Source organism: Haliotis asinina, chromosome 7 (assembly GCF_037392515.1).
Source record: "Haliotis asinina isolate JCU_RB_2024 chromosome 7, JCU_Hal_asi_v2, whole genome shotgun sequence".
Taxonomy (NCBI): Eukaryota; Metazoa; Mollusca; class Gastropoda; order Lepetellida; family Haliotidae; genus Haliotis; species Haliotis asinina.
Window position 1 is genome coordinate 5854133 of NC_090286.1, and position 143988 is coordinate 5998120.

Sequence of the window (143988 nt, forward strand, 5' to 3'; positions counted from 1 at the left end):
GCATCACAAAACAAGGATCTCCTTGAGTCTCTAGCATCACAATACAAGGATCTCCTTGAGTCTCTAGCATCACAATACAAGGATCTCCTTGAGTATCTGGCATCACAAAACAAGGATCTCCTTGAGTCTCTGGCATCACAAAACAAGGATCTCCTTGAGTCTCTAGCATCACAATACAAGGATCTCCTTGAGTATCTGGCATCACAAAACAAGGATCTCCTTGAGTTTCTGGCATCACAAAACAAGGCTCTCCTTGAGTCTCTAGCATCACAACATGAGGGTCTCCTTGAGTCTGGCATCAGAGCACAAGGGTCTCCTTGAGTCTGTCATCACAAAACAAAGATCTTGAGTCTCTGTCATCACAACACAAGGATCTCTTTGAGTTTCTGTCATCACAAAACAAGGATCTCCCTTCCTTTATGTGAGGACTCACTGAGTCCATGCTGCCATGGAACAAACAACACAACACACATGTGTATGAAATAAACTTGTATATATTTTGATCAAACCAGACTCCATCCCATCTTGTGTATGAGGGTTAGTCTTAGTGTTTTCTCCATCTTCCCAAACTCATCCACAACACACACTACACTACAACACCATTCAACAAAATATTTCACACTTCACCCTAATGAGGTTTCTCTGTGACTACAGCAATACATGGAATGTCAAACTCTTATCATGTCACAATGACCCTGGGTAAATCTTAAAGTGTCTATAAATGTCTTTAATAGGAAACAGGATCTGGTTACTAATAATAGATATTAGAGAACAACTTATGATGTATATATATATGTACATCTGCACATAATTAGCTGCCATAAAAGTGAATCAGTTGTGGTGAAAAAATAGAGAAATGTGGTCTATCAACAATTGGGCACCTAAACTGATGGTTCCACTACTATGGTTCTCACCCATCGAACAATGTAATATTTGAAAAAGTAGTGTTAAGATTTAAAAGAATACAAATATTTTTACAGAAATAGCCTAAAACACATTTATCACAAACTGTTGATGTACAACAAAGTTTCCTACAACTGAGTTACAAATTGTTTGAATGAACCCGAATGGACACCAAACCACCTTAGTTTTATTACAGGATTAAATAACCAAGTACTGTGTAATCTGACTTAAGTTATTTTCTTTACGGAGTAAACCTTGCTCTAAGGGCATGATCTAATTCATGTAGTACTAACAATTTCTCATTAAAAGTGTACACAGATATCTCAGAAATTTAATAATAAAATTGAATTTCATATGTTATGTAGAAGATAAATAACACTGGACTTCCTTTTCTTTGACAATAACAAATGTTAAAGGCCGCGGTCCAAACCTGTTCACAGATGGGGTGTAGCCTCACTGCTTTGTCTCATCTGTCTTTTGATACAGAGCAATGCAGTATACATGTGCATTCCATGAAATATCACAGAAATGACTTTCCAGGTCAGGCTGATATTGAGTCATAGTATAAAAAATTATGTTATTAAGACTCACAGCAAAACGTATGGATGCAGAGAATCTACAAACTGTATATTTTAAAAATATATTCCTCATTTTCAAATCCAGATTGAACTTCCTACTGTGTTAGTCTGGTGGCCAGAGGAGGTATGTTTCCATAGAAACAAGGCTATGAATGGAAAAATGGTTCATTTTGGGTTTCATATCAACCTCAGGCCAAGGGTGGGGAAAAGGCCCCATGTCCCCTGCTCTCCTCCTCCTCCTGTTTATTCTACTAGTAAATTCCAAGGTTAACCTTTGACATCACCAGGCTCTTGCCAGGCAGCCATAGCCTGTATGAAGATACCATCTACACTGCTGAGGAGTAGCCAATGGGAGGCGAATTGGAAACCGATGGGTCTTTTTGGAGGTGTGAACCCCGGCCTTAAAGGTTCGTTGATCAGAATGTGTTTTCAATCCCCCATTCCTTTTTTCAAAGACTAAATCAAATCACACTGTTACTTTCAGTCTAACTTGATAAAAGAATTCTGTCTGAATCTGAGTTGTGCTTTCAGATCTGGGATTCTGAACTTTGTATTCCTATTTCAGGTTCACACCAACATTCTATAAACAGTTGAAGAGCAAAAGACATGAATTCAGCTCTTGATTAATACATGTCCCATGTTTAGGTTTTAGTTCTGCTCAAGAAACGACACCTGTCTAGCCTCCAGCTAAATCTAACTTGTTTCCATGGAAACGGGAAAACAAAAAATTGCAAAACATCCACAAATAGATAAAGGCACATGTTCAGGATATGTTTGATGTATACTGACAGGCACAAACAGCAGAACACATGAAAAATCAAGCGTTCCTCTGATATTCACTCTACCTTTCTTCCAAACTAATTCAACATATCCATGGAAACATAAACATTGAATTTTGGAAATTTCAAAATAGCAAATAGCAAATGATCAATGCACATACCAAGTTTCACTGAAAAACATGTAAAAACATTAGTTAAGCAAGCCAAACACAATATGTCTCTGTACCTTCAGAGACAAAAAGAGACAAAATTAACAATTTGTTTTCCACAGACAGTCTTGATCAACTGGGACAGTAATCTACTGAGACAGGATATCACCTTTTGCATCCTCATTAATAAGTCATGATGAAGCAAGGATAACAGTACTGGTTAAAAAAATAAAATCTCCCGAGCAGTAATAATAACTGTATAACACACAGCTCTTTCATGTACACTATCACAGTTTCCATATTGACAAGGTCACAGCCTCTGTCAGAATTTGGGCAATAGCTATCACAACCCTGGTATCCATGCCAACAGAGACAGGTTGGGAAATAATTATGGTGATAACAGGCAGTGTGTGAAATAGCGTCTGCCTGGTGGTCCGCTGCTTGCTAGTTACACGGCGGGCTTACAACTTTATTTTATAGCCGGCCCTGTGCGCCAATACATTTCCAAGGGTATATGTTTGACTATGTCATTGACTACAAAAATATTTCAAAAATAATTTACAATTGTGGTAACTAGATGATGTCTGTATAGTTCATGATCAATCAAACAGTAATTTCCACAGGTCAACCTACCCATTTATCTAACACTAAATGTGACTGGTCTAGAGAATTCTTTCAGTCAATGAATAATGTCATTCTTTTCTGATGGCAGTGATTCTAAATGAATTAACAGTGACCCCCAAGTCATGGTTTTATTAAACTTGCTTTGCACTTGTTTAAGTTTACCTCACTACAAGTAATTCATTAATCATTCATTTAATCCAGGGCTGGTGACATGTAAACAGGGCCGGCAACATCTTTTAGTTATCAGCCCTGTGGGCTTCCTGCCTTTTTGTAAGAGTTTCATACACTGTAACAGGTATCTAAATCTATGAAATACAAAACCTAGAACTCACTATTTGCAAAACTGTTGGCACAATTTTCAAAGGCAAAAATATATTAAGTATTTATTTAATCACCAAATTCGTCACAGCCTGCCAGATTTCCCATGTTGAGCTGGAACAAGTTGTTTTTGGTAGTAATGTTACAATGCTTGTTATGATGACTATAAGTGTTCTTAAAACTGTTCGTTGTAATAGTTTGCTGAATTTCACAAAACATTATCGGCTGAATCTGGCAATGAATGATTCAACACCAATGGTATTGCTTAGCAACTCGGCCCTATTTCAGCAGCTTTGTGAGCATTGTTGATAGACAAAGAGCCAGTTTTCAGCTTTAGAAAAACAGTCTTGTAAAATATACGTCTTCCAGTATAGGGTACATGACTAGATGGACACCTGCGTCACAATGTAGAAGAACTCGGTCCCTTCTTTGTCACTAGTCTCAGGTCCTGCCCAGCCTTCATAGCTATCTTTCTGTCATCTGCATACTGTTGCAGCATCTTGTGCTGATGTCGGGGGTCGTCTGTGGGTAACGGCTTACAGTTGCAGCTTGCACGGAGCTTTATTGCCTTCAGAAAACATACAATTTATGTGATAAAATGCAAATTTTATACTTATCCTTTACTCAGTATGTATTTACATTTTGCCAAACGTACCTGTGTATTATGGGTCTTTGGACTAAATTACCCAATAAATCTGTCAGTCTGTCTGTCTGTCTGTCTGTCCCCAAGAACAGTCAAATTCACAACTCAGGGCTTCATTGTCTAACAGGACTGTAAGAGAGGCCAGTTTGTATTGGCGGACTGATCTTTGTTCTGATTAATGATGGGTCAGTGGCCACTCCCAACCATAACAAATAATAAACTCTCAGAAGAATACATTTGAAGGAGAGAGTCAATACTAACCTCCAATATATCCCAGCATGAAAAACCAGGCATCTAACGAAACCCATGCTTGTGTATTGTAACAGAGTGTATGATCCCACATGAATTACAGGATGGCATGTTGTGGAGAGTCACTGTCCATCAAAATGGACCTGGAGTTTATCACTGTAACGTCAGATCTACTTCCATTATGTACAGGTGCTCCGTTTGCCTTACACTGGATCTAACATTACCATGTTCAGTAGTAGAAATAAAAGATAAAGACTGGCCTTACCTCTGGCACAAGGAAATCCAGATGCTCCGCTCGCTTCAGATTGGCTGGATGGGTAGACAACCATTCTGGGGTTTTCTCCTCATTCCCAAAGTCTTCACGGATCTGGAACCTCTTCCACACCACACTCCCTTCACGGACGTCATAACATGCCTGCCAGGAGACAGGACCCAGTCTCAGATCACATACACATAACATGCCTGCCAGGAGACAGGACCCAGTCTCAGATCACATACACATAACATGCCTGCCAGGAGACAGGACCCAGTCTCTGATCACAAAAAGATTTCATAAACCACATGTATGGTGCTTCTTTAAAAATTATCTTTCACTTTGATATGATGCCTCTGCTCAAAGTTCCGACAAGAGCTGTCTTTCAGTTCAAGGGTCTTCAAAATAGCCAAACAGTTGTGAATCTTTGTTTTTAAATTCTTGATACTGAGGAGGACTGCTTTATTATTAGGATATTTCATTTCCAAATTTAGAAAATGAATATAACACGGAAGTACTGAATGCAAAAACATTGCTATATCATGTTATTGCAGATCAACATCCAGTCATTTCTGGGCACCATGTATTTTACACACAGAGTGGATTCTATTGAGGAAACAGTTTTGTTGTATTAGTTTTTGTTCCAATGATTAAATGCTTTATGTCATAGAGATTTAGCCCGACAGTTTCATAAATCTCATATCTGAGAGATGCAAGAGCTGTAGCATTCCCATTCGGGTGGTCAAAGTTGTTGAAAATACTTCCATGTTGTCTGTTTTCTTTCAGGTTGTAAAACCACAATGTTTTATATCTTTACTGCTTCCATGACACACATTTGCAGAATTTGCCTAAAATGTCACATTCATTTAATCTGAAAAAATGAGTCCAGGATTTACTGTTAACCACTTCCAACTTTCATAATGAACCACAATAGTTGCCTCCATGGTGGAGGTGGAAGGCCATGGTTTTCCAAAATAAAATGATTATTTATAACCTGTTGAAGACCTTCTCTAATTCACCACAAGTCTAAACCAAACCAATCAATCATTTACACTTTTTGCCAACACAAAATGGAAATACACTCAAACCTGCTAAAGTTTCAGAAATGAAACCTTGGGCTAATACCTACCATGTAGGTGGAAACAATGTTACAGTAGAAGTAGGGATCTACAGTGATAATATGATGACTTATTATTTTAGGAAGCAAACATAGAAACCGCCTGCAGGAATGCTGTGGAGGAAATCTGATTGACAGTTTGCATGTGTGGAACAAGATGGTGAGAAGCGTATCATCACTGAGGTGAGGTGAGGTGAGGTGAGGTGAGGTGAGGTGAGGTGAGGTGAGGTGAGGTGAGGTGAGGTGAGGTGAGGTGAGGTGAGGTGAGGTGAGGTGAGGTGAGGTGAGGTGAGGTGAGGTGAGGTGTACAGTTGTGCAAGTGCCACAGATGACTTACAAAGATTTTTTTTATCTGATTTCTAGTGGTGGTAGAAAGAGAAGTAACCTGTGGTTACAATAATAACATTACCTACCCTGGCGGCAAGCTGCAGCCCTACTTTGTCAGCCTCCTTCTCCAGTTTACGACTGTACGGCAAGCACAACAAAATCTGCAGCAACAAAATCTGTGTCAAGGCTGTTTGATGTGGGAGGAAAGCCTGGGCCTAGATTTTCGCACTCTGGGTGCTCTCTTAGCGCTAAGATAGTCATATGGTAATGTTAATGTATGGCACTTACCACTATCATGGCTCTAACAGAGCTTAAAAAATCTAAACCCTGTTTCGGTTTCTGAAGATATCTACAACTGTTGTTAAACCAATCAGCATGGGTACGATCTGAGCTAACCAACAATCACAAGTTTCAGCCACATGTAAGGGACATAACTCTGGATGGTGATTGAGTGAGTGAGCTGGGATTTATGCCCCTTATTTCAATATTCCAGCAATACCATGGCAGAGAACACTAGAAACGGGCTTCACACCTTGTAAACATGTGGGGAATTGAAGACAGATGTCATTCAGCATGGAAAACGAACATGTTAACTGCTTGGCCTACCCAGCTGCCCTCTCTAAACATTCAACTGCAGGATCTGAGAGGACTGGGTCACCTCTTCCTGAGAGTATATTAGTAACTTAATGGGTTTCTGTTTATTTTCATATGAAACAGTATCAGAAAGAGGTTCGTCTAAATACCTGTACTAGTCAGAATTCATACTATCAGTTTATGCTGTCACAAAATTCCACAGTAAGCACAAGGAAACTGTATTATCATTTTGTGAGTGAGTGAGTGAGTGAGTGAGTATAGATTACAACACACTCACCAACATTCCAGCCATACGGCATCAGTCTGTAAATATTCATGTCTGGACCAGACAATCCAGTTATTAACAGCATGAGCGTCAATCTACACAACTGGAATACAATGACATATGTCAACCAAGTCAGCATTCCTGACCACCAAATCCCATTAGTCGTCTCTTATGACAAGCATGGGTTAGTGAAGATCTTCATATGTCCTGTAGGAACACTGATCAAATGTACAGCAAGGTAGAAAGTTAACATACCCCTTGAAATACAAATTGGTACTACAAATGAGTAGTGAACGCATGGGAGATACCAGGCCACCACAGAGACAACAGACTATTCAGATACAAGCTACTCACATCTAACACCTTGTGGTAGAACCACTGGGTCACCAAGGCGATGCCATCATTTGGCATAATGGTCCAGATGGCGCCCATCACGGTGATGATCGCTACATCAAACAGCTGGGCCACACTCATATTCTCTGCCTGAAAGAACAACAGAACTATTATCAAACCTCACCAGCATAGTCTGTTGATGACAGAAATATCATAGCCTGTTGATGACAGAAATATCATAGTCTGTTTATAACAGAAACATCTAAATGAAATTTGTATCTCATGAAAGAGTTAGATGTAGTGAGTAAGTGAGTTTAGTTTTACCCCACACCTCAGCAATATTCCAGCGATATGGCGGCGGACTGTAAATAATCGAGTCTGGACCAGACAATCCAGTGATCAAAAGCATAAGCATCGATCTGTGCAAATTATATGGTAGCTTCCTCGAGTGCTGATAGTATTATTGAGAGAAATGCACAATATATTTTAGGAGAAGTGTGGTGTGGTATAGTGCCTTTAAACTTGTCACACACCAACATTCCAGCTATGTGATGTTGGTCAATAAATATTAACCCTAAACAGTCTAATGACCATCAAGCTGCATGCTTAGGATACAACATTTGTCCACAAAGTCAGTGAACTTGACTTTCAAATCCTATTAGTTGCCTCTGAAACATTGCTGATGATCAATTCCAGCCAAGATTTAAGTGTGTCTGTGTACAGGACTGTCACTGTTCAAAATGTTGAGGACAAAATAATGGAACTGTTTTGTACACCTAACACCATAGGTATGCAAGTTTCACCATGAGAGTCAAACTCACCGCGTGAGAGAGAAGGGTGTGTGCCATCTCATGACCAAGAATTATTGCCATTTGATCTTCATTCCTCGCTACCTTCGTCATTCCCATAAACACAAAAATATGTCCATGCTGAAAAGAGATATAAAATATATTCTCACATTTGAGACACTTTTTTTGTAAATTCAGTAAGTTGTTTATAGCAAAATGGGGTATTTAATTATCTGTGAAGAGCTATCATTCACGCATCCATAAATAGTTAAAGCACCATTTGTAGTTGCTGATATTCCCCCAAAATCCCACATTAGTACTCCCAAACATGTTCACAAAGTACACTAGTACTTCCCATCTGGGTACTCACAAACATGTCCACAAGGTACTTCAGAACCTCCCCTCAGGGTACTCACAAACATGTCCACAAGGTACTTCAGGACCTCCCCTCAGGATACTCCCAAACATGTTCACAAGGTACTTCAGAACCTCCCATCTGGTACTCCCAAACATGGCCACAAGGTACTTCAGAACCTCCACTAAGGGTACTCACAAACATGTCCACAACGTACTTCAGAACCTCCCATCTGGTACTCTCAAACATATCCACACGGTACTTCAAAACCTCCCATCTGGTACTCCCAAACATGTCCACAAGGTACTTCAAAACCTCCCCTCAAGGTACTCACAAACACAAGCCCTTTGTTTCGTTCCACAAACTTAACAAAACATCTGCCCGAGTTTCGGGTTTGGTACTGTTTGAGAGGTTAATTGGGAGTAAAGACAGATTTTAAATGAGTGACTCAAAATGTCTTTCTGCAATCAGCTCAAGCCACAGGTAACTCACCGGTACAACAAAGGCATTGACCTCTGGAGAATCAATGACACTTATCCGCCACTTATCAACATCCATTTGCATCAGATCATCATTACTCTCCACCAGTCTTGTAGCAATCTTGAGGATCTTCTGGAAAGCTGGGTGTTCCACTGGAATCAGTAGCCCTTCGTACCGATCCAGCTCCTGGCAAAGATGATTGCATTAAAAACTGTCTGAACCAGGTTAAGTATTCTTGAAATATTCACAGCCCTATGAACTTCTTAAGCCCATCCTTAACACACTGGCTACGATCAAACTTAAGAATTCTTTGGTGTACAAATGTTTCGAGAATATGGGCACAGAAATGTTAATTGACACTGCTCTGCTTCCTTAAAAGTCACATGCAACTGCATAACACAATTTGCAGATTCTCACAGCTTTCGGTATGGACTTACAGAAACAAATTATCAAAAATGCAAACTCAACTTATAAAACTCAAAAATAATGCGATGAAAAACAGTCCACGAAATTGCAGATCAAACAATTCATTAATTTTCCCCCAGTGCTGGTGAAAAAAGTGGTTTCACCAGCTGTGCTGTGCCCATAGCGCATGCACAGTGATTAGTTTCAGTCAGGTTGACCCAGGAAGGCAGCTCATATAAACACAACAGGTGATGCGTGCAAGGATTACTGCTGCAGTCAAAGTTGGACAACAAGACAAATTTCATGTGATTACAAGCATCATGGGTCTGCAGTCATAAATATACACTGGTCCCATACATGCAGATTTGCAAACCAAGTTTTCAAGAAAGTGTAGCATTAGAATTTGTTTTTTCACAATCAACAGTGTATATCACATATCATGAATAAGTGATAATTGTGTTTTAATTATGTTTGAATTTTTGGTTGCTTGTGAGGTTTAAAGTTTAGTGTGAGGTCATCCTACAGATGACATCAGAACCTAATCGGTTGAATGGCTGTGGTCATACGGACAAGAAGTCTCGGATGCGAAGGTCTGCAGTTCGAATCACAGTACTCAGTAATTTCAATTCACAATCACCCGACAGAACTGAAGATGCTCAGAGTGAGTGAGTGAGTGAGTGAGTGAGTGAGTGAGTGAGTGAGTGAGTGAGTTTTCACGTCACATCAAGCAACATCACAGCAGAGGACACCATAAATAGGCTTCAAGCATTGCACACATTTTTTCATAATTACAGCCCTCATTATTCACAACAATCACTAACACATCGCTTCTTTCTAGCTCACATCTAAAAATGAAGTGTAGGTGACAGAAAATGAACATGCATACAAACTTTGTTTCACATAAAGTCATATTAATTCTCTTTGGTGCTGCCACATATTTAACCACTGTATTTTTTACAAAATAAACTGTTTGTGTGAATATATTTTTATTTCTTTTCATTACGTTGAGTTTTCATTTCCTGACTTCACTGTCACATTCCGTGAGAACCAATTGCTTAACAAACTTTTTATTTCAGTTTGATAATCACCTTGAAACAAAATCTTAACAATTTCCACTTACCAGCTGAGCTCTTGCCTTGGAGATCTTCATCATCTGATCATGTGTGAACATCATGAATCTCTTCCTGTTGGTGATGGGTGTGGCCACCATGTGTGACTTGTAGTAGTACCATGCCCAGCTAACCCCCGCCCCACCCATGACAGCGAACACAGGCCAACTTTGTTTCACACGTGTCCAAATACTGCGTTTCTCCTCACTTGGTAATCTCTGCCACCATTTACGGACACCCCTGGGAAAAGTTTTGCACACAATAAAATCTGCATTAAGCAAATTAACAGTTTCTAGTGAACAGGTAATTTAATTTTACTTTAATTACTTATTCTAAATCTTTATTTCTTTTCATAACCTTGAGTTTTCATTGGGGACAGTCCATACACATAAAGTCATTTAGGGACTTCACTTTATCAGAATGAGTAGTGATTAACTAGTATTTTATATGCAGACCTATCATATATTATTATATCTGACCAGAGACCATATACCTATTATATGGTCTCTGATCTGACTTGCACAGTAAGAAAGACCTTGACAGCAAAACAGTAGGGCTGATGTTCACGAATTCTTAATTCCATTTTGCAAAGACTCAAAATCAATCCAAACATATCTATTTCTAGGAAAAAGGTTCATGATCTGTCAGAGTAGCAGGAAGTGGAGTCATCCTTAAGATGACAACCAGACCATGTCATTTTGCTAGGGTGTTAGCCTCTTTTGTCATGTGAACTGAAGATCTGGGTTAGAATTCATCTTCAGTAACCCATGCTTGTCGTAAGAGGTGACTAACAGGATCAGGTTGACACGCTCGCTGACTTGAATGACACAAGTCATCCTAGGTCATATACATAATAAACTATTATGAGTTCTGTCCGTATCCCCGACTGAAATGTAATCTGTTTATTATGATTATTTCTGGGGATTAGGGTTTAGGTTTGAGGTTGAAGTTAATGTTATGTGATGTTTAGGGCTAGAATTAGGGCTAGATTCAGGACTGGCTTTCTATTAAATCATCTAATCCTAGGCAAAGAGTGATTTTTTAAAACACAGGTTACGGGCAGAAATCTTTCAAATAAACTTGTATCGTAGTCAAGACCTACACCTCGGTATTGTGCAAAGTCGTCTGATTATATGCTGAACTGATGTCATCGTTACCCCATTTGTGTAGAATGATGCTCATGATGTTGATCACTGAATTGTCTGACCCAGACTTGACTATTTACAAACTGCCGCCATATAGCTGTAACACTGCTGAGAGCAGCAACTACAGAGCAACACTAACTTACCTTCCTGTGAGTGCTGCCCCAATCTTCACAATCGGCTTCACAATTATCAGGAATATTGGGGGAATTTGTCGTCTTGGAGAAGTATGGAACTGACGGACGTCGGAGAAGACAACCCGTGACCTCGTGCAGACGTTCAGTCGCAGGTGCCGTGCCCCTCGCAGCAAAACCGTTATCCCCGTCTTGAACATGGCAACTGGAGGAAGATCTCTCAAAGTGAAGACCGGACCTTTATCGGACGTTCACCCGTTCGGCGTAGCCGTAGCTACATGTACTGATGCAGTTCCGGGTATTGCGGACTCACGTGCAATAGTTCATCGGATTTCGTCAGAAAGCTATGAAAACAGTTGACACAACAAATGAAAAAAACGTGTACACCATAAATCAAACTCCATGCCAACAATGAAAATTAACACAAATCGCTTGCGGCAGTGGCAACCGCTCAGTGCGAAACATCCACTTGGCGTGTCAGGACACACATGGTAAACTGACACAAACTATTATGGTCTAAGGGAGACCACTCCAAATTGGTATTGAACGTAGTTCGCCCACAGTATAATCAGCCTGAAATGAAACAACGTAAAAACGGCTCCAAAATGGATTGGCAAAGATGACAATGGAAGTATATTAATATTTGCATATTTACAATGCGCACATATCCACGCTCGTAGGCATGTGCATAGTCCCTGAAAATATATAATTTCGTTAGTAACAAATTAACCCATTTAAATAGAATACTAGCTGGCTCCAGGGAGACCATGCAGAACCTGAGGAAATCTAGACTTGCCTTCAGATAGGGCTTCAGCATTGAACAGAGGGTTTAGTAGTAGGGAAAATAATATGGTTCAGGGACTGCAAGACAAACTAGCAATCGCTTGGCGCCAACCCAAGCTGCCTGTTTGGCGCTACTGGCGGTTATTGTCATGTGATTTATCCCCCGAGTACCCATTTTTTGCTGGATGAACAGAGGCAATTTTTACAAACTTACTTACCTAAGATGAGACCACATGTATCACATGTGCATTGCTGTGGGGAAGGACTGAAGTCCTAAACGCTGTCATTAGTCAAGCTGACAAACATTGAAACACGGTACGTCTCCCATCCAAACATTCGCCAATCCGAACGTTGCTTAACTTCAACCAGGGATAATCTACAACATGTATATACAGTCTTCCTGCTTCAACTGATTTGTGACTTATGCACAGGTCCACACATCACAATTTATCGATATGTATACGAAAAACAAATATTACTTAACCATTAATTTTAAGTAAACTTCTATTTGGCGACCCGTGAAGATCCGGGGTAGAATACGTCTTCAGCAACCCATTGCCATAAAAGGCGACTATGCTTGTCGTAAGAGACGATTAACGGGATCGGGTGATCAGACTGGCTGACTTGGTTGACACATGTCATCGATTCCCAGTTGCGCAAATCGATGCTCATGTTATTGATCACAGGATTGTCTGGTCCAGACTCGGTTATTTACAGACCGCCGCCATAAAGATGGAATTTTGCTGAGTGCGGCGTAAAACTAAACTCACTCACTCTATGTGGCTTTATGTTAATTCCTATTTTTCACAGGCAGTTATTGATGCTTCGTAAATTTATTTTTTTGCAATTTATAGACTTGAAGTAGACTTAATATTAAAAAACACGTTTTATGCTTGAACGATTTTTTTTTACCGTGTCAAAGATACATTTTATAGAGCGCGTGGGGTAACGTCTCAGCGCTGTGGAAATATTCGAGTATGGAGCAGACAATCCGGTGGTCCATGTTGAGGCCGCCCTAAGTAATGGAAGGAATTACGGCAAACTTGAAGGAATTGCATCTCAAATGTAAACAAACGAAGCCCACTCACGAAACAACTGCAGCGATATGGGTAGTCTAGCGTACCATAAACATTGTTTCCGATAGGGGCGTTGTATTTATGTTAGTACCGCTAAACTACCAATATCGCTGCAATTGTTCCGTGAGTGGGCTAGCTGCGTTTGTTTACATTTGAGATGCAATTCCTTCAAATTTGCCGTAATTCCTTCAGTGATGTTATGAGTTACGATCAACGCCGTCAGAATACAAGTACATGCAATAATCACGTAAGTCACAAAATGTGACAAGATCCGTTTGTTTGGCCCAAATATCAGTTTGTGTTCCAGAAGATTTGGAGCGGTGTGGTAAACTAATGGTTAAAACTTGCGTTCGCCCGTGACAATAATGTGTGAAACCCGTTTGTGTTGCCCGTCGCTGTTTTATCGCTTGAATATTGCTGGTAGTGGCGTAAAACTAAACTCATCCACTCCTGGGGATTTAATCTAACCCGTAATCATCACGACGTAATTAGTCTTTAGCTTAGAGTGAGTGTGGTTGCCGCTTTTAATAATATTCATGCAATATCACACCAGAAATGGGCTTCACATTTTGCACTCATTTGGAGAATCGAACACCGGTGTTCAGAGCGACGAGCGAAGGCTTTAGCACTGGGCTACCCACCCGCCCCTTCAAATTAGACGTTGACTTAATAACTGGATGAACACATCCTCTATTTTGTTCATTCCGACATTTTCTTTCTTTCACATATTTTTTTCTCTTAAAAAATATCAACGGAATTTAATTTACAAGGCGTAGTTTGTTCATAAATTATATATAATGAGAATATTGTATGCATTAGATATTGAGTCACCAACCAAGAGGTACTTTTGTGTAACAAACACTGCTTACCTATCTAGCTTCAAAACAGCAAACCGTTCAAATTCTTGTCAGACAACCTTTCCCCCTAATAAATGCTTCATTGCAGTCAGGCATGCTATCTATCTAGGAAATATAATCAAATCATTTGGCTCTGCATCAGAGCAGGGATAACCTACAACATAGTATCTCTGATCACAGATGACGCCTGGTAGATGACGTCTGATAGATGGCGGCATGTTTTGGTTATGCAGATTATAAAATTACTATCCTGCATTATAATGTCTAGAACGTACGTTTCTTGTTATTTATAAATGACATTATATCAAACGGAACCGCCATAGTTAATACTACTATCGCATATATTGCAGCAATAAACATGTGCATTTTGCTCAAAGGATGCAATTTTTATACCAAGCATATGACCTTTATGGCTAGAAAACACATTTGGCTGACTATGGTGCATTCGGATATGGGCCGTTTTCAAGAAAGCTTTTTGGATACCATTTGGCACGAGGCTGTTTTATACTAACCCGCCTAAGCGCGACAACCCAAACTCTACCACATTGCCCTCTCCATGAATACGAACTTTTAAGGAGCAAAACGTCGCTGCAAGGGGAAGATCTTATCGAAGGGGAGTAACTTTGCAGTACTTGTTGGTGTTTACAATAAAATCGGCAGTGTGGTATGTACCCATTTATTCTTATGAATGTTGACATACCAATCAAGAGATGACAACGTAAATTTGAATCACAAAATGCTTACGCGAAGCGTATATTGGGCATAGTTTTGTGAATTCCTTGGGTGCATGCGTGTCTTGTGATTGTCAGATTGATTGATGGCCAAGACCGGTAATGACATGGCTTATAAAATTATTAATCGACAAGTCTTCGGTTTAGTCCATCATTTAATTAGACGGCTTTGCACTGTACTAAGGTGTAGAATACGAATTTATTTATGTGAACAAGTGTTCGGTGGAATGGCACGAATTTGAAATGAAATTGCGTGAGTACCTCTCACTTAATCTAAAATATCATGTCTACTTTACGCCGAAGGTAAGTAACGAATCCACAAAAGATGATATTTCTCACGATGCTATTCGAATCGTGGACTTTCAGATGCGAGATCTTTACAAAGCACCTGGATCGCTACGACTCCCTCAGTCACTGTTGTAAACCCACTGAATATGGTGAAAGTTATATGGGACTTGCGATCACCTTAACGCTAATATGGGTTTGCCCTGGTGCCCGTTTCTCTGAGTACTATCATAGTGTTACGACTGTCATAGGTTCATGTTAAAGTATGGGACTGACAATTACCATAGCTGGTGTAATTGCTTTGTGCAAGGTTGCCCTGGGACCCGTTTCTGAGTGCAATCATAGTGTTATGACTGTCAGAAGTTGATGTTAAAGTATGGAAGTTACGAATACCTTAGTGGTACAATCTCTTTGTGACACAATGCCCTGGGGCCCATTCCACAAAGTAATCACAGTTTTACGTCAGTTGTAAGTCGATTTTGAAGTATGGGAGTATGATTACCTTAACACTATGATTGGTTTGTGCAAGGGCGCCATTGCCCATATAACCCAAAAGTTAACCTCATGGTGGTAAAGATATCGACTGTGAAATGACCCCATACCCTGCCACATCCTCAGGTAGATCTTGAAACTGTTGTGGAATATACTCTATAGACAAAATATATCCTTAGAAATTATTGTTGTTTTGTCCCTGATTACATTAATAAATGTAAAATATCTCTCTTAAACAAGAGAATTTTATCTTTAGCAAACAAGCCATCATGTGAACAAGTTATCATGTGCCAACTCTCATTATAGGGCTAATAATTGCAATAAATATGGCTGTTTGATAAGAAATGTAGGGCATTAAAAGAAAAAACAATCCGATGATATGGTTTCTGTTCCTGTATATCATGGAGTAAAGCATTGTGAGGCTGCAGCTTTAGTTTGGTGAATCGTTTATCATGTTAATGTGTTTCACCGGCACTCACCTGGGCCTATATTTTCGAAACTCTCTTGGTACTAAGATAGTTGTAAGGTAATGTTAATGTATGGCACTTATGACTATCGTAGCACTAAGAGAGTTTCGAAAATCTGGGCCCAGATTAGTAGAATCTGTGCAAACATGAAAATGATGAGAATAGTCTGGGAATGTTATTCTTATTTTTTGCAGTTACTATATCAGATATTTAGTGCAGTTCTCTTCAGCTGTGATGCTCATGATGCAATCACTGGATTGTCTAGTCTCACTTGATTGTATATAGACTGCCATCACAAAGCTGAATTATTGCAGAGTGAAGCGTTAACCAGCAAACCAACCAAAACTAGGAGTGAGTGGGTTGGGTTTTACATGTTTCTTAGCAACATTCCTGCAAATCTCGTGATAGAGGGAGACCAGAAATGGGCTTTATACATTGTACACATGTGGGAATCAAACCAAGGTTTCGGCATGACGAGCAAACGCTTTAACCACTAGGCTACCCCACTACCCCAGTACTATGACTGCGGGACACACTCAAAGGAAATGAGTACAAACCGATGCATCTGTGATAATCTGAGTGGAACTCAGCATTTCATTCCTGTTTTGAGTCAGGGTTGCCTCCCTTATGTGTACCAGAAATCTGTTAAACTGGGCTCATTTTCAAATTGCTGAAATTATGTTTCTGAGTTTGTCAGCTTCATACAAATATTTAATCCTAACCAGTTTTCAGATATGGAGTTAGCCTAGTGGTTAAAGTGTCCACTTGCCAAACCAAGGGTCCAGGTTTTATTCCCCACAAGGATACATTTCATTAAGTGTGATGTCCATTTCTGAGGTCCCTATTTGCTGGAATATTGCTAAATGCAGAGTAAAAACCCAACTAACTCACACTAAAATAAAATATATCCTGCGTTACCTCAGACTTGGAGCCAACACACCATGATATCCAAATACTGTTCAGTGCAAGGATGGCCTAGTGGTTCAAGTGTTTACTCGTCATGCTGAAGACCCTGTTTTGATTCCAAACATAGGAACAATGTGTAAAGTCCGTTTGGGGTGTCCCCCTGCTGTACTAATTCTGGAATATTGATAAAAGCGATGTAAACCCATACTCTCTGAGCGTCACTTAAATACAGTTCACAGTGGCATTGAATACAAATTACATATCCAAACTTACTGACTGAAAACCCACACTATCTGAGGATCCCGATCTGTTGAGACTAAGCTTTTTTTAAGTGTAAACGGATGTTGTTCTCCTCAGGTGTTTTATGTAAACATTAATGTTATGTTTTTCACTTTCAGTAGAAATGGATTGGTTGTTTTTACCAATTTAATTTTGTTAAGCTAATATTTTTGTTTTGTTTTGGACAGAAGGACTGTAGTGGTTATGATGAGAAGAGTGTTGCGACAAGGTGTGTGTGGGGTGGTAAGATACTTCACCAAAATCAGCTGGCTCTACCAGACACGAACATGGATCTACAGCCTCATCCTCATCCTAATACTCAACATCATCATCTACTTCAACAGCTGCACCTTCTTCAACGACCCCACAGATGCAAAAAACTGGAAGCATGGTTTCATCAATGTACTCCCAGATCACCATTTCAACTCATTTAGGTCAAGGTCGGGTGAGGAGGTCAAGGACACTCTCAGTAGTTCTGTTCCAACAACTGTCCACTACTTTTGGTGTCAGAAGGGAAACTTCCAGTTCCAGCATTATCTGAGTGTCCTCAGCGCGTACAAACTGCTCCAACCTAGTGAGATCATATTCCACTATCGCAGTCTACCACAGAGGGATGATCTTGCTTATTACCAATATTTTGAAGATCTCTTGAGAGATCTGCCCAATTTGTTTCCTGAACCATTGTCAGATGGTAGAGCCTGTCATGAAGATTCTCACAAATCACTGGAATCTATCGCTGACATGTTAAACAAGGAAGGTGGTATTGTCCTTGGTGTGAATGTTCTACTTTCTCCAAATATCCTACAGTTTTTGAACAAACCGATATCTTTAAACCATGTGGAAATGAATTTTGCGTCAAGTGGCATCTTGATGTTGTCACCTAATGCCCTAGACAAAGACACCAAAAGATCTATTTTAACTTCTCCTACAAACATCCAGTGTTCCACCAACTCCACCTTATTGCACCAACAACATCCCTGTGTTATTGTTCCAAAGGAAATTTACCCCCACCAGATCTTTCACCAGCAGAATGATTTCGGTGAGTTGGCACGATTTGTTGGATATGGTCAGAAGGAGTCGCTGGTTGCCCAGCCTCAGAATGACCTCATACCAAACATTGTACACTATGTATGGTTCGGAGATAAGCACCTGACATTCTTTAATCAGCTATGTCTCCTCAGTGCTTTGTATGTCCAGAAAGCAGAAAAGATATACATCCATGGAGATAAGGAACCGAAAGGAATATATTGGGATGAAGTCAAGGATTTGCCTCAAGTGAAGTTTATTTCTAGAGAATTCCCTCATTTTGTGTTTGGAAATGAGGTGAAAGTTCCATCTCATGCCAGTGATATTGTGAGAGTTGATGTTCTTTTAAGATACGGAGGTGTTTACTTGGATTGGGATGTGGTGTTGGTGAAACCGTTGTCGGAAGATCAGAGGAAATATGAAGCACTGTTATGTGTTGATTGGCCACTGACAGGCCATTACCCTGACACGTTTAACATGGGCATGATGGCAGCTAAGAAAGGAGCAACATTTCTTCAGTTCATTATGGAGTCTTTCCGCCACTACGTGGATAGTGACTGGTCTTACAATGCTATCCACATGCCCTTCAAGGTGTACGAACAGCACCCGGAGAGTGTCCATATTGACAAACACCTACAGGTCATATGCTTCAAAGGTTACTGTCATCCAACATGGAGGGCAGGATACAGAGAGGAGTTAGGTGGTTTTGGAGAATCTTCACCATTCGATTGGAAGACAGAGACAAATGGGGTGCACTGGACAGCCCCAGATCCAGAGGTGTTTTCAGACAAGGAAACACTGCTTGCTTCCACTGGTATGTTCGCAGACATTGGGAGGTACGTCCTGCAACAAGCTCAGAGCTAAAACTCAACTAAACTTGTCACTGGCTCTCTTGACCTAAATCTGGAACCTTGAAGGATATTTGTCGAGTTTTACAGGAGGTGATCTTGTGCTTTTTGACTATTTTGGTATTGCATGTTTAATGCAACATGAATTTGTTATCTTTCACTATGTGTGATACAGATGAAACAGATCACCTCACAACTTAACTCACTCCCAAAGCTATATGCCCCTTATCATTCCAATGCTCTATGACCCATTTCATCCATGGAGATAGAAAGTTATGGTGCTGAGATTACTTTGTGAGATAATATGGCAAATGGATGTACATTCCAAGTGAGGGCCACTCATGAAAATGGAGATGATCTTCAGCAGGAACTATAATTGAAACTGGAGATGATCTTCAACAAGAACTGTAACAGAAACTGGAGATGACCTTCAGCATGGACTGTAACAGAAACTGGAGATGATCTTCAGCATGGACTGTAAAGGAAACTGGAGATGACCTTCAGTAAGGACTATAACTGAAACTGCCAATGACTTTCAGAAAGGACTCTGAAATATAACTGAATCTGGAGATGATCTTCAGCAAAATTGTACTTAATTAGAAAACTGGTGCAAGAGCTCAGAACTTGGCTAGGTTGATTATAGTTAGTATCATTGAGTGTGTACCTGAGTACATTCATTCATCCACTGACATCCCTTTTGTTTAAGCAGGAAGAAGTGCAGTAAAGTCACTGCTACCAGATATATTTAGTTTATAATGTCACTATAGTGTTCTAGTCTTCCAGCAGACTTTGTTTTGATATACATCTTCATAATGTCTTTGAAATTCATGCTAGGCTGCAGGCTGCATATATTAAATTGTGTTGAGGACATGTAAAAATCTAAAGATGCTATTCCCCCCATGACTAATAGCATTTAGTGCCATAATTTTGAACTAATTCTCTGGAACTAACTGGTACCAAGAAAACTGACAAAAATCTAAACATACTACACATTTTTGTTTTGTTCAAGGAAGATGAATGAATTCAATTTTACTCCAATTACCATAACTGTTTTGAAAAGATAAATTTCTAAGGCTGGTTAACGTACCGCTTCCTTTGCTTCTGTGTATATCCATTAAATGTTGATTCAGTGCTCCAGATAAAGGCGGTATCGGCGTATGTACAGATAAAAATTATGCACGATACGGTAGGGAAAAAATCAGAAACGTAGCAGATACGCACCACAGCAATGGTTTACAGTCTTAGAATCATTTACGGACATTTTTATTTGAAAAAGTATTACTTTATTGTGTATGTACCTGTTTACACAAGAGTAGGAATGTTGTGCAGATATGAAACAAAACAGGAGATTACTTACACAGCATTAAGTTCCATTCAGTACTCTAACTTTTCCCAGTACTCTTATATTGTAAAATTAAGGCATACATACTCCTCACATTGAAAAATTATCTGGAGCCCTGTTGATTACATGACTGTCAACCACCATACAGTCACATGATCACCATCCATTGTGCAGATGTCAGTCACATGGTCTCTAGTGATTGTAAAAATGACAATCACATAATCACAACTATCTGACGGATATCATTCACCATGGTCACATGGTAATTAATGATTGTGCAAATGACAGTCAAATGGTCACCAATGATTGTACAAATGTCTGTCACATGATCAAACCATCTCACAAATGTCCGTCACATGATCATGAACCATCTGACCAGTAATTTCCTGTAATCCTAACAACTGATTTTATTATTCACATTCCGATGATGTGAGGTTTGTTATGGATTTCTTAGCATTGGTCTGCCAATTGTTTTTGTGTTATATATATTTTGCTGTGTATCTTTAACCTGGTTTTTCAAATGTTTGTCATTTTGCAGACTGTGGCTGTTACAAATCGTGTTGTAAATGACCCATCTGTTACCCTGGTTACTTGTAATGATTGTACATTCCAATTCTCAGTTACAGAAGGATCAAAGCAATAGCTTCTTTTGAGGGACAGGTAGATTATTTATGTTACTCGTAGCAGGGATAATCTACAACAGGGATAGGTCACTCGCTTGCTTTCTTTACCATTTGTACTAATTAACGTGTGTCTCGTCAAATCAAGAACAGAAGCTAGTGAGCTATAAAACCGACTTGAAACTTTACTACAAATCTACTGCCCTAACACGGACACTAATACAAATTATTTGACTAAAGCTGAAGTGACAAAATAGTTAACTTATCTTCTACAAGTTGGATTTCAGTTGTTACAACACTCTGCGAACTTAATCAGCTGTTGAAAAAAGACCGGCCTCAATCTTAAATACTAAGCTGCCACCATGGCTACACTGGTTACGTAATGACCCGAGACATACGTTCAGGGGGTTTTCGGGGAGTTTCTGCTTCCTCTATATATAATATGGGCTCCCTGCTCATAGGAACTGTTTTGAATATATTCACAGATGTTGCACATTATAAGTGACATCATTTGTCTTGAAATGATACACCAACTATATTTCCCTGCCTTGATTTATTCATGCAAGTGTTGTGTGGTGTTTTTCCATGCCCAAGGGAGGCAATCCGCAGATGGTGTTCATGGTAGGGATTGTTTTATCGGGGAATGTATTGTTAATTTTGCTCATTCTTGTTGACTGGTACTGTTTTTTACCAGATGTTATTTTCTTCCTCTGAAATTCATGGTTGTGAATTTTGTAATTATTTTTGTGTATTTTATTCTTCACATTGATACTTATGCATTACATGTAATTTTGCATCGTGTTAATAATGATCTCATGTTAATTCTAATGTGTTCAATGCTCGTCCGTCCTGAGATTTCCCACTTCCAAAATATAATGTCAATTTTGATAATTCCTGGTAAAATCGTAACATATTTGGTTTTGAGGTTAATGTAGTATGTCTGTTATAGGGCGTTCTTTAGTTTGTCCTGTTCGCTGAAGGAATCATTAGTGTAATCACAATTCTTTAGATTTAGTGCAAGTAATATAAAACTTGCGCTCATTAGGTCATGTCTATCTACCACTGAGTTTCTACCCTTTGACACTCATTTTATCTTTCACCCAATAAATAAAATCTGTTTTCACATTATCCCATTTTGTGTTGTTTATTTAGAGTTATTTTGCATATCTTAGAAGCTCAGTTGTACAGAGACAGTTGGGTAGCCTAGTGGCTAAAGTGTTTGCTCATCACACTGAAGGCCTGGGTTCGATTCCCCACATGGGTACAATGTGTGAAGCCCATTTCTGGCGTCCCCCCCTGTGATGTTGGTGCATGTTTCTAAGAGTAGCATTAAATCTAAACTCACTGACACTGTAAACATGTCCTGTGCAAGGTAGAATGATTGTCAGACACAATACTGGTCTTCTGGTAATTTTATATGTCATGTGAGATGGGAATCAGTAGTTAACTCCCTTTGTACACACACAGAAGAAAATGCATTACCTTATAGCTAGAGATGTGACAATACAGAAAATTCATCATACAATATGTATCACGATATCTTGGAATAATATGATACAATTCGATTCACATATATGCTATCTTTAGTTATTTTCTTTAAAAACGTGTACAGTGGAAACTGTCAAAACTGGCACTCATTGGGACTGACGAAATATGATCCCATTTAGACAATGTGCCGGATTGTAGAGCAGATGATAAATGTACAAGCCACTGATGGGACTGAGATTTTATGCTAGTGTTGACAACTTGCTGGACTGGACAGATGCTGGTTTGGGCAGCTTCCACTGTATTTTGATATCAAGTAACAGTGTAAATTTTGACGTAACCGTCAATTTATAGTGAAAAATAACAATTTTAAGGTTTACTGCGATGTATCATCACAGCTCTACTTATGGCATATGATTCTGGGATATGCGTTTTGTTTCCCAATAAATGTCATTGGAACATAACAGTATGTCCAGTTTGACTGAATCTGTGAGTGAGTGCTCTTTGTTTATTGTCACACCCAGCAATACTTCATGATTGCAGTATGTAAATATACTGCTCTGGGCCCACTTACACAAAGCGATATTAGTGCTACGACTGTCCCATTCTATATTTGAGAATGGGAATTACAATCATTGTAGTGCTAAGATTGCTTTGTGCAGGTGGGCCCTGGATCACTTGAATGGAGTAGCTGAATGTGATCACTAGCCAGATGTGATCACTGGAACTGACAGATTGAATGTGATCGCTAGTCAGATGTGATCACCTGACCTGACAGGCTGAATGTGAGCACTGACTAGATGTGATCGCCTGAACTGACTGGCTGAATGAGATCACTGACTAGATGTGATCACCTGACCTGACAGGCTGAATGTGATCACTGACTAGATGTGATCACCTGAACTGACTGGCTGAATGAGATCACTGACCAGATGTGATCACCTGACCTGACTGGCTGAATGAGATCACTGACCAGATGTGATCACCTGACCTGACACACTGAATGTGATCACTAGCCAGATGTGATCACCTGACCTGACAGATTGAATGTGATCGCTAGTCAGATGTGTGATCACCTGACCTGACTGGCTGAATGTGATCACTGACTTAGATGTGATCGCCTGACCTGACTGGCTGAATGAGATCACTGACCAGATGTGATCACCTGACCTGACTGGCTGAATGAGATCACTGATCAGATGTGTTATCTGACCTGACAGGCTGAATGAGATCACTAGCCAGATGTGATCATACAACCTGAAGGGCTAAATGAGGCCGCTGGTGTGATGTGATCACTTAACCTGGACTGAAAAACATTGCATGCTCAGTGTAATCTCATGATCTGAATGCCTGAATAAGACTGGTTGATAGATGATATCACACGACCTGAACACCTGAATGATATCAATGGTCAATCTTTAACATTTCTACCTTGTTGGTATCTGAACTATACTCTGCTTATCACAGACAGTGAAATAGGAAATGTTTTGGCTCAGTTATGAAGTCTCGTGCATCAAGTAAACATGATACACGACATACATATACTTGTATAGCAGAATATCCTGCTCAATAGCCCGATCCAGTCTGTCAATCAAAGCTGGTGCATGTGTCGATTTCGGCCAATCATCAATGACGTTCTCAATCACGTACGTTTCACCGGCGGTGACGCCTTTGTTATTAGTCAGAGGTTGTCCCCCGTAACGTCAAAAGCGAAGTGGGCGGGGCTTATTGGCCCGGACTGGATCGGTCCATTGCTCAAAGGCGTTTTGTTTTGGCCTCAGTCATTGGATGTCAGTCTCAAGGTCACGTTTTGTTTTGCCCTCAATTACTGGACGTCAGTCTCAAGGTCTTGTTTTCTATCTCAAGCATACAACTGTTGCAGCTATTTAGGTACACCTAGTTATTGTGGCTTCCTCATTATTAAGAGTTACCTGCTCATAGCTGGGTGGACAGGGACACGTAGTCACAGTACTTTGTCCAAGTTTACTGCCGTACCTCCAACTAGGTGTTTCCACGTAATATATTCATGTGGCCACCATCTGCTCATCTACCAACAGATTCGTGAGTTCTTATAAGTGCACAAGGCTGTGTTTTGTACGCTAGTGGTTGTGACAACACGGAAACTTGCGACAAAAGAGTCTGCACGCAAGGTTTTTACACCCGGTCACAGGAGGCCTCGATCCCGGCACTTTAAGGTCGCTAGCCCGTCGCCTTGAGACAGCTCCCCCAACCATTGCACCCATTGCGGACGCTTTAACCACGTGACTTCTTCAACCTCCTTTAAGAAAACGACGATTAGGGGATGACACTTACAAGAGTAATGTCTCACAGAGATGCACTTTCTTTGAAACTGAATCAAGATTGCTTCTTTATGAACGCGCGTGGCATTACTTCAAGAGCAGGTGTAAATTATCGAATGCGTGTTTGTGTTAAAACTTAATGAGATACACGTTCTGGCATAGCATATTTGTCGTTAACGCGTATTTTGGTACTGATACTTGGTTGGAATTTTTGAATATCTTTATCCCCTACTTTTTTTAAGAATATGTGATCGAAATATTGTTCAGGACGAATTTACTCGCTCTCACTCAGAGCGAGGAAAGAGCGAAGGAAGAACGAAGGATATATGCAATGACTATTTTGAGAAATGATAATAATTCCGATCTTTGAAAACGTCCCTGCCCCACATATGGTGTTCTGTGTCAGAGTAGTGTGCTGTGCCGGACAGAAGAAAATAGACCTCCTTGTTAATAGTGACTAATTAATTCATTCGACCCGGGTTAGAACTGGTCTTCAGCAACCCATGCTTATTGTGAAAGGCGACCAACATCATTGGGCGTCAGGCTCGTTGACTTGGTTGAAACATGTCATCGTCGATCGATGTTCATGCTGTTGATCACTGGACTGTCTGGTTCAGACTCGGTTATTTACAGACCGCCTTCATATAGCCGGAATATTGCTGAGTGCGGCGTTAAGCTACCATTCATTCATTCATTCATTCATTCAGTAATTCAGTCAGTCAGTCAGTCAGTCTTTATCTCTTGCAAAAGGAGTCAAACAAGGTTTTGTTTCAGGACATACATCACTCGAGAATATATATTAAATTCCAACTAGTCCTGCATTTCCAGACCCCACCAATGCCACCAAAATATGTATGTATAACCCAAATATATAAATAAATAAATAAATCCCTGAACAGTAGTCGTTCCTCGATGAAACTCATATCACCAGTTACATAAACATGAACGACTGCGGGAGTGGGGAAAATGTCCGTCAATAATACATGGTTATCAGATATTTTTAACAGCTAATTATTGACAGGGTATGATTTCAACCCGTACACAGTTACAGATTCACTGTCCGTAAAGCAACTAAATTGAACGATATGTGTATTCATTGAAAATGAGTTGTAGATGATGGTTGTGAGTGACAAAGGTCTGGAAGCATGCCACCAAGAACCACGAGGTACTTTGACGGGTTAATCCACGTCATTCACGTTGATGGTTCCAAAGCACCTATTTTTTTTATCCCAATATCACAAACTACAGAGGAGAAACCGGAAACAATTTCTGTCTTAAAAACAGTTTACCGTTAAGCGTGCGTGACTGACAGTTATCAATAAACAACGTTAAACGAACTTTTACCGCTCTGCACCAATGTTGATTGCCCGACGCTGGTTCAATATGGTGGCACTTCCGGTTCTTGCTATGGCGTGTATGGAATATACCGTTAGCACGAAATGGACAGAGGTTCAGGTAAAAACGAACTCGCTCCCTTTCAATGTCTAGTGGAGAAAACCACACCCTGGATACAGGAGAATGGGTGGAATTCCGTTTTAGGACATAACGTCGTTGGAACCAAATCCATTTGTCCATTATGCGCTGTCGTGATGTACGACATTAAACATCGTTGATGCTTACGACAACGATGTGGAAAGATTGTTATGTTTATGACGGCAATTAATGGTATTAGTGGTTTAGACGTGGGCAGTCTGGTCTCAGTCTTTGCGAGACGTATCACAGAGAGGAGGCACTGGCTAATTCTGAAAACTCCCTGAACTGAGCTGATCTATTCTACGTCAATGGCAAACGGTCAGTGTTGTTGTTTTTTTCACATATTAAGTCGTTTTACCACCCTATAGTCTCTCCTTTTGTTAAATGCTTTTGATGAGTCAATACAAACCTTTCATTTTGAAACAATAAGTCGATTTGTAAAAGAATACATAATTGTTATGCGACCAAATGATTTCTAAAGCAAGTAATGTAGAGATTCTCAATTATTCAGTACTGAAATGACATACCGTTATTACAAACGTGAAGATATGTACACTGTCTTGCAAAAGGAAGTGTACATTTAATCGCCACACCCATGTTCCTGCAGACCACATCTGAAGAGGTTCGGTAGCCTAGTGGTTAAAGCGGTTGCTCGTCACTCCCAAGACCCGGGTTCGATTCTCCGATGGGTAGAATGTGTGAGGCCAGTTTCTGGTCTCTACCGCCGTGATATAGCTGGAATATTGAGAAAAGCGGCGTAAAACTAAACTCACTCACTCAGACCATGTAGACGTCATTTGTAGTGAGATATCCATTTATATGATGTCGCTTGTACCCGTACATCCATTTACTTTTTGTTTTATGTTACAAACCATTAAACAATAAAATATACTACCTGTGAGGTTTCTGTATGCTTGTTGACAGGTACGAAATGCACGCACACTTTCCCACACAGATTGACTTTATATTGACATTGTCCAGTGATGAACTTGAAAACAAAGAAATAATTGAGGAAGATACATTTAAACTCTGAGTGATTTCTCTACAAATCTAATTATCTTACATCTGCTCTATGGTGCAGATACGGCCAGACGGAGAGATGGATGTCTTAACGTTTGGACCGCCGTTGTGTTCCTGACTGCGATGTTGTTCGGTGTCGTCCCTGATGAAGCCGTTACTGGTGAGTATAGGTGACGTCATACGAATGCCCACTTTACTTTGGTGGTCGAGCTGCTCCAGGCACACCTAGCGTGTGTGACTGCGTGAGGAAACGCCAGAGCATGATGAATTACGCCTTGAAGCTTTTGAGAATTTGAGTGAGGAAGTTTAGTTTTAATCAACAATATTCCAGCTATATGGTGACGGTCTGTAAATAATCGAGTTTGGACCAGACAATCCAGTGATCAACAGCATGAGCATGGATATGGGCAACTGGGAACCGATGACATGTGTCAACCAAGTCAGCGAGCCTGACCACCCGACCCCGTTATTCGCCTCTTACGACAAGCATAGTGACAAGCATGGGTTGCCGAAGGTCTATTCTATCCCGGACCTTCACAGGTCTGTGTTTCAAAAAAAGAAGGAAACAATAATTACATTACCTTAACTTTGTGTAGCATTATCACAATATGCTGATATACATATTGCAATACGCCAACACATATCACAATCTATCGCAATAGGAAAATTCTGGAATTATCCCAACCTTAATTAGCGAAGCTTACGTTTAAAGGATATAATATGCATTGTAAGTAGGTTCCAAATGCACAAGCACTTCAAGCTTATGCCATGATATAACCCCTGTTCTGTTCAGAGGGGCATTAAATGTGGCTGTTATGTTAACAGATACAAATACCGGCAACTGGACGACAGACCTTGCTACAGCCAACGATACGGATGCCAACGTGATGGTGATGGCGACTGGTGATGACGTCACAGACAACGTCACCCCAGATGGTCAGACAACAGACAGCATGATCAGTGACGAGGATACTAACAAAACGTTGTGGGTGACTAATGTTACCGGTATCGACATCAAAGGGGCTGACTACGCTGTCACATCAACTGCAGCTTCGTCAGCGAAGACGTCAGCCACGTGAGTATACCTATATGAACTGTATTAGGGCACCTGTGAAGATCCTTTAATTATCAACCCATGGGTATCGTAAAAGATGGCTTATACAACTTGGCGATCAGTCTTAACTGGTTGATGTATGTCCCCATATACAAACCTCGCTGTTCAACCACAGGCGCAAAGTGAACGAGTGAGCATTTACGCCGCAACACCATGTGGACAGCTGATTGACTGAGTAACGTTTTGCACCGCTTTTAGCAATATTCCAGCAATATTCCAGTAATTTCACGCCGAGGAATACCAGAAACTGGCCTCACACATTTTACCACTGAGGGGAATCGAACCCGAGTTGACATGACGAGCGAACGCTTTAACCACTAGGCTACCCCACCGCCCAGCATGATTACAGAGTCGATTATTTACAGAATACTGCCATACAATGTTTGAATGTTGCTGAGCAAGGCGTAACATAACAAACACATTATGAACATGGAAGCATGAGGTCATATTTTGACTCCGTAATCCTATGGATATTATCCTCATAAACTTGTGATACATATGACATAGCAGTGAAAATAGCACATGGCTGAATGAAGTCGAAGTTTGTGCCTGGTGAGGGATACAAGTGATGACGTGATGGGACACAAGTGATGAGGCACCCTAAGTGTTTTGTGTGACGAGTTGCTCCCCCTTGCAAAAAAGGAGCCTGTAACTGCAATAGAGTTTAAAACAACGTTATAAACTCATTCAGTCACTCATTCTAAATCCATCTTGGATCACAGGCCTGCTCAAAAGTTTAAAACAGTAAACATAAAACTTCGTAGAGTTGCGTACCTTGGTTACGTCCGGACCCTATGACTGGAACCGTGGCGTTAAAGCAAATCATGCACCCATCCACTCACTCAGAATTCGTCTTGAGCTATAGAACACGTCATGTTCAAATTTCCATTTCGTATTTGAAGAATTTATCATTTTCAATCTATTATTAGCCTCGACAGGACTCCTTTGCTTCAGTCTAAGTAATCTTAGTCTCAGTGCATTTCGTTACACTCCACCACTGAGTCTAACAAAACCTTATGGGAGGTCGCGTCAGGTAACCTTTGAGATTGACACAGAATCAGAACACAGCTTACCAAATCGCGAAAGGGCACATTCGCAAATACCTTTTGAACTTTTTATCTCGAAAAGGTTCGTACCAAAACGATACCGAATGCTATATAGCGTACTCTCGCTTCCGGGTGATCCACTCGGCGAACGTACAACCATGACAACGGTGAGTAAACAGTCGTTGAAAATAGTGTTTTGGCCAATATTCATCTTGCGGAATTATTAGCTAATGGTAACCATGTCAACAGAAACCCCAAAGCTTATATACTGCAGGTCATATAACTGTGTTATATGTGGATTTTTGCTTATGGAGAGACCTGTGTTGGTGACCTGAATATTTTGAAAGTTCCTCCGATCCCTCAATAGTAGCCGTTGTCTGACTGGTTAAATCTATTTAACCGTCTCGCGTCTGATTGGACGGTCATCGGTCGTTCAAAGGTTACTTGACGCGACCTTCTATTAGGTTTTGTTAGACTCAGTGGTGGAGTGTAACGAAATACATTGAAACTAAATTTACTTAGACTACCTTTGCTTCTTCAGCTCTATATTGATGCATGAAAATAAATTACTTCTCTGAGCGAGAGAAGTTCTGAGCTACGTCATTCTGGAAAGAAGATAGAATACACTCTGATAATCGAGGATGGTTCTGTAGAAAATAACATTGTACATTGATTTCACAGTTACAAGTATACAAAGATGGCCCTGTTGCCACAAATGTGTCCCTAATGGTCGTTCAAAGTAGTCTGAAGTAGTGTCACAAGAGTTGGCAGAGTGACAATTGGGTCAAAGTTCAAGTCAGTAGTAATGACGTTACAAAGCCTTTCTCGCGTTAACATTGTTACATCGTATCAGGGATAATCTACAACATCTCTGTATAGTCTCCCTGATTGTGACTTTGGTGTATTATGACGATTATTAATACCATTGTCGTCATCTGTATTTCACAATGACTTTGTACGTCTCCGAACAGCAACGACACCGAAAACGACACCGACAATGACGTCTCGGATGCGCTGTGTGGTATCTTGGACGAGTTCCCGTCGCCTAACTTCTGGTACAAGTACACCCGAGAACAAGCCACGGAAGCCCTGTGTAAGTGTGCCGGCATCTGTGTGGCGGCTTCCACCCAGAGTCCGGAAGAGGTGAGGGCCAAGATGTGGGAGAAGTCAAACGTCCTGTCGGACAGAAACTGGCCAAGGTTTCTCGCCGTCACTATCGTCTTCTCCACCATCTTCATCATCGGCTTTGTAGGTATGACGCAATTCTCTTAATTACACACCCGTTGGTGTAATAACTGGTATTAAAAGTATGGTCTGTGATTGGCTGTTCCTTGGTAAGAAGTCAGCAGATTAAGACTGACTACATTGACAAGTCAAATTCGCAGCCACCAATCAGGTTTAAGAGTGTGTTATTATTGCTCTTAGACATTTATAATTGTCTAGTTTTCGTTATTTCGCCTTGATAACATTACTGTTGAAGATCACAATAACTGTAGGCAGTCAGCAGGTGTCGATATGACGTCACAAATAACCATTGGCCTGCGAGTTGATTAGTAATGAGTGGTTTTGAGAATGGATAATATACGCGACTATTTAGAGCTTACAGCTTTTTGCATCACTGCTGGTGTTACATCCACGAATTCACGCAGGTAACGCGTTGACGATATCGTGCCTGACGTGCTGGCTGAAGGTGAAGTCGTCCACGTTCCTGTTCATCCTGAGTTTGGCATGCTCGGACATTCTCCTCCTCACAGTATGTCTGCCCATGAAGGTATGGCCACTGTCTTGTGTATTCACACCATATACGTTCACTATCTTGTGTATTCACATCTCATAGGTTCAGTGTCTAGCGTATCTCACACCCCATAGGTTCACTGTCTTGTGTACTTCACATCCCATAGGTTCACTGTCGTTTGTACTTCACACCTTATAGGTTCACTGTCGTTTGTACTTCACACCTTATAGGTTCACTGTCGTTTGTACTTCACACCCTATAAGTTCACTGTCTTGTTTACTTCAGACCCCATAGGTTCGCTGTCTTGTGTACCTCACCCAACATCGGTTTACTGTCTTGTATATTCACATCCCATAGTTCACTGTCTTGTGTACCTCACATAGGTTTATTGTCTTGTGTATTCACATCCCACAGGTTCACTGTCTTGTGTACTTCACACGTTATAGGTTCACTGTCTTGTGTTCTTCACACCCCATAGGTTCACAGTCTTGTGTATTCACATCGCATGCCATACGACTTGGTGGAGTCACATTTCATGCTTTCTCTTTGTGTGTATTCATGAAATTATCCATCGAGAATTTTGCAAATTCTTACTTCAGATTAGTTACAGATCATCTAATGCTGTTGCATATGGGGAATGTGGGAGGGCACCCTTAAGCAATGTTTATTATGTCAAATATATTAAATAATGGCTGAGATTATAATAGAATGCACCCAAGTAGATATCCATATCAATGTTATCAATTCCTATTATCTGTTGAATTCAGGAAACGTGCAACATGGGCTCGTCACGTCAGTGATTTGTTATTTCATTATGGTTTTGGTACTGCTTGGATTTCCCAAGATGTTGGCGATACAAAAATGTTTCTATATATGTTTACCGAAAGAATTAACAACTGCTCCATGCAAGAGTGGCATCTTTCCCTAGATGCTCCTTCGCTGTCGTTTTACAAATCACATAAATCGCTGCTGACCTGTGAAAAATATCTATCATTGAACATAAGTAATAAACTTAAACATCTTTTCACGTTATTCAGATCAGGATCTAGTGCACTTGGTATCAAATATACTAGACGAAGTATTGCCTCTTGCAATGACGACATTGTGTTATGCAAACACTGTAAAAGTATCGAGGATGAAATTCATATTGTTTATATTTGTAAACGCTATGAGGATATGCGTCGGCGTTACATACCAAAAACGGTCCATGGATACTATTATTCCCTCCATAGCATATGTACATCATCAGACATTAATATCATAAATAACTTTGTCAAGTACTTAGAACATGTTTATTCTGCTCCTGTTAGCGTTGTTTCATGAAACTGGTAACCAAGATCACTATTGTACCATCTTGCTCTATGGGTCGTATGGCCTTTATACAAATAAACCCTTCTTCTTATTAGTTGGTGGATTCACATTTCAAGTTTTCAAGTGTGTATTCATAACACAAAATGTCATTCAAACGTGTATTCATATTCACGTCCAGCGTTTTCATCGGCCATAGGTATGAATTATACATCATACGTATTTATATTCATATCTCAAACTCGCGCAACATAAACTAACTCCAACACCCCACCTGTGTCCGCCAGGCCCTGGAGCTGTTCTACCTGAATGACCTGCTGAGAGGGCCCGCATGCGTACTGACATATTTCATCCGCGACTTCAGTCTGGCCTGCTCCGTACTTACCCTCACCATCATCAGCTTCGAGAGGTGAGCGTTCTGTGACCGACTTGAGTCGGTGATTGGGGGTGGCTCTATCTGCAAGTCAACAAATTACCACCTGTATCATGACTGAAGACTCTTCGAAAAAACCTAGTAGGCGTTATCAACAACACGTCTGGTCACGCCGTTTGACCAAACGCACGTGTTGTAGGGCAGTCATTCCGTAAAACTTTCAAAACTGGGCCAGGAAAACCACTGGTTGATATTATGATCAATGTTCCACGCCGACGGACACAGCGTCAACATTGCGAAACACCAGTTTAAATTCAGTCACTCTGTACCAGTTTCCCTACGACTTGTTCTATCATGCGTTACCAGATGTTAAGTTGGTCCTCTGGTCAGAATTCATTATTTATATCAGAATTCATTATTATCAGGCCGAAGTGACGGCCAAGTGAAGTGACCGAAGTGGCCGAAGTGACCAAACAATTTACCCACAAATCCGTACCCGTGAAGATCCAGGTTAGGATTGATCTTCAGTAACGCATGCTTGCCGTGTGAGACGACTAACGGGATTGGGTGATCAGGCCCGTTGACGTGGTTGACATGTCATTGGTGCCCAGTTGCGTAGATCGATTGTCTTTTCCAAATTCCGTTATTTACAGACTACCGCCATTAAGATGGAATATTGCTGAGTGCGGCGTAAAACAAAACTCACTCAATCCTGTATCAGATATCGAAACATTAACAATATCAAACGTCTCAAAATCGCATTTGTCCATTTGACGCCATACAGTTGTCAGATACACATTGAGCTAGTACAGAGGACACCAAGGTTCAACGCTTTCTTTTTTCAGATTCTACGCTATCTGTTACCCCCTCAAGGCTCAGTTCCGGTGCAGCACGACCCGCGCACGCATACTCATTGTGATCACGTGGGTGTTGTCCGGAGTGCTGTGCACCCCGACAGTGTTGATCATGGTGTGTAAGTCCATATACAGTGTCTTATACAGTGGTCTGCCAATTCTTAAATAAAGCCGAAACGTTATAACAGATGACAACTCATTGACTCAAAAACTCAGTCATCCTTCATTCATTTGGTCAGGAGCTGAAAGTTTGTTTCAGGTTTCATGTGACCCTACCTTCTGTCGATAGCATCCATCAGTCTTATTTCTGATTTTAATAATTTTCTCTGCATTTAAACGTTACATTAAACAAAACTCGAATGGTTATGTTATGTAATGTGACAGTAGCCTGCACGAAACACATGGATTCTGGCCAGGGTGAAGGACGAAGTCAGTCCAGTGGGTCGGACAAGCGCCAAAAACGCTGTCCTCGGGTGGTATTCATAAAGAAACTATGTTTTTACCTACGTTAAAATTTTTTTTTCTGACTTAAGTTCTTTTATGAATACCGCCCCTGATTCTCAGCATCCTCGACAATATCGCCTAGAGAAGCAATGTTTTAAACCTGCACTGACCATTTGACCCATTCCCCTGATTCCAACAATCTCAGACAACATGCATGCCCTTCTCGGTTACCATGTCAACAATATGGCGGCGGTAATTCCGATGATCGACTTTGCGAGAAATTTATGCATTACAAATGACTAACACGGTCGAAAGCCTCTTTATTGTCAACATTAATTACAATGCTTTAGTTTTTCATGCTAGTTTTATGTTTATGTCTGTAATATTCTAGTGTTTTTACTGTCCCTCGTCGACAGGTTTTACTCTTCAACATCGACTGAGATATTGTTGATGTGACGTCAAATATTAACTCACTCACTCACTTACTCTTTTCATTAAACCTGTCGATGCCTGTGTTTTCTTGATCATAGGAGTTACCTCCCTTGCCTTTCTCCTTTGTCGACGTTTGATTTCTTGGTAACACAATAGTATAAATCAAGGGCAGGGAAAAATCACTTCCAAGTATAGGTTTAGGGAAAAGCCTTGGAGATAAAGAAGACAAACGCTCAGTCGATGATTTTCCCATTACAGAAGAGCTATTACAACTCTCTGACTTACACCAACATCTGCATCGCTGTGACGGTGAATTACTTGTGGGTGCAGCTGTATTACATCTATATGCTGATACTCCTCTACCTGGCTCCCCTCGGCGTCATGTGCTACACCTACACTGGCAGCTGCCTTGCACTCTACCGCAGTGCCGTGTCAGCGAGGAATATGCAAGGGGATGGAAGGTATTTGACTGGACTCTTGTCTACCTAAACTTGCATTCGTGACCAACTCGTGTTATTCCGGAACAAGCCGACTTGTGACTCTCACGAGGAATTTCACACTGGCGTAGGAATATCTGAACTTCTTCAAACAGGAACGATAACTCTATTCGCGACCTTCTACTAGTGTTTGTTAGACCCAGTATAAACAGTGTAAAATGTAATACCGAGGCTAAGCCTACTTAGGCTGTGGATATGTTTGAATTCCTTTCACATTTGTGCATATGCATAGCCGTAAGAAACCAGTTCTATTTCAGTGTGTTCCGCTACAATAATCCTCTGTTAGTGGAATAACACATTTACATAAATTTACGAAGAAACATCTGCAGCATTTTATTGTGTCTAGGCTAGAGTTTCTGTGTGTCAACGTCTCTGTCTGGAGCACGACGTTTCAGGTATATAATCTTACTCCTTGATCAGGTGAATGAATAAAAAACTCGAAAGCAGACAACAGTATAAATGCATGGGAATGAAAAAAGTAACAACGTAGAGAAATCATTGCTTGGTAATGGCCGAATAGAAGCCCTGGATTAATGCAGGTATCAGCGATGAATGGGGTATAACCAAATTCCCACTACTGTATAGGACCAAGTCCGAGGTGACGACCACTGACAGCGTCAGCAGCAGCAAAGGGACATCACCAGAGCCCAGTTCAGGGGGAACCGACAAGGCGAAGGGGTCGGACAAATCTGCGGAGGAAAAGTCGGAAGGGTCTATTCAGGCTAGGATAAAGGTCAGTACAGGTAGACAGTAACACCTCGTTAATCTTGAACACGTTAATCCGAAACCCGTTAATCTGGAACACGTTAATCCGGAACACGTTGATCTGGAACATGTTAATCCGGAACACGTTAATCTGGAACTGTATTTTCCCATTTCATCTTTTGGAAATTACCAGGCTACCTATTCTGGAAACGTTCGTAGCCCTAAGACCTTCTTAAGCCCATTTTTAACACATTAGATACGATCTAAATTCAGAATTCTTAGGGCTACGAGCGTGTCGAGAATACGGGCCCAGGTATGTGGTTATACCATATCCCTCCAAATATGGCAAGGTAGCTTTTTCCGGCGATCAGGAGCAACACTTACTATAAAAGTAAAATTTGGAATTCCATGTAACATTTAGCATCTATTTTATAGGAAAAAGTAAAATATTTATATATTTTATGCGCAAAAAATATGAAGACTGTGTGTCCAAAGGTTAGTTGGTTATGTATGCCTTTCTCTTATTCTGTCATTACAGTTTGCAATCTGTTGTTCTTCAACCGTCTTGTCCATTCCATATCAGGCAATGAATAATTCCACTAGAACGTGTTTTTTTTTAACACTCTGGACAAAGTTGGGTGGCTAACAAAGAACTTTTAGTAAATGCCCTCGTTTGTTCATCGTACGTTAATGTCATTTTAAAGATCATACTCTGTTAATATTTCAATGGCCAAATCGTATGCCACCGTATTTTTCAGCTGAAGCTTTTACTTACACCATTGTTGTGCTACAGGTGATGCAAATGTTGGTGGCGATGCTGGTCGTGTTCGTGGTGTGCTGGGGACCAATGTTGTTCTACCAGGTTCTGAAGGAGTTCGACATCAAGCCTAAAAAAGACGAGGACATCTACCGCTTGACAGTTCAGACTCTGGCTTTCTTCAACAGCAGCCTCAACCCCTACTTCTACATGGCCATGTCATCGTTAGTACCCCGTTACATTATCCCTTCTTCAAATATACCTGCCCAATGGACAGGACGAGTTCCCTGCCTAACCCTACGGTCTGTCAAGTTAGCTGATTGCCTGAGAGATACCTGTAACGGTGGTTCGCTTTTGTAGGAAAGTCTTCCTTAGACTCACCCAACGTTTTGTATTGAAGCACAGGCAAACTGTAGCGCAAATGTGGTTGCGCAGCGTAGAGAAAATGACCAGTCTTCACATATGCGAGCGTATATGAATACTGGTCATATTCTCTACGCTGCGCTACAGGTTGCCTGTGATTGAAGCGACGTTCAATCATTTTGTCATTGTATCAGCTGAAGCCGTGTTACAAGAAGCCACGTCCCCACATCGCGAAATCATTATGTAACAGGCGTCATATTTGGGGTTACATTCTCATTAAATATTTTCTGACTGTTACTAGCCCACAACATAATTCACTAGCCCGGAATTTGGGAATCGACACACTAAGCAAAATACCATCATTTATCAAGTCATAATCTTGCATTATTTAAATATGTATTTTCACTTAACAGAGAGTGATATATCTAACAAAATGACCTCATGAAAATTCACTAGCCAGTGGGGCAAGTGACCGTGGTGATTTACCGGCGTGACTGGATATTTGCTATAGCGACAAGCCAGGGGTCTAGTACCTATTTCGCCTATATTATATAGTACCTATATTTTAGAGAGATAACAAGCATCAAATGTCATAATTCCTGGTCCAGTAAGATAGCATAATTTGTATTTATTTAGTTATAAAGACAATGCATATTCAACATATTCAAGTACAGACAGTGAAGTTCATTTTTGATTGTGTATAACAGTCATGAATGAGATGTAACACGTCATATTTGGGATTACACTTTCTCTGTGAAGTACAGATTCCAGTAAATTTGTTGGATTGAGTCCAATCCGGGCATTGTGTATTTATGAAAGAAATAATTCACATGTCATTTTACATATGTTGATAGACAGTTTCGCCACCAGTTCAGGAAGCGATTCGGAAGATGTCTTGGACTAAAGGCGCCTCCTGGTGGCGATACAACGGTTGCAACATCGTCTACGATGTCCTCTAGATACCAGAGCAGTGTCTACTCTACAACTGCTTCCGGAAAGTCACGTATATAGCAGTGCCGAGTGCTCTGCATGTTAAGGTGCGATACTGAAGCAAAAGGCTGGCGTTTAAAAGGATATTGTGTTATTTGGGTACAATGTGGAAGTCAAACTTAACTCGATCAGTTATTACCTCCTAGCATGGCCCAATCATTTAAGGCGCAGCAGTTCACTGTATGGATTTGCGAACCATTAGGGTACTTAAAACTCATACATTTAGCCATGTACTGTCATTCTACACGGACACAAACCCATATCACTCACTCACCCATAGAAGATGAAGCCAATCACATTTTGTTGCTGTTAGAAACCAATAATGAATTGCTGCTTATCATCATAGCTAAAGTGATGCTGATCATGTCATGAGCCTTCAGTGATAATGTTATTAACAATCTGAGATCATGTTATTAACCATCAGTGACGACGTCATTGGCCATAGGTGGTTATGTTATTAGCCACAGGCCATATCTGATCATGTTGTTGGGCATCTGTGATCATGTTATTAGTCATCAGTGATGATGTTATTGATCATCTGTGATTATGTTATTAACCATCAGTGACGACGTCATTGGCCATAGGTGGTTATGTTATTAGCCACAGGCCATAATTGATCATGTTATTGGGCATCTGTGATCATGTTATTAGTCATCTGTGACCATGTTGTTAACATCTGTGATCCACTTTGTTAACATCTGCGATCATGTTGTTAACATCTGCGATCATGTTGTTAATATCTGTGATCATGTGGTCATGTCATTGAGCATTGGTGGTCATCTTAATAACTATCTGGCTAATTGGCCCAGAATATATATGCAGCGATAAAACAACGTGAAACAACCACGACTTACTCCATGAGATTGTGTCGCCATGTGACTAAACATCAACCTGTAATATGTAAACCCGTTTGAATATTTTGCAGACACTGTGACGGGTGTGATGATGTCCTCGGTGACGTCCCATGGACGACACACGACGACGGATACACAGTAACACCAAGTACAGACGCCACCTTCTGTATGGCTGGCAGCAACAACAGTAGAGCATCGGTTACATTCCTCGTAGTACAATTCGTTGTGCACAGTTGCGTCCCCTAGATGTGCAAGGACCCTGTGACTGATGGTTCGAAACATAGATTAGTAGTGGTTAGGCCTCTATCGTCACTTTATTCGTGCTCATTGGTTTTAGTAATACTTATGACAGTCTGTATTGTAAGAGTGACGAGAGACTATACAGAAAGAGCGTATATATTTACAGACTGAACTGGCGGAAACTGTAATAGAAACACTACGAATTCGATTCACAAGACTGACATACTTAGACTGTTTTACTTTACGAAGAAGCTGTGTCGTAAGACAGTCTAGTACAACCCTGTTTGAAAAAGTAAAACGTCATTGTATGTACAATTACTTCTTGGCAGTTTCATTCTCGGCTAGATCCTTTGTCATCGTTCTTTAACGCTTCAATACAATTCTCAAATCTGAGAAAAGGAACCAAAGAACAAGAAAAGGGACATAACTCTGCAGGCGATGTTGGCACGTTAGGTAACTCGAACACCACGCGCATCCTTCCGTACACTTCACTGACACTCCCGATCTGACGTGAGTAGAATATGTACTGTTATTCCTTTCAATTGAAGTTTGTCTAAAGCAGTAGGTATTGTGTTACATGCAACATTTCAGAGTCGGTTTCCTCCGTTGCTACTAAGACATACTGAAAGAAAACATTTCCGTAATGCTTATCGCTTTATGCACTACGCCATGAAAGCACGCAACTGACGTTAATGATAGTGACAGAAGCCTTTGCATGATATTTCTGTATCATTTTGTGCAGTCGCGATCGGAAGCATCCTTTGAAACTAAAACTAACATATGCCTGGGGCATGTATTGATGCTTATTGATCAGCTTGAATTATCTCGGCTTATTCCGTAAACTACGTAGTCCTTCACTCAGACGATCTCGGTTCATCCCGTAAACTATTTAGTCCTTCACTCAGACGATCTCGGTTTATTCCGCAATCCATGTAATAGGTTACTCGAACTGTTTTGGATCATTCCGCAGTCAATAATATAGCTTTCTCGGCTCATTCCGCAATTCATGTAATACTTCACTCGGACCACCCGAAATGATTCTGCTAATAGTATACAATGGCGGAGCAATCTCAGTTCACAAACTGAAATGCCTTTGACTGGAAACATTCAAAATGTTCATTCGAACACAAATGGTGTCAGCAGTCGATTTTCAGAAACTGTCAGTGACCAAGATATTCACAATCTGGTTTCCGAAGTGGAAAGTAAAAATACTCGCAAGAACACACTGTAAGTTTCATATATTAGGTTTGTGCAAAAGTATTGCAGGTATTGTGTTTTTGAGTTGGAATTTCGTTTTTGTTTTGTAGTGTTTTCAAGTAAATACATTGTTTCATTCTTTAATCTTGTTCTATTTTTCAACGATGTTACAAGTGATGGCGTTGGAGAGTTGAAGGCGTGGCTTAGTTCAGCCAATCAGCATCGACTCTACTTTTTGTAAGTATGTGAAAGCGAAATCGTGATCTCTGTGACAGAAAAACCACGGGGAAGATCAGAGGGCCGACGCTCTATCCACATCTAGGCATGGTACAAACATCCTCGTCATCACATCTATGTCTTTATAAAGACGGAAAGGTACAAAAGCATTATACTGATCATGGCACATTTGGGTGACGTATTTTCAACATCGATTACTAGTTTCTTATTACCATTGTCTTAATTTCTTCTACTGTTACCAATACCCATCCAGTATGCTGCATGCTAAATGCTACTATCCTCTTTTTCAAAACTATTGTCGGATCATCGATTTCAGGGATATTAGCCTCTTTTACACGGATGTTTGTTTGGGTCCAGATTATTTGTACTGTTATATGTATATGTTATTAATTGTTACCCGGTGAAGACTTTATGGAATTAATAAACTATTCTTCAATTTAATAGTTGTGTTTCAATTTATCCCGAATACAACAGTGCAGGTAAATACTTATTTCGGCATCGTACGATTATTCAAATGAAATGCTGACTTTCGCCAGGGAGTCTGACTCCGAGTGACAGAATTTTTAGTTTCAAGATGAAAGAGACGCCATACATGCAGTCTAGGAAACCCCTCACTTAGTGGCCCTTTCCCGCCAACTTGCGCATATGTGAGTCACGTTTGTCCTACTCCTACCCACAGCTCGATGTGACTGGCATTGTACGTCCCCAACAAGCTAGAGAGATATATGTCATATTTGGGATTTCACTTTCTTAGTAAAGTACAAATTCTAGCTGAGCGGGCTAGGCGGCTGACTTTGTGTGCTGGCGATTAGGTGCCTGACTCTGAGGGTGCGGGTTCGAATCCCGGATGGGACTCAACCGAAAAAAGTACTAGAATTTGTACTTTACTAAGAAAGTGAAATCCCAAATATGACATATGTTGCATTTGACCACTTTCTAAATGGCATCGTGTAATCAAAGCTAGAGAGATTTGGGGATTCGTCACATGTTGCACGGTTCATTCGATATCTTATGTGTATTTCTTGACGCTTCTACACGCTTCGATCACTACATATCTAATTAAACATGTTGGATAGAATGGGTTACTTTCACTGAGGAAATTTTCTAAAACGTGTAATACTATTTCGATATGCGTTGCAATTCTTTGTTTACATAGGTTTTGTAGTTCCGCTGCGAGGGAGTTGTTACACACATATGACGTCACAAGCTAATGACGTCATAATGTACACATTCAAACGGGATTTCATTTTTGTAAGCGGTTATATTCTACAAGATGTATCCAAATGCTATGCAGAAGTCGCTAGAGATCATTAGAGATTCTAAAGCAAGTATGGTTGTAAAACGGGCACGAAGTTTATATTGTTTCACGAGTGGTCGCTAAGCAACGAATGCCATCTTTGCTGATTGTCTTCATAGCGATCAGACGTGTCTTCAGGATTCTCCACATTTCTTGATCTTTCTGCAACAGTTTTGTTCTTTTACTCCGTCTAATATGCCCCGAGGACGTTATCCAGGTATTTTGTTTCGTTTCTTTACTTTCTTTTCCGTCTTTTGTTTCATTTTGTTTATTTTTTTCACCATAGTCTGTCTGAATGCATATCATGGAAGACCCCATTGAAGACTGAGAATCCCGTTTTGTGACTTGACTCAACGAAGTCTTCGTTGGATCTGTAGTTGCAGCATACAATGTTTAGATTATTCGAAAAGAAAAATACACTCGCCCATAAATGTTAGCGGTTCCGTTCCAAGTGTTTCAACCATGTCTTATTTATCGGGAATTTTTAGCAATTAATCTAAGCCAGCCTCTTTCGTTTTGGATTGGTACTGTTTATATGTTTTTGTTTGACAAACGTTATCATAAATAAATTCTTTAATAAAACATTATATAGCAAATAAGAAACCCTTTGCTGGCCAGCTGCTCCAAGCCTACTGAAATGTGATGGGGACATATATAAAGTCTGTCTTCATCCACCAGTGGCGGTTGAGGGTTACAATTCCTGGTGCCGTTGCAAGTGCGGATCGGGGTTTGTGGTGACGCGACGCCCTTTCTCTCCCGAGGTGCATTTCCGCCTGATCTTTGGATTTCATGATAAATATATGTGCATTCCACCTCTCACCAAACCCCACCCGCTCGCACAAACCCCACCCCTCTTCCCCCAAATCCTGGATCCTCCCTTGCGTTGTACAAGACGATCTTAATGCCAAAGTGACCGTAACTCCCATATCTTAACATAGACTTAAGGTAGTCTAAGAAGTGAGGCTGTGTTGTACAACAACACCCTCAGCCATTTTGTAATGCTTACATTGTGATAGAGATTGAATAAAATAAAACAGACCGAAAATGTATATGTGAACATATAATCATAAATTAAATCTTTGAGCTTCTCCACTCGCCTCGAACATATAACTACCGTTCTACAAATATTTTCTACAAAAATAAGTACCATTCTACTAATGTACAGACATGTTCTTCATCTTAGTCCTACACATAGGCCTTCTTTATAGATCTCGGAACATTTACTAACAAAAGAGTGTATCTTGAGATGATCAGTACCATGAAGTTACTTTACCATCGATTATTTTATCTTCTGTGTTATCCTTTCCTTACATAGGAAATGAAGATTCGCTTACACGATGAGTCATGTAATAAAGAAATGTTGTATTTTGATATTTCTGTATGAAAAAAGTGTCGTGCATTTTTATAAGATGTTTCGCGTTCTCATCCATGAGAACGAGCTCAAGGTGACAGAACATGGGAGGATGTGAGCAACAAGAACACGTCCCTTACTGTACTCCATAGGTATGTCTTTCCAGGGCAATTACCATTCAAGTAAAACGATATATATACATATCTGGACAAAGGAGTACATTGTATTGAAGTACAAGGAGTACAAGTGATGAAACGTGTTGCGGCCATAAATTTAGTCTAAAATGACCCAAAAATAAAATTAAGAAAGAAAGAACATAGTAGGACCCTGTTCAGATGTCTTGATAAAGGAATAATTCATAACCAAACATACTGACAACGACGTGTCATGAAACATTAATCACACCGAATAAGGGTGTCATTTTGCATAGACTGCTTCGAGAGCTCAAACGCGAGAACCAGTCTCCACCGAAGTAGGTATTCTGACTATTTTAAGGGTAGAAGTGATATATATTGTCAACAAGCCCCTACCTTTAGCAGGAACTCACGCAGGGGTCGTTTCGATAGAATCAAGAGATAACCTTTAGCAAGAGAGATATCACATCTGCTCTTCTCTTCTCGACATTTTAGTGTGGGTACATACACGAGTCGATTACTTGCTTCGAGCCCTAAGAACGAATTCACGATAATGGTGACAAATTAGAGAACACCTACAAATGCATATGTAATAACAAGCCTTTATTTAAGAAACAAAGAAACCATTTAGAATGGAGACAGTAACAGGATTTGGGCAGAGATAACTCCTACTGGACGTACGCCATTGCACGTGGCCGATGGTCGTTTTACCGGACAGCGTTATTTGACGAGAGTCTGGCTCCTGTAGCAGTGCCGTTACTTCAAACTATTCATGGCTTTTATGGTCGACCATCTTTACAGCAAGGCGACAACGCTTGGCCTCATAGGGCCAGGATTGTCACGGCAGCAGTATATAGAGCGTATGGAGTGGCCAGCAGGCTCAACAGACCTTAACCCATTTGAGCGTGGGATCAGTGGATCTCCCAGGACTCCGCAGAGTTCTAGTAGAGGAATGGAATGCAATTTCTTTGTGAGCTTGATAAGAAGCCAGAGAGGACATTTCTTGACATGTGCTATATTTCACTTGACCTTTCATTACTAGTGATTTAAGTGACATTACGGTAATGTGATATAATATATTTGATTAAGCCCTCCTTAATCAGTTCTGGTTTCTCACAGAGAAAAAAGCCAAATCTGATGACAGAGTTACAAAAATGGTCCTTTGTGACATATCCATCCCCATAATCACCAAATCCATGCTAACAAACAAAGAGGTTAGTCTACACAGGTTGGTAAAAGCAATAGACCATGCTAACTGCCAGTATTGTGCCTGAAGCTACATGAAAGTAGGATATTAGATTGGGTAGTATGGAACGGATTCAAATTATCTTACTCTCAGATTGAGAGAGTTCGAGAAGTGCCACTCTTCGCCTACTAGAGGCTTAAAATCATCGGCTTCAATTATCGGTATAATATCGAAAATTACAAAGAACAAAATAGATCACCCCTTCTCGTGTCAAGATGTCTTTAAATGTGTCCAAAAAATGCAAAGCTTTAAACAGGTGCTCCGGGTGAGACTTTTAGGAATGACCCAGGTTAGACAACACGCATCCCAGACAAGATTGTGGCTTGAAGTGAATTAAAACTCATTTTGTTGTGGTCTGTTCAATCTGAGATGCAGTCGTGACTCTAAGGTACTTAATTTCACTTAATCTTTATAAATAGAAAGTGTAAACCCCGAGGCCCAATGGAATCCCGGGAACTACTATTACAGGAACAATAAGGACTCTCTAAAGTGGTAAAGCATAATGTTGATGAGATGACAGATGTAATAGAGCTATATGTTTTTTGTCGAGAATCTGCTACAATGAATGATATAGTGAGTCCCTAGGACGCAGTATATATTTCATCTACGTTGATGTTATGCATTTTGTGTACGTAAGAGACTGGTGAATCCCTAACTTTACAATGCAGGCAACGACTGGAGACGTGGTGTGTCTCCTATGAGGAGATTCCAGGACCCTGTGTGTCAAGTGTCTCTAGACAAATACAGTCTTAGAGGGGTGTCTCCCTTGAATCGGCCCGAGGGTAGAACACAAGGCACACGTGGCGTTTCTCCCTTGAATCGCCAGAATGGAAACAACGACTTTGGACAGGATTCCTCCCCAAATGGCGTCATGGCGTGGACATCAACCCCCATTGACAGGAGCCTCATGTCTGAGACAACATACAAAGTCTCTGTCTCGCACTTGATCAGACCACGCCAGCCTCTCTTCAAGCCTCCCAAACTCAATCTGGGTATCAAGTCATCTACAAATAACCAGGTAGTCGTTTTCTCAGTATTTATTTCGTGGAATCAGCTTTACTTGGTTTATACATTAAACGCAGAGCTTAATTAGACAAAACCCTGAGGCAAACATTAGATTCACTTCACTTTCCCTTCACGCCAATAGTCGTTGCTAACCATGTTCCAGAACACGCTGACATCAAAGAAGGAGACTGTCAAAGTTCCTAGCGCATCAAATGATGCTGGGCGAAAGCCTCTTCAGTCATCCTCAGACGTCTCTATCTCCAAGAAACAGACTTCCTGTGTGAAAACAGTCACCCCTCCTCACATAAAGAAGGTGATTATTTCTGTACACAGATGTGTACGCTAAGTTACCTGTCTCAGAAAATGAATTCTTAGATGATAAATACTAACCAGATAGCAGAGTAGGTTTGATTTCTGAACTTATCCATAACTGATTTAATTGACGTCTCCTGCTGAACAGCCTTCACCTTCAAGACGAGGAAGAGGTTATGTGTTGTAGGCATTTTTGCCGTTCTTCTTTCTGGAGGCCATTCTTCTGTTCATTGTGGATGTATCTACTTGGGATGTCACGATTCACCGATACACAAATGCTTCATCGGCACGTTTTGTACTATACGATATACGATTCATTTGATATGATATCAATTCGACCTTTGACATGCACATATCGATTACTATTTTTTAGCCTTCTCCTGTATTTGCCTACACTAGAAAGCAAACATGACTCTTTGAGAGTGAGTACTTGTTATGTAATGGGTTTTTTTGTAATGGCTGCATGTTAGGCTCCAAATTTAGAAAATGACATATCACGACATGTATCGAATCATGGTCTCAATATCGAGCTATGTGTCGCATGGTGATGCACCTATATCGTATGACCTACTGTTTTTTTGTTCCAGGTTGTGGATGTGTCCACTATGAATCTGCCAGAGTGGATCAGTGATACGAGTATATCCCCTTTGGCCTCCTCCTCAACCACTTCCTGCTCATCCTCAACAAGCCTGGACTTGAATGTAGAAAACGTGATGACCAAACAATCCGCTGTATCTAATGATAAGGTGAATAACCTTATAACCTTCATGTAATCTGATGGAGTGAGTGAGTGAGTATGTGAATGAGTGAGTGTGTGCGTGAGTTAGTGTGTGAGTGAGTTAAGGTTTGTGTTACACTCAGAAATATAACTATTATGTGGCGGCGATATGTAAACAATCGAGTCCTGACAGACGATCACGTGATAGTAGCCATGTTTCAGTGGTTCACATTCCGTTTCCTGTACCAATTTGTGTTTCTTCGGTTCTGACAAGTTATAACCAACTCCGACTGCACCCACAACCACACCTCCAAACCCACCTCTCTGTATGACCTACTGTGTTCTTGTTCCAGGTTGTGGAAGTGTCCACTATGAATCTGCCAGAGTGGATCAACGATATATCCCGCTGGGCGTCCACCCCAACCACTTCCAGCTCATCCTCAACAAGCCTGGACTTGAATGAAGAAAACGTGATGCCCAAACAAACCACTGCATTTGATGATAAGGTAAATACCCTTCATATAACCCGAGTGAGTGAGTGAGTTAAGGTTCATGAGAAGGTAAACAACCTTTATACTACCTGAAGGAGTGAGTGAGTTAGAATTATGGAACACTCGGCAATATTCCAGCTGTAGGGCGGTTGTTTGTAAATAATCGATTCTGGACCAGACACTCCGCTGATCAGGTAAATACCTTTAATAAACTGAAGGAACAACACATCATCTTTGGTGTATGCGCAAAAGTATGATTCTGTTTGTACCTAAAATTGCATTCAGCAAAATGGCGTCTGTATGGCGGTGGTCTGTAAATGGTTTGGACCAGATAATCCACTGATTGACTTCATGATCACTGATTTACAAAATTGTCTCTGGGCCTTTGTATGTAAGTGGACCATGTGTGTCTGGTACAAGCCAAACTGTGAAGATTAGCATTGTTACTGTGACAGCTGCGAGTTTATTATTGCGCCTCGTTTACTGGGCTACTAACAGTCCCACAATATCAAGACTGGGGAACAAGTAATGGGCTTCACGCATGGTATTCATGTGGGGAATCGAACCCGGATCTTCGGCGTGACGGGCTAATTCACTACTTACGTACCCCACCAAACCTGTGGACGCTAATCATGTATAATAAAACATTTTTTTCAGACTCCTCCTGCCAAAGTGCCAAAGAAAAGAGTCAGATTCAGCCAAGTGGCGTGGCCTTCAGACGTTGACGAGTCAGTCATTAAACTGAGATTCTCACAGCCTCAGGTCAGTGACACAGCCAATGGCAATGAGAACGAAGCTGGTCATAGATTTAGGTCTCTGGCTCTCACTTAGTTTGTAGGTGCAAGTCACTTTTGCCCCTCTGGGGTCGGCTGCGTGACTTTTAAGCAACTTCTGCACACACACACACGATATCTCCGTCAAAAGTGTGACAGGAGACTTTACTAATCTTTACTGTGGTATATCTGTCAAAAGTGTGACAGGAGACTTTACTAATCTTTACTGTGGTATATCTGTCAAAAGTATGACAGGAGACTTTACTAATCTTTACTGTGGTATATCTGTAGCTTGTCCGGGCTTTACTAATCTTTACTGTGGTATATCTGTCAAAAGTATGACAGGAGACTTTACTAATCTTTACTGTGGTATATCTGTCAAAAGTATGACAGGAGACTTTACTAATCTCTACTGTGGTATATCTCTTGCTTGTCCTGTATTACACGGGAACATCTGTGTCTTTCAAACATTTGATTATTGAGGAGATGGTCGGTGGCATAAAACAGTCTCCTCTTTTTCCAGGCACGAGCATTTACCATCGTCTATGATGAGGATCAGGTAAGCACGTGGAGTATGATAGAATGTGGTTCCAGTGATCGAGACTCATGTTGAACATTACCGTCTTTGTATAAACATAGATTGTTCGTTATCTAACCACCTACTTTTAACACAAGTGGGTTTGTGCACGTTCTTCACTCAGACATCCTATTTTGCAGTCTGAACTTGACAGAGACTCCCAACCTCAGCTTCGTCCCCCACCGCCCCCTCTCGTCCCCTACACCGGGGACGTCAACCGCCGTTTGGTTCCCTCCATGTCCAGACTGAGCCTGGAGGACGTCCTGCTGGTATGTGAACCATGAACGTGTCAGGTCACGTCCTGTTGTGGTCTTCCTTCAACATCTTGATAACTGACAAAGACAACGTTGAATCGGAATATGTGTACTTCAGCATGTAGAATACACAATCATAACACTCTTATAGAACAGAGCTGAGTGTGATGTTCAGCGGCGAGCAATGATTAATGCTTCACTGTCTACTGTTTCGACAGGTCAACGAATCGAGAAAGAGGAGAAGGGATATGGCCTCCGTCTCCACAAGCGACGTCAAGAAGAGGAAGATTGCACCCTCGGACGGAAGAAATGAGACCAGCTACGTCACAAGACCCAAACAATGGTGGTTGAGGAAGCGAAGACAAGCGAGGAGGAAACAGGACCAACCATCTTCCTCCTCAACTTCTACCTCTGCTGTCAGCGCAACTACTTCGACTATCACCACCATTTCACCCGGATCTGCCTCTTACTCTTGTCCAACGTCCATCTCTGGTGCCTCTTCTTCCCATAGGAGATCTCTTAAGAGGAGGGCACCAGACGATGATTCCTGTTCTGGTGATGGCTTCAAGAGGTCTCGTCTCAACTAGTTCATGCAACGGCCTCGCAGAATAGCAACGCTTCAGATAATTCACTTGAACTGTCATGACATAGTATGTTTGAAAATATTTTAATCTCAATTCAAAATAGGTTGTTCTGATACAATCTTTTGGAGATAACGTTCAGCCAAGCCTAGTTAGGTCCCAATACTACAGAAAATGGTGGTCGCGCACCACGAAACTAACATGTACGGTGCTGGAATTCCAACTTGGAGGTCATCTTCTCCGATGTGTCATCTCTGTTGGCTCATGCTATCATCCACTGGTTTGTGTGCTCCAAACTCGACTACCTTGCAGACTGCCTCTGCGTAGCTGCAATACTGCTGACTTCACAGGAAAATAACCCTTCTTTCATCATTTAAACATAAATTACCATCATTCAAAATTACTTACGTCGACAAGGTTTATGATAAACTTCAAGCTTTGCACTATCCGCCAGTAAAACAATTTTCATCATTTCATCACAATTTAAGAATAGTAGGGGAATATTTGTAACAAGTTGCTGTTAATTTTTAAAATATTTGTAAAAATATATGTTGCGAACATTGAACAGTTTACACTGTGTTAACATTTTTGGTGTAGAAACTTGATAAAAATGTTTTTGTTATTGAATGTTTAAAAAGCTTCTAATCAACGCTAAACATATGGGCGTCAACCTTCCTGTACATGTCATTGGACAGATATATTTTATAAGTAATATATCATATTTATCTTGCACTATACACAAGCCATTTGTTTGTTACTCTAAAATACTTCAAACTTTTATTTGTTCTTTAATAAATTTTACAAAGAAAGTCCTTGTTTTGTCAGTTTTACATGTTCAAGGATCTCCCTCGAAACGTCCCATGAGATAACATGTGAAAGTCAAAATCCTGTGCAGGGCAATGATGAGTCCTGGTTGCATCTGTACTTGAGGTCGATGCTCATGATGTTGGCCACTGTGTAGTGGCCTTACAATTTCCAAGTCTCGTGCTGGGATTCGAAGCAAGGACCTTCTGATCCGAAGTCGTACGCCTTGTCCACATGACCAAAGAGGTTAAGCCCGTCAGCTAGCTGACAAGATAAGGATGTCATATGTGGAATGACTCCACGTCCTGCTACAACAGGATTATAAAATTACAGATTATAGATTATAGATTATAGAATATACAAATCACTACTCCAGCCGGAGAAATATCTGTCGTTTTTAACATGAAAGAAATTAGGAAATTCATTTATACGTTTTAGGTTAGGTTTGATCAACATAATGGTAAACGAAGGAAGACGCTTTTGTTTTGTACGATGCAAAAGATTGTGCCCATTGTGTAATTTGGACGAGGAAAATGAAATCCATTTTCTACTCGTATGTCCTTTGCGTACTAAATGTATAGCGGAATGTTATCTGTGTAAGCCACCTACATTAGCATTGAAACTACTTCTTTCATCAACTGACAAGCATGTAATAATATATCTGTGCGTGTGCGTGTGCGTGTGCGTGTGCGTGTGCGTGTGTGTGTATTGTATGTGTGTGTATTGTATATAGAGGCCTTTTGTACAATAAACATCTTTGTCTTTGACTTTGACTTGATTATTTGCTGCAGAGATGTTTTGCTGTCGCCATGTAGATTAGATATTGCTGAGTGCGGTGATAAAAACCAACCAAGCAACATTTGTCCTTTTCAAACAACGTCTATTTTACAATCCGAGATACTACTCTAAACTATATATCAGCTGATCAAGTAAGACCGGTTTTAACTAATGCTAGTTTTTGAATTTAGTTACTGTAACAACTGGTCTTGGTCGATGAGTTGTCGATTTGACACCTGTATCAATCGCTCGTAAAATATCTGAGTTTGGCCAGGTACGATTTTGACAGTACCTACTTGTTCAGAATATCTAAATGGCTTAGTAACAGAAAATGTACTTTGTGGCTAGCTCTCAAACAACCTAAATATTTCTAAAACTGTTGTGATTATATCTTATATATGACAAACGTCACTTACATGTTTCCAAAATACCACCGACATCGTATACCTTGCAGTGAGTTGAGTATCATGAAAAACACTTTTCAAAACGTTTGCTTTCCCTTTCGGAAAATAACACAAAACTTCAAATGTGTACTTTTTTGTACTTCAGTTTAAAACGGAGTCTTGGCACGTGGTGTGAAAGTCACCCTGTCCTTCTCTCATAGATCAAACTGTAACGTTGTTTCGATGAGAATGTGCTTCGAGTTTAATATCTTAGTGGTCAACCGGCCCCCGGTGGGCGCCTGTACGTCTTTGTAAGTGTAAACCAGTTTATGAAAGTGTTCTATTCTGTACAAATCCTCTTCCAGGATAAGCACCTTCATACACCTCTACCTCACGCGTGAAATCGTGATTTACTCAGGTTAAGGTCTGTTCGCAGGAGTTTCTCGTTTTCTCCTAAAGAGCGGGTTTAAGTGACGTGACTTGAATTGACCTGGGTTCGTCTCAACATAATTTGATGATATTACAATCAAGCATATGCATCCTGAGTCGATCCTTGATGTGTCGAATTTTCTGTCATCTCGAAATATGAGCTTCGATTACTTTCTCGAAATTTGAACTTTTTAAAATACTTGTTAACAAACGAATAGTATTATGAAAGTGGCGATAAAAATGATTGAAATAAGTCGGAAAAACTGGAAATACTTCGAAATTCCAATTCCATGATTTGACATATAGACAGTAAGTAACAGGAACCTGAAAGTTAGAAAAAGATATACGTTTCTCGTATCATGCAGTATTTCAGGCACAGGCGCCCACCGGGGGTCCGAAAATCGATAAACTAAGTCCTGGTTTACTCTCCAACCCCCTTACTGTATAACCTGTAAAGGTGCATCACCAAATCACGGCGACGTGATCGAAAACAGGACAATTCCGCACTCGTCATTACATATATCGTATTTTAAAAGATCAAATGCTTCTGTCCACGTTTCCGATGAGTGTGGAAGGCCTATACGTGGGCCTTCCGAGGGGATACACTTTGTGTCCTTTATTAAATCGGAAAAGACCGAGTTGCCGTGCCGGAAGTATACGAAAACTAGGCCGTCAGCGACTTAAAGTGCAGTGTGTTTTGTCCACAAAAATGTTAGCCAATTCACAGTGTTAGCATTTCACAAAAATGCCTTTGAGTGAAAAAATTCAAAAAGTTCATTCGTTCACAAATGGTGTCAGCAGCCGATTTTCAGAAAGTGTCAGTGACCAAGATATTCACAATCTGGTATCCGAAATGGAAAGTAAAAATACTCGCAAGAACACACTGTAAGTTTCATATATTAGGTTTGTGCAAGAGTATTGCAGGTATTGTGTTTTTCAGTTATAACTTCATTTTTGTTTTATTGTGTTTTCAAGTAAATACATTGTTACATTCTTTAACCTTGTTCCTATTTTGCAACAATGTTGCAAGTGATGGCGTTGGAGAGGCGAAGACGTGTCTTAGTTCAGCCAATCAGCATCGACTCTACTTTTTGTAAGTATGTGAAAGCGAAATCGTGGTCTTTGTGATAGAAAGACCACGGGGAAGATCAAAGGGCCGACGCTCTATCCACATCTAGGCATGGTACAAACAAGTTGTACCTTTCACGTTTGCAGTGTGTCCTCGTCATCACATCTATGCCTTTATAAAGACGGAAAGGTACGAAAGCATTATACTGATCATGGCACATTTGGGTGACGTATTTTCAACATCGATTACTAGTTTCTTATTACCATTGTCTTAATTTCTTCTACTGTTACCAATATCCATCCAGTATGCTGCATGCTAAATGCTACTCTCTTTTTTTCAAAACTATTGTCGGATCATCGATTTCAGGGATATTAGCCTCTTTTACACGGATGTTTGTTTGGGTCCAGATTATTTGTACTGTTATATGTATATGTTATTGTTCCCCGGTGAAGACTTTATGGATTTAATAAACTATTCTTCAATTTAATAATCGTGTTTCAATTTATCCCGAATACAACAGTGTAGGTAAACACTTATTTCGGCATCGTACGATTATTCAAATGAAATGTTGACTTTCGCCAGGGATCTGACTTCGAGGGACAGAATTTATATTCTTTAGTTTCAAGACGAAAGAGACGCCATACATGCAGTTTAGGAAAACCCCTCACTTTTTGGCCCTTTCCCGCCAACTTGCGCATATGTGAGTCACGTTTGTCCTACTCTTACCCACAACTCGATGTGACCGGCATTGTAGGTCCCCAACAAGCTAGAGAGATGTGGGGATTCGTCACATGTTGCGCGGTTCATTCGATATCTTATGAGTATTTCTTAACGCTTTTATTTTCGATCACTACATATCTAATTTAACATGTTGGATAGAATGGTTTACTTTCACTGAGGAAATTTTCTAAAACGTGTAATACTATTTCCATTTGCATTGCAGTTCTTTGTTTACATAGGTTTTGTAGTTCCGCTGCGAGGGAGTTGTTACACGCATATGACGTCACAAGCTAATGACGTCATAATGTACACATTCAAACGGGATTTCATTTTTGTAAGCGGTTATATTCTACAAGATGTATCCAAATGCTATGCAGAAGTCGTTAGAGATCATTAGAGGTTCTAAAGCAAGTATGGTTGTAAAACGGGCACGAAGTTTATATTGTTTCACGAGTGGTCGCTAAGCAACGAATGCCATCTTTGCTGATTGTCTTCAGAGCGATCAGACGTGTCTTCAGGATTCTCCACATTTCTTGATCTTTCTGCAACAGTTTTGTTCTTTTACTCCGTCTAATATGCCCCGAGGACGTTATCCAGGTATTTTGTTTCGTTTCTTTACTTTCTTTTCCGTCTTTTGTTTCATTTTGTTTTGTTTTTTTACCATAGTCTGTGTGAAGGCATATCATGGAAGACCCCATTGAAGATTGAGAATCCCGTTTTGTGACTTGACTCAACGAAGTCTTCTTTGGATCTGTAGTTGCAGAATACAACAATGTTTAAATTATTCGAAAAGAAAAATACTCTCGCCCATAAACGTTAGCGGTTCCTTTCCAAGTGTTTCAACCATGTCTTATTTATCGGGAATTTTTAGCAATTAATCTAAGCCAGCCTCTTTCGTTTTGGATTGGTCCTGTTTATATGTTTTTGTTTGACAAACGTTATCATAAATAAATTCTTTAGTAAAACATTATATAGCAAATAAGAAACCCTTTGTAAACGAGTTTACCTTCCAATATTACATGAATATCAAAAGATGGAAATAAGGAGATTGATTTAACCCCCTGGATGGGACAGGGACATAAATGTCCTTCCTCTTCACCCCTCACTTTCAAGTCCAATAAAATTCTAGATATACCACGCATATATGTATACTTCACAGTTTTGAATTCTGTGGATACCATCTTGATACCATCCACTACCATCCACTCCGACCAAGCTAAAGTACTTAAAATTGCTTTTCAAAATAGGCTTCATCGTAAATGTCGCCATTTTTCACCTTATCTAAAATCGCGATTTACAGCGTTATTTGATGTATTTTTTTAAATGTGAAACTCGTATAAATACTGTGAGTATTGAATCTCAAAAATAGCATATTATTGATCACTGATATCACGTTTTCATGCAACCAGTAACGATAATTCTGAAACGTCGCCGATGAACCCAGAATCGGTTGGGATGTTTTCGAAAAGGCACTTACACGAACGCGGAAGTGCACTTTCCGCCATATTGGATGGTGTTTACAAAATCACGTTTCGAGAAGGCCGGTATTGAGATGCCGATTACGTCAGACACTTATATTTCATAGTCAGCTGCGAGAAATGCATCATTGAATTCCCCACACATCTTAGAATCAAATTACTAATGGTCTTTGTCACCAATACCAATTGTCTAGACAAAACGAAACGAATGATACTAGGTATGAAAACGAACGCTGTGCTCGAAAGACAGCACTTGTTTGAAATGTAAACCAAAACAAATCCGATTTTACAGTGCGTAGCATTTTCGGAAATTTTCCAACATCCAGCCGTGTAATTATCGCTTACAATGGCTCATTACGCTTAGAATATTGAGCGGAAGAGTGTCGTAGCAAAAAATAGCAAATTAAAAATAGATAGAATGCAATCATTTGATAATTCATATGAAACTGTCAAACTTTTAGTGCAGCGTGACGCCATGACTGACGTAAAATCAAGCAGAACGACAACGGTACTTATCGGCGTTTCTGGCCTCTTCCGTCATTTACAATGTAATTTATAAAAACATATAACAATACACAGATAGTCAGAATAATTCTGATTACTTACATCTCTCATTTATGTACAAAAGATCCCTGAATCAAGGAAAAAGTCCTCATAAATTCCTGTCTACCCTTCTCAGCGAAGCCGCCATTTTGAAAGAAATCGGTCATAGGTAGTGATGTCACACGTCAACATTGTTGCACATATTAGGCAATTTCTTTGAGGTGAAGGTCGGTTGAACGAGAGAAAACACAATGGCCATATCAGTCCGATTGCACTTTCAGTATTGTGATGTATATTTTGCGTATCGTTCAGACATTTTTTCATGAAACTGATTTCAGTATCTGCATATATCCATGTTCAACATCATATCATATGTGGATATAGGGTATGCGTTTTTATTTTTTTAAAGCTTTTGATTGTTTGAATAATATTTACATGGGAAATTGACTCAGTAAGTGTACTATACCACATTTTAAGCCTTTACTCAAGTGTTAGAAGATCACACGTAGCCATTACTGCAACATGTGCTTTAGTTCCTGTGATGTACAATATTCAATACGTTGGGACAAACATTGCAGTTTCATATGAACAGGTTAATAAACAGCGATTTAATTCAACGTTATAAGTAAAACTGTTAATATTAATGAAAATGAGCTGTACATTGTATGAAATGTATAGGCACACATATTCAAAAGACTTGTCTTCTTCATTGCATTGGTTTGTGTCCTTTTTATAGACAAAATAGTTATGAAAATTGACTGACCAGGAGTTTGTCAAAATCGTTTTATGATTCCTTATCATTGTTTTAGATAACAAAGTCAATTCAAATTAAAACTTACTTTAATGGCAGAATATCTAACTCAAACAATATTTATACGAAAATTGTTTAAAAATATATAAACCAGGTCATGTCTTAATTTGGACAAACCTTACGTCCATATTCTAATAGTTCCATACTGAAAAAGCGATCTCATTTTACCTTTCATTGCATACTTATGAAGTGAAATAATTACATAATCATAAGAAGAAAAGTGTATATCCTAAATGAATATTCAATGAATTTTCATGTGTTATGAAATTTTAATTTACGCTAAATTGATGCCAGACAGGTGCGCGTGTTGCTCACAATAAGATACGTAGTAAAACCGTCTAATTGTTGATATCTTAAGGACACTATTTCCGTGGTAAAGCCATGCATTTTATGTTTTGTCTAGAAAGTGTTGAATTCTTACACAGAAGCCGAGATCTTGTACACATTGAGTGGAAATTACGTTAGATATATACTAATCAGCAAACCAGTGTCGTCTTTTTCCGACGTCACAAAATACACAGAACATTTCATGACGTCAACAAAAAGGTCGCATTATTTTCAGTTATTTCATTACATTTGAAGATGTGTCTGTTACTCCGTTAATAATGATGCAAAATAAACAAAAATACATCCACCACAAACAGGAGAGTATGGGAATCTAAGACCTAAATTATGTATCGGATTGGGCCATCCGAATTGCTACTACCTGCTTTCTGATGTAGTACATTGGAATCTTTTCTTATAAATTGAAAAACTCACAGATGGTATCCGCTCACACTGGGGAACTTTGTATTGGAATAGTCTGGTTCAGTGTGAACAAAACGTAAGGAAAATATACTATCCGTATCCACAGCAAATTCTCTCCATGTGATCTGAGTTACATTGACCTAATGGGAAGCATAGCGGAGTTATGCCCCCTTATCTATATACGTGCATGACCTCTCTTTCGACTCTTGACGTCATAGAAGAAAATCGATTTTTTTACATTTATTGAGAGTCATTTTGTGCGTATAAAGTTATGCATTAGCACATAAATCCATTTCATATACACTTATGTCGTTCAGATATCAAGCTATATTTTCTTCGCTCACACTTTACGTAAAGATGACAAATTAAAAAAATCGTAGCAGAGTGCTTTTATCGGTGCACGATAAAAAACGGAGAAATGTACTGTTTTTTAACGCACACAAAAGTTTTGGACAACATTTAGCAGTGTCTATTTCTCAAAGCCCTGAGGTACTTGCAGTTATATTTATACCAACGGATAGGAAATTAAATATTCTACATTTGTGTGTAATTTTATAGCCGTAGGCAGATCCAGGACCACGCGAGCGCAATTCTCGCACAACGCTCACTTTTCAAACCTTACGAAAATGTGCGCCTGAAAAAAAAACTCGGCATCCAGCGGGTTAATAAAACTGCAACGTGCAAGGACATGCCCACAACACCCTGAATTCATGCTGGCCAGCTGGTCCAAGCCTACTGAAATGTGATGGGGACATATATAAATCCAAAGTCTGTCTTCATTCACTAATGGCAGTTGAGGGTTACAATTCCTGGTGCCGTTGCAAGTGCGGATAGAGGTTTGTGTTGACGCGACGCCCTTTCTCTCCCGAGGGGCATTTCCGCCTGATCTTTGGATTTCATGATAAATATATGTGCATTCCACCTCGCACCAAACCCCACCCGCTCGCACACACCCCACCCCTCTTCCCCCAAATCCTGGATCCTCCCTTACGTTGTACAAGATGATCTTAATGCCAAAGTGACCGTAACTCCCATATCTTAATATAGAGTTAAGGTAGTCTAAGAAGTGAGACTGTGTTGTACAACAACACCCTCAGCCATTTTGTAATGCTTACATTGTGATAGAGATTGAATAAAATAAAACAGACCGAAAATGTATATGTGAACATATAATCATAAATTAAATCTTTGAGCTTCTCCATTCTCCTCGAACATATAACTACCGTTCTACAAATATTTTCTACAAAAATAACTACCATTCTACTAATGTACAGACATGTCCTTCATCTTAGTCCTACACATAGGCCTTCTATATAGATCTCGGAACATTTACTAACAAAAGAGTGTATCTTGAGATGATCAGGACCATGAAGTTACTTTACCATCGATTATTTTATCTTCTGTGTTATTCTTTCCTTACATAGGAAATGAAGATTCGCTTACACGATGAGTCATGTAATAAAGAAATATTGGATTTTAATATTTCTGTATGAAAAAAAGTGTCGGGCATTTTTATAAGATGTGTCACGTTCTCATCCATGGGAACGAGGTCAAAGTGACAGAACATGGGAGGATGTGATCAATACGAACACGTCCCTTACTGTACTCCGTAGGTATGTCTTTCCAGGGCAATTACCATTCAAGTAAAACGATATATATACATATCTGGACAAAGGAGTACATTGTATTCGAAGTGATGAAACGTGTTGCGGCCATAAATTTAGTCTAAAATGACTAAGAAATAAAATGGGATCGGTCGTAAGAGAGAAACAACATAGTAGAACCCTGTTCAGATGTCTTGATAAAGGAATAATTCATAACCAAACATAATGTCAACGGCGTGTCATGAAACATTAATGACACAGAATAAGGGTGTCATTTTACATAGACTGCTTCGAGAGCTCAAACGCGAGAACCAGTCTTCGCCGAAGTAAGTATTCTGACTATTTTAAGGGTAGAAGTGATATATATTGTCAACAAGCCCCTACCTTTAGCAGGAACTCACGCAGGGGTCGTTTCGATAGAATCAAGAGATAATCTTTAGCAAGAGAGATATCACATCTGCTCTTCTCTTCTCGGCACATTTTAGTGTTGGTACATACATGAGTTGATGACTTGTTTCGAGCCCTAGAACGAATTCACGATAATGGTGACAAATTAGAGAACACCCACAAATGCATAAGTAATAACAAGCCTTTATTTAAGAAACAAAGAAACCATTTAGAATGGAGACAGTAACAGGATTTGGGCAGAGATAACACCTACTGGACGTACGCCACTGCACGTGGCCGATGGTCATTTTACCGGACAGCGTTATTTGACGAGAGTCTGGCTCCTGTAGCAGTGCCGTTACTTCAAACTATTCATGGCTTTTATGGTCGACCATCTTTACAGCAAGGCGGCAACGCTTGGCCTCATAGGGCCAGGATTGTCACGGCAGCAGTATATAGAGCGTATAGAGTGGCCAGCAGGCTCAACAGACCGTAACCCAGTTGAGCGTGGGATCAGTGGATCTCCCAGGACTCCGCAGAGTTCTATTAGAGGAATGGAATGCAATTTCTTTGTGAGCTTGATAAGAAGCCAGAGAGGACATTTCTTGACATGTGCTATATTTCACTTGACCTTTCATTACTAGTGATTTAAGTGACATTACGGTAATGTGATGTAATATATTTGATTAAGCCCTCCTTAATCAGTTCTGGTTTCTCACAGAGAAAAAAGCCAAATCTGATGACAGAGTTACAAAAATGGTCCTTTGTGACATATCCATCCCCATAATCACTAAATCCATGCAAACAAACAAAGAGGTTAGTCTACACAGGTTGGTAAAAGCAATAGACCATGCTAACTGCCAGTAGTTTGCCTGAAGCTACATGAAAGTAGGATATTAGATTGGGTAGTATGGAACGGATTCAGATTGTCTTACTCTCAGATTGAGAGAGTTCGAGAAGTGCCACTCTTCGCCTACTAGAGGCTTAAAATCATCGGCTTCAATTATCAGTATAACATCGAAAACTACAAAGAACAAAATAAATCATCCCTTCTCGTGTCAAGATGTCTTTAAATGTGTCCAAAAAATTGCCAGGCTTTAAACAGGTGCTCCGGGTGAGACGTTTAGGAATGACCCAGGTTAGACAACACACATCCCAGACAAGATTGTGGCTTGAACTGAATTAAAACTCATTTTGTTGTGGTCTGTTCAATCTGAGATGCAGTCGTGACTCTAAGGTACTTAATTTCACTTAATCTTTATAAATAGAAAGTGTAAAGCCCGAGGCCCAAAGGAATCCCGGGAACAACTATTACAGGAACAATAAGGACTCTCTAAAGTGGTAAAGCATAATGTTGATGAGATGACAGATGTAATAGAGCTATATGTTTTTTGTCGAGAATCTGCTACAATGAATGATATAGTGAGTCCCTAGGACGCAGTATATATTTCATCTACGTTGATGTTATGCATTTTGTGTACGTAAGAGACTGGTGAATCCCTAACTTTACAATGCAGGCAACGACTGGAGACGTGGTGTGTCTCCTATGAGGAGATTCCAGGACCCCGTGTGTCAAGTGTCTCTAGACAGATACATTCTTAGAGGGGTGTCTCCCTTGAATCGGCCCGAGGGTAGAACACAAGGCACACGTGGCGTTTCTCCCTTGAATCGCCAAAATGGAAACAACGACTTTGGACAGGATTCCTCCCCAAATGGCGTCATGGCGTGGACATCAACCCCCATTGACAGGAGCCTCATGTCTGAGACAACATACAAAGTCTCTGTCTTGGACTTGATCAGACCACGCCAGCCTCTCTTCAAGCCTCCCAAACTCAATTTGGGTATCAAGTCATCTACAAATAACCAGGTAGTCGTTTTCTCAGTATTTATTTCGTGGAATCAGCTTTACTTGGTTTATACATTAAACTCAGAGCTTAATTAGACAAAACCCTGAGGCCCACATTAGATTCACTTCACTTTCAACACGCCAATAATCGTTGCTAACCATGTTCCAGAACACGCTGACATCAAAGAAGGAGACTGTCAAAGTTCCTAGCGCATCAAATGATGTCGGGCGAAAGCCTCTTCCGTCATCGTCAGACGTCTCCATCTCCAAGAAACAGACTTCCTGTGTGAAAACAGTCACCCCTCCTCACATAAAGAAGGTGATTATTTCTGAACACAGATGTGTACGCTAAGTTACCTGTCTCAGAAAATGAATTCATAGATGATAAATACTAACCAGATAGCAGAGTAGGTTTGATTTCTGAACTTATCCATCCCTGATTTAATTGACGTCTCCTGCTGAACAGCCTTCACCTTCAAGACGAGGATGAGGTTATGTGATTTTGTTCGTTAAGGCTTCCTATGTGTTGTAGACATTTTCTTCTGTTCATTGTGGATGTATCTGCTTGGGATGTCACGATTCACCGTTACACAAATGCTTCATCGGCACGTTTTGTACGATACGATATACGATTCATTTGCTATGATATCAATTCGACCTTTGACATACACACATCGATTACTATTTTTTAGGATTAACACGTTTTTGTCCTGTATTTGTTTACGTCAAACAACAAACATGACTTTTTGAGAGTGATTACTTTTTATTCAATAGCTTGGTTTGTAGTGGCTGCTTGTTAGGCTCCAAATTCAGAAAATGACATATCGCGATATTTATCGAATCGTGGCATCAGTCTCGAGATACGTGTCGCATGGTGAGGCGCCTGTATCGTATGACCTACTGTTTTCTTGTTCCAGGTTGTGGATGTGTCCACTAGGAATCTGCCAGAGTGGATCACTGATATATCCCCTTTGGCCTCCTCCTCAACCACTTCCTGCTCATCCTCAACAAGCCTGAACTTGAATGAAGAAAACATGATGAGTAAACAATCCGCTGTATCTGATGATAAGGTGAATAACCTTATAAGCTTCATGTAATCTGATGGAGTGAGTGAGTGAGTTTGTGAATGAGAGTGTGTGTGCGTGAGTTAGTGTGTGAATGAGTTAAGGTTTGTGCTACACTCAGCAATATAACTGTTATGTGGCGGTGACATGTAAACGATCGAGTCCTGACAGACGATCACGTGATACTAGCCATGTTTCAGTGGTTCTCATTCCGTTTCCTGTACCAAGTTTTGTTTCTTCGGTTCTGACAAGTTATAACCAACCTCGACTGCACCCACAACCACACCCCCAGTCCACCCACCTTTCTGTATGACCTACTGTGTTCTTGTTCCAGGTTGTGAAAGTGTCCACTATGAATCTGCCAGAGTGGATCTACGATATATCCCGGTGGGCCTCCACCTCAACCACTTCCTGCTCATCCTCAACAAGTCTGGACTTGAATGAAGAAAACGTGATGCCCAAACAAACCGCTGCATTTGATGATAAGGTAAATACCCTTAATATAACCCGAGTGAGTGAGTGAGTGAGTTAAGGTTCATGAGAAGGTAAACAACCTTTATACTACCTGAAGGAGTGAGTGAGTTGAGAATTATGCCACACTCAGCAATATTCCAGCTGTAGGGCGGTTGTTTGTAAATACTCGATTCTGGACCAGACAATCCGCTGATCAGGTAAACATCTTTAATAAACTGAAGGAACAACACATCATCTTTGGTGTATGCGCAAAAGTATGATTCTGTTTGTACGTAAAATTGCATTCAGCAAAATGGCATATGTATGGCGGTGGTCTGTAAATGGTAGAGTTTGGACCAGATAATCCACTGATTGACTTCATGATCATTGATCTACAAAATTGTCTCTGGGCCTTTGTATGTAAGTGGACCATGTGTGTCTGGTTCAAGCCAAACTGTGAAGATTAGCATTGTTACTGTGACAGTTGCGAGTTTATTATTGAGCCGCGTTTACTGGGCTACTAACAGTCCCACAATATCATGACTGGGGAACACCAGAAATGGGCTTCACGCATGGTATTCATGTGGGGAATCGAACCCGGATCTTTGACGTGACGAGCTAACGCATTCGCTACTTACGTACCCCACCAAACCTGTGGACGCTAATCATATATAATAAAACATTATTTCAGATTCCTCCTGCCAAAGTGCCAAAGAAAAGAGTCAGATTCAGCCAAGTGGCGTGGCCTTCAGACGTTGACGAGTCAGTCATTAAACTGAGATTCTCACAGCCTCAGGTCAGTGACACAGCCAATGGCAATGAGAACGAAGCTGGTCATAGATTTAGGTCTCTGGCTCTCATTTAGTTTGTAGGTGCAAATCACTTTTGCCCCTCTGGGGTCGGCTGCGTGACTTTTAAGCAACTTCTGCACACACACACGATATCTCCGTCAAAAGTATGACAGGAGACGTGTATAATCGTTACTGTGGTATATCTGTCAAAAGTGTGACAGGAGACTTTTCTAATCTTTACTGTGGTTTATCTGTCAAAAGTATGACAGGAGACTTTACTAATCTTTACTGTGGTATATCTGTCAAAAGTATGACAGGAGACTTTACTAATCTCTACTGTGGTATATCTCTTGCTTGCCCTGTATTACACGGGAACATCTGTATCTTTCAAACATTTGATTACTGAGGAGATGGTCGGTGGCATAAAACGGTTTCCTTTTTTTCCAGGCACGAGCATTTACCATCGTCTATGATGAGGATCAGGTAAGCACGTGGAGTATGATAGAATGTGGTTCCAGTGACTGAGACTAATGCTGGACATTACCGTCTTTGTATTAATGTAGATTGTTCTTTATCTAGCCACCTACTTTTTACACAAGTGGGTTTGTGCACGTTGTTCACTCAGACATCCTATTTTGCAGTCTGAACTTGACAGAGACTCCCAGCCTCAGCTTCGTTCCCCACCGCCCCCTCTCGTCCCCTACACCGGGGACGCCAACCGCCGTTTGGTTCCCTCCATGTCCAGACTGAGCCTGGAGGACGTCCTGCTGGTAAGTGAACCATGAACGTGTCAGGCCACGTCTTGTTGTGGTCTTCCTTCAACATCTTGATAACTGCCAAAGACAATGTAGATTCGGAATATGTGTACTTCAGCATGTAGAATACACAATCATAACACTCTTATAGAACAGTGCTGAGTGTGATGTTCAGCGGCGAGCAATGATTAATGTTTCACTGTCTACTGTTTCGACAGGTCAACGAATCGAGAAAGAGGAGAAGGGATATGGCCTCCGTCTCCACAAGCGACGTCAAGAAGAGGAAGATTGCACCCTCGGACGGAAGAAATGAGACCAGCTACGTCACAAGACCCAAACAATGGTGGCTGAGGAAGCGAAGACAAGCGAGGAGGAAACAGGACCAACCATCTTCCTCCTCAACTTCTACCTCTGCTGTCAGCGCAACTACTTCGACTATCACCACCATTTCACCCGGGTCTGCCTCTTACTCTTGTCCAACGTCCATCTCTGGTGCCTCTTCTTCCCATAGGAGATCTCTTAAGAGGAGGGCACCAGACGATGATTCCTGTTCTGGTGATGGCTTCAAGAGGTCTCGTCTCAACTAGTTCATGCAACGGCCTCGCAGAATAGCAACGCTTCAGATAATTCACTTGAACTGTCATGACATAGTATGTTTGAAAATATTTTAATCTCAATTCAAAATAGGTTGTTCTGATACAATCTTTTGGAGATAACGTTCAGCCAAGCCTAGTTAGGTCCCAATACTACAGAAAATGGTGGTCGCGCACCACGAAACTAACATGTACGGTGCTGGAATTCCAACCTGGAGGTCATCTTCTCCGATGTGTCATCTCTGTTGGCTCATGCTATCATCCACTGGTTTGTGTGCTCCAAACTCGACTACCTTGCAGACTGCCTTTGCGTAGCTGCAATACTGCTGACTTCACAGGAAAATAACCCTTCTTTCATCATTTAAACATAAATTACCATCATTCAAAATTACTTACGTCGACAAGGTTTATGATAAACTTCAAGCTTTGCACTATCCGCCTGTAAAACAATTTTCATCATTTCATCACAATTTAAGAATAGTAGGGGAATATTTGTATCAAGTTGCTGTTAATTTTTAAAATATTTGTAAAAATATATGTTGCGAACATTGAACAGTTTACACTGTGTTAACATTTTTGGTGTAGAAACTTGATAAAAATATTTTTTGTTATTGAATGTTTAAAAAGCTTCTAATCAACGCTAAACATATGGGCGTCAACCTTCCTGTACATGTCATTGGACAGATATATTTTATAAGTAATATATCATATTTATCTTGCACTATACACAAGCCATTTGTTTGTTACTCTACAATACTTCAAACTTTTATTTGTTCTTTAATAAATTTTACAAAGAAAGTCCTTGTTTTGTCAGTTTTACATGTTCAAGGATCTCCCTCGAAACGTCCCATGAGATAACATGTGAAAGTCAAAATCCTGTGCAGGGCAATGATGAGTCCTGGTTGCATCTGTACTTGAGATCGATGCTCATGATGTTGGCCACTGTGTAGTGGCCTTACAATTTCCAAGTCTCGTGCTGGGATTCGAAGCAAGGACCTTCTGATCCGAAGTCGTACGCCTTGTCCACATGACCAAAGAGGTTGAGCCCGTCAGCTAGCTGACAAGATAAGGATGTCATATGTGGAATGACTCCACGTCCTGCTACAACAGGATTATAAAATTACAGATTATAGATTATAGATTATAGAATATACAAATCACTACTCCAGCCGGAGAAATATCTGTCGTTTTTAACATGAAAGAAATTAGGAAATTCATTTATACGTTTTAGGTTAGGTTTGATCAACATAATGGTAAACGAAGGAAGACGCTTTTGTTTTGTACGATGCAAAAGATTGTGCCCATTGTGTAATTTGGACGAGGAAAATGAAATCCATTTTCTACTCGTATGTCCTTTGCGTACTAAATGTATAGCGGAATGTTATCTGTGTAAGCCACCTACACTAGCATTGAAACTACTTCTTTCATCAACTGACAAGCATGTAATAATATATCTGTGCGTGTGCGTGTGCGCGTGCGTGTGTGTGTGTGTGTGTGTATTGTATATAGAGGCCTTTTGTACAATAAACATCTTTGTCTTTGACTTTGACTTGATTATTTGCTGCAGAGATGTTTTGCTGTCGCCATGTAGATTAGATATTGCTGAGTGCGGTGATAAAAACCAACCAAGCAACATTTGTCCTTTTCAAACAACGTCTATTTTACAATCCGAGATACTACTCTAAACTATATATCAGCTGATCAAGTAAGACCGGTTTTAACTAATGCTAGTTTTTGAATTTAGTTACTGTAACAACTGGTCTTGGTCGATGAGTTGTCGATTTGACACCTGTATCAATCGCTCGTAAAATATCTGAGTTTGGCCAGGTACGATTTTGACAGTACCTACTTGTTCAGAATATCTAAATGGCTTAGTAACAGAAAATGTACTTTGTGGCTAGCTCTCAAACAACCTAAATATTTCTAAAACTGTTGTGATTATATCTTATATATGACAAACGTCACTTACATGTTTCCAAAATACCACCGACATCGTATACCTTGCAGTGAGTTGAGTATCATGAAAAACACTTTTCAAAACGTTTGCTTTCCCTTTCGGAAAATAACACAAAACTTCAAATGTGTACTTTTTTGTACTTCAGTTTAAAACGGAGTCTTGGCACGTGGTGTGAAAGTCACCCTGTCCTTCTCTCATAGATCAAACTGTAACGTTGTTTCCATGAGAATGTGCTTCGAGTTTAATATCTTAGTGGTCATCCGGCCCCCGGTGGGCGCCTGTACGTCTTTGTAAGTGTAAACCAGTTTATGAAAGTGTTCTATTCTGTACAAATCCTCTTCCAGGATAAGCACCTTCATACACCTCTACCTCACGCGTGAAATCGTGATTTACTCACGTTAAGGTCTGTTCGCAGGAGTTTCTCGTTTTCTCCTAAAGAGCGGGTTTAAGTGACGTGACTTGAATTGACCTGGGTTCGTCTCAACATAATTTGATGATATTACAATCAAGCATATGCATCCTGAGTCGATCCTTGATGTGTCGAATTTTCTGTCATCTCGAAATATGAGCTTCGATTACTTTCTCGAAATTTGAACTTTTTAAAATACTTGTTAACAAACGAATAGTATTATGAAAGTGGCGATAAAAATGATTGAAATAAGTCGGAAAAACTGGAAATACTTCGAAATTCCAATTCCATGATTTGACATATAGACAGTAAGTAACAGGAACCTGAAAGTTAGAAAAAGATATACGTTTCTCGTATCATGCAGTATTTCAGGCACAGGCGCCCACCGGGGGTCCGAAAATCGATAAACTAAGTCCTGGTTTACTCTCCAACCCCCTTACTGTATAACCTGTAAAGGTGCATCACCAAATCACGGCGACGTGATCGAAAACAGGACAATTCCGCACTCGTCATTACATATATCGTATTTTAAAAGATCAAATGCTTCTGTCCACGTTTCCGATGAGTGTGGAAGGCCTATACGTGGGCCTTCCGAGGGGATACACTTTGTGTCCTTTATTAAATCGGAAAAGACCGAGTTGCCGTGCCGGAAGTATACGAAAACTAGGTCGTCAGCGACTTAAAGTGCAGTGTGTTTTGTCCACAAAAATGTTAGCCAATTCACAGTGTTAGCATTTCACAAAAATGCCTTTGAGTGAAAAAATTCAAAAAGTTCATTCGTTCACAAATGGTGTCAGCAGCCGATTTTCAGAAAGTGTCAGTGACCAAGATATTCACAATCTGGTATCCGAAATGGAAAGTAAAAATACTCGCAAGAACACACTGTAAGTTTCATATATTAGGTTTGTGCAAGAGTATTGCAGGTATTGTGTTTTTCAGTTATAACTTCATTTTTGTTTTATTGTGTTTTCAAGTAAATACATTGTTACATTCTTTAACCTTGTTCCTATTTTGCAACAATGTTGCAAGCGATGGCGTTGGAGAGGCGAAGACGTGTCTTAGTTCAGCCAATCAGCATCGACTCTACTTTTTGTAAGTATGTGAAAGCGAAATCGTGGTCTTTGTGATAGAAAGACCACGGGGAAGATCAAAGGGCCGACGCTCTATCCACATCTAGGCATGGTACAAACAAGTTGTACCTTTCACGTTTTCAGTGTGTCCTCGTCATCACATCTATGTCTTTATAAAGACGGAAAGGTACGAAAGCATTATACTGATCATGGCACATTTGGGTGACGTATTTTCAACATCGATTACTAGTTTCTTATTACCATTGTCTTAATTTCTTCTACTGTTACCAATACCCATCCAGTATGCTGCATGCTAAATGCTACTCTTTTTTTTCAAAACTATTGTCGGATCATCGATTTCAGGGATATTAGCCTCTTTTACACGGATGTTTGTTTGGGTCCAGATTATTTGTACTGTTATATGTATATGTTATTGTTCCCCGGTGAAGACTTTATGGATTTAATAAACTATTCTTCAATTTAATAGTCGTGTTTCAGTTTATCCCGAATACAACAGTGTAGGTAAACACTTATTTCGGCATCGTACGATTATTCAAATGAAATGTTGACTTTCGCCAGGGATCTGACTCCGAGGGACAGAATTTTTATTCTTTAGTTTCAAGGCGAAAGAGACGCCATACATGCAGTTTAGGAAAACCCCTCACTTTTTGGCCCTTTCCCGCCAACTTGCGCATATGTGAGTCACGTTTGTTGGATAGAATGGTTTATTTTCACTGAGGAAATTTTCTAAAACGTGTAATACTATTTCGATTTGCATTGCAGTTCTTTGTTTACATAGGTTTTGTAGTTCCGCTGCGAGTGAGTTGTTACACACATATCACGTCACAAGCTAATGACGTCATAATGTACACATTCAAACGGGATTTCATTTTTGTAAGCGGTTATAGATCTATTCTACAAGATGTATCCAAATGCTATGCAGAAGTCGCTAGAGATCATTAGAGATTCTAAAGCAAGTATGGTTGTAAAACGGGCACGAAGTTTATATTGTTTCACGAGTGGTCGCTAAGCAACGAATGCCATCTTTGCTGATTGTCTTCATAGCGATCAGACGTGTCTTCAGGATTCTCCACATTTCTTGATCTTTCTGCAACAGTTTTGTTCTTTTACTCCGTCTAATATGCCCCGAGGACGTTATCCAGGTATTTTGTTTCGTTTCTTTACTTTCTTTTCCGTCTTTTGTTTCATTTTGTTTTGTTCTTTTACCATAGTCTGTGTGAAGGCATATCATGGAAGACCCCATTAAAGATTGAGAATCCCGTTTTGTGACTTGACTCAACGAAGTCTTCTTTGGATCTGTAGTTCCAGAATACAACAATATTTAAATTATTCGAAAAGAAAAATACTCTCGCCCATAAACGTTAGCGGTTCCTTTCCAAGTGTTTCAACCATGTCTTATTTATCGGGAATTTTTAGCAATTAATCTAAGCCCGCCTCTTTCGTTTTGGATTGGTCCTGTTTATATGTTTTTGTTTGACAAACGTTATCATAAATAAATTCTTTAGTAAAACATTATATATCAAATAAGAAACCCTTTGTAAACGAGTTTACCTTCCAATATTACATGAATATCAAAAGATGGAAATAAGGAGATTGATTTAACCCCCTGGATGGGACAGGGACATAAATGTCCTTCCTCTTCACCCCTCACTTTCAAGTCCAATAAAATTCTAGATATACCACGCACATATGTATACTTCAGTTTTGAATTCTGTGGATACCATCTTGATACCAACCACTACCATCCACTCAGACCAAGCTAAAGTACTTAAAATTGCTTTTCAAAATAGGCTTCATCGTAAATGTCGCCATTTTTCACCTTATCTAAAATCGCGATTCACAGCGTTATTTGATGTATTTTTTGAAATGTGAAAATCGGATAAATACTGTGAGTATTGAATCTCAAAAATAGCATATTATTGATCACTGATATCACGTTTACATGTAACCAGTAACGATAATTCTGAAACGTCGCCGATGAACCCAGAATCGGTTGGGATGTTTTCGAAAAGGCACTTACACGAACGCGGAAGTGCACTTTCCGCCATATTGGATGGTGTTTACAAAATCACGTTTCGAGAAGGCCGGTATTGAGATGCCGATTACGTCAGACACTTATATTTCATAGTCAGCTGCGAGAAATGCATCATTGAATTCCCCACACATCTTAGAATCAAATTACTAATGGTCTTTGTCACCAATACCAATTGTCTAGACAAAACGAAACGAATGATACTAGGTATGAAAACGAACGCTGTGCTCGAAAGACAGCACTTGTTTGAAAGGTAAACCAAAAAAAATCCGATTTTACAGTGCGTAGCATTTTCGGAAATTTTCCAACATCCAGCCGTGTAATTATCGCTTACAATGGCTCAATACGCTTAGAATATTGAGCGGAAGAGTGTCGTAGCAAAAAATAGCAAATTAAAAATAGATAGAATGCAATCATTTGATAATTCATATGAAACTGTCAAACTTTTAGTGCAGCGTGACGCCATGACTGACGTAAAATCAAGCAGAACGACAACGGTACTTATCGGCGTTTCTGGCCTCTTCCGTCATTTACAATGTAATTTATAAAAACATATAACAATACACAGATAGTCAGAATAATTCTGATTACTTACATCTCTCATTTATGTACAAAAGATCCCTGAATCAAGGAAAAAGTCCTCATAAATTCCTGCCTACCCTTCTCAGCGAAGCCGCCATTTTGAAAGAAATCGGTCATAGGTAGTGATGTCACACGTCAACATTGTTGCACATATTAGGCAATTTCTTTGAGGTGAAGGTCGGTTGAACGAGAGAAAACACAATGGCCATATCAGTCCGATTGCACTTTCAGTATTGTGATGTATATTTTGCGTATCGTTCAGACATTTTTTCATGAAACTGATTTCAGTGTCTGCATATATCCATGTTCAACATCATATCATATGTGGATATAGGGTATGCGTTTATATTTTTTGAAAGCTTTTGATTGTTTGAATAATATTTACATGGGAAATTGACTCAGTAAGTGTACTATACCACATTTTAAGCCTTTACTCAAGTGTTAGAAGATCACACGTAGCCATTACTGCAACATGTGCTTTAGTTCCTGTGATGTACAATATTCAATACGTTGGGACAAACATTGCAGTTTCATATGAACAGGTTAATAAACAGCGATTTAATTCAACGTTATAAGTAAAACTGTTAATATTAATGAAAATGAGCTGTACATTGTATGAAATGTATAGGCACACATATTCAAAAGACTTGTCTTCTTCATTGCATTGGTTTGTGTCCTTTTTATAGACAAAATAGTTATGAAAATTGACTGACCAGGAGTTTGTCAAAATCGTTTTATGATTCCTTATCATTGTTTTAGATAACAAAGTCAATTCAAATTAAAACTTACTTTAATGGCAGAATATCTAACTCAAACAATATTTATACGAAAATTGTTTAAAAATATATAAACCAGGTCATGTCTTAATTTGGACAAACCTTACGTCCATATTCTAATAGTTCCATACTGAAAAAGCGATCTCATTTTACCTTTCATTGCATACTTATGAAGTGAAATAATTACATAATCATAAGAAGAAAAGTGTATATCCTAAATGAATATTCAATGAATATTCAGGTGTTATGAAATTTTAATTTACGCTAAATTGATGCCAGACAGGTGCGCGTGTTGCTCACAATAAGATACGTAGTAAAACCGTCTAATTGTTGATATCTTAAGGACACTATTTCCGTGGTAAAGCCATGCATTTTATGTTTTGTCTAGAAAGTGTTGAATTCTTACACAGAAGCCGAGATCTTGTACACATTGAGTGGAAATTACGTTAGATATATACTAATCAGCAAACCAGTGTCGTCTTTTTCCGACGTCACAAAATACACAGAACATTCCATGACGTCAACAAAAAGGCCGCATTATTTTCAGTTATTTCATTACATTTGAAGATGTGTCTGTTACTCCGTTAATAATGATGCAAAATAAACAAAAATACATCCACCACAAACAGGAGAGTATGGGAATCTAAGACCTAAATTATGTATCGGATTGGGCCATCCGAATTGCTACTACCTGCTTTCTGATGTAGTACATTGGAATCTTTTCTTATAAATTGAAAAACTCACAGATGGTATCCGCTCACACTGGGAAACTTTGTATTGGAATAGTCTGGTTCAGTGTGAACAAAACATAAGGAACATATACTATCCGTATCCACAGCAAATTCTCTCCATGTGATCTGAGTTACATTGACCTAAGTGAAGCATAGCGGAGTTATGCCCCCTTATCTATATACGTGCATGACCTCTCTTTCGACTCTTGACGTCATAGAAGAAAATCGATTTTTTTACATTTATTGAGAGTCATTTTTTATTTTGTGCGTATAAAGTTATGCATTAGCACATAAATCCACTTCATATACACTTATGTCGTTCAGATATCAAGCTATATTTTCTTCGCTCACACTTTACGTAAAGATGACAAATTAAAAAAATCGTAGCAGAGTGCTTTTATCGGTGCACGATAAAAAACGGAGAAATGTACTGTTTTTTAACGCACACAAAAGTTTTGGACAACATTTAGCAGTGTCTATTTCTCAAAGCCCTGAGGTACTTGCAGTTATATTTATACCAACGGATAGGAAATTAAATATTCTACATTTGTGTGTAATTTTATAGCCGTAGGCAGATCCAGGACCACGCGAGCGCAATTCTCGCACAACGCTCACTTTTCAAACCTTACGAAAATGTGCGCCTGAAAAAAATACTCGGCATCCAGCGGGTTAATAAAACTGCAACGTGCCAGGACATGCCCACAACACCCTGAATTCATGCTGGCCAGCTGGTCCAAGCCTACTGAAATGTGATGGGGACATATATAAATCCAAAGTCTGTCTTCATTCACTAATGGCAGTTGAGGGTTACAATTCCTGGTGCCGTTGCAAGTGCGGATAGAGGTTTGTGTTGACGCGACGCCCTTTCTCTCCCGAGGGGCATTTCCGCCTGATCTTTGGATTTCATGATAAATATATGTGCATTCCACCTCGCACCAAACCCCACCCGCTCGCACACACCCCACCCCTCTTCCCCCAAATCCTGGATCCTCCCTTACGTTGTACAAGATGATCTTAATGCCAAAGTGACCGTAACTCCCATATCTTAATATAGAGTTAAGGTAGTCTAAGAAGTGAGACTGTGTTGTACAACAACACCCTCAGCCATTTTGTAATGCTTACATTGTGATAGAGATTGAATAAAATAAAACAGACCGAAAATGTATATGTGAACATATAATCATAAATTAAATCTTTGAGCTTCTCCATTCGCCTCGAACATATAACTACCGTTCTACAAATATTTTCTACAAAAATAACTACCATTCTACTAATGTACAGACATGTCCTTCATCTTAGTCCTACACATAGGCCTTCTATGTAGATCTCGGAACATTTACTAACAAAAGAGTGTATCTTGAGATGATCAGGACCATGAAGTTACTTTACCATCGATTATTTTATCTTCTGTGTTATTCTTTCCTTACATAGGAAATGAAGATTCGCTTACACGATGAGTCATGTAATAAAGAAATATTGGATTTTAATATTTCTGTATGAAAAAAAGTGTCGGGCATTTTTATAAGATGTGTCACGTTCTCATCCATGGGAACGAGCTCAAAGTGACAGAACATGGGAGGATGTGAGCAACAAGAACACGTCCCTTACTGTACTCCATAGGTATGTCTTTCCAGGGCAAATACCATTCAAGTAAAACGATATATATACATATCTGGACAAAGGAGTACATTGTATTGAAGTACAAGGAGAACAAGTGATGAAACGTGTTGCGTCCATAAATTTAGTCTAAAATGACCCAAAAATAAAATTAAGAAAGAAACAACATAGTAGAACCCTGTTCAGATGTCTTGATAAAGGAATAATTCATAACCAAACATACTGACAACGGCGTGACATGAAACATTAATCACACAGAATAAGGGTGTCATTTTGCATAGACTGCTTCGAGAGCTCAAACGCGAGAACCAGTCTCCACCGAAGTAGGTATTCTGACTACTTTAAGGGTAGAAGTGATATATATTGTCAACAAGCCCCTACCTTAGCAGGAACTCACGCAGGGGTCGTTTCGATAGAATCAAGAGATAACCTTTAGCAAGAGAGATATCACATCTGCTCTTCTCTTCTCGACATTTCAGTGTTGGTACATACACGAGTCGATTACTTGCTTCGAGCCCTAGAAATGGCGATAAATTAGAGAACACCTACAAATGCATATGTAATAACAAGCCTTTATTTAAGAAACAAAGAAACCATTTAGAATGGAGACAGTAACCGAATTTTATGCAGAGATAACTCCTACTGGACGTCCGCCACTGGATGGTCACTTTAACGGACAACGTTATTGGCCGAGATTGTGGCACCTATAGCAGCACCGTTTACTTAAAAATATTCATGGCCTTTATGGTCGACCATCTTTACAGCAAGGCGACAATGCTTGGCCTCACAGGGCCAGGATCGTCACGGAATTCCTTAGGCAGCAGGATGTAGAACGTATGGAGTGGCCAGCAGGCTCAACAGACCTTAACCCAGTTGAGCTTGGGATCAGTGGATCTCCCAGGACTCCGCAGAGTTCTAGTAGAGGAATGGAATTCCATTCCGCAACTTTCTTCGTGAGCTTGATAAGACGCCAGAGAGGACATTTCTTGACGTGTGCTATATTTCACTTGACCCTTCATTACTAACGCCTAGTGATTTAACTGACATTACGGTAATCTGATCTGGTTAAAAAATATCATTGATTAAGCCCTCCTTAATCAGTTCTGGTTTCTCACAGAGAAAAAAGCCATATCTGATGACAGAGTTACAAAAATGGTCCTTTGTGGCATATCCATCCCCATAATCACCAAATCCATGCTAACAAACAAAGAGGTTAGTCTACACAGGTTGGTAAAAGCAATAGACCATGCTAACTGCCAGTAGTTTGCCTGAAGCTACATAAAAGTAGGATATTAGATTGGGTAGTATGGAACGGATTCAGATTGTCTTACTCTCAGATTGAGAGAGTTCGAGAAGTGCCACTGTTCGCCTACTAGAGGCTTAAAATCATCGGCTTCAATTATCGGTATATAATATCGAAAACTACAAAGAACCAAATAAATCATCCCTTCTCGTGTCAAGATGTCTTTGAATGTGTCAAAAAAATGCAAAGATTTAAACAGGTGCTCCGGGTGAGACTTTTAGGAATGACCCAGGTTAGACAACACGCATCCCAGACAAGAATGTGGCTTGAAGTGAATTAAAACTCATTTTGCTATGGTCTGTTCAATCTGAGATGCAGTCGTGACTCTAAGGTACTTAATTTCACTTAATCTTTATAAATAGAAAGTGTAAACCCCGAGGCCCAAAGGAATCCCGGGAACAACTATCTCAGGAACAATAAGGACTCTCTAAAGTGGTAAAGCATAATGTTGATGAGATGACAGATGTAATAGAGCTATATATTTTTTGTCGAGAATCTGCTACAATGAATGATATAGTGAGTCCCTAGGACGCAGTATATATTTCATCTACGTTGATGTTATGCATTTTGTGTACGTAAGAGACTGGTGAATCCCTAACTTTACAATGCAGGCAACGACTGGAGACGTGGTGTGTCTCCTATGAGGAGATTCCAGGACCCCGTGCGTCAAGTGTCTCTAGACAGATACAGTCTTAGAGGGGTGTCTCCCTTGAATCGGCCCGAGGGTAGAACACAAGGCACACGTGGCGTTTCTCCCTTGAATCGCCAAAATGGAAACAACGACTTTGGACAGGATTCCTCCCCAAATGGCGTCATGGCGTGGACATCAACCCCCATTGACAGGAGCCTCATGTCTGAGACAACATACAAAGTCTCTGTCTCGGACTTGATCAGACCACGCCAGCCTCTCTTCAAGCCTCCCAAACTCAATCTGGGTATCAAGTCATCTACAAACACCCTGGTAGTCGTTTTCTCAGTATTTATTTCGTGGAATCAGCTTTACTTGGTTTATACATCAAACTCAGAGCTTAATTAGACGAAACCCTGAGGCCCACATTAGATTCACTTCACTTTCAACACGCCAATAATTGTTGCTAACCATGTTCCAGAACACGCTGACATCAAAGAAGGAGACTGTCAAAGTTCCTAGCGCATCAAATGATGCTGGGCGAAAGCCTCTTCAGTCATCCTCACACGTCTCCATCTCCAAGAAACAGACTTCCTGTGTGAAAACAGTCACCCCTCCTCACACAAAGAAGGTGATTATTTCTGAACACAGATGTGTACGCTAAGTTACCTGTCTCAGAAAATGAATTCATAGATGGTAAATACTAACCGGATAGCAGAGTAGGTTTGATTTCTGAACTTATCCATAACTGATTTAATTGACGTCTCCTGCTGAACAGCCTTCACCTTCAAGACGAGGATGAGGTTATGTGATTTTGTTCGTTAAGGCTTCCTATGTGTTGTAGACATTTTTGCCGTTCTTCTTTGTGGAGGCCAATCTTCTGTTCATTGTGGATGTATCTACTTGGGATGTCACGATTCACCGATACACAAATGCTTCATCGGCACGTTTTGTACGATACGATATACGATTCATTTGATATGATATCAGTTCCACCTTTGACATGCACATATCGATTTTTTAGCCTTAACACGTTTGTGTCCTGTATTTGTTTACACCAAGCAGAAAACGTGACGTTTTGAGAGTGATTACTTTTTATGTAATGGCTTGGTTGTAGTGGCTGCTTGTTAGGATCCAAATTTAGAAAATGACATATCGCGATATGTATCGAATCATGGCCTCAGTATTGAGATACGTGTCGCATGGTGAGGCACCTATATCGTATGACCTACCGTTTTCTTGTTCCAGGTTGTGGATGTGTCCAGTATGAATCTGCCAGAGTGGATCAGTGATATATCCCCTTTGGCCTCCTCCTCAACCACTTCCTGCTCATCCTCAACAAGCCTGAACTTGAATGAAGAAAACATGATGACCAAACAATCCGCTGTATCTAATGATAAAGTACATAACCTTATAAGCTTCATGTAATCTAATGGAGTGAGTGAGTGAGTATGTGAATGAGTGAGTGTGTGCGTGAGTTAGTGTGTGAGTGAGTTAAGGTCTGTGTTACACTCAGAAATATAACTATTATGTGGCGGTGATATGTAAACAATCGAGTCCTGACAGACGATCACGTGATACTAGCCATGTTTCAGTGGTTCTCATTCCGTTTCCTGTACCAATTTTTGTTTCTTCGGTTCTGACAAGTTATAAGCACCCCCGCTGCACCTCAGCCACACCCCCAATCCACCCACCTTTCTGTATGACCTACTGTGTTCTTGTTCCAGGTTGTGAAAGTGTCCACTATGAATCTGCCAGAGTGGATCTACGATATATCCTGCTGGGCGTCCACCCCAACCACTTCCTGCTCATCCTCAGCAAGCCTGGACTTGAATGAAGAAAACGTGATGCCCAAACAAACCGCTGCATCTGATGATAAGGTAAATACCCTTCATATAACCCGAGTGAGTGAGTGAGTTAAGGTTCATGAGAAGGTAAACAACCTTTATACTACCTGAAGGAGTGAGTGAGTTAGAATTATGGAACACTCGGCAATATTCCAGCTGTAGGGCGGTTGTTTGTAAATAATCGATTCTGGACCAGACAATCCGCTGATCAGGTAAATACCTTCAATAAACTGAAGGAACACATCATCTTTGGTGTATGCGCAAAAGTATGATTCTGTTTGTATCTAAAATTGCATTCAGCAAAATGACGTCTGTATGGCGGTGGTCTGTAAATGGTTTGGACCAGATAATCCACTGATTGACTTCTTGATCACTGATCTACAAAAGTGTCTCTGGGCCTTTGTATGTAAGTGGACCATGTGTGTCTGGTTCGAGCCAAACTGTGAAGATTAGCATTGTTACTGTGACAGCTGCGAGTTTATTATTGCGCCGCGTTTACTGGGCTACTAACAGTCCCACAATATCAAGACTGGGGAGCACCAGTAATGGGCTTCACGCATGGTATTCATGTGAGGAATCGAACCCGGATTTTCGGCGTGACGAGTTAATTCACTACTTACGTACCCCACCAAACCTGTGGACCCTAATCATGTATAATAAAACATTTTTTCAGACTCCTCCTGCCAAAGTGCCAAAGAAAAGAGTCAGATTCAGCCAAGTGGCGTGGCCTTCAGACGTTGACGAGTTAGTCATTAAACGGAGATTCTCACAGCCTAAGGTCAGTGACACCGCCAGTGGCAATGAGAATGAAGCTGGTCATAGATTTAAGTCCCTGACTCTCATTCAGTTTGCAAGTGCAAGTCACTTTTGCCCCTCTGGACGGAAGACATGGGGTCGGATACGTGACATTTAGGCAACTTCTGCACACACACGATATCTCCGTCAAAAGTATGACAGGAGACTTTACTAATCTTTACTGTGGTATATCTGTCAAAAGTATGACAGGAGACTTTACTAATCTCTACTGTGGTATATCTCTTGCTTGCCCTGTATTACACGGGAACATCTGTATCTTTAAAACATTTGATTATTGAGGAGATGATCGGTGGCATCAAACAGTTTCCTTTTTTTCCAGGCACGAGCATTTACCATCGTCTATGGTGAGGATCAGGTAAGCACGTGGAGTACGATAGAATGTGGTTCCAGTGACTGAGACTCATGTTGAACATTACCGTCTTTGTATAAACATAGATTGTTCGTTATCTAACCACCTACTTTTAACAGAAGTGGGTTTGTGCACGTTGTTCACTCAGACATCCTATTTTGCAGTCTGAACTTGACAGAGACTCCCAACCTCAGCTTCGTCCCCCACCGCCCCCTCTCGTCCCCTACACCGGGGACGCCAACCGCCGTTTGGTTCCCTCCATGTCCAGACTGAGCCTGGAGGACGTCCTGCTGGTAGGTGAACCATGAACGTGTCAGGTCACGTCCTGTTGTGATCTTCCTCTTGGGACATCTTGTTTTATCAACATCTTGACAACTGTCAAATATAATGTAGATTCGGAATGTGTGTACTTCAGCATGTAGAATATACAATCAGGTTATATTCATAACGCTATTATAGAACAGTGCTGAGTGTGATGTTCAGCGGCGAGCTATAGATTAATGTTTCACTGTCTACTGTTTCGACAGGTCAACGAATCGAGGAAGAGGAGAAGGGATATGACCTCCGTCCCCACAGGCGACGTCAAGAAGAGGAAGATTGCACCCTCGGACGGAAGAAATGAGACCAGCTACGTCACAAGACCCAAACAATGGTGGCTGAGGAAGCGAAGACAAGCGAGGAGGAAACAGTACCAACCATCTTCCTCCTCAACTTCTACCTCTGCTGTCAGCGCAACTACTTCGACTATCACCACCATTTCACCCGGATCTGCCTCTTACTCTTGTCCAACGTCCATCTCTGGTGCCTCTTCTTCCCATAGGGGATCTCTTAAGAGGAGGGCACCAGACGATGATTCCTGTTCTGGTGATGGCTTCAAGAGGTCTCGTCTCAACTAGTTCATGCAACGGCCTCGCAGAATAGCAACGCTTCAGATAATTCCTTTTGAACTGTCATGACATAGTGTGTTTGAAAATATTTTAATCTCAATTCAAAACAGGTTGTTCTGATACAATCTTTTGGAGATAACGTTCAGCCAAGCCTAGTTAGGTCCCAATACTGCAGAAAATGGTGGTCGCGCACCACGAAACTAACATGTACGGTGCTGGAATTCCAACCTGGAGGACATCTTCTCAGATGTGTCATCTCTGTTGGCTCATGCTATCATCCACTAGTTTGTGTGCTCCAAACTCGACTACCTTGCAGACTGCCTCTGCGTAGCTGCAATGCTGCTGACTTCACAGGAAAATAACCCTTCTTTCATCATTTAAAAATAAATTAGGATCATTCAAAATTACTTACGTCACCACTGGTTTATGATAAACTTCAAGCTTTGCGCTACCCGCCAGTAAAATAATTTTCATCATTTCATCACAATTTAAGCATGGTATGGGAATATTTGTATCACGTTGCTGTTGATTTTTAAAATATTTGTAAAAATATATGTTACGAACATTGAACAGTTTACACTGTGTTAACATTTTTGGTGTAGAAACTTGATAAAAATGTTTTTGTTATTGAATGTTTAAAAAGCTTCTAATCAACGCTAAACATATGGGCGTCAACCTTCCTGTACATGTCATTGGACAGATATATTTTATAAGTAATATATCATATTTATCTTGCACTATACACAAGCCATTTGTTTGTTACTCTACAATACTTCAAACTTTTATTTGTTCTTTAATAAATTTTACAAAGAAAATCTTTGTTTTGTCAGTTTTACATGCTCAAGGATCTCCCTCGAAACGTCCCATGAGATCACATGTGAAAGTCAAAATCCTGTGCAGGACAATGATGAGTCCTGGTTGCATCTGTACTTGAGGTCGATGCTACTGATGTTGGCCACTGTGTAGTGGCCATATAATTTCCAAGTCCTGTGCTGGGATTCGAAGCAAGGACCTTCTGATCCGAAGTCGTACGCCTTGTCCACATGACCAAAGAGGTTAAGCCCGTCAGCTAGCTGACAAGATAAGGATTTCATCTGTGGAATGACTCCACATCCTGCTACAACAGGATTATAAAATTACAGATTATAGATTATAGATTATAGAATAGACAAATCACTACTTCAGCCGGAGAAATATCTGTCGTTTTTAGCATCTATGAAATTAGGAAATTCATTTATACGTTTTAGGTTAGATTTGATCAACATAATGGTAAACGAAGGAAGACGCTTTTATTTTGTACGATGCAAAAGATTGTGCCCATTGTTTAATATGGACGTGGAAAATGAAATCCATTTTCTACTCGTATGTCCTTTGTATAAAGATTTGCGTACTACATTAGCATTGAAACTACTTCTTTCATCAACTGACAAGCATGTAATAATAAAATAATTCCACGTCCATATTACACAATGGGCACAATCCATATATAAACATACATACACAACTAATGCTAGTTTTTTAATTTAGTTACTGTAACAACTGGTCTTGGTCGATGAGTTGTCGATTTGACACCTGTATCAATCGTTCGTAAAATGTTTGAGTTTGGACAGGTACGATTTTGACAGTACCTACTTGTTCAGAATATCTAAATGGCTTAGTAACAGAAAATGTACTTTGTGGCTATCTTTCAAACAACGTAAATATTTTTAAAACTGTTGTGATTATATCTTATATATGACAAACGTCACTTACATGTTTCTAAAAGACCACCGATATCGTATACCTTGCTGTAAGTTGAGTATTATGAAAAACACTTTTCAAAACGTTTGCTTTCCCTTTCGGAAAATAACACAAAACTTCAAATGTGTACTTTTTTGTACTTCAGTTTAAAACGGAGTCTTGGCACGTCGTGTGAAAGTCAACCTGTCCTTCTCTCGTAAATCAAACTGTAACGTTGTTTCGATGACAATGTGCTTCGAGTTTAATATCTTAGTGGTCAACCGGCTCCCGGTGGGCGCCTGTACGTCTTTGTAAGTGTAAACCAGTTTTTGAAAGTGTTCTATTCTGTACAAATCCTCTTCCAGGATAAGCACCTTCGTACACCTCTACCTCACGCGTGAAATCGTGATTTACTCAGGTTAAGGTCTGTTCGCAGGAGTTTCTCGTTTTCTCCTAAATAGCGGGTTTAAGTGACGTGACTTGAATTGACCTGGGTTCGTCTCAACATAATTTGATGATATTACAATCAAGCACCCTGAGTCGATCCTTGATGTGTCGAATTTTCTGTCATCTCGAAATATGAGCTTCGATTACTTTTTCGAAATTTGAACTTTTTAAAATACTTGTTAACAAACGAATAGTATTATGAAAGTGGCGATAAAAGTGATTGAAATAAGTCAGGAAAACTGGAAATACTTCGAAATTCCATTTTTCAAAAGATTTGACATATAGACAGAAAGTAACAGGAACCTGAAAGTTAGAAAAAGATATACGTTTCTCGTATCATGCAGTATTTCAGGCACAGGCGCCCACCAGGGGGCCGAAAATCGATAAACTAAGTCCCGGTTTACTATCCAACCCCTTACTGTATAACCTGTAAAGGTGCATCACCAAATCACGGCGACGTGATTGAAAACAGGACAATTCCGCACTCGTCATTGCATATATTGTATTTTAAAAGATCAAATGCTTCTGTCCACGTTTCCGATGAGTGTGGAAGGCCTATACGTGGGCCTTCCGAGGGGATACACTTTGTGTCCTTTATTAAATACGGAAAAGACCGAGTTGCCGTGCCGGAAGTATAAGAAAACTAGGTCGTCAGCGACTTAAAGTGCAGTGTGTTTTGTACACAAAAGTGTTAGCCAATTCACAGTGTTAGCATTTCACGAACTGAAATGCCTTTGAGTTAAAAAAATCAAAATGTTCATTCGAACACAAATGGTGTCGGCAGCCGATTTTCAGAAAGTGTCAGTGACCAAGATATTCACAATCTGGTATCCGAAGTGGAAAGTAAAAATACTCGCAAGAACACACTGTAAGTTTCATGTTAGTTTTGTGCAAAAGTATTGCAGGTATTGTGTTTTTGAGTTGTAACTTAACTTAACCTTATTTTGCAACAATGTCGCAAGTGATGGCGTTGGAGAGCCGAAGACGTGTCTTAGTTCAGCCAATCAGCATCGACTCTACTTTTTGTAAGTATGTGAAAGCGAAATCGTGGTCTTTGTGATAGAAAGACCACGGGGAAGATCAAAGGGCCAACGCTCTATCCACATCTAGGCATGGTACAAACAAGTTGTACCTTTCACGTTTGCAGTGTGTCCTCGTCATCACATCTATGTCTATATAAAGACGGAAAGGTACAAAAGCATTATACTGATCATGGCACATTTGGGTGACGTATTTTCAACATCGATTACTAGTTTCTTATTACCATTGTCTTAATTTCTTCTACTGTTACCAATACCCATCCAGTATGCTGCATGCTAAATGCTACTATCTTTTTTTCAAAACGCCCTTTCTCTCCCGAAAAACAAATCCCCGAGGAGCATTTCCGCCTGATCTTTGGATTTTATGATAAATATATGTGCATTCCCCGACCCACCTCGCACAAAACCCTACCCGTTCGTACAAACCCCTCCCCCTTCCCTCAAATCCTGGATCCTACCCTGCGTTGTACAAGACGATCCTAATGCCAAAGTGACCGAAACTCCCATATATTAACATAGACTTAACCCCCTGGATACCACAGGGACATATATATAGGGGGTTAAGGTAGTCTTAGAAGTGAGGCTGTTTTGTACATCATCACCCTCACCATTTTGTAATGCTTACATTGTGATAGAGATTGAATAAAATAAAACAGACCGAAAATGTATATGTAAACATATAATCATAAATTAAATCTTTGAGCTTCTCCACTCGCCTCGAACATATAACTACCGTTCTACAAATATTTTCTACAAAAATAACTACCATTCTACTAATGTACAGACATGTCCTTCATCTTAGTCCTACCCATAGGCCTTCTTTATAGATCTCGGAACATTTACTAACAAAAGAGTGTATCTTGAGATGATCAGGACCATGAAGTTACTTTACCATCGATTATTTTATCTTCTGTGTTATCCTTTCCTTACACAGGAAATGAAGATTCGCTTACACGATGAGTCATGTAATAAAGAAATGTTGTTTTTTAATATAACGATATCTATTAAACGATATCTATGCGTATCTGGACAAAGGAGTACATTGTATTCGAAGTGATGAAACGTGTTCCGGCCATAAATGTAATCTAAAACGACTAAGAAATAAAATGGGTTCCGTCTTAGGCAAGAAACAACATAGTAGAACCCAGTTCGGATGTCTTGATAAAAGAATAAATCATAACCAAACATACTGACAATGAAACATGAGACGTGTCATGAAACATTAATCACACAGAATAAGGGTGTCATTTTGCATAGACTGCTTCGAGATCTTCGAGAACAAGCCCCTACCTTTAGCAGGAACTCACGCAGGGGTCGTTTCGATAGAATCAAGAGATAACATTTAGCAAGAGAGATATCACATCTGCTCTTCTCTTCTCGACATTTTAGAGTGGGTACATACATGAGTCGATTACTTGCTTCAAGTCCTAGAACGAATTCACGATAATGGCGACAAATTAGAGAACACCTACAAATGCATATGTAATAACAAGCCTTTATTTAAGAAACAAAGAAACCATTTAGAATGGAGACAGGAACAGGATTTGGGCGGAGATACCTCCTACTAGACGTCCGCCACTACACGTGGCCGATGGTCATTTTACCGGACAGCGTTATTTGACGAGATTCTGTCTCCTGTAGCAGTGTCGTTACTTCAAACTATTCATGGCTTTTATGGTCGACCATCTTTACAGCAAGACGACAACGCTTGGCCTCAACGCTGGGCCAGGACTGTCACGGAACTCCTTAGGCAGCAGGGTGTAGAGCATATGGAGTGGCCAGCAGGCTCAACAGACCTGAACCCATTTGAGTGTGGGATCAGTGGATCTCCCAGGACTCCGCAGAGTTCTAGTAGAGGAATGGAATGCAGTTTCTTTGTGAGCTTGATAAGAAGCCAGAGAGGACATTTCTTGACATGTGCTATATTTCACTTGACCCTTCATTACTAGTGATTTAAGTGACATTACGGTAATGTGATGTAATATCACTGATTAAGCCCTCCTTAATCAGTTCTGGTTTCTCACAGAGAAAAAAGCCATGTCGGATGACAGAGTTACAAAAATGGTCCTTTGTGGCATATCCATCCCCATAATCACTAAATCCGTGCAAACAAACAAAGAGGTTACTCTACACAGGTTGGTAAAAGCAACAGACCATGCTAACTGCCAGTAGTTTGCCTGAAGCTACATGAAAGTAGGATATTAGATTGGGTAGTATGGAACGGATTCAGATTGTCTTACTCTCAGATTGAGAGAGTTCGAGAAGTGCCACTCTTCGCCTACTAGAGGCTTAAAATCATCGGCTTCAATTATCGGTATAATATCGAAAATTACAAAGAACAAAACAAATTACCCCTTCTCGTGTCAAGATGTCTTTGAATGTGTCAAAAAAAATGCAAAGCTTTAAACAAGTGCTCCGGGTGAGACTTTTAGGAATGACCCAGCTTAGACAACACGCATCATAGACAAGATTGTGGCTTGAACTGAATTAAAACTCATTTTGTTGTGGTCTGTTCAATCTGAGATGCAGTCGTGACTCTAAGGTACTTAATTTCACTTAATCTTTATAAATAGAAAGTGTAAACCCCGAGGCCCAAAGGAATCCCGGGAACAACTATTACAGGAACAATAAGGACTCTCTAAAGTGGTAAAGCATAATGTTGATGAGATGACAGATGTAATAGAGCTATATGTTTTTTGTCGAGAATCTGCTACAATAAATGATATAGTGAGTCCCTAGAATCTCAACCACCCTTACAAGAACAATGAGGGTTCTGTAATGTAGAAAAGCCTAGTGTTCTGTAACCATGGAGACGACAAATGTGATAGAGATATATATTTCATTCCGAGACTTGTGCAATGAATGATACAGTGAGTCCCTAGGACGCAGTATATATTTCATCTACGTTGATGTTATACATTTTGCGTACGTAAGAGACTGGTGAATCCCTAACTTTACAATGCAGGCAACGACTGGAGACGTGGTGTGTCTCCTATGAGGAGATTCCAAGACCCCGTGTGTCAAGTGTCTCTAAACAGATACAGTCTTAGAGGGGTGTCTCCCTTGAATCGGCCCGAGGGTAGAACACAAGGCACACGTGGCGTTTCTCCCTTGAATCGCCAGAATGGAAACAACGACTTTGGACAGGATTCTTCCCCAAATGGCGTCATGGCGTGGACATCAACCCCCATTGACAGGAGCCTCATGTCTGAGACAACATACAAAGTCTCTGTCTCGGACTTGATCAGACCACGCCAGCCTCTCTTCAAGCCTCCCAAACACAATCTGGGTATCAAGTCATCTACAAATAACCAGGTAGTCATTTTCTCAGTTTTTATTTCGTGGAATCAGCTTTACTTGGTTTATACATCAAACTCAGAGCTTAATTAGACGAAACCCTGAGGCCCACATTAGATTCACTTCACTTTCAACACGCCAATAATCGTTGCTAACCATGTTTCAGAACACGCTGACATCAAAGAAGGAGACTGTCAAAGTTCCTAGCGCATCAAATGATGCTGGGCGAAAGCCTCTTCCGTCATCCTCACACGTCTCCATCTCCAAGAAACAGACTTCCTGTGTGAAAACAGTCACCCCTCCTCACACAAACAAGGTGATTATTTCTGAACACAGATGTGTACGCTAAGTTACCTGTCTCAGAAAATGAATTCATAGATGGTAAATACTAACCAGATAGCAGAGTAGGTTTGATTTCTGAACTTATCCATCCCTGATTTAATTGACGTCTCCTGCTGAACAGCCTTCACCTTCAAGACGAGGATGAGGTTATGTGATTTTGTTCGTTAAGGCTTCCTATGTGTTGTAGGCATTTTTGCCGTTCTTCTTTGTGGAGGCCAATCTTCTGTTCATTGTGGATGTATCTACTTGGGATGTCACGATTCACCGATACACAAATGCTTCATCGGCACGTTTTGTACGATACGATATACGATTCATTTGATATGATATCAGTTCCACCTTTGACATGCACATATCGATTACTATTTTTTAGCCTTAACACGTTTGTGTCCTGTATTTGTTTACACCAAGCAGCAAACGTGACGTTTTGAGAGTGATTACTTTTTATGTAATGGCTTGGTTGTAGTGGCTGCTTGTTAGGATCCAAATTTAGAAAATGACATATCGCGATATGTATCGAATCATGGCCTCAATATTGAGATACGTGTCGCATGGTGAGGCACCTATATCGTATGACCTACCGTTTTCTTGTTCCAGGTTGTGGATGTGTCCAGTATGAATCTGCCAGAGTGGATCAGTGATATATCCCCTTTGGCCTCCTCCTCAACCACTTCCTGCTCATCCTCAACAAGCCTGAACTTGAATGAAGAAAACATGATGACCAAACAATCCGCTGTATCTAATGATAAAGTACATAACCTTATAAGCTTCATGTAATCTAATGGAGTGAGTGAGTGAGTATGTGAATGAGTGAGTGTGTGCGTGAGTTAGTGTGTGAGTGAGTTAAGGTCTGTGTTACACTCAGAAATATAACTATTATGTGGCGGCGATATGTAAACAATCGAGTCCTGACAGACGATCACGTGATACTAGCCATGTTTCAGTGGTTCTCATTCCGTTTCCTGTACCAATTTTTGTTTCTTCGGTTCTGACAAGTTATAAGCACCCCCGCTGCACCTCAGCCACACCCCCAATCCACCCACCTTTCTGTATGACCTACTGTGTTCTTGTTCCAGGTTGTGAAAGTGTCCACTATGAATCTGCCAGAGTGGATCTACGATATATCCTGCTGGGCGTCCACCCCAACCACTTCCTGCTCATCCTCAACAAGCCTGGACTTGAATGAAGAAAACGTGATGCCCAAACAAACCGCTGCATCTGATGATAAGGTAAATACCCTTCATATAACCAGAGTGAGTGAGTGAGTTAAGGTTCATGAGAAGGTAAACAACCATTATACTACCTGAAGGAGTGAGTGAGTTTAGAATTATGCCACACTCAGCAATATTCCTGCTGTAGGGCGGTTGTTTGTAAGTAATCGATTCTGGACCAGACAATCCGCTGATCAGGTAAATACCTTCAATAAACTGAAGGAACACATCATCTTTGGTGTATGCGCAAAAGTATGATTCTGTTTGTATCTAAAATTGCATTCAGCAAAATGGCGTCTGTATGGCGGTGGTCTGTAAATGGTTTGGACCAGATAATCCACTGATTGACTTCTTGATCACTGATCTACAAAAGTGTCTCTGGGCCTTTGTATGTAAGTGGACCATGTGTGTCTGGTTCGAGCCAAACTGTGAAGATTAGCATTGTTACTGTGACAGCTGCGAGTTTATTATTGCGCCGCGTTTACTGGGCTACTAACAGTCCCACAATATCAAGACTGGGGAGCTCCAGTAATGGGCTTCACGCATGGTATTCATGTGGGGAATCGAACCCGGATCTTCGGCGTGACGAGCTAATTCACTACTTACGTACCCCACCAAACCTGTGGACCCTAATCATGTATAATAAAACATTTTTTCAGACTCCTCCTGCCAAAGTGCCAAAGAAAAGAGTCAGATTCAGCCAAGTGGCGTGGCCTTCAGACGTTGACGAGTCAGTTATTAAACGGAGATTCTCACAGCCTCAGGTCAGTGACACAGCTAATAGCAATGAGAATGAAGCTGGTCATAGATATAAGTCCCTGACTCTCATTCAGTTTGTAAGTGCAAGTCACTTTTGCCCCTCTGGACGGAAGACATGGGGTCGGATACGTGACATTTAGGCAACTTCTGCACACACACGATATCTCCGTCAAAAGTATGAAAGGAGACTTTACTAATCTCTACTGTGGTATATCTGTTGCTTGCCCTGTATTACACGGGAACATCTGTGTCTTTCAAACATTTGATTACTGAGGAGATGGTCGGTGGCATAAAACAGTTTCCTTTTTTTCCAGGCACGAGCATTTACCATCGTGTATGATGAGGATCAGGTAAGCACGTGGAGTACGATAGAATGTGGTTCCAGTGATCGAGACTAATGCTGAACATTACCGTCTTTGTATAAACATAGATTGTTCGTTATCTAACCACCTACTTTTAACAGAAGTGGGTTTGTGCACGTTGTTCACTCAGACATCCTATTTTGCAGTCTGAACTTGACAGAGACTCCCAACCTCAGCTTCGTCCCCCACCGCCCCCTCTCGTCCCATACACCGGGGACGTCAACCGCCGTTTGGTTCCCTCCATGTCCAGACTGAGCCTGGAGGACGTCCTGCTGGTAAGTGAACCATGAAAGTGTCAGGCCACGTCTTGTTGTGGTCTTCCTTCAACATCTTGATAACTGCCAAAGACAATGTAGATTCGGAATATGTGTACTTCAGCATGTAGAATACACAATCATAACACTCTTATAGAACAGTGCTGAGTGTGATGTTCAGCGTCGAGCAATGATTAATGTTTCACTGTCTACTGTTTCGACAGGTCAACGAATCGAGAAAGAGGAGAAGGGATATGGCCTCCGTCTTCACAGGCGACGTCAAGAAGAGGAAGATTGCACCCTCGGACGGAAGAAATGAGACCAGCTACGTCACAAGACCCAAACAATGGTGGCTGAGGAAACGCAGACAAGCGAGGAGGAAACAGGACCAACCATCCTCCTCGACTTCTACCTCTGCTGTCAGCGCAACTACTTCGACTATCACCACCATTTCACCCGGATCTGCCTCTTACTCTTGTCCAACGTCCATCTCTGGTGCCTCTTCTTCCCATAGGAGATCTCTTAAGAGGAGGGCACCAGACGATGATTCCTGTTCTGGTGATGGCTTCAAGAGGTCTCGTCTCAACTAGTTCATGCAACGGCCTCGCAGAATAGCAACGCTTCAGATAATTCCTTTTGAACTGTCATGACATAGTATGTTTGAAAATATTTTAATCTCAATTCAAAATAGGTTGTTCTGATACAATCTTTTGGAGATAACGTTCCTCTCAGCCAAACCTAGTTAGGTCCCAATACAGCAGACTTGTTGTAACAGGCGACAAAATGGTAGTCGCGCAGCACGAGACTAACATTTTCGGTGCTGGAACTCCAACCTGGAGGACATCTTCTCCGATGTGTCATCTCTGTTGACTCATGCTATCGTCCACTGGTTTGTGTGCTCCAAACTCGACTACCTTGCAGCCCGTATCTGCGTAGCTGCAATAGTGCTGACTTCACAGGTAGACAACCCCTGCGCAGCTGCAATACTGCTGACGTCACGGTAAACACCCCTTCCTTCCTCATTTAAAAAATAAATTAGGATCATTCAAAATTACTTACGTCGCCAATAGTTTATGATAAACTTCAAGCTTTGGGCTATCCGCCAGTGAAGTAATTGTCATGATTTCATCACAATTTAAGCATAGTATGGAAATATTTGTATCAAGTTGCTGTTAATTTTTAAAATGTTTGTAAAAATATATGTTGCGAACATTGAACAGTTTACACATGTGTTAACATTTTTGATGTAGAAACTTGATAAAAATGTTTTTGTTATTGAATGTTTAAAAAGCTTCTCATCAACGCTAAACATATGGGCGTCAACCTTCCTGTACATGTCACTGGACAGATATATTTTATAAGTAATATATCATATTTATCTTGCAATATACACAAGCCATTTGTTTGTTACTCTACAATACTTGAAACGTTTATTTGTTCTTTAATTAATTTTATAAAGAAAATCTTTGTTTTGTCAGTTTTACATGCTCAAGGATCTCCCTCGAAACGTCCCATGAGATAACATGTGAAAGTCAAAATCCTGTGCAGGACAATGATGAGTCCTGGTTGTATCTGTACTTGAGGTCGATGCTCATGATGTTGGTCACTGTGTAGTGGCCATATAATTTCCAAGTCTCTCGCTGGGATTCGAAGCAAGGACCTTCTGATCCGAAGTCGTACGCCTTGTCCACATGACCAAAGAGGTTAAGCCCGTCAGCTAGCTGACAAGATAAGGATGTCATCTGTGGAATGACTCAACGCCCTGCTTCAACAGGATTATAAAATTACAGATTATAGATTATAGATTATAGATTATACAAATCACTACTCCAGTCGGAAAAATATCTGTCGTTTTTAACATCAAAGAAATTAGGAAATTCATTTATACGTTTTAGGTTAGGTTTGATCAACATAATGGTAAACGAAGGAAGACGCTTTTGTTTTGTACGATGCAAAAGATTGTGCCCATTGTGTAATTTGGACGTGGAAAATGAAATCCATTTTCTACTCGTATGTCCTTTGTATAAAGACTTGCGTACTAAATATATAGCGGAATGCTATCTATGTAAGCCACCTACATTAACATTGAAACTACTTCTTTCATCAACTGAAAAGCATGTAATAATAAAATAATTCCACGTCCATGTTACACAATGGGCACAATCTATCTATCTATCTATCTATCTATCTATCTATCTATCTGTGTGTGTGTGTTTGTGTGTGTGTGTTTGTGTGTGTGTGTGTGTGTGTGTGTTTGTGTGTATTGTATGTGTGTAACTCTATTGTATATAGAGGCCTTTTGTACAATAAACATCTTTGTCTTTGACTTTGACTTGATTATTTGCTGCAGAGATGTTTTGCTGTCGCCATGTAGATTAGATATTGCTGAGTGCGGTGATAAAAACCAACCAAGCAACATTTGTCCTTTTCAAACAACGTCTATTTTACAATCCGAGATACTACTCTAAACTATATATCAACTGATCAATTAAGACCGGTTATAACTAATGCTAGTTTTTGAATTTAGTTACTGTAACAACTGGTCTTGGTCGATGAGTTGTCGATTTGACACCTGTATCAATCGCTCGTAAAATGTCTGAGTTTGGCCAGGTACGATTTTGACAGTACCTACTTGTTCAGAATATCTAAATGGCTTAGTAACAGAAAATGTACTTTGTGGCTAGCTCTCAAACAACCTAAATATTTTTAAAACTGTTGTGATTATATCTTATATATGACAAACGTCACTTACATGTTTCCGAAAGACCACCAATATCGTATACCTTGCTGTGAGTTGAGTATCATGAAAAACACTTTTCAAAACGTCTGCTTTCCCTTTCGGAAAATAACACAAAACTTCAAATGTGTACTTTTGTTGCACTTCAGTTTAAAACGGAGTCTTGGCACGTCGTGTGAAAGTCACCCTGTCCTTCTCTCATAGATCAAACTGTAACGTTGTTTCGATGACATTGTGCTTCGAGTTTAATATCTTAGCGGTCATCCGGCCCCCGGTGGGCTCCTGTACGTCTTTGTAAGTGTAAACCAGTTTTTGAAAGTGTTCTATTCTGTACAAATCCTCTTCCAGGATAAGTACCTTCGTACACCTCTACCTCACACCTGAAATCGTGATTTACTCACGTTAAGGTCTGTTCGCAGGAGTTTCTCGTTTTCTCCTAAATAGCGGGTTTAAGTGAGGTAACTTGAATTGACTTGGGTTCGTCTCAACAAAATTTGATGATATTACAATCAAGCACCCTGAGTCGATCCTTGATGTGTCGAACTTTCTGTCATCTCGAAATATGAGCTTCAATTACTTTCTCGAAATTTGAACTTTTTAAAATACTTGTTAACAAACGAATAGTATAATGAAAGTGGCGATAAAAATGATTGAAAACTGGAAATACTTCGAAATTCCATTTTTCAAAAGATTTGACATATAGACAGAAAGTAACAGGAACCTGAAAGTTAGAAAAATATATACGTTTCTCGCACCATGCAGTATTCCAGGCACAGGCGCCCATCGGGGGTCCGAAAATCGATAAACTAAGTCCCGGTTTACTATCCAACCCCCTTACTGTATAACCTGTAAAGGTGCATCACCAAATCATGGCGACGTGATCGAAAACAGGACAATTCCGCACTCGTCATTGCATATATTGTATTTTAAAAGATCAAATGCTTCTGTCCACGTTTCCGATGAGTGTGGAAGGCCTATACGTGGGCCTTCCGAGGGGATACACTTTGTGTCCTTTAATAAATCGGAAAAGACCGAGTTGCTGTGCCGGAAGTATACGAAAACTAGGTCGTCTGCGACTCAAACTGGAGGGTGTTTAGTACACAAAAGTGTTAGTCAATTCACAGTGTTAGCATTTCACAAACTGAAATGCCTTTGAGTGAAAAAAAAATCAAAATGTTCATTCGAACACAAATGGTGTCGGCAGCCGAATTTCAGAAAGTGTCAGTGACCAAGATATTCACAATCTGGTATCCGAAATGGAAAGTAAAAATACTCGCAAGAAGACACTGTAAGTTTCATATATTAGGTTTGTGCAAGAGTATTGCAGGTATTGTGTTTTTCAGTTATAACTTCATTTTTGTTTTATTGTGTTTTCAAGTAAATACATTGTTACATTCTTTAACCTTGTTCCTATTTTGCAACAATGTCGCAAGTGATGGCGTTGGAGAGGCGAAGACGTGTCTTAGTTCAGCCAATCAGCATCGACTCTACTTTTTTTAAGTATGTGAAAGCGAAATCGTGGTCTTTGTGATAGAAAGACCACGGGGAAGATCAAAGGGCCGACGCTCTATCCACATCTAGGCATGGTACAAACAAGTTGTACCTTTCACGTTTTCAGTGTGTCCTCGTCATCACATCTATGCCTTTATAAAGACGGAAAGGTACAAAAGCATTATACTGATCATGGCACATTTGGGTGACGTATTTTCAACATCGATTACTAGTTTCTTATCACCATTGTCTTAATTTCTTCTACTGTTACCAATATCCATCCAGTATGCTGCATGCTAAATGCTACTCTTTTTTTTCAAAACTATTGTCGGATCATCGATTTCAGGGATATTAGCCTCTTTTACACGGATGTTTGTTTGGGTCCAGATTATTTGTACTGTTATATGTATATGTTATTGTTCCCCGGTGAAGACTTTATGGTCGACAACAGTGTAGGTAAACACTTATTTCGGCATCGTACGATTATTCAAATGAAATGTTGACTTTCGCCAGGGATCTGACTCCGAGGGACAGAATTTTTATTCTTTAGTTTCAAGGCGAAAGAGACGCCATACATGCAGTTTAGGAAAACCCCTCACTTTTTGGCCCTTTCCCGCCAACTTGCGCATATGTGAGTCACGTTTGTCCTACTCTTACCCACAACTCGATGTGACCGGCATTGTAGGTCCCCAACAAGCTAGAGAGATGTGGGGATTCGTCACATGTTGCGCGGTTCATTCGATATCTTATGTGTATTTCTTAAAGCTTTTATTTTCGATCACTACATATCTAATTTAACATGTTGGATAGAATGGTTTACTTTCACTGAGGAAATTTTCTAAAACGTGTAATACTATTTCGATTTGCATTGCAGTTCTTTGTTTACATAGGTTTTGTAGTTCCGCTGCGAGTGAGTTGTTACACACATATCACGTCACAAGCTAATGACGTCATAATGTACACATTCAAACGGGATTTCATTTTTGTAAGCGGTTATAGATCTATTCTACAAGATGTATCCAAATGCTATGCAGAAGTCGCTAGAGATCATTAGAGATTCTAAAGCAAGTATGGTTGTAAAACGGGCACGAAGTTTATATTGTTTCACGAGTGGTCGCTAAGCAACGAATGCCATCTTTGCTGATTGTCTTCATAGCGATCAGACGTGTCTTCAGGATTCTCCACATTTCTTGATCTTTCTGCAACAGTTTTGTTCTTTTACTCCGTCTAATATGCCCCGAGGACGTTATCCAGGTATTTTGTTTCGTTTCTTTACTTTCTTTTCCGTCTTTTGTTTCATTTTGTTTTGTTTTTTTACCATAGTCTGTGTGAAGGCATATCATGGAAGACCCCATTAAAGATTGAGAATCCCGTTTTGTGACTTGACTCAACGAAGTCTTCGTTGGATCTGTAGTTCCAGAATACAACAGTATTTAAATTATTCGAAAAGAAAAATACTCTCGCCCATAAACGTTAGCGGTTCCTTTCCAAGTGTTTCAACCATGTCTTATTTATTGGGAATTTTTAGCAATTAATCTAAGCCCGCCTCTTTCGTTTTGGATTGGTCCTGTTTATACGTTTTTGTTTGACAAACGTTATCTTAAATAAATTCTTTAGTAAAACATTATATAGCAAATAAGAAACCCTTTGTAAACGAGTTTACCTTCCAATATTACATGAATATCAAAAGATGGAAATAAGGAGATTGATTTAACCCCCTGGATGGGACAGGGACATAAATGTCCTTCCTCTTCACCCCTCACTTTCAAGTCCAATAAAATTCTAGATATACCACGCACATATGTATACTTCACAGTTTTGAATTCTGTGGATACCATCTTGATACCATCCACTACCATCCACTCCGACCAAGCTAAAGTACTTAAAATTGCTTTTCAAAATAGGCTTCATCGTAAATGTCGCCATTTTTCACCTTATCTAAAATCGCGATTCACAGCGTTATTTGATGTATTTTTTGAAATGTGAAAATCGAATAAATACTGTGAGTATTGAATCTCAAAAATAGCATATTATTGATCACTGATATCACGTTTTCATGTAACCAGTAACGATAATTCTGAAACGTCGCCGATGAACCTAGAATCGGTTGGGATGTTTTCGAAAAGGCACTTACACGAAAGCGGAAGTGCATTTTCCGCCATATTGGATGGTGTTTACAAAATCACGTTTCGAGAAGGCCGGTATTGAGATGCCGATTACGTCAGACACTTATATTTCATAGTCAGCTGCGAGAAATGCATCATTGAATTCCCCACACATCTTAGAATCAAATTACTAATGGTCTTTGTCACCAATACCAATTGTCTAGACAAAACGAAACGAATGATACTAGGTATGAAAACGAACGCTGTGCTCGAAAGACAGCACTTGTTTGAAATGTAAACCAAAACAAATCCGATTTTACAGTGCGTAGCATTTTCGGAAATTTTCCAACATCCAGCCGTGTAATTATCGCTTACAATGGCTCAATACGCTTAGAATATTGAGCGGAAGAGTGTCGTAGCAAAAAATAGCAAATTAAAAATAGATAGAATGCAATCATTTGATAATTCATATGAAACTGTCAAACTTTTAGTGCAGCGTGACGCCATGACTGACGCAAAATCAAGCAGAACGACAACGGTACTTATCGGCGTTTCTGGCCTCTTCCGTCATTTACAATGTAATTTATAAAAACATATAACAATACACAGATAGTCAGAATAATTCTGATTACTTACATCTCTCATTTATGTACAAAAGATCCCTGAATCAAGGAAAAAGTCCTCATAAATTCCTGTCTACCCTTCTCAGCGAAGCCGCCATTTTGAAAGAAATCGGTCATAGGTAGTGATGTCACACGTCAACATTGTTGCACATATTAGGCAATTTCTTTGAGGTGAAGGTCGGTTGAACGAGAGAAAACACAATGGCCATATCAGTCCGATTGCACTTTCAGTATTGTGATGTATATTTTGCGTATCGTTCAGACATTTTTTCATGAAACTGATTTCAGTATCTGCATATATCCATGTTCAACATCATATCATATGTGGATATAGGGTATGCGTTTATATTTTTTGAAAGCTTTTGATTGTTTGAATAATATTTACATGGGAAATTGACTCAGTAAGTGTACTATACCACATTTTAAGCCTTTACTCAAGTGTTAGAAGATCACACGTAGCCATTACTGCAACATGTGCTTTAGTTCCTGTGATGTACAATATTCAATACGTTGGGACAAACATTGCAGTTTCATATGAACAGGTTAATAAACAGCGATTTAATTCAACGTTATAAGTAAAACTGTTAATATTAATGAAAATGAGCTGTACATTGTATGAAATGTATAGGCACACATATTCAAAAGACTTGTCTTCTTCATTGCATTGGTTTGTGTCCTTTTTATAGACAAAATAGTTATGAAAATTGACTGACCAGGAGTTTGTCAAAATCGTTTTATGATTCCTTATCATTGTTTTAGATAACAAAGTCAATTCAAATTAAAACTTACTTTAATGGCAGAATATCTAACTCAAACAATATTTATACGAAAATTGTTTAAAAATATATAAACCAGGTCATGTCTTAATTTGGACAAACCTTACGTCCATATTCTAATAGTTCCATACTGAAAAAGCGATCTCATTTTACCTTTCATTGCATACTTATGAAGTGAAATAATTACATAATCATAAGAAGAAAAGTGTATATCCTAAATGAATATTCAATGAATTTTCATGTGTTATGAAATTTTAATTTACGCTAAATTGATGCCAGACAGGTGCGCGTGTTGCTCACAATAAGATACGTAGTAAAACCGTCTAATTGTTGATATCTTAAGGACACTATTTCCGTGGTAAAGCCATGCATTTTATGTTTTGTCTAGAAAGTGTTGAATTCTTACACAGAAGCCGAGATCTTGTACACATTGAGTGGAAATTACGTTAGATATATACTAATCAGCAAACCAGTGTCGTCTTTTTCCGACGTCACAAAATACACAGAACATTTCATGACGTCAACAAAAAGGTCGCATTATTTTCAGTTATTTCATTACATTTGAAGATGTGTCTGTTACTCCGTTAATAATGATGCAAAATAAATAAAAATACATCCACCACAAACAGGAGAGTATGGGAATCTAAGACCTAAATTATGTATCGGATTGGGCCATCCGAATTGCTACTACCTGCTTTCTGATGTAGTACATTGGAATCTTTTCTTATAAATTGAAAAACTCACAGATGGTATCCGCTCACACTGGGGAACTTTGTATTGGAATAGTCTGGTTCAGTGTGAACAAAACATAAGGAAAATATACTATCCGTATCCACAACAAATTCTCTCCATGTGATCGGAGTTACATTGACCTAATGTGAAGCATAGCGGAGTTATGCCCCCTTATCTATATACGTGCATGACCTCTCTTTCGACTTTTGACGTCATAGAAGAAAATCGATTTTTTTACATTTATTGAGAGTCATTTTTTATTTTGTGCGTATAAAGTTATGCATTAGCACATAAATCCATTTCATATACACTTATGTCGTTCAGATATCAAGCTATATTTTCTTCGCTCACACTTTACGTAAAGATGACAAATTAAAAAAATCGTAGCAGAGTGCTTTTATCGGTGCACGATAAAAAACGGAGAAATGTACTGTTTTTTAACGCACACAAAAGTTTTGGACAACATTTAGCAGTGTCTATTTCTCAAAGCCCTGAGGTACTTGCAGTTATATTTATACCAACGGATAGGAAATTAAATATTCTACATTTGTGTGTAATTTTATAGCCGTAGGCAGATCCAGGACCACGCGAGCGCAATTCTCGCACAACGCTCACTTTTCAAACCTTACGAAAATGTGCGCCTGAAAAAAAAACTCGGCATCCAGGGGGTTAATAAAACTGCAACGTGCAAGGACATGCCCACAACACCCTGAATTCATGCTGGCCAGCTGGTCCAAGCCTACTGAAATGTGATGGGGACATATATAAATCCAAAGTCTGTCTTCATTCACTAATGGCATTTGAGGGTTACAATTCCTGGTGCCGTTGCAAGTGCGGATAGAGGTTTGTGGTGGCGCGACGCCCTTTCTCTCCCGAGGGGCATTTCCGCCTGATCTTTGGATTTCATGATAAATATATGTGCATTCCACCTCGCACCAAACCCCACCCGCTCGCACAAACCCCACCCCTCTTCCCCCAAATCCTGGATTCTCCCTTACGTTGTACAAGATGATCTTAATGCCAAAGTGACCGTAACTCCCATATCTTAATATAGAGTTAAGGTAGTCTAAGAAGTGAGGCTGTGTTGTACAACAACACCCTCAGCCATTTTGTAATGCTTACATTGTGATAGAGATTGAATAAAATAAAACAGACCGAAAATGTATATGTGAACATATAATCATAAATTAAATCTTTGAGCTTCTCCATTCGCCTCGAACATATAACTACCGTTCTACAAATATTTTCTACAAAAATAACTACCATTCTACTAATGTACAGACATGTCCTTCATCTTAGTCCTACACATAGGCCTTCTTTATAGATCTCGGAACATTTACTAACAAAAGAGTGTATCTTGAGATGATCAGGACCATGAAGTTACTTTACCATCGATTATTTTATCTTCTGTGTTATCCTTTCCTTACATAGGAAATAAAGATTCGCTTACACGATGAGTCATGTAATAAAGAAATATTGTATTTTAATATTTCTGTATGAAAAAAAGTGTCGGGCATTTTTATAAGATGTTTCGCGTTCTCATCCATGAGAACGAGCTCAAAGTGACAGAACATGGGAGGATGTGAGCAACAAGAACACGTCCCTTACTGTACTCTATAGGTATGTCTTTCCAGGGCATTAACCATTCAAGTAAAACGATATATATACATATCTGGACAAAGGAGTACATTGTATTGAAGTACAAGGAGTACAAGTGATGAAACGTGTTGCGGCCATAAATTTAGTCTAAAATGACCCAAAAATAAAATTAAGAAAGAAAGAACATAGTAGAACCCTGTTCAGATGTCTTGATAAAGGAATAATTCATAACCAAACATACTGACAACGGCGTGTCATGAAACATTAATCACACCGAATAAGGGTGTCATTTTGCATAGACTGCTTCGAGAGCTCAAACGCGAGAACCAGTCTCCACCGAAGTAGGCATTCTGACTACTTTAAGGGTAGAAGTGATATATATTGTCAACAAGCCCCTACCTTAGCAGGAACTCACGCAGGGGTCGTTTCGATAGAATCAAGAGATAACCTTTAGCAAGAGAGATATCACATCTGCTCTTCTCTTCTCGACATTTTAGTGTTGGTACATACACGAGTCGATTACTTGCTTCGAGCCCTAGAAATGGCGACAAATTAGAGAACACCTACAAATGCATATGTAATAACAAGCCTTTATTTAAGAAACAAAGAAACCATTTAGAATGGCGACAGTAACCGAATTTTATGCAGAGATAACTCCTACTGGACGTCCGCCACTGGATGGTCACTTTAACGGACAACGTTATTGGCCGAGATTGTGGCACCTATAGCAGCACCGTTTAGTCAAAAATATTCATGGCTTTTATGGTCGACCATCTTTACAGCAAGGCGACAATGCTTGGCCTCACAGGGCCAGGATCGTCACGGAATTCCTTAGGCAGCAGGATGTAGAACGTATGGAGTGGCCAGCAGGCTCAACAGACCTTAACCCAGTTGAGCTTGGGATCAGTGGATCTCCCAGGACTCCGCAGAGTTCTAGTAGAGGAATGGAATTCAATTCCGCAACGTTCTTACTGAGCTTGATAAGAAGCCAGAGAGGACATTTCTTGACGTGTGCTATATTTCACTTGACCCTTCATTACTAACGCCTAGTGATTTAACTGACATTACGGTAATCTGATCTGGTTAAAAAATATCATTGATTAAGCCCTCCTTAATCAGTTCTGGTTTCTCACAGAGAAAAAAGCCATATCTGATGACAGAGTTACAAAAATGGTCCTTTGTGGCATATCCATCCCCATAATCACCAAATCCATGCTAACAAACAAAGAGGTTAGTCTAAACAGGTTGGTAAAAGCAATAGACCATGCTAACTGCCAGTAGTTTGCCTGAAGCTACATGAAAGTAGGATATTAGATTGGGTAGTATGGAACGGATTCAGATTGTCTTACTCTCAGATTGAGAGAGTTCGAGAAGTGCCACTCTTCGCCTACTAGAGGCTTAAAATCATCGGCTTCAATTATCGGTATAATATCGAAAACTACAAAGAACCAAATAAATCATCCCTTCTCGTAACAAGATGTCTTTAAATGTGTCAAAAAAATGCAAAGCTTTAAACAGGTGCTCCGGGTGAGACTTTTAGGAATGACCCAGGTTAGACAACACGCATCCCAGACAAGATTGTGGCTTGAACTGAATTAAAACTCATTTTGTTATGGTCTGTTCAATCTGAGATGCAGTCGTGACTCTAAGGTACTTAATTTCACTTAATCTTTATAAATAGAAAGTGTAAACCCCGAGGCCCAAAGGAATCCCGGGAACAACTATTTCAGGAACAATAAGGACTCTCTAAAGTGGTAAAGCATAATGTTGATGAGATGACAGATGTAATAGAACTATATGTTTTTTGTCGAGAATCTGCTACAATGAATGATATAGTGAGTCCCTAGGACGCAGTATATATTTCATCTACGTTGATGTTATGCATTTTGTGTACGTAAGAGACTGGTGAATCCCTAACTTTACAATGCAGGCAACGACTGGAGACGTGGTGTGTCTCCTATGAGGAGATTCCAGGACCCCGTGCGTCAAGTGTCTCTAGACAGATACAGTCTTAGAGGGGTGTCTCCCTTGAATCGGCCCGAGGGTAGAACACAAGGCACACGTGGCGTTTCTCCCTTGAATCGCCAAAATGGAAACGACTTTGGACAGGATTCCTCCCCAAATGGCGTCATGGCGTGGACATCAACCCCCATTGACAGGAGCCTCATGTCTGAGACAACATACAAAGTCTCTGTCTCGGACTTGATCAGATCACGCCAGCCTCTCTTCAAGCCTCCCAAACTCAATCTGGGTATCAAGTCATCTACAAATAACCAGGTAGTTATTTTTTCAGTATTTATTTCGTGGAATCAGCTTTACTTGGTTTATACATCAAACTCAGAGCTTAATTAGACGAAACCCTGAGGCCCACATTAGATTCACTTCACTTTCAACACGCCAATAATCGTTGCTAACCATGTTTCAGAACACGCTGACATCAAAGAAGGAGACTGTCAAAGTTCCTAGCGCATCAAATGATGCTGGGCGAAAGCCTCTTCCGTCATCCTCACACGTCTCCATCTCCAAGAAACAGACTTCCTGTGTGAAAACAGTCACCCCTCCTCACACAAAGAAGGTGATTATTTCTGAACACAGATGTGTACGCTAAGTTACCTGTCTCAGAAAATGAATTCATAGATGATAAATACTAACCAGATAGCAGAGTAGGTTTGATTTCTGAACTTATCCATCCCTGATTTAATTGACGTCTCCTGCTGAACAGCCTTCACCTTCAAGACGAGGATGAGGTTATGTGATTTTGTTCGTTAAGGCTTCCTATGTGTTGTAGGCATTTTTGCCGTTCTTCTTTGTGGAGGCCAATCTTCTGTTCATTGTGGATGTATTTGCTTGGGATGTCACGATTCACCGATACACAAATGCTTCATCGGCACGTTTTGTACGATACGATATACGATTCATTTGATATGAAATCAGTTCCACCTTTGACATGCACACATCGATTACTATTTTTTAGCCTTAACACGTTTGTGTCCTGTATTTGTTTACACCAAGCAGCAAACGTGACGTTTTGAGAGTGATTACTTTTTATGTAATGGCTTGGTTTGTAGTGGCTGCTTGTTAGGCTCCAAATTTAGAAAATGACATATCGCGATATGTATCGAATCATGGCCTCAATATTGAGGTACGTGTCGCATGGTGAGGCACCTATATCGTATGACCTACTGTTTTGTTGTTCCAGGTTGTGGATGTGTCCAGTATGAATCTGCCAGAGTGGATCAGTGATATATCCCCTTTGGCCTCCTCCTCAACCACTTCCTGCTCATCCTCAACAAGCCTGAACTTGAATGAAGAAAACATGATGACCAAACAATCCGCTGTATCTAATGATAAAGTACATAACCTTATAAGCTTCATGTAATCTAATGGAGTGAGTGAGTGAGTATGTGAATGAGTGAGTGTGTGCGTGAGTTAGTGTGTGAGTGAGTTAAGGTCTGTGTTACACTCAGCAATATAACTATTATGTGGCGGTGACATGTAAACGATCAAGTCCTGACAGACGATCACGTGATACTAGCCATGTTTCAGTGGTTCTCATTCCGTTTCCTGTACCAATTTTTGTTTCTTCGGTTCTGACAAGTTATAAGCACCCCCACTGCACCTCAACCACACCCCCAATCCACCCACCTTTCTGTATGACCTACTGTGTTCTTGTTCCAGGTTGTGAAAGTGTCCACTATGAATCTGCCAGAGTGGATCTACGATATATCCCGCTGGGCGTCCACCCCAACCACTTCCTGCTCATCCTCAACAAGCCTGTACTTGAATGAAGAAAACGTGATGCCCAAACAAACCGCTGCATCTGATGATAAATACCCTTCATATAACCCGAGTGAGTGAGTGAGTGAGTGAGTGAGTGAGTGAGTTTAAGTTCATGAGAAGGTAAACAACCTTTATACTACCTGAAGGAGTGAGTGAGTTTAGAATTATGCCACACTCAGCAATATTCCAGCTGTAGGGCGGTTGTTTGTAAATACTCGATTCTGGACCAGACAATCCGCTGATCAGGTAAATGCCTTCAATAAACTGAAGGAACACATCATCTTTGGTGTATGCGCAAAAGTATGATTCTGTTTGTATCTAAAATTGCATTCAGCAAAATGGCGTCTGTATGGCGGTGGTCTGTAAATGGTTTGGACCAGATAATCCACTGATTGACTTCTTGATCACTGATATACAAAAGTGTCTCTGGACCTTTGTATGTAAGTGGACCATGTGTGTCTGGTTCAAGCCAAACTGTGAAGATTAGCATTGTTACTGTGACAGCTGCGAGTTTATTATTGCGCCGCGTTTACTGGGCTACTAACAGTCCCACAATATCAAGACTGGGGAGCACCAGTAATGGGCTTCACGCATGGTATTCATGTGGGGAATCGAACCCGGATCTTCGGCGTGACGAGCTAATTCACTACTTACGTACCCCACCAAACCTGTGGACCCTAATCATGAATAATAAAACATTTTTTCAGACTCCTCCTGCCAAAGTGCCAAAGAAAAGAGTCAGATTCAGCCAAGTGGCGTGGCCTTCAGACGTTGACGAGTCAGTCATTAAACTGAAATTCTCACAGCCTCAGGTCAGTGACACAGCCAATTGCAATGAGAATGAAGCTGGTCATAGATATAAGTCCCTGACTCTCATTCAGTTTGTAAGTGCAAGTCACTTTTGCCCCTCTGGACGGAAGACATGGGGTCGGATACGTGACATTTAGGCAACTTCTGCACACACACGATATCTCCGTCAAAAGTATGACAGGAGACTTTACTAATCTCTACTGTGGTATATCTGTTGCTTGTCCTGTATTACACGGGAACATCTGTGTCTTTCAGACATTTGATTATTGAGGAGATGATCGGTGGCATCAAACAGTCTCCTTTTTTTCCAGGCACGAGCATTTACCATCGTCTATCATGAGGATCAGGTAAGCACGTGGAGTACGATAGAATGTGGTTCCAGTGATCGAGACTAATGCTGAACATTACCGTCTTTGTATAAACATAGATTGTTCGTTATCTAACCACCTACTTTTAACAGAAGTGGGTTTGTGCACGCTGTTCACTCAGACATCCTATTTTGCAGTCTGAACTTGACAGAGACTCCCAGCCTCAGCTTCGTCCCCCACCGCCCCCTCTCGTCCCATACACCGGGGACGTCAACCGCCGTTTGGTTCCCTCCATGTCCAGACTGAGCCTGGAGGACGTCCTGCTGGTATGTGAACCATGAAAGTGTCAGGCCACGTCTTGTTGTGGTCTTCCTTCAACATCTTGATAACTGCCAAAGACAATGTAGATTCGGAATATGTGTACTTCAGCATGTAGAATACACAATCATAACACTCTTATAGAACAGTGCTGAGTGTGATGTTCAGCGGCGAGCAATGATTAATGTTTCACTGTCTACTGTTTCGACAGGTCAACGAATCGAGAAAGAGGAGAAGGGATATGGCCTCCGTCTTCACAGGCGACGTCAAGAAGAGGAAGATTGCACCCTCGGACGGAAGAAATGAGACCAGCTACGTCACAAGACCCAAACAATGGTGGCTGAGGAAACGCAGACAAGCGAGGAGGAAACAGGACCAACCATCCTCCTCGACTTCTACCTCTGCTGTCAGCGCAACTACTTCGACTATCACCACCATTTCACCCGGATCTGCCTCTTACTCTTGTCCAACGTCCATCTCTGGTGCCTCTTCTTCCCATAGGAGATCTCTTAAGAGGAGGGCACCAGACGATGATTCCTGTTCTGGTGATGGCTTCAAGAGGTCTCGTCTCAACTAGTTCATGCAACGGCCTCGCAGAATAGCAACGCTTCAGATAATTCCTTTTGAACTGTCATGACATAGTATGTTTGAAAATATTTTAATCTCAGTTCAAAATAGGTTGTTCTGATACAATCTTTTGGAGATAACGTTCCTCTCAGCCAAACCTAGTTAGGTCCCAATACAGCAGACTTGTTGTAACAGGCGACAAAATGGTAGTCGCGCAGCACGAGACTAACATTTTCGGTGCTGGAATTCCAACCTGGAGGACATCTTCTCCGATGTGTCATCTCTGTTGGCTCATGCTATCGTCCACTGGTTTGTGTGCTCCAAACTCGACTACCTTGCAGCCCGCATCTGCGTAGCTGCAATAGTGCTGACTTCACAGGTAGACAACCCCTGCGCAGCTGCAATACTGCTGACGTCACGGTAAACACCCCTTCCTTCCTCATTTAAAAAATAAATTAGGATCATTCAAAATTACTTACGTCGCCAATAGTTTATGATAAACTTCAAGCTTTGGGCTATCCGCCAGTGAAGTAATTGTCATGATTTCATCACAATTTAAGCATAGTATGGAAATATTTGTATCAAGTTGCTGTTAATTTTTAAAATGTTTGTAAAAATATATGTTGCGAACATTGAACAGTTTACACATGTGTTAACATTTTTGATGTAGAAACTTGATAAAAATGTTTTTGTTATTGAATGTTTAAAAAGCTTCTCATCAACGCTAAACATATGGGCGTCAACCTTCCTGTACATGTCACTGGACAGATATATTTTATAAGTAATATATCATATTTATCTTGCAATATACACAAGCCATTTGTTTGTTACTCTACAATACTTGAAACGTTTATTTGTTCTTTAATTAATTTTATAAAGAAAATCTTTGTTTTGTCAGTTTTACATGCTCAAGGATCTCCCTCGAAACGTCCCATGAGATAACATGTGAAAGTCAAAATCCTGTGCAGGACAATGATGAGTCCTGGTTGTATCTGTACTTGAGGTCGATGCTCATGATGTTGGTCACTGTGTAGTGGCCATATAATTTCCAAGTCTCTCGCTGGGATTCGAAGCAAGGACCTTCTGATCCGAAGTCCACATGACCAAAGAGGTTAAGCCCGTCAGCTAGCTGACAAGATAAGGATGTCATCTGTGGAATGACTCCACGCCCTGCTTCAACAGGATTATAAAATTACAGATTATAGATTATAGATTATAGATTATACAAATCACTACTCCAGTCGGAAAAATATCTGTCGTTTTTAACATCAAAGAAATTAGGAAATTCATTTATACGTTTTAGGTTAGATTTGATCAACATAATGGTAAACGAAGGAAGACGCTTTTGTTTTGTACGATGCAAAAGATTGTGCCCATTGTGTAATTTGGACGTGGAAAATGAAATCCATTTTCTACTCGTATGTCCTTTGTATAAAGACTTGCGTACTAAATATATAGCGGAATGCTATCTATGTAAGCCACCTACATTAGCATTGAAACTACTTCTTTCATCAACTGAAAAGCATGTAATAATAAAATAATTCCACGTCCATGTTACACAATGGGCACAATCTATCTATCTATCTATCTATCTATCTATCTATCTATCTATCTATCTATCTATCTATCTATCTATCTGTGTGTGTGTGTGTTTGTGTGTGTGTTTGTTTGTGTGTGTGTGTGTGTGTGTGTGTTTGTGTGTATTGTATGTGTGTAACTCTATTGTATATAGAGGCCTTTTGTACAATAAACATCTTTGTCTTTGACTTTGACTTGATTATTTGCTGCAGAGAAGATGTTTTGCTGTCGCCATGTAGATTAGATATTGCTGAGTGCGGTGATAAAAACCAACCAAGCAACATTTGTCCTTTTTAAACAACGTCTATTTTACAATCCGAGATACTACTCTAAACTATATATCAACTGATCAATTAAGACCGGTTATAACAAATGCGAGTTTTTGAATTTAGTTACTGTAACAACTGGTCTTGGTCGATGAGTTGTCGATTTGACACCTGTATCAATCGCTCGTAAAATGTCTGAGTTTGGCCAGGTACGATTTTGACAGTACCTACTTGTTCAGAATATCTAAATGGCTTAGTAACAGAAAATGTACTTTGTGGCTAGCTTTCAAACAACGTAAATATTTCTAAAACTGTTGTGATTATATCTTATATATGACAAACGTCACTTACATGTTTCCGAAAGACCACCAATATCGTATACCTTGCTGTGAGTTGAGTATCATGAAAAACACTTTTCAAAACGTTTGCTTTCCCTTTCGGAAAATAACACAAAACTTCAAATGTGTACTTTTGTTGCACTTCAGTTTAAAACGGAGTCTTGGCACGTCGTGTGAAAGTCACCCTGTCCTTCTCTCATAGATCAAACTGTAACGTTGTTTCGATGACAATGTGCTTCGAGTTTAATATCTTAGCGGTCATCCGGCCCCCGGTGGGCTCCTGTACGTCTTTGTAAGTGTAAACCAGTTTTTGAAAGTGTTCTATTCTGTACAAATCCTCTTCCAGGATAAGTACCTTCGTACACCTCTACCTCACACCTGAAATCGTGATTTACTCACGTTAAGGTCTGTTCGCAGGAGTTTCTCGTTTTCTCCTAAATAGCGGGTTTAAGTGACGTAACTTGAATTGACTTGGGTTCGTCTCAACAAAATTTGATGATATTACAATCAAGCACCCTGAGTCGATCCTTGATGTGTCGAACTTTCTGTCATCTCGAAATATGAGCTTCAATTACTTTCTCGAAATTTGAACTTTTTAAAATACTTGTTAACAAACGAATAGTATAATGAAAGTGGCGATAAAAATGATTGAAAACTGGAAATACTTCGAAATTCCATTTTTCAAAAGATTTGACATATAGACAGAAAGTAACAGGAACCTGAAAGTTAGAAAAATATATACGTTTCTCGCACCATGCAGTATTTCAGGCACAGGCGCCCATCGGGGGTCCGAAAATCGATAAACTAAGTCCCGGTTTACTATCCAACCCCCTTACTGTATAACCTGTAAAGGTGCATCACCAAATCATGGCGACGTGATCGAAAACAGGACAATTCCGCACTCGTCATTGCATATATTGTATTTTAAAAGATCAAATGCTTCTGTCCACGTTTCCGATGAGTGTGGAAGGCCTATACGTGGGCCTTCCGATGGGATACACTTTGTGTCCTTTAATAAATCGGAAAAGACCGAGTTGCTGTGCCGGAAGTATACGAAAACTAGGTCGTCTGCGACTTAAACTGGAGGGTGTTTAGTACACAAAAGTGTTAGTCAATTCACAGTGTTAGCATTTCACAAACTGAAATGCCTTTGAGTGAAAAAAAAATCAAAATGTTCATTCGAACACAAATGGTGTCGGCAGCCGAATTTCAGAAAGTGTCAGTGACCAAGATATTCACAATCTGGTATCCGAAATGGAAAGTAAAAATACTCGCAAGAACACACTGTAAGTTTCATATATTAGGTTTGTCTAAAAATATTGCAGGTATTGTGTTTTTGAGTTATAACTTCATTTTTGTTTTATTGTGTTTTCAAGTAAATACATTGTTACATTCTTTAACCTTGTTCCTATTTTGCAACAATGTCGCAAGTGATGGCGTTGGAGAGGCGAAGACGTGTCTTAGTTCAGCCAATCAGCATCGACTCTACTTTTTTTAAGTATGTGAAAGCGAAATCGTGGTCTTTGTGATAGAAAGACCACGGGGAAGATCAAAGGGCCGACGCTCTATCCACATCTAGGCATGGTACAAACAAGTTGTACCTTTCACGTTTTCAGTGTGTCCTCGTCATCACATCTATGCCTTTATAAAGACGGAAAGGTACGAAAGCATTATACTGATCATGGCACATTTGGGTGACGTATTTTCAACATCGATTACTAGTTTCTTATTACCATTGTCTTAATTTCTTCTACTGTTACCAATATCCATCCAGTATGCTGCATGCTAAATGCTACTCTTTTTTTTCAAAACTATTGTCGGATCATCGATTTCAGGGATAATAGCCTCTTTTACACGGATGTTTGTTTGGGTCCAGATTATTTGTACTGTTATATGTATATGTTATTGTTCCCCGGTGAAGACTTTATGGATTTAATAAACTATTCTTCAATTTAATAGTCGTGTTTCAGTTTATCCCGAATACAACAGTGTAGGTAAACACTTATTTCGGCATCGTACGATTATTCAAATGAAATGTTGACTTTCGCCAGGGATCTGACTCCGAGGGACAGAATTTTTATTCTTTAGTTTCAAGGCGAAAGAGACGCCATACATGCAGTTTAGGAAAACCCCTCACTTTTTGGCCCTTTCCCGCCAACTTGCGCATATGTGAGTCACGTTTGTCCTACTCGAACCCACAACTCGATGTGACCGGCATTGTAGGTCCCCAACAAGCTAGAGAGATGTGGGGATTCGTCACATGTTGCGCGGTTCATTCGATATCTTATGTGTATTTCTTAAAGCTTTTATTTTCGATCACTACATATCTAATTTAACATGTTGGATAGAATGGTTTACTTTCACTGAGGAAATTTTCTAAAACGTGTAATACTATTTCGATTTGCATTGCAGTTCTTTGTTTACATAGGTTTTGTAGTTCCGCTGCGAGTGAGTTGTTACACACATATGACGTCACAAGCTAATGACGTCATAATGTACACATTCAAACGGGATTTCATTTTTGTAAGCGGTTATAGATCTATTCTACAAGATGTATCCAAATGCTATGCAGAAGTCGCTAGAGATCATTAGAGATTCTAAAGCAAGTATGGTTGTAAAACGGGCACGAAGTTTATATTGTTTCACGAGTGGTCGCTAAGCAACGAATGCCATCTTTGCTGATTGTCTTCATAGCGATCAGACGTGTCTTCAGGATTCTCCACATTTCTTGATCTTTCTGCAACAGTTTTGTTCTTTTACTCCGTCTAATATGCCCCGAGGACGTTATCCAGGTATTTTGTTTCGTTTCTTTACTTTCTTTTCCGTCTTTTGTTTCATTTTGTTTTGTTTTTTTACCATAGTCTGTGTGAAGGCATATCATGGAAGACCCCATTAAAGATTGAGAATCCCGTTTTGTGACTTGACTCAACGAAGTCTTCTTTGGATCTGTAGTTCCAGAATACAACAATATTTAAATTATTCGAAAAGAAAAATACTCTCGCCCATAAACGTTAGCGGTTCCTTTCCAAGTGTTTCAACCATGTCTTATTTATTGGGAATTTTTAGCAATTAATCTAAGCCCGCCTCTTTCGTTTTGGATTGGTCCTGTTTATATGTTTTTGTTTGACAAACGTTATCATAAATAAATTCTTTAGTAAAACATTATATATCAAATAAGAAACCCTTTGTAAACGAGTTTACCTTCCAATATTACATGAATATCAAAAGATGGAAATAAGGAGATTGATTTAACCCCCTGGATGGGACAGGGACATAAATGTCCTTCCTCTTCACCCCTCACTTTCAAGTCCAATAAAATTCTAGATATACCACGCACATATGTATACTTCACAGTTTTGAATTCTGTGGATACCATCTTGATACCATCCACTACCATCCACTCCGACCAAGCTAAAGTACTTAAAATTGCTTTTCAAAATAGGCTTCATCGTAAATGTCGCCATTTTTCACCTTATCTAAAATCGCGATTCACAGCGTTATTTGATGTATTTTTTGAAATGTGAAAATCGGATAAATACTGTGAGTATTGAATCTCAAAAATAGCATATTATTGATCACTGATATCACGTTTTCATGTAACCAGTAACGATAATTCTGAAACGTCGCCGATGAACCCAGAATCGGTTGGGATGTTTTCGAAAAGGCACTTACACGAACGCGGAAGTGCACTTTCCGCCATATTGGATGGTGTTTACAAAATCACGTTTCGAGAAGGCCGGTATTGAGATGCCGATTACGTCAGACACTTATATTTCATAGTCAGCTGCGAGAAATGCATCATTGAATTCCCCACACATCTTAGAATCAAATTACTAATGGTCTTTGTCACCAATACCAATTGTCTAGACAAAACGAAACGAATGATACTAGGTATGAAAACGAACGCTGTGCTCGAAAGACAGCACTTGTTTGAAATGTAAACCCCAAAAAATCCGATTTTACAGTGCGTAGCATTTTCGGAAATTTCCCAACATCCAGCCGTGTAATTATCGCTTACAATGGCTCAATACGCTTAGAATATTGAGCGGAAGAGTGTCGTAGCAAAAAATAGCAAATTAAAAATAGATAGAATGCAATCATTTGATAATTCATATGAAACTGTCAAACGTTTAGTGCAGCGTGACGCCATGACTGACGCAAAATCAAGCAGAACGACAACGGTACTTATCGGCGTTTCTGGCCTCTTCCGTCATTTACAATGTAATTTATAAAAACATATAACAATACACAGATAGTCAGAATAATTCTGATTACTTACATCTCTCATTTATGTACAAAAGATCCCTGAATCAAGGAAAAAGTCCTCATAAATTCCTGTCTACCCTTCTCAGCGAAGCCGCCATTTTGAAAGAAATCGGTCATAGGTAGTGATGTCACACGTCAACATTGTTGCACATATTAGGCAATTTCTTTGAGGTGAAGGTCGGTTGAACGAGAGAAAACACAATGGCCATATCAGTCCGATTGCACTTTCAGTATTGTGATGTATATTTTGCGTATCGTTCAGACATTTTTTCATGAAACTGATTTCAGTATCTGCAAATATCCATGTTCAGCATCATATCATATGTGGATATAGGGTATGCGTTTTTATTTTTTGAAAGCTTTTGATTGTTTGAATAATATTTACATGGGAAATTGACTCAGTAAGTGTACTATACCACATTTTAAGCCTTTTCACAAGTGTTAGAAGATCACACGTAGCCATTACTGCAACATGTGCTTTAGTTCCTGTGATGTACAATATTCAATACGTTGGGACAAACATTGCAGTTTCATATGAACAGGTTAATAAACAGCGATTTAATTCAACGTTATAAGTAAAACTGTTAATATTAATGAAAATGAGCTGTACATTGCATGAAATGTATAGGCACACATATTCAAAAGACTTGTCTTCTTCATTGCATTGGTTTGTGTCCTTTTTATAGACAAAATAGTTATGAAAATTGACTGACCAGGAGTTTGTCAAAATCGTTTTATGATTCCTTATCATTGTTTTAGATAACAAAGTCAATTCAAATTAAAACTTACTTTAATGGCAGAATATCTAACTCAAACAATATTTATACGAAAATTGTTTAAAAATATATAAACCAGGTCATGTCTTAATTTGGACAAACCTTACGTCCATATTCTAATAGTTCCATACTGAAAAAGCGATCTCATTTTACCTTTCATTGCATACTTATGAAGTGAAATAATTACATAATCATTAGAAGAAAAGTGTATATCCTAAATGAATATTCAATGAATTTTCATGTGTTATGAAATTTTAATTTACGCTAAATTGATGCCGGACAGGTGCGCGTGTTGCTCACAATAAGATACGTAGTAAAACCGTCTAATTGTTGATATCTTAAGGACACTATTTCCGTGGTAAAGCCATGCATTTTATGTTTTGTCTAGAAAGTGTTGAATTCTTACACAGAAGCCGAGATCTTGTACACATTGAGTGGAAATTACGTTAGATATATACTAATCAGCAAACCAGTGTCGTCTTTTTCCGACGTCACAAAATACACAGAACATTCCATGACGTCAACAAAAAGGTCGCATTATTTTCAGTTATTTCATTACATTTGAAGATGTGTCTGTTACTCCGTTAATAATGATGCAAAATAAATAAAAATACATCCACCACAAACAGGAGAGTATGGGAATCTAAGACCTAAATTATGTATCGGATTGGGCCATCCGAATTGCTACTACCTGCTTTCTGATGTAGTACATTGGAATCTTTTCTTATAAATTGAAAAACTCACAGATGGTATCCGCTCACACTGGGGAACTTTGTATTGGAATAGTCTGGTTCAGTGTGAACAAAGCATAAGGAAAATATACTATCCGTATCCACAGCAAATTCTCTCCATGTGATCTGAGTTACATTGACCTAATGTGAAGCATAGCGGAGTTATGCCCCCTTATCTATATACGTGCATGACCTCTCTTTCGACTTTTGACGTCATAGAAGAAAATCGATTTTTTTACATTTATTGAGAGTCATTTTGTGCGTATAACGTTATGCATTAGCACATAAATCCATTTCATATACACTTATGTCGTTCAGATATCAAGCTATATTTTCTTCGCTCACACTTTACGTAAAGATGACAAATTAAAAAAATCGTAGCAGAGTGCTTTTATCGGTGCACGATAAAAAACGGAGAAATGTACTGTTTTTTAACGCACACAAAAGTTTTGGACAACATTTAGCAGTGTCTATTTCTCAAAGCCCTGAGGTACTTGCAGTTATATTTATACCAACGGATAGGAAATTAAATATTCTACATTTGTGTGTAATTTTATAGCCGTAGGCAGATCCAGGACCACGCGAGCGCAATTCTCGCACAACGCTCACTTTTCAAACCTTACGAAAATGTGCGCCTGAAAAAAAAACTCGGCATCCAGGGGGTTAATAAAACTGCAACGTGCCAGGACATGCCCACAACACCCTGAATTCATGCTGGCCAGCTGGTCTAAGCCTACTGAAATGTGATGGGGACATATATAAATCCAAAGTCTGTCTTCATTCACTAATGGCAGTTGAGGGTTACAATTCCTGGTGCCGTTGCAAGTGCGGATAGAGGTTTGTGGTGACGCGACGCCCTTTCTCTCCCGAGGAGCATTTCCGCCTGATCTTTGGATTTCATGATAAATATATGTGCATTCCACCTCGCACCAAACCCCACCCGCTCGTACAAACCCCACCCCTCTTCCCCCAAATCCTGGATCCTCCCTTACGTTGTACAAGATGATCTTAATGCCAAAGTGACCGTAACTCCCATATCTTAATATAGAGTTAAGGTAGTCTAAGAAGTGAGGCTGTGTTGTACAACAACACCCTCAGCCATTTTGTAATGCTTACATTGTGATAGAGATTGAATAAAATAAAACAGACCGAAAATGTATATGTAAACATATAATCATAAATTAAATCTTTGAGCTTCTCCACTCGCCTCGAACATATAACTACCGTTCTACAAATATTTTCTACAAAAATAACTACCATTCTACTAATGTACAGACATGTCCTTCATCTTAGTCCTACCCATAGGCCTTCTTTATAGATCTCGGAACATTTACTAACAAAAGAGTGTATCTTGAGATGATCAGGACCATGAAGTTACTTTACCATCGATTATTTTATCTTCTGTGTTATCCTTTCCTTACATAGGAAATAAAGATTCGCTTACACGATGAGTCATGTAATAAAGAAATATTGGATTTTAATATTTCTGTATGAAAAAAAGTGTCGGGCATTTTTATAAGATGTTTGGCGTTCTCATCCATGAGAACGAGCTCAAAGTGACAGAACATGGGAGGATGTGAGCAACAAGAACACGTCCCTTACTGTACTCTATAGGTATGTCTTTCCAGGGCATTAACCATTCAAGTAAAACGATATATATACATATCTGGACAAAGGAGTACATTGTATTGAAGTACAAGGAGTACAAGTGATGAAACGTGTTGCGGCCATAAATTTAGTCTAAAATGACCCAAAAATAAAATTAAGAAAGAAACAACATAGTAGAACCCTGTTCAGATGTCTTGATAAAGGAATAATTCATAACCAAACATACTGACAACGGCGTGTCATGAAACATTAATCACACCGAATAAGGGTGTCATTTTGCATAGACTGCTTCGAGAGCTCAAACGCGAGAACCAGTCTCCACCGAAGTAGGCATTCTGACTACTTTAAGGGTAGAAGTGATATATATTGTCAACAAGCCCCTACCTTAGCAGGAACTCACGCAGGGGTCGTTTCGATAGAATCAAGAGATAACCTTTAGCAAGAGAGATATCACATCTGCTCTTCTCTTCTCGACATTTTAGTGTTGGTACATACACGAGTCGATTACTTGCTTCGAGCCCTAGAAATGGCGACAAATTAGAGAACACCTACAAATGCATATGTAATAACAAGCCTTTATTTAAGAAACAAAGAAACCATTTAGAATGGCGACAGTAACCGAATTTTATGCAGAGATAACTCCTACTGGACGTCCGCCACTGGATGGTCACTTTAACGGACAACGTTATTGGCCGAGATTGTGGCACCTATAGCAGCACCGTTTAGTCAAAAATATTCATGGCTTTTATGGTCGACCATCTTTACAGCAAGGCGACAATGCTTGGCCTCACAGGGCCAGGATCGTCACGGAATTCCTTAGGCAGCAGGATGTAGAACGTATGGAGTGGCCAGCAGGCTCAACAGACCTTAACCCAGTTGAGCTTGGGATCAGTGGATCTCCCAGGACTCCGCAGAGTTCTAGTAGAGGAATGGAATTCAATTCCGCAACGTTCTTACTGAGCTTGATAAGAAGCCAGAGAGGACATTTCTTGACGTGTGCTATATTTCACTTGACCCTTCATTACTAACGCCTAGTGATTTAACTGACATTACGGTAATCTGATCTGGTTTAAAAATATCATTGATTAAGCCCTCCTTAATCAGTTCTGGTTTCTCACAGAGAAAAAAGCCATATCTGATGACAGAGTTACAAAAATGGTCCTTTGTGGCATATCCATCCCCATAATCACCAAATCCATGCTAACAAACAAAGAGGTTAGTCTAAACAGGTTGGTAAAAGCAATAGACCATGCTAACTGCCAGTAGTTTGCCTGAAGCTACATGAAAGTAGGATATTAGATTGGGTAGTATGGAACGGATTCAGATTGTCTTACTCTCAGATTGAGAGAGTTCGAGAAGTGCCACTCTTCGCCTACTAGAGGCTTAAAATCATCGGCTTCAATTATCGGTATAATATCGAAAACTACAAAGAACCAAATAAATCATCCCTTCTCGTGTCAAGATGTCTTTAAATGTGTCAAAAAAATGCAAAGCTTTAAACAGGTGCTCCGGGTGAGACTTTTAGGAATGACCCAGGTTAGACAACACGCATCCCAGACAAGACTGTGGCTTGAACTGAATTAAAACTCATTTTGTTATGGTCTGTTCAATCTGAGATGCAGTCGTGACTCTAAGGTACTTAATTTCACTTAATCTTTATAAATAGAAAGTGTAAACCCCGAGGCCCAAAGGAATCCCGGGAACAACTATTTCAGGAACAATAAGGACTCTCTAAAGTGGTAAAGCATAATGTTGATGAGATGACAGATGTAATAGAGCTATATGTTTTTTGTCGAGAATCTGCTACAATGAATGATATAGTGAGTCCCTAGGACGCAGTATATATTTCATCTACGTTCATTTTATGCATTTTGTGTACGTAAGAGACTGGTGAATCCCTAACTTTACAATGCAGGCAACGACTGGAGACGTGGTGTGTCTCCTATGAGGAGATTCCAGGACCCCGTGCGTCAAGTGTCTCTAGACAGATACAGTCTTAGAGGGGTGTCTCCCTTGAATCGGCCCGAGGGTAGAACACAAGGCACACGTGGCGTTTCTCCCTTGAATCGCCAAAATGGAAACGACTTTGGACAGGATTCCTCCCCAAATGGCGTCATGGCGTGGACATCAACCCCCATTGACAGGAGCCTCATGTCTGAGACAACATACAAAGTCTCTGTCTCGGACTTGATCAGACCACGCCAGCCTCTCTTCAAGCCTCCCATACTCAATCTGGGTATCAAGTCATCTACAAATAACCAGGTAGTTATTTTTTCAGTATTTATTTCGTGGAATCAGCTTTACTTGGTTTATACATCAAACTCAGAGCTTAAATAGACGAAACCCTGAGGCCCACATTAGATTCACTTCACTTTCAACACGCCAATAATCGTTGCTAACCATGTTTCAGAACACGCTGACATCAAAGAAGGAGACTGTCAAAGTTCCTAGCGCATCAAATGATGCTGGGCGAAAGCCTCTTCCGTCATCCTCACACGTCTCCATCTCCAAGAAACAGACTTCCTGTGTGAAAACAGTCACCCCTCCTCACACAGAGAAGGTGATTATTTCTGAACACAGATGTGTACGCTAAGTTACCTGTCTCAGAAAATGAATTCATAGATGATAAATACTAACCAGATAGCAGAGTAGGTTTGATTTCTGAACTTATCCATCCCTGATTTAATTGACGTCTCCTGCTGAACAGCCTTCACCTTCAAGACGAGGATGAGGTTATGTGATTTTGTTCGTTAAGGCTTCCTATGTGTTGTAGGCATTTTTGCCGTTCTTCTTTGTGGAGGCCAATCTTCTGTTCATTGTGGATGTATTTGCTTGGGATGTCACGATTCACCGATACACAAATGCTTCATCGGCACGTTTTGTACGATACGATATACGATTCATTTGATATGAAATCAGTTCCACCTTTGACATGCACACATCGATAACTATTTTTTAGCCTTAACACGTTTGTGTCCTGTATTTGTTTACACCAAGCAGCAAACGTGACGTTTTGAGAGTGATTACTTTTTATGTAATGGCTTGGTTTGTAGTGGCTGCTTGTTAGGCTCCAAATTTAGAAAATGACATATCGCGATATGTATCGAATCATGGCCTCAATATTGAGGTACGTGTCGCATGGTGAGGCACCTATATCGTATGACCTACTGTTTTGTTGTTCCAGGTTGTGGATGTGTCCAGTATGAATCTGCCAGAGTGGATCAGTGATATATCCCCTTTGGCCTCCTCCTCAACCACTTCCTGCTCATCCTCAACAAGCCTGAACTTGAATGAAGAAAACATGATGACCAAACAATCCGCTGTATCTAATGATAAAGTACATAACCTTATAAGCTTCATGTAATCTAATGGAGTGAGTGAGTGAGTATGTGAATGAGTGAGTGTGTGCGTGAGTTAGTGTGTGAGTGAGTTAAGGTCTGTGTTACACTCAGCAATATAACTATTATGTGGCGGTGACATGTAAACGATCAAGTCCTGACAGACGATCACGTGATACTAGCCATGTTTCAGTGGTTCTGATTCCGTTTCCTATACCAATTTTTGTTTCTTCGGTTCTGACAAGTTATAAGCACCCCCACTGCACCTCAACCACACCCCCAATCCACCCACCTTTCTGTATGACCTACTGTGTTCTTGTTCCAGGTTGTGAAAGTGTCCACTATGAATCTGCCAGAGTGGATCTACGATATATCCCGCTGGGCGTCCACCCCAACCACTTCCTGCTCATCCTCAACAAGCCTGGACTTGAATGAAGAAAACGTGATGCCCAAACAAACCGCTGCATCTGATGATAAAGTAAATACCCTTCATATAACCCGAGTGAGTGAGTGAGTGAGTGAGTGAGTGAGTGAGTTTAAGTTCATGAGAAGGTAAACAACCTTTATACTACCTGAAGGAGTGAGTGAGTTGAGAATTATGCCACACTCAGCAATATTCCAGCTGTAGGGCGGTTGTTTGTAAATACTCGATTCTGGACCAGACAATCCGCTGATCAGGTAAATGCCTTCAATAAACTGAAGGAACACATCATCTTTGGTGTATGCGCAAAAGTATGATTCTGTTTGTATCTAAAATTGCATTCAGCAAAATGGCGTCTGTATGGCGGTGGTCTGTAAATGGTTTGGACCAGATAATCCACTGATTGACTTCTTGATCACTGATATACAAAAGTGTCTCTGGACCTTTGTATGTAAGTGGACCATGTGTGTCTGGTTCAAGCCAAACTGTGAAGATTAGCATTGTTACTGTGACAGCTGCAAGTTTATTATTGCGCCGCGTTTACTGGGCTACTAACAGTCCCACAATATCAAGACTGGGGAGCACCAGTAATGGGCTTCACGCATGGTATTCATGTGGGGAATCGAACCCGGATCTTCGGCGTGACGAGCTAATTCACTACTTACGTACCCCACCAAACCTGTGGACCCTAATCATGAATAATAAAACATTTTTTCAGACTCCTCCTGCCAAAGTGCCAAAGAAAAGAGTCAGATTCAGCCAAGTGGCGTGGCCTTCAGACGTTGACGAGTCAGTCATTAAACTGAAATTCTCACAGCCTCAGGTCAGTGACACAGCCAATGGCAATGAGAATGAAGCTGGTCATAGATATAAGTCCCTGACTCTCATTCAGTTTGTAAGTGCAAGTCACTTTTGCCCCTCTGGACGGAAGACATGGGGTCGGATACGTGACATTTAGGCAACTTCTGCACACACACGATATCTCCGTCAAAAGTATGAAAGGAGACTTTACTAATCTCTACTGTGGTATATCTGTTGCTTGCCCTGTATTACACGGGAACATCTGTATCTTTCAAACATTTGATTACTGAGGAGATGGTCGGTGGCATCAAACAGTCTCCTTTTTTTCCAGGCACGAGCATTTACCATCGTGTATGATGAGGATCAGGTAAGCACGTGGAGTATGATAGAATGTGGTTCCAGTGACTGAGACTAATGCTGAACATTACCGTCTTTGTATAAACATAGATTGTTCGTTATCTAACCACCTACTTTTAACAGAAGTGGGTTTGTGCACGTTGTTCACTCAGACATCCTATTTTGCAGTCTGAACTTGACAGAGACTCCCAGCCTCAGCTTCGTCCCCCACCGCCCCCTCTCGTCCCATACACCGGGGACGTCAACCGCCGTTTGGTTCCCTCCATGTCCAGACTGAGCCTGGAGGACGTCCTGCTGGTAAGTGAACCATGAAAGTGTCAGGCCACGTCTTGTTGTGGTCTTCCTTCAACATCTTGATAACTGCCAAAGACAATGTAGATTCGGAATATGTGTACTTCAGCATGTAGAATACACAATCATAACACTCTTATAGAACAGTGCTGAGTGTGATGTTCAGCGGCGAGCTATAGATTAATGTTTCACTGTCTACTGTTTCGACAGGTCAACGAATCGAGGAAGAGGAGAAAGGATATGACCTCCGTCCCCACAGGCGACGTCAAGAAGAGGAAGATTGCACCCTCGGACGGAAGAAATGAGACCAGCTACGTCACAAGACCCAAACAATGGTGGCTGAGGAAGCGAAGACAAGCGAGGAGGAAACAGTACCAACCATCTTCCTCCTCAACTTCTACCTCTGCTGTCAGCGCAACTACTTCGACTATCACCACCATTTCACCCGGATCTGCCTCTTACTCTTGTCCAACGTCCATCTCTGGTGCCTCTTCTTCCCGTAGGAGATCTCTTAAGAGGAGGGCACCAGACGATGATTCCTGTTCGGGTGATGGCTTCAAGAGGTCTCGTCTCAACTAGTTCATGCAACGGCCTCGCAGAATAGCAACGCTTCCGATAATTCCTTTTGAACTGTCATGACATAGTATGTTTGAAAATATTTTAATCTCAATTCAAAATAGGTTGTTCTGATACAATCTTTTGGAGATAACGTTCCTCTCAGCCAAACCTAGTTAGGTCCCAATACAGCAGACTTGTTGTAACAGGCGACAAAATGGTAGTCGCGCAGCACGAGACTAACATTTTCGGTGCTGGAATTCCAACCTGGAGGACATCTTCTCCGATGTGTCATCTCTGTTGACTCATGCTATCGTCCACTGGTTTGTGTGCTCCAAACTCGACTACCTTGCAGCCCGCATCTGCGTAGCTGCAATAGTGCTGACTTCACAGGTAGACAACCCCTGCGCAGCTGCAATACTGCTGACGTCACGGTAAACACCCCTTCCTTCCTCATTTAAAAAATAAATTAGGATCATTCAAAATTACTTACGTCGCCAATGGTTTATGATAAACTTCAAGCTTTGGGCTATCCGCCAGTGAAGTAATTGTCATGATTTCATCACAATTTAAGCATAGTATGGAAATATTTGTATCAAGTTGCTGTTAATTTTTAAAATGTTTGTAAAAATATATGTTGCGAACATTGAACAGTTTACACATGTGTTAACATTTTTGATGTAGAAACTTGATAAAAATGTTTTTGTTATTGAATGTTTAAAAAGCTTCTCATCAACGCTAAACATATGGGCGTCAACCTTCCTGTACATGTCACTGGACAGATATATTTTATAAGTAATATATCATATTTATCTTGCAATATACACAAGCCATTTGTTTGTTACTCTACAATACTTGAAACGTTTATTTGTTCTTTAATAAATTTTATAAAGAAAATCTTTGTTTTGTCAGTTTTACATGCTCAAGGATCTCCCTCGAAACGTCCCATGAGATAACATGTGAAAGTCAAAATCCTGTGCAGGACAATGATGAGTCCTGGTTGTATCTGTACTTGAGGTCGATGCTCATGATGTTGGTCACTGTGTAGTGGCCATATAATTTCCAAGTCTCTCGCTGGGATTCGAAGCAAGGACCTTCTGATCCGAAGTCGTACGCCTTGTCCACATGACCAAAGAGGTTAAGCCCGTCAGCTAGCTGACAAGATAAGGATGTCATCTGTGGAATGACTCCACGCCCTGCTTCAACAGGATTATAAAATTACAGATTACAGATTATAGATTATAGATTATACAAATCACTACTCCAGTCGGAAAAATATCTGTCGTTTTTAACATAAAAAAAATTAGGAAATTCATTTATACGTTTTAGGTTAGGTTTGATCAACATAATGGTAAACGAAGGAAGACGCTTTTGTTTTGTACGATGCAAAAGATTGTGCCCATTGTGTAATTTGGACGTGGAAAATGAAATCCATTTTCTACTCGTATGTCCTTTGTATAAAAACTTGCGTACTAAATATATAGCGGAATGCTATCTATGTAAGCCACCTACATTAACATTGAAACTACTTCTTTCATCAACTGAAAAGCATGTAATAATAAAATAATTCCACGTCCATGTTACACAATGGGCACAATCTATCTATCTATCTATCTATCTGTGTGTGTGTGTTTGTGTGTGTGTTTGTTTGTGTGTGTGTGTGTGTGTGTGTGTTTGTGTGTATTGTATGTGTGTAACTCTATTGTATATAGAGGCCTTTTGTACAATAAACATCTTTGTCTTTGACTTTGACTTGATTATTTGCTGCAGAGAAGATGTTTTGCTGTCGCCATGTAGATTAGATATTGCTGAGTGCGGTGATAAAAACCAACCAAGCAACATTTGTCCTTTTCAAACAACGTCTATTTTACAATCCGAGATACTACTCTAAACTATATATCAACTGATCAATTAAGACCGGTTATAACTAATGCTAGTTTTTGAATTTAGTTACTGTAACAACTGGTCTTGGTCGATGAGTTGTCGATTTGACACCTGTATCAATCGCTCGTAAAATGTCTGAGTTTGGCCAGGTACGATTTTGACAGTACCTACTTGTTCAGAATATCTAAATGGCTTAGTAACAGAAAATGTACTTTGTGGCTAGCTCTCAAACAACCTAAATATTTCTAAAACTGTTGTGATTATATCTTATATATGACAAACGTCACTTACATGTTTCCGAAAGACCACCAATATCGTATACCTTGCTGTGAGTTGAGTATCATGAAAAACACTTTTCAAAACGTTTGCTTTCCCTTTCGGAAAATAACACAAAACTTCAAATGTGTACTTTTGTTGCACTTCAGTTTAAAACGGAGTCTTGGCACGTCGTGTGAAAGTCACCCTGTCCTTCTCTCATAGATCAAACTGTAACGTTGTTTCGATGACATTGTGCTTCGAGTTTAATATCTTAGCGGTCATCCGGCCCCCGGTGGGCTCCTGTACGTCTTTGTAAGTGTAAACCAGTTTTTGAAAGTGTTCTATTCTGTACAAATCCTCTTCCAGGATAAGTACCTTCGTACACCTCTACCTCACACCTGAAATCGTGATTTACTCACGTTAAGGTCTGTTCGCAGGAGTTTCTCGTTTTCTCCTAAATAGCGGGTTTAAGTGACGTAACTTGAATTGACTTGGGTTCGTCTCAACAAAATTTGATGATATTACAATCAAGCACCCTGAGTCGATCCTTGATGTGTCGAACTTTCTGTCATCTCGAAATATGAGCTTCAATTACTTTCTCGAAATTTGAACTTTTTAAAATACTTGTTAACAAACGAATAGTATAATGAAAGTGGCGATAAAAATGATTGAAAACTGGAAATACTTCGAAATTCCATTTTTCAAAAGATTTGACATATAGACAGAAAGTAACAGGAACCTGAAAGTTAGAAAAATATATACGTTTCTCGCACCATGCAGTATTCCAGGCACAGGCGCCCATCGGGGGTCCGAAAATCGATAAACTAAGTCCCGGTTTACTATCCAACCCCCTTACTGTATAACCTGTAAAGGTGCATCACCAAATCATGGCGACGTGATCGAAAACAGGACAATTCCGCACTCGTCATTGCATATATTGTATTTTAAAAGATCAAATGCTTCTGTCCACGTTTCCGATGAGTGTGGAAGGCCTATACGTGGGCCTTCCGAGGGGATACACTTTGTGTCCTTTAATAAATCGGAAAAGACCGAGTTGCTGTGCCGGAAGTATACGAAAACTAGGTCGTCTGCGACTCAAACTGGAGGGTGTTTAGTACACAAAAGTGTTAGTCAATTCACAGTGTTAGCATTTCACAAACTGAAATGCCTTTGAGTGAAAAAAAAATCAAAATGTTCATTCGAACACAAATGGTGTCGGCAGCCGAATTTCAGAAAGTGTCAGTGACCAAGATATTCACAATCTGGTATCCGAAATGGAAAGTAAAAATACTCGCAAGAAGACACTGTAAGTTTCATATATTAGGATTGTGCAAGAGTATTGCAGGTATTGTGTTTTTCAGTTATAACTTCATTTTTGTTTTATTGTGTTTTCAAGTAAATACATTGTTACATTCTTTAACCTTGTTCCTATTTTGCAACAATGTCGCAAGTGATGGCGTTGGAGAGGCGAAGACGTGTCTTAGTTCAGCCAATCAGCATCGACTCTACTTTTTGTAAGTATGTGAAAGCGAAATCGTGGTCTTTGTGATAGAAAGACCACGGGGAAGATCAAAGGGCCGACGCTCTATCCACATCTAGGCATGGTACAAACAAGTTGTACCTTTCACGTTTTCAGTGTGTCCTCGTCATCACATCTATGCCTTTATAAAGACGGAAAGGTACAAAAGCATTATACTGATCATGGCACATTTGGGTGACGTATTTTCAACATCGATTACTAGTTTCTTATCACCATTGTCTTAATTTCTTCTACTGTTACCAATATCCATCCAGTATGCTGCATGCTAAATGCTACAACACGTCACAATTTAATTCTGGACTCACAAAAGTCCAGAAACTCTCAGCACTGTGGCCACTCTCTCACAAGGGATTTCGCAAAATTAAACAGGCAGCTGTTATGTATATGTGCTAAGGATGAAAAAATGAAAACAAATTTTTTCGAAAACTCAAAATTTAAACTCGCTCGCCCATGGGCACGCCCGTGGGCGAACAGTGGCCAATGGGTAGGCCGATGGGCAGGCCCATGGGCGAAAGTGTTTAATTTTATCCAGAATAAATGTTTTGGAGGTTGTAAATGAATGAAAAAATGTTAATAAGTAACATGACACAAATTTCAGCTTGTTGTGACTTGACTCTGCTAACTGACAGCGATTTTGAAAAATCTCGCCCATGGGTGAAAAACATATTGGCCCGTGGACGAGAATAATTAATTTCATTGAAACTACATGTTTTTTTTCAGGCTTTGCAGTTTTTCAATAAATAAACGTGTATTTATTAGTGTCTTGACACGAAAGTAAGCTTATTTTGACTTAATTCGGCTAATTAAGAGTGATTTTTCAAAAAGTCTCGCCCATGGGCGAAAACCATTTGGCCCATGGGTGAGAATATTTACATTTACTCAAAATACACCTTTTCCCATGTTTTGGAAGTTGTGAATGGATGTATGTTCATAAGTAACATGTCACAAAATTCAACTCATTTTGAATTAATTCCGTTAATTTAGAGCTATTTAACAAAATCTCAACCATGGGCGAAAAACATTTTGGCCCATGGGCGAGAATATTTCCTTTTACCCCAAACACATCTTTTCCAATATTTGGAGGATGTAAATGAATGAAAGTACATTTATGAGTATCATGACAGAAATTTCAACTCATTTTGACTTAATTCCTCTAAATGAGAGCAATTTTGAAAACTCTCGCCCATGGGAGAAAGACATTTTGGCCCATGGGCGAGAATATTTGCCTTCACTCAAAATACATCTTTTCCTGTGGTTTGGAGGTGTAAATGAATGAGGATACATTTATGAGTATCATGGCACAAAATCCAACTCATTATGACTTAATTCTGCTAATTGAGACCGATTTTCAAAAACATCTCGCCCATGGGCGAAAAACATTGGGCCCATGCGCGAAAATATTTCCTTTTCACTCCAAATACATCTTTTCTAATGTTTTGGAAGATGTAAATGAATGAATGTGCCATTGCGAGTATCATGACACAAAATTCAACTGATTTTGACTTACTTTTGCGAATTCAGGAAGATTTTTAAAAAATATGCCAGAATAATTACTTTTACTGAAAATACATCTTTTCCTGTGTTTTGGAGGTTGTAAACGAATGAGGATATATTTGTAAGTATCATGGCACAAAATTCAACTCATTTTGACTTAATTCTGCTAATTTGTAACAAGTACAAGAATCTGGACTTCCACTTAAATTTTCATAGTTTTTTTATTGTCTTGGGGGTAGTAAATTTATGAATGAAAGTGTGTTTATAAGTATCATGACCAAAAAAAATGAAATCATTCCGGTCTTAGTTCGATTAATCTCGCTCGTGGACGAAAATATTTTCGTTTGCTTGTTTTCTTTATTTTGCAAACATATGGTTTAAAAATAGATGAAATTCTAATGACAATTCAGTTTATTTTCGTGAGTTTCGTTTTATGTCGCACTCAGTAATATCTCAACAAGAGTGGCGGCGGTTTGTAGATAATCGAATTTGGATCAGACAATCCAGTGATCAACAGCATGAGCATCTACCTGCACAATTGGGAACTGATGACATGTGTCAACCAAGTCAGCGAGCCTGACCACCCGATCCCGTTAGTCGCCTCTTACGACACGCATAGTCGCCTTTTATGGCAAGCATGGGTTGTAAAAGAGCTTTACTTCCAGCAACATATACAGTACACTTAGAATACTAAGCCTTGAGATTCTTTTGAATTTAGGTATTCTATGAATATAACAAAATTCAACCTATATCTATGAAGTTGAAGTTATTTGTGAAAGCCCTAATCAAGAGTGACCAAACTCCAGTGACTATGCTGGGACACATTAATAAACGGTGTTGTGAGATCTTTAAACTGTATTGAAATATGTCTTGTCAATTCCACTGACATTCACCAAATGTACCTACCTAGTAGTTTTAAGTGTACCAACCCAGTTTAGCATGTTTCGTTTTAATAGTGTGGTGTCCATTTTTAGTAATTCCCGTTTGCCCGTCCCGGCTTTTCTTCGTCCGAGGTTTTAAGGGGTATTTCTCCTATTTGTCAGACCAGAAATTATCTACAACAGGGGTAGGTCACTCGCTTGTTTTCTTTACCATTGGTACTAATTAGTATGCGCCTCCTCATGCTCCAATGCACACAGTGACCTGATTCGTCTCCATCGCAACTTAGGCTGCGTTTAACAGTACTTCAGCCAGTTTACTGTATCAGTCGAAATCTTACAATGAATGAATGAATGAGTGAAGAGCAAGAAGTATATGTGAATGAATGAAAGAAATGATAAAAGAAAGAAGTACATATGTGAATGAATGAGAAAGATATAATAAAAGAAAGAAGTACATATGTGAATGAATGATACACCACGGCCATCCCTTCCAAAACATGCTAAAGAACGCAAAACTATCGTTAGATCACATGTGTTAACATCAGCTTGTTATTGTCTCTCTGGTCAGACGTAACAATTGTCAGACAGGTTAAAACAACAAACTATCTGGTTGACAGCACAGTTGCCTGTTGACGTAGTATACCCACATCACCTACTTTTCCTGCGTAACCTTCATCTACATCACCACCCTTAATATATTCAGCAGAGAGCTCAGAAGGTCCTATAGCTGTAACCACTGAACCGTGGCGTCTCTCTGCTCCCAAGTTCCCAAGTGGGGGTGTCCTTCTCTACCTCTTCCATTAATCTTTAAAACATCTAACAAGCTCAACGCATGCAGTTTTTTATTATATATATATATATAGATCTATCTATCTATCTATCTATCTATCTATCTATCTATATATATATATATATAATAAGATAATAATTTATCAACTGAATAATACAAAAAAAATACTCTTATGATTATATATAACATCACATTTGAGTAAAAAACTGCATATATATATATATATATATATATATATATATATATATATATATATATATATATATATATATATATATATATATATATATATATATATATATATATATATATATATATGTGTGACAGGCTAGGGCATTTTGTGTTAATTTACCATTCCCATTTTCATAATGCTTAAAAAGACACTCATTAATCTGTCACAGATAGATGGTTGCTAAATCCCCTATGATCATAGTATATCGACTCTGCCATACCCAGTTCACCTAATCCTGAGAAATCAACCAGTCATGATATACCCACATCGCCTAATTAATTTTCCGTACCTATCGAGTAAAAAATACATAAAATGGGAGGACGCCTTGTTAACTAATGGGAGTGAACCTTGTAGGGAGTACCCTCACTCTCACAAACCCTCATATTGAGGAGAAGCGGCCGTGTTTGTCGGGGAATTTGCTAAATAAATCATACATAAACATGTAAAATATTTTGCTTTGATTCTGTAACTACCCACATTATGACATTGAGACCATTTGATTTATCGACTAAAATACGACTGAATAGTTTTGAGTTTGAATCTTGCCACTTTAGCGCTCTATCTGTTTAAATGGGGCGTGCATACTAATATTTAGGTGGTTTTTAGTGTTCCATCTATTTGTTTAAATTAATTGATTTACCTGTTTTTGCTTTGTTTGGGTTTTTTTATTGCTAGTGGCCCAGCGAGTGAGTCTGCTTTGATACCTATAAATTTATTCTGACGTTTGACGAGCGGGACGTAAACAAGAATATATAAGGAGCCCCTGCATCAATACGTATTAAAGTGTTTGAAACATTATTCTAGACCAGTATTTGTACACAACTGATGAAATGTACCTGAAAGATCAATGTTCATAAGAACGTACAGGGCACATTTCTCCTACCCCATTTAAGAATGTCCATTTCTGATTGGTTCACGTGGCTTTGCGAGGGAGAATAGATCATTAAGTTTTACCCCGCCACGTGGGAAAAGCCTGCATCCACGGCAGTCAGTGAACTGTAAAGCAGTGGTTCGAATCGACAATAGTTAGTACCATGTTAATATAATACATGGTTTCAGCTTGTTTTGATGCTCTATTTACAGAAAGTGATATCTAAACATTCGTTATGGTAAATACGGTTTAGCAATGTGATGAAGAGTGTGCGGGTTTTCTTCATCCCATTTCATCCACCGATGAGAATGGTGGTATCCTCTTTTGGTTCACACCCGGATTGTCGATTGTTTTATCAAATACACAACAGGACTGTCGAAAAGCAGTGGAGTGTGACAGTGCTCAACACTGTTCTAATGACACCCGGAGCGTCGACTACCTTGGAGAACTTGTGCCCGAGAATAGCAGAAGACTCGTCTCTACGCTAATTAACGAGCTAAAACACATACACAAAGACTTCGGTGAAAGAATGAGCTGTGGAACCAATTCCTGAATGATAGTCGTCGCACGAACAGTAGTCGAGAAAATTTGCATCATCGTGAATCGAGGGTCTGTGAGCAATGTAAACTGCATATTGTGACACAGTGGCCACAAGAATGAATAAAGAAGAACTTGACAGAAGGCTTTAGCGTCTCAACGAGCAGCTCCAAAGACAAGAGATTTCCGTAATGAGCTCTGCTCATCAGACTGTCTGCCTCGATCATAGTGACCACATTACTGTACTTTATAACGTATTTGGTTTTCCTTCATGTCCGGAGCGTCGAACGCCATAGTGTGGACACCTGATTACCTCCTTACGTAATACCCGAAACATCGAATTTTCAAAAATTTCAATTCAATTTTAGACAGCCCAGGCAAGTCGTTTGTTTAAGGAGTAAGAGGATTAGGAGGCATGTTCGACTAGATTTCTTTGTTTAACTAATCCCACACGGCCTTCACCAATAGAGGGAATGATTTCTGTTCAGTTATGACATTACTGTTCTCCATATGTCTCTATTTTCTCCACACATCTCCATGTTGTTGTATATTTGTGTGTTTTGTAACTGACTGGGACTGGTGAACAAGCTTTACAGTACCGCACCCATACAGCATATAATACAAAATATAAATGAAGCATGTGTCGTCATCTATATGAACTATCGTATAATAACATATGCATACATATCATTACATCAAATACATCTATCATATACGTAAACATGAAAAATAGAGTTATGGTTTGTTGTGTCTGACTAGCTCTTTGTAGAAACACTGAACATTTGTGAGAAGGTTTTTGACAAGTTAATTAGTTTCCTTTTAAAAACTTAAAAATCAAGCTTTGTGTTTTATGATAAAATCGTGGACGGATTCAACTGTTTTCTGGTTTTCACAGTGAATAAGTTCTTTTCCGTTCACCGAAGTCATCATAGACCACAGTGAGAAAAGGTCGATCTTCAAGCAGTAAGGAAGACCATGATAGCGTATGGAGTACGTGTGTCTTGGTCATCTCCTCCGTTACCCACTCCCCGAATCCACCCCACCAGGGCGTGTAGGACTTGTCTCGGTGGATAAAAAGGGACTCCTATAACCCCATATACCCCTAATCACAATGCTATAATTTGTCGTTTTTGTGTGTCCGGTTTTGTGTATCCTGTAATATTGTATAGTACTGGTGAAGTGTTAATCAAAGCAATATTTTGCTTGCTAAACGAACCACATTCTTTGAGAATCAAAATATGTTTTAAGCACATTTCCAAAATTGAAATGCAGCATGCACACAATAACTAAACTGGAAGGAATATCATGCCGGACAAGGTTTTCCAGAGCACCTGCACATAAATGTCAATGTCTTTCAAAGACTAATATGTGCAGGTCTTGGAAAAGGACAAAGCAGGTATGCTTGACAAAGTTCTTACAAAGGAGGTTTATACACAACACCAAAACCAACTGGTCAGCTCGACGCCTTATAAAACAGTCAATTCGAGATTTCCTTTGAATGTGAGATATTTGGCTGCGCGTCTTGCGCAATCAGTCTTTTTCATCCGTATACACTCACGAACACCTGTTCATTTCAAAGCTGGTGTCCACTAATGACCTAATGTGATCCATGGATGAATTTTGTATATGACAAGTAAAATACACTTGAAAGCGGCAGCTGTTTTACTCCAATAAACAAGACCAGCGGACGAGACATGACTTTTTCGGCGCAAATTGTCGTAGGCGCTTTGCGGAAATTACGTAAGTGAACGCGGAAGAAACAGAAAGCGTCACCGTTCCCCTCAGTTTCAATTGTCTTTGCGAGGTATGCTGAGATACTCAACAAACTGAGATAAAAGTCAAAATGATGAAAAAGTGGAAATCAGTGTGTGGATTAGAACTTGAAAATCACTCATGAAGTCTCTGACAAAGTAATATCTGTTCAGGTCATGATCATTTGGAAAAAAGCACGAACGTTCTATGGATATACAACTTCTTATCAAGAAAGGGATATCTTGCAGGTAGTCCTGTAAGTTAAACCTTTGTTTTGGGTCGAGGTCAAAATCGTTTGGTGTAGTGACAACGGTGTTGTTTTATGGGATTAGACACGGATTTTCTATAAAAAAAAGTAAAATGTGTGTCCTCAGGAAACGAAATAAGACACGTGTACCAGAATGTAAGTGAATCGATGTTAGCGACTTCAATCAGTGACTTCAGTTAGTAAAATGGACTTTCAGTTCACTCCTTCCATTAGTAATGAGTTATTTAGTTTCTTGATAAAATTGCTTGCAAGGTGAATGTTGAAAATGACAGTTTTCAGGATCATTTTAACAACTTCAGTTATGGCAAATGCGCTGCTATGCTTCACGTTTCGTCCTACTTAATTTACGGGAAGATACCTTTGTGTAAACAGCTATATGTTCATTTTGAGAACTGGTAAAAAGGGAGAATATATCTCGTGAAAATGAATTTTGAAAGACTGCAGATCAACAGTTCCAGTTGTCTCAACAACATAATTTCTAAAATACTTAGAGACCACAATCACGAAAGCCAAAGTAAATCTTTTCGAGTGTAGCAAAAATAGTGAAAAGTTATTTAAAAAATAGAAAAGTAAACGCAAAGTCAATCCTGATTACATTACGTATTCCCGTTAGCCCGATATAATGATTACACATTAGTAGTATGGATACGTTAATCTATAGTTTAAACTAATCTCCTCAAGTAATCGGGACTGGATTGGCAAGCATACACATACATATCAATGCCGCTCCATACCAATAATATAATAACATAACATACATGATAACAACACTTCATGTTCCGCTCGTCAAACGTCAGAATAAATTTACGGTTATCAAAGCAGACTAACAGGTCCACTAGCAGTAAAAAGCAAAGCAAAACAAAAACAAATATATTAATAAATCCAAATGAATAGATGGAATACTAAAAACCACCAAAATATGCAAGCCCCCTTTAAAAAGGTAGAGTGCAAAAGTGGCAAACCGGTAAAATATGCCAAGATTCAAACTCAAAACTATACAATCGTATTTTACTCGATAAATCAGAATGGTCTCAATGTCATAATGTGGGTAGTTACAGAATCGAAGCAAAATATTGTACATATACGTATCATGAAATAATAATTTATCAACTGAATAATACATAAAAAATACTCTTATGATTATATATAACATCACATTTGAATAAAAAACTGCATGCGTTGAGCTTGTTAGATGTTTTAAAGATTAATGGAATAGGTAGAAAAGGACACCCCCACTTGGGAACTTGGGAGCAGAGAGACGCCACGGTTCAGTGGTTACAGCTATAGCGCCTTCTGAGCTCTCTGCTGAATATATTAAGGGTGGTGATGTAGATGAAGGTTACGCAGGAAAAGTAGGTGATGTGGGTATACTACGTCGACAGGCAGCTGTGCAGTCAACCAGATAGTTTGTTGTTTTAACCTGTCTGACAATTGTTACGTCTGACCAGAGAGACAATAACAAGCTGATGTTAACACATGTGATCTAACGATAGTTTTGCGTTCTTTAGCATGTTTTGGAAGGGATGGCCGTGGTGTATCATTTATTCTTTCATTCATTCACATATGTACTTCTTTCTTTTATCATTTCTTTCATTCGTTCACATATACTTCTTGCTCTTCATTCATTCATTCATTCATTCATTCATTCATCGTAAGACTTCGACTGATACAGTAAACTGGCTGAAGTACTGTTAAACGCAGCCTAAGTTGCGATGGAGACGAATCAGGTCACTGTGTGCATTGGAGCATGAGGAGGCGCATACTAATTAGTACCAATGGTAAAGAATAAGAATGAAGATTTTATGGATATCAACTTCTTTATGAGAGAACACAACGTTTCGGAGTTAATGCTTACTCCTTCATCAGGTGATTGAGAAAGGGATACAGAGGTGTATTTATATGTACAGGTAAAACAATAACAAAGTAACAAGTGGAATGAGTTAACGAAAGCTAGTATAAACAAGCACTGATAGGAAGCCGATAGTTAAGATAACAATGATGGAAGCCAACGGTAATGCATTACAGTTGATTGGATATGTTTACATAACATGATTGGGGATAAGGATGGAAGCCAATGGTGATACATTACGCATGATAGGATGATGTACATAACACACGATAGGGGGTGAGCATGTTTACATGAGGGTTGGTGATGTACAAACACAAGTATGTACTCGGGTAGATAGGCTATACATGAATTACATAGATAGAATGTACACAGGTAGATGAGATTAATTTATCAATAAGTCCCAGGCACTTGGTAGGTGCACTCCTTGGTCGCGGTTGATGGCTGGTTTCTGTCTCCGGATCTCGATGGCCTCTTGCAGTTTCCTTTGGCGCCAGTTGTTGTTGTTGGTAGATAGTATCCTAGTGTCCTCCCATCGAATTGAGTGTTCAGGGTTCTTGAGAATATGTTCAGAGATGGCCGATTTCTGGTCGAGTTTCCTGACTGAGGTCTGATGTTCCTTCTTTCTGGTGTTGATTGGTCTCAGCGTTTCTCCAATGTATAGGTCGCCACAGTTGCAAGGGATCTGGTAGATGCATCCTCTCGGGTTAGGGTGTTCACAGCTGGGTCCTTTACCGTTGGCTTTTAGGTAGGTCTTGATGGTCTTGCCACTGGAGAAGGTGACATCGATGCTGGCTTTGGTCTTGATGAGGCGTGATATTTGATGACTGATGGGGCCAAAGTAGGGTATGGTTACTCTGATGGGTGATGGAGAAGGTTTGGGGCGGGGTTCTCGGTCCTTAAGGGTCTTGTTGATGGTGGCTGTGACGAGCTGGGGAGGGTACCCGTTGAGTGTGGTGAATGTCTTTCTGAGGTGGTCCAGTTCATTGTTTAGGGCATCGGGGTGGCAGAGGGCTTTGGCACGTCTGGTAAGGGTGGCGATGATAGCTTGCTTGATCTGAGGGTGGTGGCAGGAGTTGTAGTGGATGTACTGGTCGGTGTGCGTCGGCTTGCGGTATACTGAGGTTCTAAGTCCATCGTCTGTGGTGTGGAGGGATACATCAAGGAAGGGCAGGTGTTGGTTGGTCTCAGTCTCCATGGTGAACTTGATTCTTGGATGTTGGTCGTTGAGGTGGTTGAGGAGCTCATTGGGGTCGTTGTCATAGGCGTACCTGCCATCGCCTCGACCCCAATGAGCTCCTCAACCACCTCAACGACCAACATCCAAGAATCAAGTTCACCATGGAGACTGAGACCAACCAACACCTGCCCTTCCTTGATGTATCCCTCCACACCACAGACGATGGACTTAGAACCTCAGTATACCGCAAGCCGACGCACACCGACCAGTACATCCACTACAACTCCTGCCACCACCCTCAGATCAAGCAAGCTATCATCGCCACCCTTACCAGACGTGCCAAAGCCCTCTGCCACCCCGATGCCCTAAACAATGAACTGGACCACCTCAGAAAGACATTCACCACACTCAACGGGTACCCTCCCCAGCTCGTCACAGCCACCATCAACAAGACCCTTAAGGACCGAGAACCCCGCCCCAAACCTTCTCCATCACCCATCAGAGTAACCATACCCTACTTTGGCCCCATCAGTCATCAAATATCACGCCTCATCAAGACCAAAGCCAGCATCGATGTCACCTTCTCCAGTGGCAAGACCATCAAGACCTACCTAAAAGCCAACGGTAAAGGACCCAGCTGTGAACACCCTAACCCGAGAGGATGCATCTACCAGATCCCTTGCAACTGTGGCGACCTATACATTGGAGAAACGCTGAGACCAATCAACACCAGAAAGAAGGAACATCAGACCTCAGTCAGGAAACTCGACCAGAAATCGGCCATCTCTGAACATATTCTCAAGAACCCTGAACACTCAATTCGATGGGAGGACACTAGGATACTATCTACCAACAACAACAACTGGCGCCAAAGGAAACTGCAAGAGGCCATCGAGATCCGGAGACAGAAACCAGCCATCAACCGCGACCAAGGAGTGCACCTACCAAGTGCCTGGGACTTATTGATAAATTAATCTCATCTACCTGTGTACATTCTATCTATGTAATTCATGTATAGCCTATCTACCCGAGTACATACTTGTGTTTGTACATCACCAACCCTCATGTAAACATGCTCACCCCCTATCGTGTGTTATGTACATCATCCTATCATGCGTAATGTATCACCATTGGCTTCCATCCTTATCCCCAATCATGTTATGTAAACATATCCAATCAACTGTAATGCATTACCGTTGGCTTCCATCATTGTTATCTTAACTATCGGCTTCCTATCAGTACTTGTTTATACTAGCTTTCGTTAACTCATTCCACTTGTTACTTTGTTATTGTTTTACCTGTACATATAAATACACCTCTGTATCCCTTTCTCAATCACCTGATGAAGGAGTAAGCATTAACTCCGAAACGTTGTGTTCTCTCATAAAGAAGTTGATATCCATAAAATCTTCATTCTTATGTATTTACACTTCTAAATGACATTCAAAGACTTGAATGGTAAAGAAAACAAGCGAGTGACCTACTCCTGTTGTAGAGTATTTCTGGTCTGACAAATAGGAGAATACCCCATAAAACCTCGGACGAAGAAAAGCCGGGACGGGCAAACGGGAATTACTAAAAATGGAGACCACACTATTAAAACGAAACATGCTAAACTGGGTTGGTACACTTAAAACTACTAGGTAGGTACATTTGGTGAATGTCAGTGGAATTGACAAGACATATTTCAATACAGTTTAAAGATCTCACAACACCGTTTATTAATGTGTCCCAGCATAGTCACTGGAGTTTGGTCACTCTTGATTAGGGCTTTCACAAATAACTTCAACTTCATAGATATAGGTTGAATTTTGTTATATTCATAGAATACCTAAATTCAAAAGAATCTCAAGGCTTAGTATTCTAAGTGTACTGTATATGTTGCTGGCAGTAAAGCTCTGTGTTCGGGACCCGTGACGATCTGGAGTAGAAGAGGGCTTCAACAACCCATGCTTGCCATAAAAGGCGACTATGCGTGTCGTAAGAGGTGACTAACGGGATCGGGTGGTCAGGCTCGCTGACTTTTGCTGACACATGTCATCAGTTCCCAATTGTGCAGGTAGATGCTCATGCTGTTGATCACTGGATTGTCTGATCCAAACTCGATTATCTACAAACCGCCGCCATATTGCTGGGATATTACTGAGTGCGACATAAAACTAAACTCACGAAATTAAACTGAATTGTCATTAGAATTTCATCTATTTTTAAACCATATGTTTGCAAAATAAAGAAAACAAGCAAACGAAAATATTTTCGTCCACGAGCGAGATTAATCGAACTAAGACCTGAATGATTTCATTTTTTTTGGTCATGATACTTATAAACACACTTTCATTCATAAATTTACTACCCCGAAGACAATAAAAAAAACTATGAAAATTTAAGTGGAAGTCCAGATTCTTGTACTTGTTACAAATTAGCAGAATTAAGTCAAAATGAGTTGAATTTTGTGCCATGATACTTACAAATATATCCTCATTCGTTTACAACCTCCAAAACACAGGAAAAGATGTATTTTCAGTAAAAGTAATTATTCTGGCATATTTTTTAAAAATCTTCCTGAATTCGCAAAAGTAAGTCAAAATCAGTTGAATTTTGTGTCATGATACTCGCAATGGCACATTCATTCATTTACATCTTCCAAAACATTAGAAAAGATGTATTTGGAGTGAAAAGGAAATATTTTCGCGCATGGGCCCAATGTTTTTCGCCCATGGGCGAGATGTTTTTGAAAATCGGTCTCAATTAGCAGAATTAAGTCATAATGAGTTGGATTTTGTGCCATGATACTCATAAATATATCCTCATTCATTTACACCTCCAAACCACAGGAAAAGATGTATTTTGAGTGAAGGCAAATATTCTCGCCCATGGACCAAAATGTCTTTCTCCCATGGGCGAGAGTTTTCAAAATTGCTCTCATTTAGAGGAATTAAGTCAAAATGAGTTGAAATTTCTGTCATGATACTCATAAATGTACTTTCATTCATTTACATCCTCCAAATATTGGAAAAGATGTGTTTGGGGTAAAAGGAAATATTCTCGCCCATGGGTCAAAATGTTTTTCGCCCATGGTTGAGATTTTGTTAAATAGCTCTAAATTAACGGAATTATTTCAAAATGAGTTGCATTTTGTGACATGTTACTTATGAACATGCTTTCATCCATTCACAACCTCCAGAAAACATGGGAAAAGGTGTATTTTGAGTAAATGTAAATATTCTCACCCATGGGCCAAATGGTTTTCGCCCATGGGCGAGGCGTTTTGAAAAAGCACTCTAAATTAGCCAAATTAAGTCAAAATAAGCTTACTTTCGTGTCAAGACACTAATAAATACACGTTTATTTATTGAAAAACTGCAAAACCTGGAAAAAAACATGTAGTTTCAATGAAATTAATTATTCTCCACTATGGGCCAAAATGTTTTTCACCCATGGGCGAGAATATTTCCTTTTACCAGCAGAGTCAAGTCACAACAAGCTGAAATTTGTGTCATGATACTTATTAACATTTTTTCATTCATTTACACCCTCCAAAACATTTATTCTGGATGAAATTAAACACTTTCGCCCATGGGCCTGCCCATGGGCCTACCCATTGGCCACTGTTCGCCCACGGGCGTGCCCATGGGCGAGCGAGTTTAAATTTTGAGTTTTCGAAAAAATTTGTTTTCATTTTTTCATCCTTAGCACATATACATAACAGCTGCCTGTTTAATTTTGCGAAATCCCTTGTGAGAGAGTGGCCACAGTGCTGAGAGTTTCTGGACTTTTGTGAGTCCAGAATTAAATTGTGACGTGTTCTACTCTTTTTTTTCAAAACTATTGTCGGATCATCGATTTCAGGGATATTAGCCTCTTTTACACGGATGTTTGTTTGGGTCCAGATTATTTGTACTGTTATATGTATATGTTATTGTTCCCCGGTGAAGACTTTATGGATTTAATAAACTATTCTTCAATTTAATAGTTGTGTTTCAGTTTATCCCGAATACAACAGTGTAGGTAAACACTTATTTCGGCATCGTACGATTATTCAAATGAAATGTTGACTTTCGCCAGGGATCTGACTCCGAGGGACAGAATTTTTATTCTTTAGTTTCAAGGCGAAAGAGACGCCATACATGCAGTTTAGGAAAACCCCTCACTTTTTGGCCCTTTCCCGCCAACTTGCGCATATGTGAGTCACGTTTGTCCTACTCTTACCCACAACTCGATGTGACCGGCATTGTAGGTCCCCAACAAGCTAGAGAGATGTGGGGATTCGTCACATGTTGCGCGGTTCATTCGATATCTTATGTGTATTTCTTAAAGCTTTTATTTTCGATCACTACATATCTAATTTAACATGTTGGATAGAATGGTTTACTTTCACTGAGGAAATTTTCTAAAACGTGTAATACTATTTCGATTTGCATTGCAGTTCTTTGTTTACATAGGTTTTGTAGTTCCGCTGCGAGTGAGTTGTTACACACATATCACGTCACAAGCTAATGACGTCATAATGTACACATTCAAACGGGATTTCATTTTTGTAAGCGGTTATAGATCTATTCTACAAGATGTATCCAAATGCTAATCAGAAGTCGCTAGAGATCATTAGAGATTCTAAAGCAAGTATGGTTGTAAAACGGGCACGAAGTTTATATTGTTTCACGAGTGGTCGCTAAGCAACGAATGCCATCTTTGCTGATTGTCTTCAGAGCGATCAGACGTGTCTTCAGGATTCTCCACATTTCTTGATCTTTCTGCAACAGTTTTGTTCTTTTACTCCGTCTAATATGCCCCGAGGACGTTATCCAGGTATTTTGTTTCGTTTCTTTACTTTCTTTTCCGTCTTTTGTTTCATTTTGTTTTGTTTTTTTACCATAGTCTGTGTGAAGGCATATCATGGAAGACCCCATTAAAGATTGAGAATCCCGTTTTGTGACTTGACTCAACGAAGTCTTCGTTGGATCTGTAGTTCCAGAATACAACAATATTTAAATTATTCGAAAAGAAAAATACTCTCGCCCATAAACGTTAGCGGTTCCTTTCCAAGTGTTTCAACCATGTCTTATTTATTGGGATTTTTTAGCAATTAATCTAAGCCCGCCTCTTTCGTTTTGGATTGGTCCTGTTTATACGTTTTTGTTTGACAAACGTTATCATAAATAAATTCTTTAGTAAAACATTATATAGCAAATAAGAAACCCTTTGTAAACGAGTTTACCTTCCAATATTACATGAATATCAAAAGATGGAAATAAGGAGATTGATTTAACCCCCTGGATGGGACAGGGACATAAATGTCCTTCCTCTTCACCCCTCACTTTCAAGTCCAATAAAATTCTAGATATACCACGCACATATGTATACTTCACAGTTTTGAATTCTGTGGATACCATCTTGATACCATCCACTACCATCCACTCCGACCAAGCTAAAGTACTTAAAATTGCTTTTCAAAATAGGCTTCATCGTAAATGTCGCCATTTTTCACCTTATCTAAAATCGCGATTCACAGCGTTATTTGATGTATTTTTTGAAATGTGAAAATCGGATAAATACTGTGAGTATTGAATCTCAAAAATAGCATATTATTGATCACTGATATCACGTTTTCATGTAACCAGTAACGATAATTCTGAAACGTCGCCGATGAACCCAGAATCGGTTGGGATGTTTTCAAAAAGGCACTTACACGAACGCGGAAGTGCACTTTCCGCCATATTGGATGGTGTTTACAAAATCACGTTTCGAGAAGGCCGGTATTGAGATGCCGATTACGTCAGACACTTATATTTCATAGTCAGCTGCGAGAAATGCATCATTGAATTCCCCACACATCTTAGAATCAAATTACTAATGGTCTTTGTCACCAATACCAACTGTCTAGACAAAACGAAACGAATGATACTAGGTATGAAAACGAACGCTGTGCTCGAAAGACAGCACTTGTTTGAAATGTAAACCAAAACAAATCCGATTTTACATTGCGTAGCATTTTCGGAAATTTTCCAACATCCAGCCGTGTAATTATCGCTTACAATGGCTCAATACGCTTAGAATATTGAGCGGAAGAGTGTCGTAGCAAAAAATAGCAAATTAAAAATAGATAGAATGCAATCATTTGATAATTCATATGAAACTGTCAAACTTTTAGTGCAGCGTGACGCCATGACTGACGCAAAATCAAGCAGAACGACAGCGGTACTTATCGGCGTTTCTGGCCTCTTCCGTCATTTACAATGTAATTTATAAAAAAACACATAACAATACACAGATAGTCAGAATAATTCTGATTACTTACATCTCTCATTTATGTACAAAAGATCCCTGAATCAAGGAAAAAGTCCTCATAAATTCCTGTCTACCCTTCTCAGCGAAGCCGCCATTTTGAAAGAAATCGGTCATCGGTAGTGATGTCACACGTCAACATTGTTGCACATATTAGGCAATTTCTTTGAGGTGAAGATCGGTTGAACGAGAGAAAACACAATGGCCATATCAGTCCGATTGCACTTTCAGTATTGTGATGTATATTTTGCGTATCGTTCAGACATTTTTTCATGAAACTGATTTCAGTATCTGCATATATCCATGTTCAACATCATATCATATGTGGATATAGGGTATGCGTTTTTATTTTTTGAAAGCTTTTGATTGTTTGAATAATATTTACATGGGAAATTGACTCAGTAAGTGTACTATACCACATTTTAAGCCTTTACACAAGTGTTAGAAGATCACACGTAGCCATTACTGCAACATGTGCTTTAGTTCCTGTGATGTACAATATTCAATACGTTGGGACAAACATTGCAGTTTCATATGAACAGGTTAATAAACAGCGATTTAATTCAACGTTATAAGTAAAACTGTTAATATTAATGAAAATGAGCTGTACATTGTATGAAATGTATAGGCACACATATTCAAAAGACTTGTCTTCTTCATTGCATTGGTTTGTGTCCTTTTTATAGACAAAATAGTTATGAAAATTGACTGACCAGGAGTTTGTCAAAATCGTTTTATGATTCCTTATCATTGTTTTAGATAACAAAGTCAATTCAAATTAAAACTTACTTTAATGGCAGAATATCTAACTCAAACAATATTTATACGAAAATTGTTTTAAAATATATAAACCAGGTCATGTCTTAATTTGGACAAACCTTACGTCCATATTCTAATAGTTCCATTCTGAAAAAGCGATCTCATTTTACCTTTCATTGCATATTTATGAAGTGAAATAATTACATAATCATAAGAAGAAAAGTGTATATCCTAAATGAATATTCAATGAATATTCAGGTGTTATGAAATTTTAATTTACGCTAAAATGATGCCAGACAGGTGCGCGTGTTGCTCACAATAAGATACGTAGTAAAACCGTCTAATTGTTGATATCTTAAGGACACTATTTCCGTGGTAAAGCCATGCATTTTATGTTTTGTCTAGAAAGTGTTGAATTCTTACACAGAAGCCGAGATCTTGTACACATTGAGTGGAAATTACGTTAGATATATACTAATCAGCAAACCAGTGTCGTCTTTTTCCGACGTCACAAAATACACAGAACATTTCATGACGTCAACAAAAAGGTCGCATTATTTTCAGTTATTTCATTACATTTGAAGATGTGTCTGTTACTCCGTTAATAATGATGCAAAATAAATAAAAATACATCCACCACAAACAGGAGAGTATGGGAATCTAAGACCTAAATTATGTATCGGATTGGGCCATCCGAATTGCTACTACCTGCTTTCTGATGTAGTACATTGGAATCTTTTCTTATAAATTGAAAAACTCACAGATGGTATCCGCTCACACTGGGGAACTTTGTATTGGAATAGTCTGGTTCAGTGTGAACAAAACATAAGGAAAATATACTATCCGTATCCACAACAAATTCTCTCCATGTGATCGGAGTTACATTGACCTAATGTGAAGCATAGCGGAGTTATGCCCCCTTATCTATATACGTGCATGACCTCTCTTTCGACTTTTGACGTCATAGAAGAAAATCGATTTTTTTACATTTATTGAGAGTCATTTTTTATTTTGTGCGTATAAAGTTATGCATTAGCACATAAATCCATTTCATATACACTTATGTCGTTCAGATATCAAGCTATATTTTCTTCGCTCACACTTTACGTAAAGATGACAAATTAAAAAAATCGTAGCAGAGTGCTTTTATCGGTGCACGATAAAAAACGGAGAAATGTACTGTTTTTTAACGCACACAAAAGTTTTGGACAACATTTAGCAGTGTCTATTTCTCAAAGCCCTGAGGTACTTGCAGTTATATTTATACCAACGGATAGGAAATTAAATATTCTACATTTGTGTGTAATTTTATAGCCGTAGGCAGATCCAGGACCACGCGAGCGCAATTCTCGCACAACGCTCACTTTTCAAACCTTACGAAAATGTGCGCCTGAAAAAAAAACTCGGCATCCTGGGGGTTAATAAAACTGCAACGTGCCAGGACATGCCCACAACACCCTGAATTCATGCTGGCCAGCTGGTCCAAGCCTACTGAAATGTGATGGGGACATATATAAATCCAAAGTCTGTCTTCATTCACTAATGGCATTTGAGGGTTACAATTCCTGGTGCCGTTGCAAGTGCGGATAGAGGTTTGTGGTGGCGCGACGCCCTTTCTCTCCCGAGGAGCATTTCCGCCTGATCTTTGGATTTCATGATAAATATATGTGCATTCCACCTCGCACCAAACCCCACCCGCTCGCACAAACCCCACCCCTCTTCCCCCAAATCTTGGATCCTCCCTTGCGTTGTACAAGACGATCTTAATGCCAAAGTGACCGTAACTCCCATATCTTAACATAGACTTAAGGTAGTCTAAGAAGTGAGGCTGTGTTGTACAACAACACCCTCAGCCATTTTGTAATGCTTACATTGTGATAGAGATTGAATGAAATAAAACAGACCGAAAATGTATATGTAAACATATAATCATAAATTAAATCTTTGAGTTTCTCCACTCGCCTCGAACATATAACTACCGTTCTACAAATATTTTCTACAAAAATAACTACCATTCTACTAATGTACAGACATGTCCTTCATCTTAGTCCTACCCATAGGCCTTCTATATAGATCTCGGAACATTTACTAACAAAAGAGTGTATCTTGAGATGATCAGGACCATGAAGTTACTTTACCATCGATTATTTTATCTTCTGTGTTATCCTTTCCTTACATAGGAAATGAAGATTCGCTTACACGATGAGTCATGTAATAAAGAAATGTTGTATTTTAATATTTCTGTATGAAAAAAAGTGTCGGGCATTTTTATAAGATGTTTGGCGTTCTCATCCATGAGAACGAGCTCAAAGTGACAGAACATGGGAGGATGTGAGTACATTGTATTGAAGTACAAGGAGTACAAGTGATGAAACGTGTTGCGGCCATAAATTTAGTCTAAAATGACCCAAAAATAAAATTAAGAAAGAAAGAACATAGTAGAACCCTGTTCAGATGTCTTGATAAAGGAATAATTCATAACCAAACATACTGACAACGGCGTGTCATGAAACATTAATCACACCGAATAAGGGTGTCATTTTGCATAGACTGCTTCCAGAGCTCAAACGCGAGAACCAGTCTCCACCGAAGTAGGCATTCTGACTACTTTAAGGGTAGAAGTGATATATATTGTCAACAAGCCCCTACCTTAGCAGGAACTCACGCAGGGGTCGTTTCGATAGAATCAAGAGATAACCTTTAGCAAGAGAGATATCACATCTGCTCTTCTCTTCTCGACATTTTAGTGTTGGTACATACACGAGTCGATTACTTGCTTCGAGCCCTAGAAATGGCGACAAATTAGAGAACACCTACAAATGCATATGTAATAACAAGCCTTTATTTAAGAAACAAAGAAACCATTTAGAATGGCGACAGTAACCGAATTTTATGCAGAGATAACTCCTACTGGACGTCCGCCACTGGATGGTCACTTTAACGGACAACGTTATTGGCCGAGATTGTGGCACCTATAGCAGCACCGTTTAGTCAAAAATATTCATGGCTTTTATGGTCGACCATCTTTACAGCAAGGCGACAATGCTTGGCCTCACAGGGCCAGGATCGTCACGGAATTCCTTAGGCAGCAGGATGTAGAACGTATGGAGTG

General features: G+C 39.8%; 9 protein-coding genes across 10 annotated transcripts; 8 read left to right on the forward strand and 1 right to left on the reverse strand.

Annotated features, from left to right (window-relative positions):
- Nucleotides 1-474: 474 nt before the first annotated feature.
- On the reverse strand, nucleotides 475-12063 carry LOC137290689 (metalloendopeptidase OMA1, mitochondrial-like). Its single transcript, XM_067821768.1, has 8 exons — nucleotides 11558-12063; nucleotides 10281-10509; nucleotides 8768-8941; nucleotides 7954-8061; nucleotides 7154-7282; nucleotides 6027-6101; nucleotides 4509-4658; nucleotides 475-3919 (listed from the first exon to the last, which is right to left on the reverse strand). The coding sequence occupies exons 1-8, from the start codon at nucleotides 11743-11745 to the stop codon at nucleotides 3752-3754; spliced, it is 1221 nt and encodes a 406-aa protein (XP_067677869.1). The 5' UTR covers nucleotides 11746-12063; the 3' UTR covers nucleotides 475-3751.
- Nucleotides 12064-14848: 2785 nt separating this feature from the next.
- On the forward strand, nucleotides 14849-22385 carry LOC137291346 (uncharacterized). 2 transcript variants are annotated; one of them, XM_067822655.1, is made up of 2 exons: nucleotides 14849-14925; nucleotides 17610-22385. In XM_067822655.1, exon 2 carries the CDS (start codon nucleotides 17626-17628, stop codon nucleotides 19309-19311), a length of 1686 nt encoding a protein of 561 aa, XP_067678756.1. In that variant the 5' UTR covers nucleotides 14849-14925; nucleotides 17610-17625; the 3' UTR covers nucleotides 19312-22385. The 2 variants fall into 2 exon arrangements, with proteins under 2 accessions (XP_067678756.1, XP_067678757.1); XM_067822656.1 differs by having other exon boundaries at nucleotides 14880-14925; nucleotides 17613-22385.
- A 4096-nt stretch (nucleotides 22386-26481) lies between these two features.
- On the forward strand, nucleotides 26482-38200 carry LOC137291217 (QRFP-like peptide receptor). The gene is made up of 11 exons (XM_067822513.1): nucleotides 26482-26497; nucleotides 27597-27695; nucleotides 28361-28610; nucleotides 30667-30947; nucleotides 31345-31466; nucleotides 33026-33147; nucleotides 33957-34080; nucleotides 35100-35302; nucleotides 35924-36071; nucleotides 36837-37024; nucleotides 38018-38200. The coding sequence occupies exons 1-11, from the start codon at nucleotides 26482-26484 to the stop codon at nucleotides 38172-38174; spliced, it is 1710 nt and encodes a 569-aa protein (XP_067678614.1). The 3' UTR covers nucleotides 38175-38200.
- A 3754-nt stretch (nucleotides 38201-41954) lies between these two features.
- Nucleotides 41955-50229, forward strand: LOC137291218 (uncharacterized). Its single transcript, XM_067822514.1, has 9 exons — nucleotides 41955-42009; nucleotides 45378-45727; nucleotides 45878-46027; nucleotides 46614-46772; nucleotides 47098-47250; nucleotides 47893-47997; nucleotides 48532-48567; nucleotides 48726-48854; nucleotides 49058-50229. Exons 1-9 carry the CDS (start codon nucleotides 41955-41957, stop codon nucleotides 49424-49426), a joined length of 1506 nt encoding a protein of 501 aa, XP_067678615.1. The 3' UTR covers nucleotides 49427-50229.
- Nucleotides 50230-59546: 9317 nt separating this feature from the next.
- Nucleotides 59547-64668, forward strand: LOC137291219 (uncharacterized). Its single transcript, XM_067822515.1, has 9 exons — nucleotides 59547-59679; nucleotides 60690-61039; nucleotides 61188-61337; nucleotides 61936-62088; nucleotides 62417-62569; nucleotides 63227-63331; nucleotides 63774-63809; nucleotides 63968-64096; nucleotides 64300-64668. Exons 1-9 carry the CDS (start codon nucleotides 59547-59549, stop codon nucleotides 64666-64668), a joined length of 1578 nt encoding a protein of 525 aa, XP_067678616.1.
- A 4364-nt stretch (nucleotides 64669-69032) lies between these two features.
- On the forward strand, nucleotides 69033-79708 carry LOC137291220 (uncharacterized). Its single transcript, XM_067822516.1, has 10 exons — nucleotides 69033-69087; nucleotides 75784-76133; nucleotides 76282-76431; nucleotides 76645-76695; nucleotides 77049-77201; nucleotides 77528-77680; nucleotides 78321-78425; nucleotides 78783-78818; nucleotides 78977-79105; nucleotides 79340-79708. The coding sequence occupies exons 1-10, from the start codon at nucleotides 69033-69035 to the stop codon at nucleotides 79706-79708; spliced, it is 1551 nt and encodes a 516-aa protein (XP_067678617.1).
- Nucleotides 79709-86073: 6365 nt separating this feature from the next.
- LOC137291223 (uncharacterized) lies at nucleotides 86074-89720 on the forward strand. Its single transcript, XM_067822520.1, has 9 exons — nucleotides 86074-86220; nucleotides 86369-86518; nucleotides 86732-86782; nucleotides 87142-87294; nucleotides 87621-87773; nucleotides 88415-88519; nucleotides 88829-88864; nucleotides 89023-89151; nucleotides 89355-89720. Exons 1-9 carry the CDS (start codon nucleotides 86074-86076, stop codon nucleotides 89718-89720), a joined length of 1290 nt encoding a protein of 429 aa, XP_067678621.1.
- Nucleotides 89721-94371: 4651 nt separating this feature from the next.
- LOC137291224 (uncharacterized) lies at nucleotides 94372-104986 on the forward strand. The gene is made up of 10 exons (XM_067822521.1): nucleotides 94372-94426; nucleotides 101124-101470; nucleotides 101619-101768; nucleotides 101982-102032; nucleotides 102393-102432; nucleotides 102872-102969; nucleotides 103681-103785; nucleotides 104095-104130; nucleotides 104289-104417; nucleotides 104621-104986. The coding sequence occupies exons 1-10, from the start codon at nucleotides 94372-94374 to the stop codon at nucleotides 104984-104986; spliced, it is 1377 nt and encodes a 458-aa protein (XP_067678622.1).
- A 4723-nt stretch (nucleotides 104987-109709) lies between these two features.
- On the forward strand, nucleotides 109710-120326 carry LOC137291226 (uncharacterized). The gene is made up of 10 exons (XM_067822523.1): nucleotides 109710-109764; nucleotides 116455-116801; nucleotides 116950-117099; nucleotides 117313-117363; nucleotides 117724-117876; nucleotides 118203-118355; nucleotides 119017-119121; nucleotides 119431-119466; nucleotides 119625-119753; nucleotides 119958-120326. Exons 1-10 carry the CDS (start codon nucleotides 109710-109712, stop codon nucleotides 120324-120326), a joined length of 1548 nt encoding a protein of 515 aa, XP_067678624.1.
- The last annotated feature ends 23662 nt before the right edge of the window (nucleotides 120327-143988 follow it).

Bases quoted from the DNA above. Each gene is read 5' to 3' on its own strand.
- LOC137290689 (XM_067821768.1), bottom strand. From the start codon at position 11,745: ATGTTCAAGACGGGGATAACGGTTTTGCTGCGAGGGGCACGGCACCTG. The intron at 7,283-7,953 runs GTGAGTTTGACT...TTGTTCTTTCAG, and splicing joins ACACCCTTCTCTCTCACGCG to GCAGAGAATATGAGTGTGGC. The intron at 6,102-7,153 runs GTGAGTAGCTTG...TTGTTGCTGCAG, and splicing joins TCTACCACAAGGTGTTAGAT to ATTTTGTTGTGCTTGCCGTA.
- LOC137291346 (XM_067822655.1), top strand. From the start codon at position 17,626: ATGATGAGAAGAGTGTTGCGACAAGGTGTGTGTGGGGTGGTAAGATAC.
- LOC137291217 (XM_067822513.1), top strand. The intron at 31,467-33,025 runs GTATGGCCACTG...TGTGTCCGCCAG, and splicing joins CAGTATGTCTGCCCATGAAG to GCCCTGGAGCTGTTCTACCT. The intron at 33,148-33,956 runs GTGAGCGTTCTG...TTCTTTTTTCAG, and splicing joins ACCATCATCAGCTTCGAGAG to ATTCTACGCTATCTGTTACC.
- LOC137291218 (XM_067822514.1), top strand. From the start codon at position 41,955: ATGTATCCAAATGCTATGCAGAAGTCGCTAGAGATCATTAGAGATTCT. The intron at 47,251-47,892 runs GTAAATACCCTT...CATTTTTTTCAG, and splicing joins CCACTGCATTTGATGATAAG to ACTCCTCCTGCCAAAGTGCC. The intron at 48,568-48,725 runs GTAAGCACGTGG...CCTATTTTGCAG, and splicing joins TCGTCTATGATGAGGATCAG to TCTGAACTTGACAGAGACTC.
- LOC137291219 (XM_067822515.1), top strand. From the start codon at position 59,547: ATGGCTTTTATGGTCGACCATCTTTACAGCAAGGCGGCAACGCTTGGC. The intron at 61,338-61,935 runs GTGATTATTTCT...TTCTTGTTCCAG, and splicing joins CCCCTCCTCACATAAAGAAG to GTTGTGGATGTGTCCACTAG. The intron at 63,332-63,773 runs GTCAGTGACACA...CTTTTTTTCCAG, and splicing joins TGAGATTCTCACAGCCTCAG to GCACGAGCATTTACCATCGT.
- LOC137291220 (XM_067822516.1), top strand. From the start codon at position 69,033: ATGTATCCAAATGCTATGCAGAAGTCGCTAGAGATCATTAGAGATTCT. The intron at 76,432-76,644 runs GTGATTATTTCT...TATGTGTTGTAG, and splicing joins CCCCTCCTCACACAAAGAAG to ACATTTTTGCCGTTCTTCTT. The intron at 76,696-77,048 runs GTATCTACTTGG...TTCTTGTTCCAG, and splicing joins ATCTTCTGTTCATTGTGGAT to GTTGTGGATGTGTCCAGTAT.
- LOC137291223 (XM_067822520.1), top strand. From the start codon at position 86,074: ATGGCGTGGACATCAACCCCCATTGACAGGAGCCTCATGTCTGAGACA. The intron at 86,221-86,368 runs GTAGTCATTTTC...ACCATGTTTCAG, and splicing joins AGTCATCTACAAATAACCAG to AACACGCTGACATCAAAGAA. The intron at 86,519-86,731 runs GTGATTATTTCT...TATGTGTTGTAG, and splicing joins CCCCTCCTCACACAAACAAG to GCATTTTTGCCGTTCTTCTT.
- LOC137291224 (XM_067822521.1), top strand. From the start codon at position 94,372: ATGTATCCAAATGCTATGCAGAAGTCGCTAGAGATCATTAGAGATTCT. The intron at 102,033-102,392 runs GTATTTGCTTGG...TTGTTGTTCCAG, and splicing joins ATCTTCTGTTCATTGTGGAT to GTTGTGGATGTGTCCAGTAT. The intron at 104,418-104,620 runs GTATGTGAACCA...CTGTTTCGACAG, and splicing joins GCCTGGAGGACGTCCTGCTG to GTCAACGAATCGAGAAAGAG.
- LOC137291226 (XM_067822523.1), top strand. From the start codon at position 109,710: ATGTATCCAAATGCTATGCAGAAGTCGCTAGAGATCATTAGAGATTCT. The intron at 117,877-118,202 runs GTACATAACCTT...TTCTTGTTCCAG, and splicing joins CCGCTGTATCTAATGATAAA to GTTGTGAAAGTGTCCACTAT. The intron at 119,122-119,430 runs GTCAGTGACACA...CTTTTTTTCCAG, and splicing joins TGAAATTCTCACAGCCTCAG to GCACGAGCATTTACCATCGT.